The 121,896-nt window shown below is 35.0% G+C and overlaps 3 protein-coding genes, 1 long non-coding RNA gene and 1 pseudogene across 7 annotated transcripts; 3 read left to right on the plus strand and 2 right to left on the minus strand.

The window, feature by feature from the left end:
• Positions 1-38,077: 38,077 nt before the first annotated feature.
• On the plus strand, positions 38,078-57,098 carry LOC132559337 (uncharacterized). Its single transcript, XM_060223950.1, has 2 exons — positions 38,078-38,198; positions 53,500-57,098. Exons 1-2 carry the CDS (start codon positions 38,078-38,080, stop codon positions 57,096-57,098), a joined length of 3,720 nt encoding a protein of 1,239 aa, XP_060079933.1.
• A 7,213-nt stretch (positions 57,099-64,311) lies between these two features.
• Positions 64,312-85,926, minus strand: LOC132559321 (zinc finger protein 236-like). 2 transcript variants are annotated; one of them, XM_060223932.1, is made up of 25 exons: positions 85,875-85,926; positions 84,235-84,327; positions 83,653-83,909; positions 83,112-83,408; positions 82,653-82,789; positions 82,051-82,178; positions 81,598-81,755; positions 80,976-81,101; positions 80,122-80,298; positions 79,658-79,879; positions 78,986-79,244; positions 78,615-78,806; positions 78,007-78,153; positions 77,366-77,615; positions 76,754-77,030; positions 76,086-76,199; positions 75,225-75,343; positions 74,878-75,062; positions 74,507-74,761; positions 73,688-73,857; positions 73,135-73,336; positions 71,409-72,301; positions 70,109-70,408; positions 67,471-67,639; positions 64,312-67,284 (listed from the first exon to the last, which is right to left on the minus strand). In XM_060223932.1, exons 1-25 carry the CDS (start codon positions 85,924-85,926, stop codon positions 66,938-66,940), a joined length of 5,526 nt encoding a protein of 1,841 aa, XP_060079915.1. In that variant the 3' UTR covers positions 64,312-66,937. The 2 variants fall into 2 exon arrangements, with proteins under 2 accessions (XP_060079915.1, XP_060079916.1); XM_060223933.1 differs by lacking the exon at positions 85,875-85,926 and adding an exon at positions 85,557-85,585.
• A 1,324-nt stretch (positions 85,927-87,250) lies between these two features.
• LOC132559323 (uncharacterized) lies at positions 87,251-91,109 on the plus strand. Its single transcript, XR_009554618.1, has 2 exons — positions 87,251-87,397; positions 90,442-91,109. It is a non-coding gene; the product is annotated as an uncharacterized LOC132559323 (long non-coding RNA).
• Positions 91,110-92,493: 1,384 nt separating this feature from the next.
• Positions 92,494-121,395, plus strand: LOC132559333 (high-affinity choline transporter 1-like). Of its 3 annotated transcripts, XM_060223945.1 has the most exons (10): positions 92,494-92,603; positions 98,444-98,576; positions 104,902-105,087; positions 105,376-105,483; positions 106,024-106,179; positions 106,518-106,666; positions 106,881-107,027; positions 111,846-111,975; positions 116,384-116,601; positions 117,019-121,395. In XM_060223945.1, the coding sequence occupies exons 3-10, from the start codon at positions 104,922-104,924 to the stop codon at positions 117,559-117,561; spliced, it is 1,617 nt and encodes a 538-aa protein (XP_060079928.1). In that variant the 5' UTR covers positions 92,494-92,603; positions 98,444-98,576; positions 104,902-104,921; the 3' UTR covers positions 117,562-121,395. The 3 variants fall into 3 exon arrangements, with proteins under 3 accessions (XP_060079928.1, XP_060079929.1, XP_060079930.1); XM_060223946.1 differs by lacking the exon at positions 98,444-98,576; XM_060223947.1 differs by lacking the exons at positions 92,494-92,603; positions 98,444-98,576 and adding an exon at positions 103,207-103,268.
• Positions 118,242-120,390, minus strand: LOC132559338 (cytochrome P450 2B4-like; annotated as a pseudogene).
• Positions 121,396-121,896: the final 501 nt, after the last annotated feature.

A 121,896-nucleotide genomic window follows, 5' to 3' on the forward strand; every position in this document is an offset into this window, starting at 1 on the left:
ACCTGGTAGGTTGGCGACACCGTAATCTAATTTGGGTTTAAACTCTGTGACAGAACAGAGGTTTTTTCCTGGATTGTTTCATTGGTTATTTCCTGCATTCATATCATGTCTTCTTCCATTTGAATATCAAAAATCTTGAAAATGAACTGTAGATAAGTATTATTGATCACTGCTGATGTTTTTTTCATCTTTTTTGTCATTTCAGGTAAGTGCACCTTTTTACCTTCTGGGATGTTGTAAGTAGCTGGGTGTGTTGCTGTGCCATTTCAAGTAGGTCATTGTGACAAGTAAATTGCCATGTTGTACCAACAGATCATCACTGAGAGACAAATATTTTGTTATCATGTACCAGCAAGTGGTTACAATTACCACTACAAGTAGGTTACTATATACCCATACCACTACAAGTCATTAAGGACAGGAAGGTCACTGTGCTAATTGTATCATGACAAGTAGGTCACTGTGTCAATTGTATCATGACAAGTAGGTCAGTGTTAATTGTATCATGACAAGTAGGTCACTGTGTCAATTGTATCATGATAAATAGGTCAGTGTTAATTGTATCATGACAAGTAGGTCACTGTATCAATTGTATCATGACAAGTAGGTCACTGTTAATTATATCATGACAAGTAGGTCACTGTATCAATTGTGTCATGACAAGTAGGCCACTGTATCAATTGTATCTTGACAAGTAGGTCACTGTGTCAATTGTATCATGACAAGTAGGTCACTGTATCAATTGTATCATGACAAGTAGGTCACTGTGTCAAGGTCACTGTGTCAATTGTATCATGACAAGTAGGTCACTATATGGTATTGCTTTATCTAAGAAATGAAATTGACAAATTGACAAAGATACATTCAGAAAAAAGAACAACTGCCTCATCTTAGTTACAGTATTGTGCTACATATGGACAAAAGTTATTCAATAATTGCTCATAATTCCAGAGGTTTATATACTTGAAAGTGGTTGATTGGGACACCTGAGGATTCCTTGATATCAGCGAGGGTACAGAGTGCTATAATGTTTCACACAGATAATTTGATTTCGATTAAAGCTTGATCTATTCTTGATTGAATCTAGGATGAATTGCATTTTACTGAATTAGGTCATCATGACATTATAATGACATTTGTGCTTGTAAAGCAGAGTTGTTTTGAATTTATTCTGTCTTTAATTTCGTTTCCTTTGCCATTATCTAATTATGAAGTGAAATAGTTATTCCCACCAGAATTAAGACTTTATAGATTACTTGAAGATTAAGTGTCATAAATAGGTCGTAGTGACGCAAAGAGTAAAATCTGCAGGAAATAAAGGCTTTATGGTGACAGTTTCAGTGAATATACCATGCAGTAAAATGAGCATGGAAATGTTAATGGTAGATATATATTATATGATATAGCTGATGTAAGGCACTAAAATAGAAGGTTTATAAAATTTGTAGTTAGGTTTTAATTCAGTTTCTCTACATTGACAATAGAAATCTTTCTTATGTCGAAAACTAGGCACTGCCCTTGACTAACAGTATAGAACTCACAGGTATAAATATTGCAGACTGTTTTCTGATTACAAACTCACATGTATAATGTACTCTGTTTTCAGTGTACTCACTCACATGTATAATGTACTCTGTTTTCAGAGTACTCACTCACATGTATAATGTACCCTGTTTTCAGTGTACTCACTCACATGTATAATGTACCCTGATTTCAGTGTACTTATTCACATGTATAATGTACCCTGATTTCTGTGTACTGTATTATGTACACTGTTGTCTGTATACTATATTGTGTACACTGTTGTCTGATTACTATATTATGTACACTGTTGTCTGTGTGCTATATTATGTACACTGTTGTCTGTGTACTGTATTATGTACACTATTGTCTGTGTGCTATATTATGTACACTGTTGTCTGATTATTATATTATGTACACTGTTGTCTGTGTGCTATATTATGTACACTTTGTCTGTGTGCTATATTATGTACACTGTTGTCTGTGTACTGTATTATGTACACTGTTGTCTGTGTACTGTATTATGTACACTGTTGTCTGTGTACTATATTATGTACACTGTTGTCTGTGTACTGTATTATGTACACTGTTGTCTGTGTACTATATTATGTACACTGTTGTCTGTGTGCTATATTATGTACACTGTTGTCTGTGTGCTATATTATGTACACTGTTGTCTGTGTGCTATATTATGTACACTGTTGTCTGTGTACTGTATTATGTACACTGTTGTCTGTGTGCTGTATTATTTACACTGTTGTCTGTGTACTGTATTATGTACAATGTTGTCTGTGTACTGTATTATGTACACTGTTGTCTGTGTACTATATTATGTACAATGTTGTCTGTGTACTGTATTATGTACACTGTTGTCTGTGTACTGTATTATGTACACTGTTGTCTGTGTACTGTATTATGTACACTGTTGTCTGATTACTATATTATGTACATGGTTGTCTGTGTACTGTATTGTGTACATTGTTGTCTGTATACTGTATTTTGTACACTGTTGTCTGTGTACTGTATTATGTACACTGTTGTCTGATTACTATATTATGTACACTGTTGTCTTTGTACTGTATTATGTACACTGTTGTCTATGTATTGTATTATGTACACTGTTGTCTGTGTACTGTATTATGTACACTGTTGTCTGATTACTATATTATGTACACTGTTGTCTGTGTGCTATATTATGTACACTGTTGTCTGTGTACTGTATTTTGTACACTGTTGTCTGTGTACTGTATTATGTACACTGTTGTCTATGTATTGTATTATGTACACTGTTGTCTATGTATTGTATTATGTACACTGTTGTCTATGTATTGTATTATGTACACTGTTTTCTGTCTCCTGTATTTTGTACACTGTTTTCTGTCTCCTGTATTATGTACACTGTTATCTGTCTCCTGTATTTTGTACACTGTTTTCTGTCTCCTGTATTATGTACACTGTTGTCTGTGTACTGTATTATGTACACTGTTGTCTGTGTACTGTATTATGTACACTGTTGTCTGTCTCCTGTATTATGTACACTGTTTTCTGTATATTAATTGATTAGTGTTATTCATATGTATCACACCTTGTTTTCACAGAAAAAAATCGTCTTGAGGTGCTAGCTGAAATTTGTTGTTTATGTATATAATGTTGGGTCATTCTAGGACCTGATTAAGGAAGATGTATGAGTGTTACCTGTCTGTGGCAGGTGTTTGCCTGGCAGATCACAAACTTTATCATTCTCATATGACAGGACATAAATAATAACATCTGTCATTTGTCGGTTAGCCGTCTACCTGTATCAACAGGTAAAACATATAACAGGGGCCTACAACAGGGATGTCTTTTTCTCCTTTTTAGTAGATCGATAGTATTGTCGTTGAGGGGCTTGTCGAAGGAATATTAATCTGGTCTTCCATTGGTGGAAAGACGTAAATTTGTTACACAAGATGTTTCACAAACAAATAAATTAGAAGCCATCTGTAAATCAGAATGTAAAGGACTTGTTGAAATATTTGATTATTTTAGGTCTTTACATGTTCATGTGGTGCAGAGAAAGGAACAGAGTTTTGATCTTTTAATATCACAATTGATTACTTTGTATATCACATAATTTCACAGCCAATATCAGGCCCAATAACTCCTTCACCAATGAATGTGTAGGTCAGTATAACCACTAGTGAAAATCTAAGGTACATGGTTCGACACTCCCTACCTGTGGTAGTTTGTGTTTCTTTAGAAGTTGAGAAATGGGCCAGACTTGAGTGTCATTATTGTGTTCTTTGGCAAGAAATGTTACCCTTATTTCTCTGTATGACATGGGACAGGCCTCCCATATGTTGTTCAGTGAGGTTGTCACAGCTAATAATTCCATCTCAAAAAGGTCTTGGCTGTTCACAGGGTGATATCTAAATATCAAACCATATCTCTTAATTTTACACACTTCGTCAGTTAATATCACAGCATTCATAACTTAATATCACACTTTATGTCACTTTGATATCACTGTTTATCAGTTAATATCACCTTGTATATCTCTTAATATCAAACTGTATATTTCTTAATATCAAACTGTATATCTCTTTATAACAAACCGTATATCTCTTTATAACAAACCGTATATCTCTTAATATCACCTTGTATATCTCTTAATATCAAACTGTATATCTCTTAATATCAAACTGTATATCTCTTAATATCAAACTGTATATCTCTTAATATCACCTTGTATATCTCTTAATATCACCTTGTATATCTCTTAATATCAAACTGTATCTCTTTATAACAAACCGTATATCTCTTAATATCAAACTGTATATCTCTTAATATCAAACTGTATATCTCTTAATATCAAACTGTATATCTCTTGATATCAAACTGTATATCTCTTAATATCAAACTGTATATCTCTTAATATATATCTCTTAATATCAAACTGTATATCTCTTAATATCAAACTGTATATCTCTTAATATCAAACTGTATATCTCTTAATATCAAACTGTATATCTCTTAATATCAAACTGTATATCTCTTAATATCAAACTGTATATCTCTTGATATCAAACTGTATATCTCTTAATATCACCTTGTATATCTCTTAATATCAAACTGTATATCTCTTAATATCACCTTGTATATCTCTTAATATCAAACTGTATATCTCTTAATATCACCTTGTATATCTCTTAATATCACCTTGTATATCTCTTAATATCAAACTGTATATCTCTTAATATCAAACTGTATATCTCTTAATATCACCTTGTATATCTCTTAATATCAAACTGTATATCTCTTAATATCACCTTGTATATCTCTTAATATCACCTTGTATATCTCTTAATATCAAACTGTATATCTCTTATTATCAAACTGTATCTCTTAATATCAAACTGTATATATCTTAATATCAAACTGTATATCTCTTGATATCAAACTGTATATCTCTTAATATCAAACTATATCTCTTAATATTAAACTGTATATCTCTTGATATCAAACTGTATATATCTTAATATCAAACTGTATCTCTTAATATCACCTTGTATATCTCTTAATATCAAACTGTATATCTCTTAATATCAAACTGTATATCTCTTAATATCTGTATATCTCTTAATATTGTATATCTCTTGATATCAAACTGTATATCTCTTAATATATCTCTTAATATCACCTTGTATATCTCTTAATATCAAACTGTATATCTCTTAATATATCTCTTAATATCAAACTGTATATCTCTTAATATCACCTTGTATATCTCTTGATATCAAACTGTATCTCTTAATATCACCTTGTATATCTCTTAATATCAAACTGTATATCTCTTAATATCAAACTGTATATCTCTTAATATCACCTTGTATATCTCTTGATATCAAACTGTATATCTCTTAATATATCTCTTAATATCAAACTGTATATCTCTTAATATCAAACTGTATATCTCTTATTATCAAACTGTATATCTCTTAATATCAAACTGTATATCTCTTAATATATCTCTTAATATCAAACTGTATCTCTTAATATCACCTTGTATATCTCTTAATATCAAACTGTATATCTCTTAATATCAAACTGTATATATCTTAATATATCTCTTAATATCAAACTGTATCTCTTAATATCACCTTTATATCTCTTAATATCACCTTGTATATCTCTTAATATCAAACTGTATCTCTTAATATCACCTTGTATATCTCTTAATATCAAACTGTATATATCTTAATATATCTCTTAATATCAAACTGTATATCACTTGATATCACAATGTCCATCACTTAATATCAAATGTAAACCAGTAAATATCACCAAATTAAATCACTCAGTATCACATTGTATATATTACTTTGATACCACACTGGTTATATGGCAATATCACACTGCATATCACTTAATATAAGTTTAATACCACATGGTCAGACTTTAATATCCATTCTGAAATATAATTTGGTTTTACTTTTCTCATAGTTTTGTGTTGCCAATATTGAAGCAGAAATATAACATTAACAAAATTGGAAATGCTATCTATTGTGGGTTTTTATTCTTTATTATGAGATGTTTGATTGCTATGTTATTGGTTTATTTCAGTGCTTGACATCTGACTTAGGAAAATGAATTAACTACATTACATAAACAGGCCTATGTATCCATCAACTACCAGTTATGTATGATCCATCATTCCTTCTCTTGTCATGTAAGATCTTGGTTCCATAGAGTACACATCATACATTTACTTCAGCCTGTTTTCAAAAGACGTAGTATCCTAAATCTCGCTGGATTTATTTAGATAGGAAGAATTTCGTACACTTGTTCTCTGAATTGTGTTGTGTCAGTTTTTGTTTCGTATACAAATATCATCATAAAGTTATGTTTAGCTCATTGTCGGTTTTTTATAGATATATATAAAGGATGGTGATTGTTGTTTGTGAGGTAAAGTGGTAGAGACTGTTGTTGTTTGTGAGGTAAAGTAGATGGAGGCTGTTGTTGTTTGTGAGGTATAGAGGATGGAGACTGTGAGGTATAGAGGATGGAGACTGTGAGGTATAGAGGATGGAGACTGTGAGGTAAAGTGGATGGAGACTGTGAGGTATAGAGGACGGAGACTGTGAGGTATGGAGGATGGAGACTGTGAGGTATAGAGGACGGAGACTGTGAGGTATGGAGGATGGAGACTGTGAGGTATAGAGGATGGAGACTGTGAGGTATAGAGGACGGAGACTGTGAGGTATAGAGGACGGAGACTGTGAGGTATGGAGACTGTAAGATATAGAGGACGGAGACTGTGAGGTATAGAGGACGAAGACTGTGAGGTATAGAGGATGGAGACTGTGAGGTATAGAGGACGGAGACTGTGAGGTATAGAGGATGGAGACTGAGGTATAGAGGATGGAGACTGTGAGGTATAGAGGATGGAGACTGTGAGGTAAAGTGGATGGAGACTGTTGTTGTTTGTGAGGTAAAGTGGATGGAGGCTGTTGTTGTTTGTGAGGTGAAGTGTATGGAGGCTGTGAGGTATAGAGGATGGAGACTGTGAGGTATAGAGGATGGAGACTGTGAGGTATGGAGACTGTGAGGTACAGAGGACGGAGACTGTGAGGTATTAAGGATGGAGACTGTGAGGTATAGAGGATGGAGACTGTGAGGTAAAGTGGATGGAGACTGTTGTTGTTTGTGAGGTAAAGTGGATGGAGGCTGTTGTTGTTTGTGAGGTAAAGTGTATGGAGGCTGTGAGGTATAGAGGATGGAGACTGTGAGGTATAGAGGATGGAGACTGTGAGGTAAAGTGGATGGAGACTGTGAGGTATAGAGGACGGAGACTGTGAGGTATGGAGGATGGAGACTGTGAGGTATAGAGGACGGAGACTGTGAGGTATGGAGGATGGAGACTGTGAGGTATAGAGGATGGAGACTGTGAGGTATAGAGGACGGAGACTGTGAGGTATAGAGGACGGAGACTGTGAGGTATGGAGACTGTAAGATATAGAGGACGGAGACTGTGAGGTATAGAGGACGAAGACTGTGAGGTATAGAGGATGGAGACTGTGAGGTATAGAGGACGGAGACTGTGAGGTATAGAGGATGGAGACTGAGGTATAGAGGATGGAGACTGTGAGGTATAGAGGATGGAGACTGTGAGGTAAAGTGGATGGAGACTGTTGTTGTTTGTGAGGTAAAGTGGATGGAGGCTGTTGTTGTTTGTGAGGTAAAGTGTATGGAGGCTGTGAGGTATAGAGGATGGAGACTGTGAGGTATAGAGGATGGAGACTGTGAGGTAAAGTGGATGGAGACTGTGAGGTATAGAGGACGGAGACTGTGAGGTATGGAGGATGGAGACTGTGAGGTATAGAGGACGGAGACTGTGAGGTATAGAGGATGGAGACTGTGAGGTATAGAGGACGGAGACTGTGAGGTATAGAGGATGGAGACTGAGGTATAGAGGATGGAGACTGTGAGGTATAGAGGATGGAGACTGTAAGATATAGAGGATGGAAACTGTGAGGTATAGAGGATGGAGACTGTTGTTTTTTGTGAGGTATAGAGGATGGATACTGTGAGGTATAGAGGACATAGACTGTTAGGTATAGAGGATGGAGACTGTGAGGTATGGAGACTGTGAGGTATAGAGGACGGAGACTGTGAGGTATAGAGGATGGAGACTGTGAGGTATAGAGGATGGAAACTGTGAGGTATAGAGGACAGAGACTGTGAGGTATAGAGGATGGAGAATGTTAGGTATAGAGGACGGAGACTGTTAGGTATAGAGGATGGAGACTGTGAGGTATAGAGGATGGAAACTGTGAGGTATAGAGGATGGAGACTGTGAGGTATAGAGGATGGAAACTGTAAGGTATAGAGGATGGAGACTGTGAGGTATAGAGGATGGAGACTGTGAGGTATAGAGGATGGAGACTGTGAGGTATAGAGGATGGAGACTGTGAGGTAAAGTGGATGGAGGCTGTTGTTTGTGAGGTATGGAGGATGGAGACTGTGAGGTATAGAGGATGGAGACTGTGAGGTATAGAGGACGGAGACTGTGAGGTATGGAGACTGTGAGATATAGAGGACGGAGACTGTGAGGTATAGAGGACGGAGACTGTTAGGTATAGAGGACGGAGGCTGTGAGGTATAGAGGATGGAAACTGTAAGGTATAGAGGATGGAGACTGTGAGGTATAGAGGACAGAGACTGTGAGGTATAGAGGACGGAGACTGTGAGGTATAGAGGACTGTGAGGTATAGAGGATGGAGACTGTAAGATATAGAGGATGGAAACTGTGAGGTATAGAGGATGGAGACTGTTGTTTTTTGTGAGGTATAGAGGATGGATACTGTGAGGTATAGAGGACATAGACTGTTAGGTATAGAGGATGGAGACTGTGAGGTATGGAGACTGTTAGGTATAGAGGACGGAGACTGTGAGGTATAGAGGATGGAGACTGTGAGGTATAGAGGATGGAAACTGTGAGGTATAGAGGACAGAGACTGTGAGGTATAGAGGATGGAGAATGTTAGGTATAGAGGACGGAGACTGTTAGGTATAGAGGATGGAGACTGTGAGGTATAGAGGATGGAAACTGTGAGGTATAGAGGATGGAGACTGTGAGGTATAGAGGATGGAAACTGTAAGGTATAGAGGATGGAGACTGTGAGGTATAGAGGATGGAGACTGTGAGGTATAGAGGATGGAGACTGTGAGGTAAAGAGGATGGAGACTGTGAGGTAAAGTGGATGGAGGCTGTTGTTGTTTGTGAGGTATGGAGGATGGAGACTGTGAGGTATAGAGGATGGAGACTGTGAGGTATAGAGGATGGAGACTGTGAGGTATGGAGACTGTGAGATATAGAGGACGGAGACTGTGAGGTATAGAGGACGGAGACTGTTAGGTATAGAGGACGGAGGCTGTGAGGTATAGAGGATGGAAACTGTAAGGTATAGAGGATGGAGACTGTGAGGTATAGAGGACAGAGACTGTGAGGTATAGAGGACGGAGACTGTGAGGTATAGAGGACTGTGAGGTATAGAGGACGGAGACTGTGAGGTATGGAGACTGTGAGGTATAGAGGACTGTGAGGTATAGAGGACGAAGTTTTAGCATCTCTTTTACAAGTGAAGACGAGTATTAAATCCAGGTAATTTATTTGCCATTAGCGTCATGTCAGGTGTAAAACAGGCTCTCCAACCCAGAATGAAATAATCAAATTGCAGCCATTTGTTGCAGCCATTCATCATTAGGCTGACAGTGTGAATAACAATAAATGCATGTTGCCTCCACAATCTGAGAGGACCAGGACACCAGTAAATCAGATGGTCTCGCTTGTAATTCACGATTAAACTAAGTAATAATAATGAACTTATTGATATAAGGTCAACCCCGACTATCATTGATATCGCTAATTCTATGCCGGTCAAGTGTTTGGTTAGTTTTACGAAATGTCAGGCTATTAGTTTTCTTTTTCGTGTAATTGTGTTTTAGACAGCGAATGATATGAATCCTGATTAACAGTGAAAAGTTTCCACTCATGTCAACAGGTATAATAGTGGACTGCTGTCTTAAAGTAGTTTGATCTTATTAAATTGAATAACTTCTATGAATATATTAGACTAATTGCATTATGATGTCATACTAAACTGTTTGAATTTTCGGATCCTAATTAAGTTAAATGGAATACCAATATTGAAGAATAGTCCATATTTTAATGAAGTAAATGTTCTACAAGAAAATTCATTTCTTAAATTGTTTTTACATTGTTTAAAAAACTTGCCACTGCTAGGTTCATATGGGGGACAACATTTCTGAAAATGTTTTTCTGTAAATTATAAACTTTTCTTATTGGATTTTTTTGTTTTTTTTAATCCTTGTTGGTTGGAGTCTAACATTTCGAATACATGAGTACATGAAATGAGTGAAAGATTTGTAAGGGTACAGATCTGGATGATGAGTGTTGAAATAAATTCTCTTATGAAATATGAAGGTATCTCCTTCCATAATGGCATCAATCAAGTATCCCTCATTAGGTGTGATGTAAAGTTTATCTCATAAAAAAAAACGGTTTCAACATCACACACTATGGTTGGCAGGAAGCATCAGATCATTACACAAGTAGTGGCTGCATATTGATGGGGGAGACGTGGAGGTGAAATTGATACAAATGGCCAGTGGACAGCGGTCTTAGAAAAAACGTACTTCTTAAAATCAAACTGAAGGTCAGTCTTTCAGACAACATCAATGATGCATGAATTATGCCCAGAGTGGTTTGTTTCACAGACAGATTTAGTGGCCTTAACAAAGTGAAAAATCTCGGTGTTAGCAGTTACCTGGTAAATGATTTTCGTTTTAACAGTTCAGATTTTTATCATGAAACTTTATATGAAAATTATTGTCGTGTTGAAGAAATTGTTGTCTTAAAGCAATGAGAACTCTGTTATGTAATTTTATTCAAAATATCTTAGCAAATCTTGAGAATATTAACACATGGAGCATTTTCTTAAAGTTTACAGATATACGGGTATTGATGGAAGCACTTTAAAGATTGAAAAAAAAATTATCAGTATTATCAACAATCTTAATTCAATCCAGAAAAGATATTTACTTTACACTGTAATGTACAGCACCTAACCAGACATTCTGTGTCACTAGCAGCCGCAATAAACTTGGGTATCTGCCGACTTGCCGACGCCCGTCAATGTTGTGACAATGGCTGACACTGATTTCAACTACCAAAGAAATGTGAGGTCCATTTTACTGTCATTTAATTGTTTTTTATGTAAGTCTGCTGTAGATCGCTGTCAAACACCGAGGCAGCCATCGTAGTGACCATTGTAGATGTCTGTCTGGTGACGTCCTTCATGTCAGTCTGTGAATAGTACGAACACAAACTCTCTCCGGGATTTCATTCTGTACAGCAAAACCTGTCTTAAGGGACCATGTTGAATTGCGAGATCAGAATCTGATGCAAAAAAGTTTGATTTACATCTCAAGTTATTGACCGTCGGCCTTGAGAGACCTTGTGTTATTGAGAGACCATGCTTCCTGAGAGACAGTGCCGATCATTAATTCTGTAAGAAATTATCTCTCTGTCTTGAGAAACTGCTAGTAATGACAGTCTACCTGTTCTGCCAGTCCATATTTCTTTGTTGATGACATGTTTTAAGGTACCTAAATACTGACTACCTGTCATAAAAATTTCAGGTCTTGAACTAATGTAGATCTTAGCTTGAAAGACATCAGATTAAATTTACTATGACTACGGATAGATCTCATGCAGTTACAGAATCCTTTTCATCACACAAGCGATATATTCACAACTTACTCCCAAATGTACTATTGTTAATGATGATGTAGCTATGTAATGCATTGTAAAGAGTTTTTCAGTAGCAACATAAGAACATAAGAAAAATTTATTTCACACAGTTGCATTCAAAAAGGATCAGAAGATGTCAACATCATCATACAAATTGTTCTTGTCGATAACTTGGGTATCGTTACCTGTTGTAATAATGTTACCGATGTGTTGAATAATTGAGTTACAGTACCTGGATGCCCATATCATATGGATATTTTCTGCTATTGACTGATACGATGAAGTAGAGACTGTTAATGTGATTATGGGGCACATCATGAAGTAACTGGTATGAGCAAGTGTTCAGATCAGCGATTACAGAATCTGACATGTTGACAGCAACTTGAATAACTGATACATTTATTCCTTGAAACTTCCTTCTTATTTACAGATTTCCTCGTCCCTAATCACAAAGTTATCAGTCACACAGTTTCAGGGACATTCCATTGTATTATTTATATTTTTTTAGAGGGTAAATTTTTTTAGAGGGTTAATTTTTTTAATTTTTTTAGCGGGTTAGTTTTTTTTTCTGATTTTCAGGTCGATTATTGTTAAAGTGCAACTTAATAAAAGATCTGGTTACAGTTATTACCTCTGTTGTAAGGCAATCTGTGCCAATATTCAAGGATTAAAAGATTTTTAATTCGTAAAATTAATCAATAAAATGAAAAGTCAGATGTGGATTATAGACAAAGTTGACGGTTAATGATAATTACAAAATTATCTTAAAACATTAAACAGTGTTATTAACAGGAATGACGATGATGATGATGATGATGATGATGATGATGATGATGATGATGATGATGATGGTGATGATGATGATGATGATGATGATGATGATGATGATGATGATGGTGATGATGATGATGATGATGATGATGATGATGATGATGATGATGATGATGATGATGATGATATGATGGTGATGGTGATGGTGATGGTGATGGTGGTGATGATGATGATGATGGTGATGGTGATGGTGATGGTGATGGTGGTGATGATGATGATGATGATGGTGATGGTGATGGTGATGGTGGTGGTGGTGGTGGTGGTGATGATGATGATGATGATGATGATGATGATGATGATGATGATGATGATGATGATATGATGATGATGATATGATGGTGATGGTGATGGTGATGGTGATGATGGTGATGGTGATGGTGGTGGTGGTGGTGGTGGTGGTCGTGGTGGTGGTGGTGGTGGTGGATGATGATGATGATGATGATGATGATGATGATGATGATGATGATGATGATGATGATGATTAACAGTAATTAACAATGACGATAATGATGATGATGACGATGATGATAATGATGATGATGATGAGGATTAACAATAATGATGATGATGATCTACAAAGTTATGTTTAAACCATATTGGGTTGATGAACCACCGGTAATATCCTTTCTCTTTCTTTTCTCTTTTGATCAAAAAACATATGTCACAAATAATATTTTTCATATTTCATGATCTGTTATATACATTAACAGAAAAGAGGACATATCAGTTGTCTCCCCTTTGGTGACAGGTTTATTGCAAGGAAACTGATTGTTTTATATAGAGTACTAAGTGGAGGTCTTGGCTAAGGTACTATGAGTTAGTGAGTTGACAGTTTAATGTTAGTATCTGACGTATATACAAATCCAGGCAGGTAGGCTTATTAAATAGTCATTGCTCTCTGCTGATTACTTACAGACACTTCCCTCACTCTGAATCATTAATACACACATCAAATAGTGATTGATTTATGTATATGGTAACAGCATGGTTGACAAGGTGCATAACTCTGTCCTTGTGATGTTATTGATGTCCTTCTAGTATTTAAAGAACCTCTCACACAATTTAAGTTAAATGTTTTGTTCAATAATTAAAAAAATTAACTTCAATAAGTTAGTTTTTTTTAATCAGGCAATGAAACCTGAATATTAATAGCTTGGTGATAAACAATGCCACATGTTAACAGACTTCTTTCTCCCATAATTATTTAAATATTGACTCTTGAGTGATCAGCGTTGTTTTAAAATTGTTGGCATACATGACCGATTATGTTAGCAACTGGATGTCATCCCACCCGTTTGATATTTATTAATCCTGAAATAAAGTCACATCACATGTGTTATAAAGGGACAATTCAAGAGAAAAGAGCAGGAAATTGATTGGTTTATGACAATCAAGGGACATAACTCACTGCTTCAATACAAGCATTTTAATTTGCCTGATATGTGCAATCACTCTGCATCTGTGAAAAGAAAGATTGAAGTTTCTGTGATAGACTTGCAGTTTACATCAATTTATAGTATGAAGACGGCTCCATTAAATGTTTATATATTTTGAAATCAAAAATATTGTGATATGATTATTGACCAAATAAATTACGGTAATTTCAATGATTTAATAATTGTTTTGATTCTTGTATCAAGTTATAGGACTAAAGTGAACTTTTTGAATTTTCGTTAATTTCTGCCATTTCTGTTATTTCATTATTACAATTTATGGAAACGCCATGGAATTTTGCAAGTCTTTGTCATTTCTTAAGGTGTTACAGTATGTAGTTTTCAAGAAAAATTAATTTAAACTTTTCATTTAAAGATATTTTTATTCTTGATAAAGTGCACTAATTTTTTTTTAATTTTTTTTCTCGATTTTCATTATTCTTATTGTATTATTAAAAGGAAAAAAACAATGGAATGCCAAAAAAGGGAAATAACTCTAATTTTAAATTTTAACGGTAAAAGGCAATGGATTGCTATATATAATCTAATCAGGTTCTAATGTATAAATGCATATACAAGGCAATACACCAAAAGCCATTAATGGGATACTGAAATTCTACTCCTGTAGAGACTATGGAATGTTTACCATCAATGTCCTGCTATACTGTTACAGTATTGTACACTTATCTACATGTTCAGTTGATCGCGCCGTGCTGACCATTTCCCTTTCCACTATGTGTGAGTGCATTATTGATGTTTATGATGTGACATGATGTAGCACATTGCCAATTCTGGCAGAATTTTTTTTCCCCATGAACTATATTTTTTATTCTCTCACTCTCTCTCAGCTCATTCTTGCTCCAGGCTTTGCACTTTGAATGGCAAGCCCCTGGAAGTAGTGCAGGAACCTCCGCATTGGTTGTCATGATTTATTGGCGGGATTATTGTCATATTTCAGTGTTGCCAATGACGAATTTTGGTTTGACAAGGCCCTATTGGAAATCACACCGAGTGTCAGAGATTTTATAGCCAATGGATCTTAATTTACATAGGAGACCCATAACGGTTCTAATCAGTCTAAAACTATCGTATAAATCACCTTTCATTATAAGCGTGTCAGACAAACATGGTGTATTGTTCCATGGGCCTAATTTTATTGATAAACTCTTCAAAATTCCCTTCTTTCTTAATTTGGTTTATGCTTCAATGCTTAGAAGTAAAAATACTGGAAGTGATAAATAACCATTGTTAATGCCAGTCTGATGGAAAATACATGTTTGAACTTTTAGGCCTGCAATGCTCCTGATCTCATAGTTGTATTTTTTCTCTGTCTTTTCCAGTTTTGTTGTGATGTTTTATTAGTTTTTGGTATATCGAACCTTCAAGAATCAAATTTAGCACCAAGTTTAATTTGTGATTTTCTGCCTATGACTTTGGGTATTTTAAGTACCACAGTTGTAGGGGTTTTATGTACATGGATCTGCCTGTCTCATTGTCATTGATTTTAGTGGTATACATGCAGACTAACTGTGATTACAAAAATAAGCAGATGTGTTGACATTTTCTGTCTGTAATCAAATTTTAAACTGTCACGTTGGTCTAAAATTTCATCCTTAAATTACCTCATAAAAAGTTTTAATCTTACTGTAAATGGAATTGGAAAAAAGGGAAAAGTATAGGCTCCCCCTACCTCCATCCCGATCAGATCGGAGGCAGGCTGCTAGAGATAAGAATGATACACGACAGAGATGGATTCTTTCAAACGATGTCACCATAGCAACTGTCAGTGCCCATCAACCAACATCGGGAACATATCATTTGTTAGGCTCCATACTGTCTAGCAGATGACAATGAATTATGATGTTTTCGTACAACTGCCAAGAATCCATTGACAGTAAAATTATCATAAATCTTTTGTTAGATGCCCTGAACCTAGCTATAAACATTTTGATGGAGTCTAATCTTTATCTTATGTCAAGGAATAAGTCTTGATGGTTAATGGGATGGAGAGATGGGTTACATACACCATATTGTGTTTTATTGGTGATTGATAAATGCCTGGTACAGAGGTTGCCATTTTTCAAAGGCAGGGTGTATTTGCTGGCTTGCCAGTGCTAAATATCAAAGCTAGGCGGCTATTTACTGGGCCAATTTGTTTTTAACTGCCCGAAGGCTTGGTGATAAGACCAGCAAGATAATCTGGAAGTGAAGACTGGGGAGAGTTCTGTCTTCCCTGGTGGATCTATGGCAGATTACTTGTGTAATAAAAAAAACACCACGTCTCTTCATGTAAAATCTGCAGTAAGGAGAGAAGGCATCTTTGTCTTTCGTGATGTCACCTGAGAATAGTCCACCATTGAGACGATAATGTGACCTTGAAAGGGTCAACCAGCTAGTCATCTTCATTTGTGTTAAGATGTCACCTGGTAACGGTCAACCATTGTGACATTTCAATGTCCATCTGGTAATATAGCTGTAGAACAGTCAACCGGTGGGGCATCATTATCTCTGTCAGAAGCCCACTTCAAACAGTCACCAAATGAAATAGCAGGACATAGTACCTAATGATTACTGCAGCCGCTATTTTTTAAATTATCTTCTTGATACATAACAATTTGAGAGGAGGGAAAGGAGTTGTCTGCCTTTTCAGAACATGAAATTTGAATCACAATTTTTTTGCCAGTAGTTTAATTAAATGTTAAACCCTGCAATTCTATTTTAACCAACTCAGTCATTTTACCTGAGATTTCAGTGAGAGAATGGGTATATGTTACCTTACACATGTTTGTGACAAGAGAAAAGCAGATTTATTCTTTTATCTTTACACATAAATGCTATTTTACACACGTTATCAATATATTGTGTTAGAGTTAAGGTTAAGGCAGATATGTTCACTGATAGAAAATACCTGTAATTTAAGGTTGTATATCATATTTATCTCTTGTACTAGTGATCACGTTTGAATTATTTTGTGTTAAAGATATATGCTACCGTACACATTATAGCTGGAAATTGTGCTAGAGTTAAGGGTGTATGCTACCATTCATGTTTTACTTAGCATACTAGCATAGCTTTGAATTTTGCTGAAGTAATTATTATTAAGGGTATATGCCATCTGAAATAACATAATACTGAATGTGTTTGTGTTAAAGGTATATGCTGCCTGGCACTACGTATTTGTGAATTGTCTTAAAGTAAATTTATAGTATAATTTCTGTCTGATATAACTTGTTGTGTTAGAATTGAGATTGTCCTAATGTTTAAGTATGCCACCTGACACAATTGATCAGTGAATTTGGTGGTAGTGTAAACTGTGTAAGCTGCCTGACACACTTCAGGGTACTGTTTTCTCTGGATTATAAGCTGCGCCTTTTTCCTTGTGAGTCGGGATTACGGCTTATATGTGGACGGGAAAAAAAATTGGCAGGATAAAGGGGGAAAAAAATTGTACCAGTACAACTGTATGAGACTGTATAATTCTATAACATAAGAGGCCACTGGTCGGATGTTTTATTATCTGTCATTATTGTGCCGACTGTGACGACATGGCACCATGTAAAACCTCTTAATATTGTTGAAGTAGAAAAGGTACTGAGGTTTTTTTTATGAGTACCTGCCTGTCACGTGTTTGTGACTGAAACGAATTGTCTAGAACCACCATTTGCAATCTTATACAGGATAATTTGAAGATTGAAATAAAAATAACATTCTCGTGGATTTAATTAATCATACCTTTTCATATGAATCACAATAATGTCATCTTTCGTCCTTGCTTCGGATGCCATAGTGGAAGTTTACAATAGCCTTTTGCATCCTGGAATCGATTAGGTCATCGGGGTTAAAGGTCAAATTCTAGAACGACTGCCATGCTTGTTTACTATATGAATGACTTTGTGTAATTTACATGAAATAATTTGGTCATCATGCAAGGCCCTTCGTTAATATTTATCAGTACAGACACAGATGGAGAGATTGTTTAGTAAACTGTACGTAACATCAGGCCCTATATCTATGCATAGACAATCTGTGAAGGTACCCACGCCAAACGAGTTCGATATTTGCTATTTTACGTTTTTTGAACTACATCAATAAAATAAAGGATTATCTGTGTACAATTCATTTGCAAACCTTATTGAATGTTTCTCTGAGGATCTTGATAAATTGCCCTCTGTTGTCTGTTATATCAACGTATATGCTGCCTGACACAATATACACAAGAATTTGGTGTTTGAGTTAAGGGTGTATGCTACCTAACTTATTATATCACTGAATTTTGGATTAGAGTTAAGGATGTATGCAGCCTGATGCACCATATCATTGAATTTTGTTACAGTTAAGGGTATATGCTACCTGACATAATGTATTTGTGAAATACCTTCGTAGAGTAATGATGCAGGGAATTTAGTGGCTTTGTTAAAAGTAATTGTCAAGGCTGGAAAATTTTCAAAACCGTACATAAGAGTTCTTAAACATTGTATATCAGGCTTTAATTCAATAAGTATAATTGTGAATAAATTGTTCATATCCAGTGAGCATTTTACAGAAATTGTTACTTACAGAAAGTGTATTCAACGAGACACAATACGAAGAACATCCAGTCAGAGAGCTAGTGGAAACGTCACTGATGGGCAATATTTCTTTACAGGTTACGGTATATTTTTTGATGAACCTTTGGAAAATATCATGCTAATGCAAGAAAACTTTTGCTAAAAATAATTTTGTTTATTGTTTTCTTTCAAATAGAAAATGCCTCATGGCAACTGTCTTTAATTTTCTTTGGTTAACTGGTAAAAATCAGATATAATTTTTCTATGAGCCGTTTTCATTGAGATAATCTGGAACATTACTCTTATACTGACAGATAACATTGAACACCAGGACATTATCACAGCTGTCGATCCACAGTCATGGTCATTGAAACACTTGATATATCATATTCAGTCTTCATTGAAGGAGACACAAACTGAACTTTTGAAATGATGAAATTTTGCGATTTTGTTCGACAATGTAGAACAAAAGGAATGCATATTGGTGAATCAATAGGTAGACAGTATTTACCTACTCATCTGACAAACCCAGTGAACTTGTAACTTTTCAAAATTACTCTTTTATCGGCAAAATCTTCTCATCAGGATGGGTTGACCAACGCTTTTTCCTGGCCCTGGTGATGTGTAAATTTTGTAACATGTTTGTGATTAGTGTGAAACATTATTGTTTTCTATGATCGCTTGAATTATAAACTTTTAGACATTTCAAGTATGTTGTCTGAAAATTAGATTTGCAAGTTATGACTTAAAGTTGTACAGAAAGACGGTACATTTTTGACGATTTATCGCACAGATACCATAAATGATGAAAATTGACAGAAGCTATTTGCTAAAAGGAAGTCAACATTCTGTGCGTCATCACAAAATTCAATGAAAAGCATATTTTACTAGTTGATAAATGTTACATACTATGTTTAAGCTAATGACACGAGGGAGAGAAAAGAAATAGAAATTTGAATGGTTTTATCCATATTTGACAAAGAAAATTCCTTTAGAGACGATGAGTTAATTCAAAGTCTGGCCTTTCTGTAAGATGACCAGTACACTACTATTGGCTTGTGTGTAGTAATAATTTTCTTTGGTGTGATAGAATACATCCATATCAACAGGGCAGTCCATGTTAGCATGTCAAAATATACATGTTAACAGATCCATTTTCTGTCTGCAGTATTTTTATACAAGTTTTATTAACATCAAATTTTGGTTTCAATGGAAGAAAATAAAGAAAGATTTGTTACTCATCTTGGTTTTATATCATTCTTTAAATTATTGGATGTGCTATTTTCTGTAAATTATCTCCTTGTAATTAAAAGCTTAAATGTGTGTTATGACAAATATTTCTTGGGTTAAATGTGTTAATTCATCTACAACAGCTTTTCGTCACTTTTATTGGTTACACTTGTTTAGAGTCAAGTTTCTCACAAACCAAATGAACATATGTGCGGAGATTTATCTCACGTGTGTAACAATATGTTGACTTCCGGATGTCCATTTATTATCTTTCTGTAACATTTTGAGAAAGTACAGGCCAACAAAGTGCATTTCATGGTTAAAGTTTTTAATGTGAAATGAATCCTGTTCCCCTGTTCAGCTTGTGTCATACCTATAGTCAAATTTTCACTACAGTCAGAGGGGGCGGGTAGGGGTGTGGGAGGTGGGGTTATTGTTATTACGTATAGTGCACTCTTTAGTCTCCAACTTTATACAACTGGAACAGAAATATAAGCATTACTCAACAAAATTGCAAATGGAGGATTTCCGAGTACCAATTCCTGTAAAAAGCTGTGTATAAAATTATAACATATTTAAACAGGTTTTATTTACTACATATTACATTATGTAAGTAATGTAAGGAGTCAAATTGCTGGCCCAAAATATGTTCTTATGTAAACTTTGAACAGCTTTGATATTGCATTCATAGTCATTATAAATGACATATTGTCAGTTTAAAAAAATATTTTGTGTCATTTATTTGGGTGATGCATAGTAACACCAAGACAAATTGACAACCTAAAAACTTGAATATTCAATAATTTGAGTTTCTAGATATTAGATAAATATTTTCCGTAATGGCCCAAAGAATTAAACATGTCAATTCGTTGTATCTTTAGGTCAATTTGATCTTGCATATAAACTTGTCCTCTTTTCAAAATATCTATTCTATATATATATATCATCTTTTTATAAATAGTACAGTGCTTCTGTTGCACATTAAAAGTGGTAATTATAATTCACGTTTTAAGTAAAATTAATTTTACTTTCTTACTGAAATGTTGTATCTAAAGTACAGTTTTCATAATTGCAAATAACAAGCAGTCTTCTGTCCCTTTGATATCTCTCTATCTCTTTGGAAACAGAATATATTCAAGTGGAAAAAATTGCATGTACTGGCAAACAACGATGAACAGATTTAGATCAAACCTCAGCAGACATTTTACCAAGATGTCAAGCCAGTAACCTCTACAGTACTTGTATAGAGCATCATCCCCTTCAGATATATTGTTTTTCTTCATTTCAACAAATTTTATCGATTTAATGTGGGATTGAGTAACACGTTAAGCCTATGTAAATCCCCTCCCGTATTGTATACAGGAAAACATACATTTTTTTTACTGACAGAAGTTGAAAGGTTTAGCAATGTGGTTCAGAGAGGCTTATATATACTATACAAATAGAAGACCTTGTCAAACAAGGAAATTTAGGGGACACTTGATTTATCTCAACAGTTTCATACTCAGTAAACTAAAAATATTCAGCAGAGAAAGATTCATATTTTGTTGAAAGATTAACTGAGTACTGATGTAGTGTCATTTCTAAATTTTTTCAATTGAAAATTATTTGAATATAAATTTTATTTAAAAGTTTGAGATTTTCATAATAAAAAATTAATGCAGAATTGGTTTTGAATGTATTTCTAAACATCTATAGTGTGTATGAAAAAAAAAATTTAATTGCGTCCTGAAGCCTGACTATCTGTGAAGTAGCAACGGCTGTAGAAACTAGATAATGATATAGATATTATCAAAAGGTGAATGCCTAAAGGGTTGAGATCAGCTGGGGCAGGTAAGTTGTTGCCCAGTGTTTCTAGTGTCCCAGTACTCATTGATAACCACTGGTGATATTATACCCTAACATATGGTCAGTGGTCACTGGTCAGACACCCAGAGGGTGGAGAAATAATGGTTAACATCTGTTGGCTCACTGGACAGAATAGCTCATTTGCTCTGAACAAGTTATAACACAAAAGGAAATTTGTCACAGGTTTAACTAGTCCTGGTCACCTCAGATTGAGAAGAAACAAGTGCCACTTATGTATTGTATTCCTAGGTAGGTACATGGGTATCAACATTTGGTGTATATCATCAAAATAGTGTCCTATATGTAAATTAGAGGTAAAACTGTCATACATACCTGTGTTTTGTACCTGTATGATAGACAGGTATCGTATGGACCTCCAGAGACTGAGTGCACTCACCAGTATGTTGGGATATACATGTACCTGTATATATGTGTGAACCTACATGGGTATCATGGGATTTAGAAATACATCTGTATAGCCATGTTTTAAAAGGACTATCCTGGTAGGTATTCTACAACAAGTGTGTCAGAGTGAATGTATACAACCTTGTGAAACAATGATCGACCCATTTAAGTGTTGACACATTTAAAGATAATTCAAAGAGTCAACCAAAACTGAGTTTTGGAATTTTTATGGAAGTTGTCTGTGAACTATTTTTTCCATACTTGAAAAAAGTGGAAGGTGAAAAAGAAAAGAAAAAAATTGCTTTCATTTACGATGTAAAACTAGTTGTGTATTTGTTTTATATTTGAGTAATGCAATTCCTTGTTTTTTTTTAGAAATACAATTTTTTTTTATTCAAACATTCTACACAGAATTGAATGTCATTAACTTGGGTAATGGTGAGAAGATTGTGTTATTGTGATGGTTTTTTGTTTCCACAAACGATCATGGTACATGAAGTTTCAAGGAGCATTCTCATGTGGATCCATCACTGATGATGGACTAAGTTTTGCATGTTCAACAATATTGCTACTTTAAGTCCCTCTGTCTTGCTGGAAATGAAATGTTTTTGATGTTTGTGCATTAATTGTGATGTCGTTCTCTACATTGTGGTGTCAATTCTTTCAGTTAGAATTTTCTGAGTGGCATTAATGAAATGACTTGCAGGCAACCTTTATCCAATAGTTGAATATCAATTAGATATAATGTTCTTATCCCAACTTGTATTGTAAACCTGGATTGTAAAGCACACAGTGCCAAACCCTAAATATCATGAACACTAATGCCATGTCTGAAGGGTACTATAAACAGTATAAAGATATATATCTGGCTTTTAAGACAGATGGTGAATAAGGTGGACTCATTTGACAAATAAAGGAGACACCATACTTAACTTATATAGTAGTGTGACATCAAGGAGACACCATACCTATATCGTAGTATGACATCAAGGAGACACCATACTTATATAGTAGTGTGACATCAAGGAGACACCATACTTATATAGCAGTGTGACATCAAGGAGACACCATACTTATATAGCAGTGTGACATCAAGGAGACACCATACTTATATAGTAGTGTGACATCAAGAGACACCATACTTATATAGCAGTGTGACATCAAGGAGACATCATACTTATATAGTAGTGTGACATCAAGAGACACCATACCTCTGTAATAGTGTGACATCAAGGAGACACCATACTTATATTGTAGTGTGACATCAAGAGACACCATACTTATATTGTAGTGTGACATTTAGGAGACATCATACTTATTTAGTAATGTGACATCAAGGAGACACCATACCTATATAGAAGTGTGACACCAAGTGGACACCATACTTATATAGTAGTGTGACATCAAGAGACACCATACCTTGATAGTAGTGTGACACCAAGGAGACACCATACTTATATAGTAGTGTGACATCAAGAGACACCATACCTTGATAGTAGTGTGACACCAAGTAGACACAATACTTATATAGTAGTGTGACATCAATGAGACATCATACATATATAGTAGTGTGACATCAAGGAGACACCATACCTATATAGTAGTGTGACATCAAGGAGACACCATACCTATATAGTAGTGTGACATCAAGGAGACACCATACTTATATAGTAGTGTGACATCAAGGAGACGCCATACTTATATTGTTGTGTGACATCAAGATACACCATACCTATATAGTAGTGTGACATCAAGAGACACCATATTTATATAGTAGTGTGACACCAAGTGGACACCATACTTATATAGTAGTGTGACATCAAGAGACACCATACCTTGATAGTAGTGTGACCCCTACTCTACCCGATACTTACATAGTAGTGTGACATCAAGAGACACCATACCTTGATAGTAGTGTGACACCAAGTAGACACAATACTTATATAGTAGTGTGACATCAAGAGACACCATACCTTGATAGTAGTGTGACAACAAGTAGACACAATACTTATATAGTAGTGTGACATCAATGAGACATCATACATATATAGTAGTGTGACATCAAGGAGACACCATACCTATATAGTAGTGTGACATCAAGGAGACACCATACTTATATAGTAGTGTGACATCAAGGAGACATCATGCTTATATAGTAGTGTGACATCAAGGAGACACCATACCTATATAGTAGTGTGACATCAAGAGACACCATACTTATATAGTAGTGTGACACCAAGTAGACACCATACCTTGATAGTAGTGTGACACCAAGTAGACACCATACTTATATAGTAGTGTGACACCAAGTAGACACCATACCTTGATAGTAGTGTGACACCAAGGAGACACCATACTTATATAGTAGTGTGACATCAAGGAGACACCATACTTATATAGTAGTGTGACACCAAGTAGACACCATACCTTGATAGTAGTGTGACACCAAGTAGACACCATACCTTGATAGTAGTGTGACACCAAGTAGACACCATACTTATATAGTAGTGTGACATCAAGGAGACACCATACCTATATAGTAGTGTGACATCAAGGAATTATGATTCATTTACATATAAAGGAGATATTAAGTAAAAAATATTGCATTATTCTTGTCTACTTTTTGACTTTTATCACATGTAAAATTCAGTTCCTTTAAATTTTCTTTTGATAATATTTTAAAATTACATAAAATATTCTTTCTCTTTTCACATTTCTCTTTTATTTCAAATAATGAAAGTCTTTATACATGCAGTACTAGCAAGGTTTGCCAGACACATCCTCTGTCTGTTGTAATAGCTTAAATTTACAGTTTCTTTTTGAGATCTTCGAAAAATCGACAAGTCGACTTTTTTATAAACTTGTTTCTTGATATGTTGTCATGTTCAATTGGTAGAACAAGATTTCAAAGACGTTGAATTGACAAGTTTTTTGACTGCAAAATTTGTCTTGTCATCTTTTTATGCATTAAACTTGACATTATAATGTTGCTGAAGTCTTTTACAATAGCTTAGATCAGATCTGGATGGTTCTGTCTCGGGAGGCCAGTATCCAAGCACTGGCCAGCTTCTGGACATACTGCCAGCAAAAACTAACAAAGACCTATGTAACTTTCGAGACAGATTTTATGGTTTTGTTCGGGAGAAAAAATGATATGGATGTGATCGAAATACATACAGTTGTAGGAGACGATTTTATAGCTATTTTGGAATGTAGAATGATATAAAAGTGAGAAAAAATGATGGAAATGTATATATATCATATTTGGTTGATATCATGGCTATTTTGGACAGAGAGAAATGATTTGAAGTTTCTTGAAAGCCTGTTTAGAAAGAAAACTGTGGTGGCTTGGACAGTATAATCAAAAGTGTATTTTGGCTCCAGTATCTACCAACCCATGACATGATATTTGATTAATTTCCGTGGAAATAAATGGCCATGGCCAAAATGTGAGAAATGTATGGCATATGGAGGCAGGTTCTGGAGCCAGTCAGAGTGACTGATGGACTAGGTTCTACCAATGTGGAGAAAACGTAACCTACATCAAATAATTCTCGGCAAAGATGGAATACCTACAGAGGCAAAGTGACCACCTAGGTGACATGCCTACATGTAAAAATGCCAAAAAATCTCTTGTGTCGTGGAGGGAAATATTGAGACCAGTAAATCATGTGTAAATGAGAGACGCATAAATATGATAGTACCTATGGACCAGAATGGGGGCCTGACTCTATAGACAGGGAAATATGTTGTTCTTTGTTCTGGGAATCAAAACCAGGAAGCGACAGTTGTGAAATATGATAGGTCAAGAACAAATTGAAGTAGGTTTTAAAACAGAAGTGTAAAATGACTTTAATATGAAGACATGGACATTTACAAAAGTTTTTCCCACTGTGAACATTATAAATAATATACACATACAAGAGAATTGCCTTAAGGTTGACCAAATCAGTTATTCACAATCCAACATCTTCCCTTTTCATTCCTCATCTCGTCCATGTTTGAGTGTATTTGCATGTAGTCAATATTTGTCTTTCACAATCACCTCCTACATATACAAATTTACCACTTTCCCTTTTCTTTTTCCATCACCATCACATTTCTGCATATTCATGATTTCTGCCTGTATTAAAATTTCCGACTACCTAAATCTGTCTTTCCAAGTCTTCACTGTTCTGTCCTTAAATTCCTGATTACTCAAATCTGTCTTTCCAAATATACACTGTTCCTTAAATTCCTGACTAAACCCCCCCCACCCCCCACCCCCACTTGCAACCCCAAATCTCCCCCAACCCCACCCCAACCCCACCCCCAACCACACCCCCACACCCTCACACCCCCACACCCTCCTCACAACCCTTAACCCTTTTTCAAATGGAAATGGTGCAGCTTATATTACATGCAACTTACATGTGGACCAAATTAGAAAAATAAAAATCGGTGGAAATCGGATCTGCGGCAGATTTAGAGGTGTGGTTTATGACCTAGAAGATATGGTACTTAGATTAGTCTTTCCAATTCTACACTGTTCTATCCTGATGCCATGGTAGACCTTAAAGCATTGATACCAGATCCTCATGTAAAATTGTCCTTTGAGAGGATACTTTTTAATTGGTAGTAAGAAAATTGTTCTTCGAGAGGATACTTTTTAATTAGTAGTGAAAAAATTGTCCTTTGAGAGGATACTTTTTAATCAGTAGTGAAAAAAATGTCCTTCGAGAGGATACTTTTTAATCAGTAGTGAAAAAATTGTCCTTTGAGAGGATACTTTTTAATCAGTAGTGAAAAAATTGTCCTTTGAGAGGATACTTTTTAATTAGTAGTGAAATATATGTTTTTCTGCGGATGTTGTGCTGTGTAAATTAGCAGCAGGTGACATATTTAATCTAGGCTGGATACATTGTCCAGTAATCTGTCTATGTCATGCCATTGTCAGTACAGTAGGTATATTTTCATTTCATTTGGAAATTAATTGAAAAGTTTAAAACTGACAGAAAATATGCTGTCATTTATAGAAATAATAAACATTTTTCTGTTGACAAGTATTATATTGTGTTCCTGATGTAAATTTCATATTCTTAGTCATCATCTTCTAGAAATGCCAGTAAGAAATCTTCAACACATTGCCACTTTGGTCTCGCAAAATTTATTTTCTATTAAAGATGCACAATTAATATAGATGAATGATGCCTGTTTTAAATCAGTTCTTTATTGGATGTGTTAAATTTCACATTTCTGAAAACCTTTTTATTAAATTGAATTCCATTGTCTTAATGAATATGTGTCATATTGAAAATAAGACTAGATGTTATGTACAGGCCCTTGAACCTTTTGCTTCCATTTTTTTAGTTGTCTTTACAATAAAAAAAAATCCTAATGTTTAATGTTTTAAAAGTTCAAAGTATTCAATTTCTGTTTTAGATAGAAACGTTATTACATTACATCTACCAAGATAAATGAGTTAAATCTACCACAAACTAGGTGTCATTTAATTTCATGTCCTTAAATGTGAGAAGTGTAGAAAATTCTACATCAAACTCTTACTGTCTATTTCTTTCAGTCAGAATAAAATGTCGCCTACCTTCAGAAAGTTGGTTGATGGGTTTTTTTTTTCAATTTGATAATCTTATAAAAGAATGTCAAATCACTCTGCTGTAAGTCAAATATCATTCATAATAGAATGGGTGACAAACCAATATTCATAAGCTAGTTATCTGTAAAATTCCACACAAGCTTAACAAATGTTTTGCAAAGCAGTTTAAGCTATAGTTAATTTCACTTTTAGGGCTTGTTTTCTGTACAGTGTAATTAGCAATTGACACTTTGTCTTTCGAAAACAGTTGAAGCTTAATTAATTTTTAATCAATACTGCCCTCCTTCTGCTAGTGTTGTATCTAGACAAAAGATCTGTCCTTTTTCTATGTTGAAAGTAGAGATAGAATATCTTAGTGTTACATTAAAACACTAAAGTTTCTTCAGGTCAACCTGAAATTGACCATTGCTCAAATCGTATAAAAAATGATTAAATCACCTGATATTTCCTTACATTTTATCAGTATTTAAAAAATTCAAAATCTAACTTTACAAGTATATCTATAGAAACCAAAATCTATTTTGGGATCTAATTTAGTCAAAATAATGTGTAAACATAGCATAGAATATCATGTAAATGCCAACAGATGTGATAACAATGCAACAGAATTGGTTATATGGTCCTGTTCCTTGATAACCCTTTAATATAGCTTGTCACCCTTGATTTTAAAGGTTAGTAGGTGTTTTATCAAAGTCTCAGCTAATGGAGCTTTTAAACCTTATATTTCTGTTATGTTAACACTACAGGGTAATTCTTGTTTATTATTGAGTTCAGTATTTATTCCAGTTTCTAAGATTAATTCAACTCTCGTTACTTGTAAGGGTAATTATCTTTTCAATAGATATACCTGTAAAGGTAACTATCTTTTTGTATAGATATACCTGTAAAGGTAACTACCTTTTCTATAGATATCCCTGTAAAGGTAACTACATTTTCTATAGACATACCTGTAAAGGTAACTAACTTTTCTATAGATATACCTGTAAAGGTAACTATCTTTTCTATAGACATACCTGTAAAGGTAATAGCTTTTCTATAGACATACCTGTAAAGGTAACTATCTTTTCTATAGACATACCTGTAAAGGTTACTACCTTTTCTATAGACATACCTGTAAAGGTAACTACCTTTTCTATAGACATACCTGTAAAGGTAACTACCTTTTCTATAGAGATACCTGTAAAGGTAACTACCTTTTCTATAGACATACCTGTAAAGGTAACTATCTTTTCTATAGACATACCTGTAAAGGTTACTACCTTTTCTATAGACATACCTGTAAAGGTAACTACCTTTTCTATAGACATACCCGTAAAGGTAACTATCTTTTCTATAGACATACCCGTAAAGGTAACTATCTTTTCTATAGACATACCCGTAAAGGTAACTACCTTTTCTATAGACATACCTGTAAAGGTAACTATCTTTTCTATAGACATACCTGTAAAGGTAACTACCTTTTCTATAGACATACCTGTAAAGGTAACTATCTTTTCTATAGAGATACCTGTAAAGATACCTGTAAAGGTAACTATCTTTTCTATAGAGATACCTGTAAAGGTAACTACCTTTTCTATAGACATACCTGTAAAGGTAACTACCTTTTCTATAGATATACCTGTAAAGGTAACTACCTTTTCTATAGACATACTTGTAAAGGTAACTACCTTTTCTATAGACATACCTGTAAATGTTTCTATCTTGTTTACAGATATGTCATGGTCATTTGAAAGATGATTCCTTGTTTTATGGATATATTTTCTTGGTCTCAAATGAAAAACAAGTGGTAAAATTTATTTCTATCATTTGAAATAATGACAGCAGACAGCAATCAGAATTGTTCTTCAGTTTTTTGCTTCTTAAATAAAAATACAAGTCTGCCAGAAAAAGAATGAGGATAATTGAGAACTCAAGAATGGTTGAATGTTTAGCATGCAAATAAAAAATTTGAAAAAAAATCCAAAAAAACAAAGCCTGCTTGAACTGCCTGTTACAGCTAATCAGACCTGGAAAACAGAGACGGAGATTTGAGATAAGATCGCTGGCACCTTGTTTCTGAATTTGATTGACAAGTAGAATCAGAGCTCGTCTGGCTGACTACCGTTGACAAGAATATATGGAAGTTACGACACCAGATCAACACGATAAACAACTGTCAGAATTCTCAAACTAATTCATTTTTTCTTTAAATTGAAAAAAAAGTCTGCAAACCTTATAAAGGTTTCATCTGAAATATCAAATAATTGTCAGCTATGAATTAAAAAATGATAGAATTTATTAATTTTCCTCTGAAATATTTTAATGAGAATTCAGAATAGATTTTGGAGTCAAGTGTCTTTATTAGTTAGCTTATAATGCAAGAAAGTAATTTGATGTCAATTAAATGTTGATTACTGAAAAAAAATGATAATGAAAACTAAATTTTATGTGGTCAGATTTCATTGCCGAGCATTTACTGTTGCAGTCTGTGCTTGGGGAGTGATGCCACGACACAATAAATATAAAAAACGGGAGATGAGTGTTGTGTTTAATGAAGAGAAAGGGGAAAACGCTAACTAGGGCATCAATTAGGGGAGTGTGCGTCATGTGACCAACTATATGACAGAGGCGTGCGTAAGGGAAAATATGAAGTCATCTGTTGTTGATGAATGTAAATAGAGGGCAGTCAATCTCCAGTAGCTTGTTTATTTGCTGTGGAAGGTGTTGACAACTAAATGCATGAGTACGTTTACAATTGAATCTCTGGTGGTTTTTTTTTTTAAATCACTCCTGTTGTAGTAGGATTTCCGCAGAGGATTGGCAGTGTGTAGTACAAGTCTGTGGAGTTAAACAGATCTTACTGTTGTGACACTATCTTGACTGTCATCATATGTACAGTCACACCTTCAGGCTTATTCGTAAATGATGCAAGAACTTTGTTTGTCAATTTATTCAAAAATGAGGAGAGGGGTGAATGAATTTCTAAAAGGTAAGTTAAAAGGATGATGGATCGCTTTCATTACTATAGTAACACTTTAGTTTACTAGTTACTTACTACACAAGATCATGAGACATGTGAAATGTCCTGGATATTGATTACTTAATATCTTCACAAAAGAAAGTTAAACGTTGTTTGTAGGTATATCTATTTAAATATTCATCTCTTATTTCTGTAGTATATTTAGTGTGTCAATCAAAGCTAAATCTTTGTGTTGTGTTTAAAAAAAAAATGTAATGTGTAATTTAATTTTGAAAAAAATTATTTTTAATAATTGAATTAACAATATCTCAGTTAAGTTTATGATATGCAAATTTGCTCCACTTATGTCATAAATAATGGATGATTTAAAAATCAACCTGTCACACTGCTTGTTATCTCCCTTTGTTGGTATATGGTGGGTTTGTCCCTGCCAAAGGTGTATTTGTTTTGATTAAGGATTGATTGGGTGTATAACGGTATAATGATGTCTAATGGTTCATGTCATATTTGTAACATGATCTATTGCCGAAATTAATTGGAAGACTCTTTATTCTGTACAATTCATCTATTCGATGTATTTTAAATCAGGTGGTAAGAACAAGCAATTTCAATTTAAATGATATCATACTTTCATAGAATTGATACTGGTATTTTAAACTCACAGTGAGATAAATAATTCTTACAGAGTAAAATGATGAACTTTACTACAATACTCTTATTTCATAGACATTATTTTAGACCTGATCATTTGTTTATAATTTCACAGCCAGGGTCTCATACAACTATTAAATTGTAATGGATGTATAAATCAGAAATTTAATTTCTTCATTTTTGAATTTTTTTTTTTTTATTTTGCTGCCTGTTCTAACGTCATCAAGAAATATTATATTCCATTCCATGGAGAGTATTTTAACCAGAATGAAAACATTTCTTTTCATTTGCAATTCATTTGCATAATATATGTAAGTAAGTGCCATATAAGGACATTAATAACAGAGGTGATAATTATGGTGATGAGAGATTGATGGCGAAGGTGACAGGGTGAAAGATGAGCCACCAACACTCAATCAAGATTATTTATGTATGCCTTTAGGTTGTTATTGTTTTCCTCATATAGACAAAATCTTATGTGTTATGTAAATTAGAAACCTTGATATACTTGTAGTAAGATATGATACATCAGGTGGAGGTAATCTCTTTCTGGGAAACAAAGCAGTTTCTTATTCATGGATATTTATATTGTACATATTTTTAATTTTTATAGTTTAGATTTTTCATGCCTTATAATGAAAAGAGTGTCACCATGTTTATATGATATTGTCATAGAAACATACATTTATCCGACTGTCATCATGTTGGTATGATGTTGTCTTGGTGACATACATTTGGGAAGTGTCATCATATTCGTGAGATGTTGTCATGGTAACATGCTTACCTTCGTCTGTGTGTCACCATGTAGGTGTGATGTTGTTATGGCAACTTGCTTACCTTTGTCTGAGAGTCACCATGTGTGGTGTGATGTTGTCATGGTTACATGCTTACCTTTGTCTGTGTGTCACCATGTAGGTGTGATGTTGTTATGGCAACTTGTTTACCTTTGTCTGAGAGTCCACATGTGTGGTGTGATGTTGTCATGGTTACATGCTTACTTTTGTCTGTGTGTCACCATGTAGGTGTGATGTTGTCATGGCAACTTGCTTACCTTTGTCAGGGAGTCACTGTGTGTGGTGTGATGTTGTCATGGTAACATGCTTACCTTTGTCATTGAGTCACTGTGTGGGGTGTGATGTTTTCATGGTAACATGCTTACTTTTTAGTGTCAACATGATGGTGTGATGTTGTCATGGTAACATGCTTACCTTTGAGTGCCATCCTGTTGGTGTTATGTTGTCATGGAAACATGCTTACATTTGGCAGAATTTCATGTTTTCATCTCAGTCAAAGCTATCTGTTACAATCAGTTTTATATCTGTAGATCACAGGTAAGAGGTAATTTCTTTCGTTCTGAACTTCTTGTGTTCAGCAGTGTGTTTTTATTATGATTATTTTCTTTCCATTTGGAAACTAATTTCAGACAAAAGTTTTTTGTAATAACTGACTTCTTTTGATGTAAATGAATTCTTGATTCTGAAATTTTAAAAGAACACATTTTTCTGCTGTGACTTTGGAGGAAATAGTTATCTAGCATGGAACCCCTGCTTAGAAGTCTACATTGGAGAATGATATACCGCAGCGACCTCTGACCCCCTCAACGAAAACTCAACTTTATGAAACTTTCAATTGTCGGATGATTGTTCAACGTGGTCTGGATCAGTGTTCTATTGCACATCTTGTCCAGACTCACCAATGATATTACAAAATTTGGTTCTGTTCTGAAATAAGAAATTCAAGAATTGTAGAAAAAAAGCATGCCTTATTTGATAGAAAAGACATTATTATGGTAAACTGGCTACAAGTTGTGGTATGGAGACGTAGTGGTCTCGTGCAGGACTTGTATGGAGGACAACATTGACGGTTTCCAGAGGTCATATTTCATAGCGATTTGTCTGACTTAATTTCTGCAGGCATAAGAAACAAAGATGAGCCTAATAAATCGTTAAAAGGGTGTGAAGTTGATGGAAGTTTGTTGTAATCAGCAGACAGTGGAAGAATTTGTTATCGCCCATCACATGGGCTTCATTTCGTAGCTGGCGGAGACCACTGATACTGTACGCCATGGCTAATATGTGAAAACTGTCAACATTGAAATGCAAACAAGGAATCAATAGACTAGAAGGCTCCCCCCAAGCTGCATGCATAGATCGTCAAGTGGAGATTATTGTTTAGCTGTCAGAGCCAACATGACTTGTACCAATCAATCTTGTCACCTGAAGGATCAAACATGGCTGCATTCAATCTTGCCTCAGTGTCAACAGTCCCATTAACATCCCATGAAAATATAGCCAAGCTCCATCCTGCACACAATCCTGGACTCCCATCCTGTGTCACCTTCTGACATCAGCATCAAAGCCTTTAGCCGCTACATCACCCTGGCCAAAGTTAGAGCTTCTATCACTCCCACTTAGCCCTCAAACATGTCTGTTAAATTACTGTTTTACTAATGTAGGTCTGTTTCTGTTGTGAAGGAAGATTTTGCTTCATTGCCCTTGTAGAAATTCCAGACTTTGATGCTAAATCTTGAAGATTTGCTTCTTCATTAAACATTCTTTTCTTTCATCATGTAATGTTCCCTTTTGTATAAGAATGTCTTGTTTCTTTCTTTTGTCAGGGAATGTTTGTTTTGTCTTTTGTTGTCAGAGAATCTTTATTTTGTCTTTTGTTGTCAGGGAATCTTTGTTTTGTCTTTTGTTGTCAGGGAATGATTGGTTTTGTCTTTTGTTGTCAGGGAATGATTGGTTTTGCCTTTTGTTGTCAGGGAATGATTGGTTTTGTCTTTTGTTGTCAGAGAATCTTTATTTTGTCTTTTGTTGTCAGGGAATCTTTGTTTTGTCTTTTGTTGTCAGGGAATGATTGGTTTTGTCTTTTGTTGTCAGGGAATGATTGGTTTTGCCTTTTGTTGTCAGGGAATGATTGGTTTTGTCTTTTGTTGTCAGGGAATGATTGGTTTTGTCTTTTGTTGTCAGGGAATGATTGGTTTTGTCTTTTGTTGTCAGGGAATCTTTGTTTTGTCTTTTGTTGTCAGGGAATCTTTGTTTTGTCTTTTGTTGTCAGGGAATCTTTGTTTTGTCTTTTGTTGTCAGAGAATCTTTGTTTTGTCTTTTGTTGTCAGAGAATCTTTATTTTGTCTTTTGTTGTCAGGGAATCTTTGTTTTGTCTTTTGTTGTCAGGGAATCTTTGTTTTGTCTTTTGTTGTCAGAGAATCTTTGTTTTGTCTTTTGTTGTCAGAGAATCTTTGTTTTGTCTTTTGTTGTCAGGGAATCTTTGTTTTGTCTTTTGTTGTCAGAGAATGATTGGTTTTGTCTTTTGTTGTCAGGGAATGATTGGTTTTGTCTTTTGTTGTCAGGGAATGATTGGTTTTGTCTTTTGTTGTCAGGGAATGATTGGTTTTGTCTTTTGTTGTCAGGGAATCTTTGTTTTGTCTTTTGTTGTCAGGGAATCTTTGTTTTGTCTTTTGTTGTCAGGGAATGATTGGTTTTGTCTTTTGTTGTCAGGGAATGATTGGTTTTGTCTTTTGTTGTCAGGGAATCTTTGTTTTGTCTTTTGTTGTCAGGGAATGATTGGTTTTGTCTTTTGTTGTCAGGGAATCTTTGTTTTGTCTTTTGTTGTCAGGGAATCTTTGTTTTGTCTTTTGTTGTCAGGGAATCTTTGTTTTGTCTTTTGTTGTCAGGGAATGATTGGTTTTGTCTTTTGTTGTCAGGGAATGATTGGTTTTGTCTTTTGTTGTCAGAGAATGATTGGTTTTGTCTTTTGTTGTCAGGGAATGATTGGTTTTGCCTTTTGTTGTCAGAGAATGATTGGTTTTGTCTCCTGTTGCTTGGGATGTTTTACTTTTAGTGTCAGGGATTGTTTGCTTTCAGTTTAACTTTGTCATGGAATTTTTATTTTTTACTTCAGTCCTTTGCTTTGTAATATTTGTTTTTTTGTTTTTATTTGTGTGGGTGTGTAAGTTGGTTTCTCATTCATAAAACCAGTGTATTAGATTTGGTTGGCCTTATGTTCACCATTTAGCACAGGACATTGATTTGAATCAAAGCATCAGGTTGAGTTGGCCTAATACTCTGCATCTTTGAAAGACTTGGGGGCAATAATTGATGGAATCAGTGGGCTGATAAATGTATATTAATTACACACCCATTGTCTTTCATGGTCAGCATTCAAGTGTCTGCGGCTAAAAGGGGAGGACCATTGGGTAGAGACGATATCAAAACTGGGCAAAAGTCAACAACACTCCAGACAAAACTTATAAATCACACACACAAAAATATTAGTGGGAGAATCATCTGGTGTTAGTCCCAGCTGGACTGGACACCAGTTATCTATTGGTCACTCGACTGGTCAGGCGATCAAATCCTAGCACCGTTATTGACAACTTACTTTTTTTTACGACTTGATATAAAGAAGGCTATGTAGATAGACTCTGGACATGAAAATCTCGCACACTACCCAACGCTACATTTTCTGTCTCATTCTATCTGTCTAGTACTGTACAAATGTCATGATTTCAAAATGATGTCAAAATGTAATATCTTTTTGATGTCTTACAGAAAGGGGAACTGCATTTAATTTAGTTGATTCAAAATATTTAGAAATGAAAAAAGAAAGTTCAGAAATCATGATGTAGTGTCATAACGAAATTTTGATCAAAAATAAAATTCATTAGCAATGGCAAAAGTTAGAAGCAGTGAAAGAAAAATGGTTTTACATTATTTCTGTTGAGAATGAATATAAAACATCAATCGCGATACAATAAATGAAGGTGGATTTTCAAAATGAAAAAAAAAAAAAAGAAAAAAATTAAATTAGAAAATGGTTCAGAGGACATATAGTTAAGAGTAAACACTGTTTTATTTGATATTTCTTTTATAAGAATATTTGGAGACCATTGAAAATGGAAAATGTTATGGATTGAAGACAGTTTACCCATTCATTTTGGAACAGACTAAAAACCTAAAGTTAGTCTGCTGACATCCACTTAACAGGAAAGTAAACTATTCAAGCTCATCCTGTAAAAGTATAAAGTAAGAAAAAAATATATATTCGTTTTTATACTTTCTTGGCTTAATTCGAAGCAGAAACCCCACAGTTAATGCAGCTAAGATGAGGGAAAGTACAGTTGTTATCTGTAGCCTCGTGTGTATAAGAATGATGGTTTGGTTTAACATGGCGCCTACCAGAATCTCCCATGGCAAGAAAGGAGGCCATTTTAGTTTGCATTTCTAGATACGACTGGTACAACCCATGCAGCTGATGTCATGTGAAAACCTGTTTCTATGGCATCTTGATTAGCATTGACTTCATTTAAAGATTTAAAGATTGAAATGTTCTGACATTGACGATGGTACGACACTGGTTGTGTGCAGGCCTAATAGCTTATTTGTGAAATGTAGGATGCCCTATACTGTTACAAATCTGAAGAAAACGTAATGAAATGCTGATATTTATTTTATAATAAAATGAAAATTTAGCTTTTTCATTTGAATTTTTCTGATTTTAATCATTACAAATTTTAAACAACTCATTTTATCAAATTAAGGAATACTTTTTAGGGGATTGCTATTTAAAGGTTATTGATACTTTTGAGTTTGTATCAAAAGTTTATACAAATGGAGATACACAAGAGAAACATTAAATAGAAAAAAAAGCAAAGAAGTAATGTATTGCATTCTTAAATGCTTGTCGAAATTAAGATTTTCTCAATAGCATTCTTTACAATAATTGGTGTTTATTTACAACGGTATCATACTGTTCATGTAATGCTGAGACCAGCATTGCAATTGGTTCCACTGTGTTGTGACATCACAATGATCTTAATAATTCTTCCATGTTTCAGCCATCACAGAGTTTACTCTATCTTACAAAACGAGGTTTTTGCTCACCATAATGAAATATATATAACATATTGCCCAAAATTATTTTGGTCATGTAACTTTAAATCATAAAGTATTTTCTTAATGTTCTTGGTATAATTGCCAGCTGTTTCTTTGGGAAAACTGCCATGGGATTTACCGACAGGTCACTTATCCTTACATTGAAAATAATTACTTCAGAAAACAATTTGTTGCTTAAATAAGATCATCCAACTTTGACCTATGTCACAGAGAGGTTAGAGTTCAAATTTTGGCTGGGGTCAGTAATACTAGGATAAACTTGGTGATTGAGAGAAGTGAGACTTTGTCCACCTCAAACTTTAGAATATTTTACTGACAACAGGCTACGACAGAATTTCTCGATTTGATTTAGGTTTACAAAGAGTCAAGGTTTTCTTGTTATACAGTTATCAGAATATTTATATGTTAATCTGTTTTAAAAACTTTCTCTTATCTTAATAAATAACATTTAGTTATTTCCCAATAGCCACAAATTGAATGAAATATGTCTATGTAATTTGCCATCTAAGTTGAGCTTCATGTTATTAATTTCATAATTACATGTGGAGCCTATGTTAGTATGAGATTGCTAGGTGTAGATGAAGCAGGATGAAGCAGTGGTAGGCACGTCTTTCACCTCATTAGTGTTGTATAACCCTGGTATGATTGATAGCACTAATTTGGATTGCTGAATTATTTGACTCTATCACGATAGTTATACATAAATCGTGGGTTTGAGTCAGGGTAATGTTTCTTTGTTATGTCATGACTGTAGGTTAATTTTAGACCGTGATGTGCAGTCACACAGGTCTACCTGGGGATGTGCGTAGTCAGAGTCAGGTACTCCGGGGACACAGAGCCACATGACATGGCTCGTGACATTGCTGAAAGTATTTCTGGTCAGGCAAACAAAAACACTGACATGGAGTTCACAGATACTCAGGTTTTGGTCAATGATCCCAGCCTACTTTCACACCAGAGTCACAAAGGTACACAGCTTTGAATAAAAACTCAACACATTTATGTTGATCAAGACTCTTATATGTGTACCATGTGTTTGTGTAAGTAATGCCACATTGTCTTGTTCTGTTAAGTTACTCTAAATTACTCATATTCAAGAACTGTAATGATTTGGGGGTTGAAGACATTGAAAATCCTGTAGATTACACAATTACTATTTTTTTCCAATTCAAGTTGAAATCTTTCATAGTTATTTAGTCTGGTTAAATAACTATTAGTATAATGCCCAAGGTTTTCTGTGTGGTTCATTGGTTCTGTAATGTTTTAGTGTGATCTTTGTCACTGAATTTAGTCTTGTAGCCATTCAACATTCATGTTGTCATGATGGATTGTCCTTCAAGCAGTTCAACCTTGTTGTTGTCATGATGGATTGGCTTTGTAGCAGTTCAACCTTGTTGTTGTCATGATGGATTGGCTTTGTAGCAGTTCAACCTTGTTGTTGTCATGATGGATTGGCTTTGTAGCAGTTCAACCTTGTTGTTGTCAACGATGGATTGGCTTTGTAGCAGTTCAACCTTGTTGTTGTCACGATGGATTGGCTTTGTAGCAGTTCAACCTTGTTGTTGTCATGATGGATTGGCTTTGTAGCAGTTCAACCTTGTTGTTGTCACGATGGATTGGCTTTGTAGCAGTTCAACCTTGTTGTTGTCACGATGGATTGGCTTTGTAGCAGTTCAACCTTGTTGTTGTCATGATGGATTGGCTTTCACGCAATTCAACCTTGTTGTGGCCATGGATTGTCTTTGCAGCCATCCAGCTTTAGCACCTGAAATTCATACATAACCAATCGAGAATTATACTGTCACTCAACCTGCCCAACTTTTCCTTCAGAAATTCTGAAAAGTGAAAAAGAAAGCATTTTTGAAGATCAGAGCAAATCGTGTTCACAAGTTCTTTATTTTGGTGTGTCAACTATGAAAAAGGGTGATTGACAGGTATATAGAGACAGTAAAACCTGGCTACGTCAAACTTATTGGGGCCATGTCAGTAGTTTGATGATTAAGCTTATTTCAGTATTCAGAGGTTGGTCATAGATCGTCAGGTACCAACCATCCATGTCTGTGAATGATATATTCAATATATTCAATATACAGTTCTGTGACGACTCCAATTTATGATTATTCTGAAATTTTGAATGACTTCTGACATAAATTTGTCTAAAATTTAAAGGAGAGAAATGTAAAAAACTGAAAAACAAAAAAATGGAAATTCACAGCAGCAGCATACTCATTTAGAGTAATATTTTAAAAATAATTATGCGGAGAGCATGTCATTATGGTTTGTAACACTTAGTGTATGTAAAAAAGACTTTCAGTGTTAAATACAGACACAGTCAAATGATCAATACATACAGTCACCATATCACAAGGAAAAACAGAATGATTTTAAACTTTTAGCTCGGGGAAGTAGAATTTTAGGAATAACAGTAAAGATGGGAACGATCTAGACATAAACATACTTGAGGGTACATGTACAAAACTTAGACGTAATTAATGTGATATAAGCCTAATATCTTACACAATTCTTAAACTATCAAATGTTTGAAGTGAATCATTTTTACTTCTTCACTGTGTTCTGCACCTTAATATGCACCATTTCATAAATTGACTTACACACAGAGACAAACTCCCTGTAGAACAAAATTTTTATGACGATTGATAGAATCAAAAGAAAAATTAATTTAATTGAAATGTCCCAAGAAAACGATAAGAAATAGGTAAGAACACGGTCAGGACCAAGCAACCAGTTCCACGATAGCAGGTATTCGAGGAACATGAGTTTGAGTAAGTGGGGTTTAACTGTAGTGTTGAGCAATGTACATACTTTCTGACTACATAAGTATTTGAGTTATATATTTTTCACTGTATAGACAAAATACTAATCTTTTTTGACAGCAAAACATAAAGTATAAGTCATCATATTTTTTTACAGCCGTAGCAGTCAAGAAGCCACATTTGTGACTTTAAAATCGTAAAATTTTAAAAGAGTTTGTTTCAAAATGCTGTTTGAAACAAATGGTGACATTTTGGTATTAGAATTGAGTGCAATATTAAACCGATATGCAGTTCTTAAGTTTGTCAAATAAAGGAAGATAAGCAAGTGTGACAGGCATATAGTCAACAGGCTTACCAGGCGCAGACTTGATATGTTACAAGTAAATATGATAGACATACATACACATTGTTTTTGACATCTTATGAAAGTTTGTGAGTTTATAATGTCAAAAGCTATATCATGAAAAGGCTATATACTTTGTCACAAGAAAGGAATTGAAAGGCTTAAAGTCGAGATTAATTACCATATCACAGAAATGGTTGAAAAATAGAAAGAAATAAAAGCTTTTTTCTTTTTTCGTAGAATCTTTAAGTATCCTCAAAAATGCAAGTCCCTGGAATAACTTGAAAGCTAAGTTGACGGAGAAAGGGTGATTTATGTTTTAAACGGTAAATATAGGTAGAAATATCCCTTAAGAATGGTGAACATCAGGATGTTTGGAGGTGACAGGTAGTGATGTATTGGTTTTAAGGTTAGCACAACAGCTTTTCTGAAGGCTAGTTATCTTCACAGCAAAAATTCTTACAGTACACAATTACGCTTTTTCTTCTTGTCATTTATTTGCCAACTTTTCAGATTTTTCAATGGGAAAAATCTGTTCGGTAAAATCTAAAAACATTGCACAAAAGGTGTTAACAATGACAGATGCAAACACACAATAAAAACCGTTTTGTCCAATAAATCTGTTGAACTCGGGCAAATAGCAAACTGTTTGAAATTGTGCTGCTGTCAATGTCTGAATGAAAATAAAAGTCTTCTTAAAAAATTGGATTCAGTATAGATTTATTATCTTATTCTGACCAAAGTCAAAATATCAGATTGATGTTATCTTTTTGACAGCCTGTTTACATAATAATAAAAAAAAATCAGGACATGCAGAACCACCGCGATTTGGTCATGACAGAGATGGCTGGTGACAACTCTCCATGACAGTGTTAGCTTGATTTTTATTGGTTGTTTCCCTTGGTAACAAGGCCCCTCCTGTCAATAAATCTATCATTCCAAGGTCAGTGATATTGAAGATTTCTCTTATATCCTTTTAAATTTGATAACAGTGATTGATGACTGGACATGAGATTCTCGATCAGATATTTAAGATTTGAACAGATCAGTCTTTATTCTGTATACAATTTTCACTTCATGAATAGTTCCGAAAAGTACCGAGTTATTGATAAGATATGTTAATAACGCCCATGAATAGACTTCACAGCCGCGTAAACCTATCATTTATAAAACATACAATGTTTATGATAGGATAGACTGCCAAAGTTTTCAATTAATCAATCAGTTTTTCATTTCGTTTGGGGATCAAATTCATGTGTTAATTATGGAAGAAGAAAACAGAGGGAAGAGAGCATTGTTGTGGTGATATAATGCCTGGAGTGAGATAATGAAATTAAAATTACTGGCTGTTGGTACATGTAATGATTTTTGTCTTAATTATCCAATTAGTGTGGTTTATGTATCTATTCACAGGGCTCAGTTAAGGGGAAGTCAATTGACAACAGTCTCTTTGATCCTCACAGATGAATACTTCACAAATTTGAGAAAATCATTTATCCAAATTAAACTCTTCTATCTTGATGAAATATAGTTATTAAAGTATAATTATGAGATAAAATGAAAATGTAATAAAACTTCATTGGAGAAATAAGCTTTTTAACTTGGTGAAATATGATCACTTTCGTATTTTCACATTAATAAACTGTTTTTCGAATTAATGTACAGTCATCGTATTATGCTGTTCAACATACCACCACGCTTGGGCCAGAAATCAGCAGTGTAAATACTTGTTCAAGGCTATTTGAGGTCGTTTTTCTGATTTAAGTGGTATTTATGTAGTGGTTTATAGATCGTGGATGTGTGAATGCCAATATTATTGTCAGAGTCATGGTTATATAATATTACAATTAAGTCATTTGATAGAGGCAAGGCATCAGGGTTTTTTTCTGAAACAGAAATTATCATCTACCGTAATTATTACCCAGTGTAAGTACAATTTATGGAAGGCAAGATAATGTTATAATAGTATTGAACTATCTGTCCACAACTGATTGGATAACCCAAGGGTTGTTGAAAGACGTTTAAAGAAAAATAAAAAAGAAATTTTGAGAAATTGGAAAACACATGTCGAAGATTTGTCTGTTTTAGGACGAAGTGATCCATTTGAAAATTAAGATGATATATGAAGCCAAATTCATTGATGGCTTGCAGGATTTTTTCAAATCGATGAAAAAGTAAATCATTTTAAAATCTCAATAAATCACTTGCCAAGTTGATGTTCATTACCAGACATGAATCACACAGGAAGTCTTGTAATTGCAAGAAGATTAAAGATACTGCCTTTTACCTGATAAACACCCCTTCTTTTTCAGCCTCTCTGGAGAAGTTGTATTGTGCAATGATTATGCAAGGAATCACTAAATTTGTAATGTCTGCTTCCCTTTCCAGAGACGCTTCAGATTTTTTTCCTCCCTCGCTCTCTTTCTCACTCTCTCTCTCTTTTTGGTTCGGAGACGGATGAGGGTACATTAATTGGAATCATACTGTCAAACAGATAGACTTGACTTTGGGAGATATATATTTTTTAAAAATAAGGCATTTAATGTTATACATTGGAACTGCTATATAGATGTATATTCAGCCCAATTTGCATTTCGTCAAATTTGAACAAAACATCTCAAATCATATTCAATTTTACGAAATATTTTACCTTTACCCCTAACTTGTGCTTATCCATATCAATATCTAGTCTTACAAGGGAAGTAACTCAGGTATTGATTGGTTTATTAAATCTATTTATATCGACAGGTATACCCTTCAACCCCCAACAGTGAATTGTGCCCATTGCATCCCGGATCTCTAGTGCAGTGTGCCTTTTCCTGTAGGGATTAGTATACAACCTGATATGACCCCTGCCCCTCGTGTGTGGTGCTTTGGCCTTGTCCCTACAGGAACAACTGTTCTCAATGACCCCATTATATTAGATTGTGTCTCACTCCCTCCATTATTTCACCTGCTCATACCACCTTTTGATGATTCTTGCTCTCTCAGTAGGTTTATACCCTTCATCTTTTGTCAGCTGCCTCCTATCCTGATCTGGAGTTATGTGCCCTTGTTTTCCACACTACCATTTCATTTTGTCCCTTTAATGTCGTCATATATAAGCATAAATATCCCTGCCCCTATTTGAGGTGGCCCTTTTACAACATGTTTCAATTGGAATATCCCTACCCTATTATAAGGTGCACAAACACCTCATTTCAGGTGGGCCCTCCTACACCCAGTTTCAGCTAGAGTATCCCTGCTCCTGTATTAGGTAAGCCCTCTTAGAGTTTGTTACAGCTGGAATATTACTGCCCCTGTATGAAATTGGCCCTCCTAAACCCTTTTTTAGCTGGAATATTACTGCCCCGTATGAAATTGGCCCTTCAACACCCTGATTCAGCTGGAATATTACTGCCCCTGTGTGAAATTGGCCAACCTACATCCTGTTTTAGCTGAAATATTACTGCCCTTTTATGACGTAGGCCCTCCTACACCCTGTTTCAGCTGGAATATTACTGCCCCTGTATGAAATTGGCCCTCCTACATCCTGTTTCAGCTGGAATATTACTGCCCCTGTATGACGTAGGCCTTCCAATGTCCTGTTTCCTTTGGGTCCCCTATTTTTCGTGTCAGCTGGTGTGCCCCTAATGCAATGAGCTGTCACACAAGGGGTGGACATACTTGGACTGATTGATTGTCACCCTACGCTGTACACCAGCCAAAACACACACCATATAATTTGTCACATACTCCGCCATAAAACTTGATTCGTCACAATAGCTTCGTATCAAGTTTCATTTAATGAAATAGTGGCTCAGGATTGATAGCCGTCCTTCATTCATGTCATCGGTCCCTTTACACACTCAGGTAAATTCATGTTTCTTAATATCGGCTCATAATAAATCAGCGCGATTCTTGACAGGTCCTTTTTGTGCTGTGACAGATTTAAATCATCCATTTCCCCCACCTAGCCTTTCCAGGGCTAAGGGTACTTTACTGAATCCATCCACCCAAGCATCTGCCTCCAATCACTTAGTCGAGTCATACTATGTTAATAAATTACCCTGACGTAGCACCGTGGAGTTCGCACAGGTGGGGTGAGCTCAGGGGTAGTATCTTTGGATGATTATCAAACCAGATTCTTATCGCGACTTCAAAATATGATTATTGATAATAGATCTTGGACACTAGGCTGTCTTCTGTTTAATCAACCTACTTCAAAATGATTATACACTTTTATTCAGTATTAGATAAGATAGATATATATATCAACTGTAGTATATTTTTATATATATATATATATATATATATATATTTATATATATTGATATTTTTGATTGGCGTTTATAGTGTATGAAAAGTCTCGAGTGGGGGTAATATGCTATGAAATAAAAAAAAAAATTCTTTGCATAATAGTTAAGTTTGTGACGGCAGAGTGTGTGTGACAGGTTTCTGATATTTGATTTATACATGTCATTGTTCCGTAATATTCATCAAAGAGATTTTTTAAAATTCAAATGATCTCACACGCTGAATTAAAGACCCATTGAAACTCTACAGTGTCAAAACCAGGTCAGCCTATTATATCTGGAAGGTGCATTATCATGGTATGCAAGAGAAAGACAACATTTTAATTTTTTTTCCCATTCAAATATAAAAGCCTTACTTCATATTTTTAGCAAATCTACAACCAGAAAATCCTTTTATCTTTGTGAATTTTAAACAGTTATAATGTGCGTTAAAACTGAGTAAATTTTCAGCATTCATTTAAATATCAATGTTATAGTTACTACTTCCATGTTTTGTGAAAGACAAATATTTGTTGAAGAAAAAAATTGAACAAAATCCATTAACTGTACAACTGTCTGATAACATTGTGAAAGCTGTTCAGTCTGCGAGTCTCCACACTAAATCGCTTTCTAAAAAAAAACAAATTTGATCTCTGTTGTAAAATTCTATTTTATATTTGCATTGATTGTTAGAGATTTTTAAATCAAACTCGTGAAAAGAAAAGAAATAAAAATGTGAGAATTAAGTTAATGATTGGTACATTTAATACCTTTAGACTCCCCTGGGTGAGAAGCACTTGAGTCTGACAGGCAGCAATGCTTACAGAAAATCAATATATCTCGCCTATGGTCATCCTGTCAACTGATTTAATATGTCAACTCAAAAGGCTGAAATTTACGATTATTGACAGGTGAAAACTACCACGACTGAAACAAAGCACTCACAGGGACCCAATGCAGCTGGTTCTTGTTTAATAGTGCACGCTTTGTGTGATAGCCAAGAGTCGGGTACTCTCACAATTTATCATTACCCTAGCAAAGGACACCTTCCCAGGGAAAAAGACAGAAGATTGAGGTAGGGATAAATGTGTGGATAAAAACCTGGTGGAGTGTGAGATTTGTTTAAAGATTATATGACTTGGTATGGGTTGGTGGTGATTTATCATATTAACGAGAATAGGCTTGACACATATCCCCAAAAGAAACTAACACTGGTGTTTTGGTTAGATTGAGAAAATAGGAACGTACAACAAATACATTCAGGTGATGAATTATGTAGGGTTTTTAAGCTACATGTATAAACTATGATAATTTTTTTTTTTGTCAAGGTAGGATATGTAGAGAGTACTAACAGTATGTTTGTAAGGTTTGACTACTGTGTGGTAGAGTAGGACAGGTTACACTGATGTCTACACACCTGGACGTGTCTGTTATACGGGAGGCTGTCAAATAGATATGCTGCTACTGTTGGTCTCTGGGGCAGGTGAGCGACCATAACTAGTACCCCCCTTCCCACTCCCCCTCAGATGAATGTGTGTATCAGGACTTGATGACAGGCGAGAGATGAGACGTGACGGCCGTCATTGAGTGTACCGTGATTCAACAAAACGTTTAGGGCCTTGTTAGCTGGTATTGTACAATTATGATATATACCATTAGACGGCCTTCTCCACCTATCAGTCAGAGTGTTTGATATAGAGATCACCTATCCAGTGATACAGAATATCTCACACATATATTATAGAAAAAAATGTACAGGACAGGAAAAACAATAAGACGGCTATAAGCATTTATCTGGTACCAGGGACGATTCACTCCAGCATTGTACATGGATGTGTTGATATGTGACAAGCTCTGCCGATTTCCTTAGGAGAATGTCTGATTTGTGATATTACAGAGGTGTGATACTCGAGCATGATGCCAGGTTTGTTTGACTGTGGTGATGTAGATGTGATTTGTGGTATGGTGTTGTTGATGTACACAAAGGCTATGATTGTAAACCGTCCACACATGTTTGTACATACAAGATCAATACAAGACTTGTTCACCAGCCATAAAGTAGGTCTCCTGTGTTTACTAAATCAAGTCACATATCTTTACTTTTTATTTGTTTATTTCAATTTTGATCTCCTAAAACTATCTTGTTTATGCTATATATTAGAACAATCCTCATAATTTTAAGTACTGTATATACTGCTATCCTATCCATATTTTTTTGGTTTTTGGGGGTTTGGTCATTTTGTTTACATTTTTTTTTTTTTCCAATTTAAAATAATATGTCAACTCTTTAATGTTGGTGTTGATTAAAAAAATTGATTCAATATTTTTTATATCATTTTATTCAAGTGAATATTGATTTATTGATGTAAATGACATTGATGAAATGTTGTTTGAAATAATTGTGATCTTTTACATAATGAGTTGGAATAAACTACCGTCATTTTTTTTTGTTAAGTAAAGACATTAAAACATTTTAATTGTTATTTATATAAAAAAAACATTGACCAGTATATCATATGACAGAATTTTTTTCTCTCGATTGTAGGCTGCTTGACAAAAAACCGACATGATCTGCATTAAATTAAATATTGTATAATATATAGAGCACATGAAGAAGTCTGACATATATAAGAAATCTAACAAGTAATTAATTTATGACACAACAAACCTGATTGGTATATAAATTATTTATCTAATATGTTAATAACTAGACATAATATACAACTAGATTACCTAACCTGTGTTTAACTTGACATAGCTAACTTTACATGTGTTTCCTAACCTATGTGGTCGTTAACCTGAATACCTGTATGTAATATGATATTACCTAACATTTGAGATGATTTTACTTACCTACATATACTTACAGGTATGATATCTTTGATACAGTGCTGATTATATGGTTATCAATTATTTTTGTCTGATTTACCTCTTTTACTGATATTCTGCTTCCCTGTCAATTTCTACTGGATCAACTGATAACCTGTCTGTGTGTATCTGATATACTGGTTACCTGTCTGTGTGTATCTGATATACTGGTTACCTGTCTGTGTGTGTCTGATATACTGGTTACCTGTCTGTGTGTATCTGATATACTGGTTACCTGTCTGTGTGTATCTGATATACTGGTTACCTGTCTGTGTGTATCTGATATACTGGTTACCTGTCAGTGTGTATCTGATATACTGGTTACCTGTCTGTGTGTATCTGATATACTGCTTACCTGTTTGTGTGTACCTGATATACTGATAACCTGTCTGTGTGTATCTGATATACTGGTTACCTGTCTGTGTGTATCTGATATGCTGGTTACCTGTCTGTGTGTACCTGATATACTGGTTACTTGTCTGTGTGTACCTGATATACTGATTACCTGTCTGTGTGTACCTGATATACTGGTTACCTGCCATTATGTACCTGATATACTGGTTACCTGTCTGTGTGTACCTGATATACTGATTACCTGTCTATGTGTACCTGATATACTGGTTACCTGTCTGTGTGTATCTGATATACTGGTTACCTGTCTGTGTGTACCTGATATACTGGTTACCTGTCTGTGTGTATCTGATATACTGGTTACCTGTCTGTGTGTACCTGATATACTGGTTACCTGTCTGTGTGTACCTGATATACTGGTTACCTGTCTGTGTGTATCTGATATGCTGGTTACCTGTCTGTGTGTACCTGATATACTGGTTACTTGTCTGTGTGTTCCTGATATACCGGTTACCTGTCTGTGTGTACCTGATATACTGGTTACCTGTCTGTGTGTACCTGATATATTGGTTACCTGTCTGTGTGTACCTGATATACCGGTTACCTGTCTGTGTGTATCGGATATACTGGTTACCTGTCTGTGTGTATCTGATATATTGGTTACCTGTCAGTATGTACCTGATATATTGGTTACCTGTGTGTACCATGATATACTGGTCACCTGTCTGTGTGTACCTGATATGCTGGTTACCTCTCTGTGTGTACCTGATATACTGGTTACCTGTCTGTGAGTATCTGATAAACTGGTTACCTGTCTCTATGTTTCTGATATACTGGTTACCTGTCTCAGTGTATCTGATGTACTGGTTACCTGTCTCAGTGTATCTGATATACTGGTTACCTGTCTGTGTGTACCTGATATACTGGTTACCTGTCTGTGTGTACCTGATATACTGGTTACCTGTCTGTGTGTATCTGATATACTGGTTACCTGTCAGTGTGTATCTGATATACTGGTTACCTGTCGTTGTGTACCTGATATACTGGTTACCTGTCTATGTATACCTGATATACTGGTTACCTGTCTATGTGTACCTGATATACTGGTTACCTGTCTGTACCTGATATACTGGTTACCTGTGTGTACCTGATATACTGGTTACCTGTGTGTACCTGATATACTGGTTACCCGTCTGTACTTGATATACTGGTTACCTGTGTGTACCTGATATACTGGTTACCTGTCTGTATGTACCTGATATATTGGTTACCTGTGTGTACCATGATATACTGGTTACCTGTCTGTACCTGATATACTGGTTACCTGTGTGTACCTGATATACTGGTTACCCGTCTGTACCTGATATACTGGTTACCTGTGTGTACCTGATATACTGGTTAACTGTGTGTACCTGATATACTGGTTACCTGTCTGTGTGTACCTGATATACTGGTTACCTGTCGTTGTGTACCTGATATACTGGTTACCTGTCTGTGTGTACCTGATATACTGGTTACCTGTGTGTACCTGATATACTGGTTACCTGTCTATGTGTACCTGATATACTGGTTACCTGTCTGTGTGTACCTGATATACCGGTTACCTGTCAGTGTGTACCTGATATACTGGTTCCCTGTCTGTGTGTTCCTGATATACTGGTTACCTGTCAGTGTGTATATTGATATACCGGTTACCTGTCAGTGTGTACCTGATATACTGGTTACCTGTCTGTGTGTTCTTGATATACTGGTTCCCTGTCTGTGTGTTCCTGATATACCGGTTACCTGTCAGTGTGTACCTGATATACTGGTTACCTGTCTGTGTGTTCTTGATATACCGGTTACCTGTCTGTGTGTATCTGATATACCGGTTACCTGTCAGTGTGTACCTGATATACCGGTTACCTGTCAGTGTGTACCTGGTATACTGGTTACCTGTCTGTGTGTTCTTGATATACCGGTTACCTGTCAGTGTGTATATTGATATACCGGTTACCTGTCAGTGTGTTCTTGATGTTTGTTTTCAAAATTTATCTGATTTGTCGGTTAACTATCAATATGGACATGACTTAGTACTTACTTGTCAATATATAACCAATATTCTAAAATCATGTTTGTACCCAAAACAAATGCTAATTCAGAGTGATAATAGAAAAAAAAGGGTTGCATTACAAGTTTAGAAAATATTCAAACTTTGACAAATAAAATTCCAGGGAATAAATTTAGATACAACATATTTGTATTAAGTTTACCTGGTATACAGATTGTTGATTACCTGAGTCAGTCTTTATACTGTTTATCACACAGATGGAAATGCAGATTTGCACTTAATGGGAAAAGTATGAAAATTATTGCTATCTAAGAGACATTTTTAGAATTAATTTTGAACCTCATCATCATTATTAGGTGTTTGTGAGTGGTAATCACCTAGGCAGTCAGTTGTTTGATAAGGCCAATAGTGTAAAGTACGTCAAATTGTCATCTGATTGTCAGGGCACTGTCAAATTTCATCATTATGGACGCACTCCCGGACACAATGTATGTACGTATAGAGAAGGATATAACAATATTAACAGGGTTTGATTGGCAGGTTCTGGGGCGAAATGTTAAATTATTACTGCTTTAGTGTTGCTTAAATGGACAGTGATAATTATGCAATAGTTGGAGGCCCCAATATTAGTTATTACTCATAAATTAGTTAATTTTGACTCAAATTTACCCCAATTTTGACTGATTTATCTTCTTCATATTTACACAAACATTTATTTGGGAACATGCCATGTAGATTTATTGATGCAGTTTAGCAGTAAAACATAATGAGGAAACGTTTATGTGGTAAAATGAAACTGGTGATATACAATATAAGGCAGTGTGTGAAGGAGATGATATTTGACAGCGCCTAAAAGTACATCAATCTCTCATCTCCTGTAGTAGAGCTGATTCTCTTTTGATCATCAAAATTGTTTCTTTTTGCATGGTGTCATTTGTAGTAAAAGGGACAACTCTGACAAAAATCATATCCTGTTTGTCTTCTGATTTAAGTACCAGTCTTAAAACATTCTCCCTTTTATCGCCATGTATGTCTGTGGACAAACATAAATTATCATACCTGGGTTTTTTTTTTTTTTTTTTGTAAGATTCAGTAGTGTGGTATTGTAAGTATGTATGCAATGCTGTGATAATGCTAGGTGTCAACTGCCGAGTTGACTTACCCTAAGGTTGATAAACATTGTATTTATTCTGACAAACCATGTTAGTACATTGTATGCCACTGTTTGTGAATTCATGACAATAATATAGGAATAGTAAAAACTTCCCCATTCTGTTCAGGAATACAATCACAAGAATCAACAATAATCCCTACTGACAAAAAGTGTCTTTTTATCTATTGAATATCAGCAAAAATGTTTTGATATGAAGATTTAAGGAATAAAAAAGACAAAAATGAAGCTGAAAAAAGAGAATGTTCCTTGAAAATAAAATAAATTAACTGATTTTAACAAAAATATTTCAATACTAAGATTTGAGGAAACAAAAATCAAAAATATGAGGTGAAAAAAATGGATGTTCTCGAAAATAAAGTGTCTAGTAAATTTAATGAATTTTTAGCATGAATGTTTCATTATCAAGATTTAAGGAAACAAAAATACAAAAATGAGGTTGAAAAAAGAAAAATAAAGTGACTTAAGTCTTGTCATGAAATAATTCTATGGAGAACTATATTTCTAAACCAGAAATTTTCTTCGTCCTTACTTAACACTTGTGGTGGACTACATACATCAAACCTGGTGGTGATTTACGATAGTGCCTTTATTACTGTTGGGTATAAACTCTACCTTGTGGACATGTTTTTATGGGTGTTTACTCCAGCAAGGGGTGGACATGATTAATGCATTAAATATTCACATCTAAGTTCACCAGCTCCATCAGTATTAGTTTTTACGAGCATCCTATGCATACAGTTTGTACTTTACATGGTCAATTTAAAGTGTAATGGACCAAAATCTAAATTTCTTGCATGATATCAGAAGGTATTTATATTGATAATATATTAGTTTTCAAAAGGCGGCATTTGAGCAACTGTTGTAGTGATAGAAATCTTGTGACTTGTGTTGCAATTGGTGTATAGGCTGTTTAATTCATTGGTTCAAATTTTCAAAATTTTAACAAAATCTTGATGTAAAAATTACTTATTTTCACCTTGTCTTGTTACTTGTAAAAAAATTGTAATAATTAAGCTATATAATATCATTTATAGAAATAAATACAAGAGTTTAACAGAAACACAGACATAGAATTTTAAAACACGTCTTAAAGTTTGAACTATAAAATCTATAAATCTGAAGTAATTTTGAACATCATATTAGATCAATATATAGCTATATGTATATACCCGAATCCTTTTCCAAGATATGATTCAGATGAAATGTGTTTTGTTTAAAACCCAGCTGTAATGCATAAAGAACAAAGTCATCATCGATCAGATGAAGTGTCTGCATTTTTTCCATATCACTCAAAAATCACAATCAAATATCAGATCAGTTTTTTTTTTTTTTTTCTCAAATTATAACAAAAAAGTTGTTGATTATATAGGTTTGATTTGAGGTCGATGGTCTTTTTTTGTCCTCGAGAGAAATCATGAGAATTATTTAAAAGTGACATTGACAGTTCACAGGCAGACCCAAACCTCAGTCAAAATTGTTGTAGCAATGTCAGCTTCATACTGTTGTAAAATCTAGCATCTATCTGTATGTTAAGATTTAGCTCGACGTTAATGTTGGCGGGAATTAAATTGTTGAAATTTGTCAACAGCAAAAAAATAATGAAAAACAGGAATTTTGAGCTTTTTTAAACACAAAAACATGAAATAAACTATACATTTTAGGATTTTGGCTGACTTGACTATAGAGTCAGTGGTACCTTTGTAGCTCTGACAAAACAGATGTCATCTAATTATAAAAAGCAGCACAGTGGCTACACATATTGTTCAGTTATGAAAAGCATGCCTGATCTTTCATACATATCAGATGCTCTGACATCTCTGCTGTATTATTAATAAAATCAATCATTCTGGATTATGTTTGTTACTGCATTCTAGATTTTGTTTATGTGTGTTTGTTTGATTCATTTCTTGACATTAAAAGACATTTCACTGTGACCTAATTTAATATTTTTTGACCTACATCTTCATCAGTTTAGATTTTAGTCCCTGAATTAATGAAAGTGCAGTGTCTCACAGCAACTATTTCATATTTCTGGTAGATTAAAATGATGAAGGTGCACTTAAAGGATTTCAGGGACTGTATTTGTTAAAACAAAGACATCCCTCTGTCTATATTAGACTCACTTTCAGTACCTATACTTTTATTTCCCCTCTTCACAACCATATCATATTAAGGACACGTACTTGTAGTGTTACCCAAGTTCTTTGTCAGTCTTGTGGCATCATGTCGAGTTCCAAAGGATGTCATGTCTTGAGATCCTCTCTATATATTTGATTCCTATTTACCCCATATATCAAGGCACAGAGTTTAACACCCAATCAGATTCTGGTTTGCGTTAAGAAGCGTTGATTTTCATGTCTTATAGACATTTTTATGTTTATAGTTCAACACAATCAAGTATTTTTGTATCTGATATCTGTTTTCGTGTTTTTCAGCAAATGAAGAAAATGGATGTGAGAGTGGAGAAAATGAAGGAATTGGAGAGGACAAAGACAATGATATGAATGATGACAACAGTTTAAAGGAAACAGGAGGTGTGGAGAGTGAGGATGGGGACAAGGAGGTGGTAGAGAAGACAAGTGAGGAGATTCCAGTTGAGGGGGAGGAGAAGGAAGAGAAAGAAGACATTGAGAGTAAAGATTCAAATGCTGATGTAGGCAAGTCCCCTATGTCCTCAGACACCATGCCACATCACATGGATGACATAGTGTCTCCTGTTAAAGAGGAGAGACAGTTGTCTGGCATGAAAAAGGAGGGGGATGAGGAGAACAAGAACTCTTCCACCCCTCCTTCCAGACCTGAGACACCTCCTCTACAACGCCTCATGAGACAGGACCCTTTGCCTCTGTTTCTCCAAAAGAAACAACACACGCCACCAAAAAAACTTTTTAAAGATGGATTTTTTCCTACAAAGTTTCCAATACCTCCAATGACTCTCTCAGCAATGTCGGTCATAAAAAATGCACCAACACACCCAAAGCAGACAATGGCTAAAGCCAAAATGTACTCAAATAAACTACCAAAGACTTATTCTGCCCCATATACCCCTTCTACAGCAGCTTCAGCCAAATCACCCTCCTCAATCCACCATCCCCATCGTGTGTCCACCTCTCCATCATCAAGGACGCTTTTAGAGGAACAGCCCCTGGACTTGTCCAAGAAGGCAAGTGACAAAAGTGATCGTAGTGCTAGTAAGTCTCAGTACAAAAGTAGTTCTAATGGACATCATTCTTCTGGAAGGCATCATTCCACAGGAGGGCATCATTCTTCTTCAACTGGGGGACATGATGTGCCGTCAACTCTGCAGAGTCTTCAGCAACGCTTCGGAGGAAATCTGCACATGCGGTCGGTTAGGAAGCCCATCAGCGGGCTTCTGCCAGCGGTATCAGACATATCCAAATCTCATAGTTCTATGCATTTAAACTGTAGTAATCAGGTGAAAAATTCCAATGTTGTCAAGAAATCACATGTTGGTAGTGTAGGTAAGTCACCGCAGATTCATAGTCCTAATCATTCCTCTAGGCTGGAGAAAAACGTAGAGAAATCAAAATCTTCAAGATCGGAAAATGATTCTTCTCCGTTGTCACATGATACAGATATGAATTCCAATATAACATTGAAAGGGAACGAATGTGATGATAATGAAGATGACTGTAAGTATACAATGCACAGATGCACTTGTCTAAAAACTTACAACACTTTGTATGGTTTGAGTATACATCTACAAGAGACTGGACATGCCCCTGCCAGTAACAAGCAGGCAGCCATTATGGAATACCCCAAACTGGTGAGAGGTCAGGACATGTGGTTGAACCAGGAGTCCGAGCACACCAAGAGGATTCTACGCTGTATGCAGTGTGGAGAATCTTTCAAGTCTCTACCGCTTCTGACTGTTCACATGATGCAGACACAACATTACACCAAAATTGTCAGTTCTGAGCATGGGCGACGGTCACACAAGTGTTCGGCATACTGTGACCGGGAAATGGACCGTGAATGTATATTTAAGTGTAAGGTTTGTAACAGTACATTTAGTGACATGGAAGGCCTGGCGAATCACATGATCATGTCTGGTCATCACAAGAAAAATATTCTTCGGTCCCACAATTATCTCAATGATCTTGCCTTCCGTGGTCGACGGAAGCGATATTACAGTGATGAAGAGAGTTTTGAAGGTCTTGGAAATCCTAATGTAGCGTCATTTCTGAATTACAAACGTAAATGTCTAAGTCATCCGGTGACTCCTCCAATCAATGGCCACCGCCACTTTACTGACAGCCCCGATAGTGAAACTCCAGAAGACAGCACAATCAGTTGTGAGAACTGTGGGGACCGCATAGAGACTCAATACTTTGTTGAACATGTGAGGCTCTGTCTTCGCACGAAGCAGGCTGATTTTGAAAGATCACGCATGAGTTTGTTCAAGGACGAAATAAGTTCCATTAAGTCAGAGAAATCCCATGATTCTCAGGAATTAGATGATGTAGATGAAGAGACTGCATCTATGTTCGATAAACCAGATGATTCAGAGGAGGAGATGGACACTAAGCCAGATATACAGGAACTAGACTTGTCTCTCAACAAACAGAAAGCACTGAATACCTCCGACAAATCCAAAGAAACTGAAAGTAGTGAAAGTGATGACAAATCCCACAATGAAAATAACACAAAAGAGGCAAGCGATGATGGACAACAGGAAAGCAAAAACAATGTTGTTCTTAAGGAACTGTCTGATGAAAACATGTCTCTACCATCACCTGAAATAGATAAAGACAGGGTCAAGGTCAATGAAAAGGAAAAAGAAGTCACATCACCTCTTCCAATGACACCACTTGTCATGGAAGACAAATTGGATGACTCCTCAAAGAAAAGTCCAGTGAAAGTCACAGAGGACCATGAAGACCCTTCAGAGCAAGAAAAGGATTTGAAAAATGTGAAAGTGAAAAAGGAAAAGGAGATGGAATGTGACTTATCAGATAATTCGAAAGTAGTAAGTACCACAAATTCAGCCAAGAACCTTGATATTATTGACCCAGGCAGGGCGATGGAGAACATGGAAGATAATTCTGCACTAAAAGCCATGGAATCGTTCATTCAAAAGAGTTTTTCCTCAAAATTTGACTACCACAGGGGAAACATGGTGTTCAATACCGGTGAGAAAACACTCCTGAAGCCATCTGTTTACCGTGACGACAGAGAACATAAACACGGAGCACTATATCGCTTCGAGAAATATAGAAAATACTTTCAACAAGATGAACCTCGTAACAATGGATCGGTGAAAAAATCTACAAGTGAGGTACAGGATACACTGAATGTTTGTCTTCAGCCATCCTCTGCAGTATCGACTGCAAAGGATGATCTGAAAAAGTTGGAAAAAATGTGTGAAAGTGTTCGTAAGCCAGTGAGTCCCTCTATTGACAATGAGGAATCACAGAGCACTGGCAATTCTGAAAACGGTGAAACTTTGGCAAGTAAATATCTCAATTGTGAGGAGGAGGACGTGAGGCCAGCCAAAGAATCACAGTCAGGGTCTTCAGCTCTTGACTCTCTGAGCAGTTTTGTATATGGACAACCTCTTAACAGTGAACATCCTCTCGACAGTTTGCAAAAACTCATCACCAAAACAGACCTTCCAAAACTACTCGCTTCATCTCAGTCCATCAAATATCTCCGACAGTCTGAGTCGCCTGACTCGGGGCTGCCACTCAACCTGTCCCTTAAAAAGGGCCAGGATGATGACACAAGTGACATTGTAGAGCGAGATGGGTTTTCGGACCACGAGGGTAGTCAACATAGTGGTAGTGAAAGTGACGGCACTGCGGAGTACCGATGTGCAGCATGTAGCAGGCATTTCGCATCTAAAGGATCATATCGCTACCACCTTAGTAGGTGTCATTTATCATCGGTAAAACGATATGGAATCAAAGAGGCATTCAACATGAGCCCGTATGTCTACCTCCCACTTGATCACACTGCTAAGTTCTCAAAATACTATGAAATGGCACATGAATTAGCTAGCAAGGGGAAATAACCTTTATCTACAAAATTTTAACTCCATTTTTTTCACCTTTTCTCTTTACCATTGTGCTTTTTATATCACTGCCAAACATTTTCTTGTTTTCAATTGTTTTTGTCATTAACTTTGATAAGTATATTTTTTTTTATAGAATTCCTGAGTTTAAGGGTAATGTAAAGTTTAGACGTTACAGTTGGTTTTGTGGATATTTTCCTGTAGTTATTAGTCGTATCCTTCTGGTGTTTAACATCCTAGTGCTGTTTACTGAAATCCGAGTTTAAATTGACTCAGAACCTTAAATGAATTACATGGACCCGATTAAAACACAGTATCTCTCTATTTAGTCAGTCGTATTAGTCTAGTATTGTACTTAACAGTCATTGATTGTCTAGTCAGAGCCATTTATAAAACTAAAAATTAATGCAGTTATCGTTGACATTATTTTCATATTTTCCGTGATGTGCTGTTTCGTATTTTTTAATTAAGATATTTTAAAGAAAGTTTTGAGAGAGATAAGATATTAATCAAGAACATGAAACGTTGAATTTTTTTTTTTTCATTATTGTGGTCCCAAGCTCTGGTCGTGTCAGAAATATTTCAAGGGATAGGAGATCTTCAATGCATATTTGGTTTTCAGTTTTTCTTCTTAGTAAGAATTCCATCTGCTCAGGGTCATGGCATTTGTACTATGTCTACTGGTGCAAAACTCTGAAACAGTCAAACATTTTATGCAAAATGTTTCTAGTTTAAAGATACTAGCACCAAATGTAATGCTATGTAGCAATGTATGTTTCATAATGTATGAATCAAGGGTTTTTGTTTTCATCAAAATTTGATATAATTTCAGTCAGCTCAAAAGCGACATTCAAAAACTTCATTTGTGAGGTCATTAAGTGGTAGTTACAGCAGAATAAGCCCTAATCAACAATCTGTGCAATACAAAACGTTATTTGTTTTCAAAGAAATTTGATCATATACATAAAGTGTGATGCTAGATTCAAGAAGAATTCTGAATATTAAGGGGGTCAGATTCAACAGATTTCATTGATAATTCAATGGCAATTTTATTCTTGTATTATTATAAACAGAAAAATAACTTCATTTCATACCTGAAACTTGTTTAAGACCATTAAAGGCATATGTTTGTGTGAAGATAGTGTAAGAACAGTCTACTGTTAATTAAATCCTTTATCCTAACTTGGCAGAAAAAGGACTAGTTATCTCAAATTACGTGATAGACTGTGGATAAATTACATGATAGGCTATGGATAAATTACATTATATGCTATGGATAAATTACAAGATACGCTATGGATAAATTACATGATATGCTATGGATAAATTACATGATATGCTATGGATAAATTACATGATATGCTATGGATAAATTACATGATATGCTATGGATAAATTACATGATACGCTATGGATAAATTACATGATATGCTATGGATAAATTACATGATATGCTATGGATAAATTACATGATATGCTATGGATAAATTACATGATATGCTATGGATAAATTACAAGATACACTATGGATAAATTACATGATATGCTATGGATAAATTACATGATATGCCATGATATGCTATGGATAAATTACATGATATGCTGTGGATAACATTACTTGATATGTGATGGACAAGTTAGGTGATATGCTATAGATACAAGACATGATAAAGAATGTACTGCAATAGTATGGGTCATATCATAGAACTATTCAGATATTTCAGAAGATAGATAGGCGTTATCTAAGGTTATTTAAAAACCTTGCAACTTACTTTAAATCTAGGGGGTTTTTTTTTTTTTTGGTTTTTTTGATGATCATACCATTAAAAGATATTGAATTACATTTGATAATTTGTAAGAAAGCCCACAACTTCTATACTTAAAAGTCATTAGATAAGAAGAAATATGATTTAGTGTGAAGGAAATGCATGTTGATGGAGACACTTGGATGACCTTTTTAGTGACCTTCAAAATTTGTGTCTGTCCTCCCACTAAGATTGGCAAAGAAGACAGACATTGAGTCCTGATCTGTGTACAGCTGTCATGTTTGATACGGTCCAGAGGCATCCGCTGGATCTGCACTACAGAACCATCCTATTTACACATAAGTAGACTTATCTGCTTTATGATACGACAAATGTTTTGGCTAATATCCAGGTTTTATTTTAAATAATATTTCAGTTAAGTAACAAAAATTGAATGCATACAGACATGGTCACTAAAGTTTTAGAATTGGTATCGGCTGGGTCTTCCACCAAACATTATTTTCAGAGATAGAGAATATCTGCTTCATATTTCATTGTCAGGTAATGGTGTCTTTACCACATTTCCAATTGCGTTTCTTTTTTAAGCCAATTAAATACAGTCAATTCAGTTATCTCATTCCACTCATTTGGTTCCCTCCAGAGTAATTAATTATTTCATTCCCTAAAACTTTTTTAAATCTGTTTATTTATCGTCATGTTACAACACGAAAAAAGGATAAACAATTTGAAGTCGTAAAAGTTTATTTATTTTTAATGGTTTCCTGGTAAATTTTATGTATGACAACAGATTCTAATTCATAAGTCTTATTTCAGGAAGTAACTGGACAAAATTTTATAAAAAGTCGGAATGAGACATCACGTAATTCATTTACTTCTTAAATTTGAAGAAGGAAAAAAGTCCTTCTATGATTAAGTATTGTTGCCAGTGTACATTTGAATTACGAATCCATCAGAACATAACAGTCTTGTTACACAAAATTTACAGGTTTTCCCCGGCTATGTTGTGTACTGCTTACATGATTGATATGTTTGAGAAATTAATATTAATAGCTTAAATGTATACGATAAAGCTTCTTAAAGCTATGAAGTAAAACATTTATAAGACTAAGATAGGGTCCAAATTTATGGCTCAGAATAATTATGATATGACAATTTCTTTCTTTACCAGGATGTGTCGGTGAAAAGAATCTCCAATTTCGCTGAATGATGTAATTTCGGCTGAATTTTTAAATGGCAATTATCTTGTATGAGTTTTTATTTATTTCTTCTGTATTTTCAGAATTTATTTTGTAATATACAACAATTTATTTTCTGATTTAAGCTGATTTTACAGGAGCTACTTGTTCAATTTACTGATTGTGTCTTTAACTTCAAGCAGACAATTAGTTAAAGAGCACCATCAGTCTTCATTATTGATAGATTTTTTTCCTCGAACTCTTCATAATTCATCTTGATCTTCTAACAAAAATAAAGTAAAGAAATTGTCATGGCTGACTGACTTTTCCTGTGATAACTTATCAGGTGCTTTTTTTCATTTCTCTAGATAGGATTTCCTGCCAGATGTTTGACGTAATTCTTTGATATATCATATATATCTGTGTTGTCATGACAACAGTGTTATACAAACAACATTATTGCTATTCGAGAATGAAGTATCTTAATCAGCAATTAATTTGATTATTTAGAAAACTGATAATATTTAATTGACATAGGAAATGTTGAGTTAACTACTAAAAGATGAGAGCAAGTCGACAGGTGATTCCCACTTGACCCATTTCTGAAAATTTGACACCTTCTGAAGATAAATACCTGTACAATTTATATCCCTTTGGCTCTCCTCAACTTCACAATCAATCAACCACCAGCTCTCTGCCCTGGTCTAGCTACATCCCCCCTTACCCCTCCTCCCAACACGTGTGTAGTGAGGTGTGTATCCTGATGACATGTAAGACAAGACAATAGTGGGACATCCAGGTGTTTTTGATGATAGATCTGTCAGTCTTTCCTCAGCCTCTGTTACAGGGAGACCTTGTCCCATCTCAAAGCTACAGTCACCTCCAAGATAAATCCCCTTCACTTCCCATAAGGGATGAGGGCTAATACCTGGTAGCTTGCCCTGGTGTTATGTAGGATTGGCATCTCATCATTCAGAATTGGAGTTGTGGGGGGATGGGATCTATCATAGGGAGGGGAGGCCACATCAAACTCAGCAGTTATGGGTCCTGACAGGTGTACTTTTGTTTACTGTATAGACTAGAGGTGGAAAGAAATTGGTGCTAAAACTGTCTACACTAGTATAACTGTCAGGAACCTGAGGGTATCTTGGGAGCGTGTAACTATGATAAAGTACTGCCACTAAGCGACACAAAAATACATTTTAAAAAACTTGCGATTTATTATCAGACATGTTTTCAAAGTATTCATTTTGAACATTGAGCATTCTGCTTGTTTTTTTATAAAGATATTTGTATAGATAGATGAATTTCTTCCACATATCTTTGATTTTACATGAGCAGCTAAATATCGATACAAACTATAGATTTATATAAAATTTTGGTTATTATTGGAGGTGGGGTGTCAGTAGAAAAAAGTAGCTTGATCAAAACATCTGTTTGGTCTACTCAATCCAGTCCAATCCAACAACACAACACAAGAAATGTGTGAGGTTAACTCTTAATTGTCAGTGTTAGGGTAAATGACCAGATGGATAGGTGGGTGGTAGGTGGGATAGACAAATCTCCTCTGTACACAACAACTTACATCACCTGGAGTTTCAGGAAACATTACTCATATCCTGTCATTGTAATTTGTTATTCTCTCAGAACATACAGGTAAGGATTAACCAGGTAATTCTTATATAGCAGGAATTGTTCAAATATTCATTTTCATGCTATGTTGATGTTCGGGTTGTTGTAACATGACCGTATTGCTATCAATGCAGATGTGAACACATCATTCATTATGATGACACCTCACAATGACAATAACAATTTTTAAAACAAGAACATGTATGAAATTACAAAACTAGTTTCTGTTTCCATATATTTATCATTTACCTTATGAATAAGAGGTTACTTGTCAGCTGGATTAGATCTGCATTGAGTCCCTTGTATTTAGCATGTTTTTATATGAAATCCTTGAGCTTAATACAATGCTTTAAAAGTACTTAAGTAGAATTGTAGTTGTTTTGTTTTTGTTTATTTCTCGACCCCCCCCCCCCCCTCCTCCCTCCCCCACCCCCAAGAATGTTTAGTCCATAACAATACCAAAGATAGTATTTCTGAATCCCTTTACTGATGGTATTTTAATGCTTGCAATCTTAAGCACAATTTCCTGTTTGTTTCTGTTATCTTTCAATATCAAATACATGTACATTTTATATTTAAGCATAATTTCATTGCCTGAAATCCATCTCTGCATTGTTATGTTAGTGGGTGTATGTTACGAAGACAGAGAAATGAGTCATGAATGAATGTTGTTTTTTTTTTTATATCTATCACCTGATTACAGCAGGGTTTACAAATTCGAGATGGAATTTTTTTTTTTTTTTTTTTCAATTTTTTATTTCTCTATTCTATGTTAATTCTGCAATGTGTAAACAAAGTATGTTTACGAAACTAAGGATCATCGTTTACAACACAAGTTATGAATAGCTTAATGAGCTTTGTTTTATATTTTTGATTCCTTTTCTTTAAAGATTAAGAATCTAGGCAATATTTTGAGTGTTCCCTATGGTCACAGAAAGTACAACTGTGTTAAGGATTTACTTATTTTATCACTGTCAGAAGAATGTACTGTTGGAGGTTGTAAATGGGCTGTTAATAGATGGACAGTCCACAACCAGGTTTTACATATCGTGTGTGATAGAGCACACTTGTTGGGCCTTCATCACATCAGCAATTTCTCAGAAGGTTAGTGATTTCATGACTAAACATTCTCTCCCTGAATGAAAAATACGGTTTGTGATATTTTTCATGGAAGGGGAGGAAACTCAAGCTTACAAATTGGCAAATTAGAGGTTTTTACAATTTAATGTCCTTTTAAGCCACTTTTTTTAATATATTTTAGCAGATTTTCGCTTAAAGAAAATTTGGATTTGTAAATATTCAATACATGGTTATCAAGTTTGTAATCAAGCATGTATATATCTCATTGTTATATTATTGAATTTGTATAATTATATATATTTTCCGTCAACTCCTATTCAATAATGGGCAACGACGGTCTTAAAGGAAATCCCATAGCTTTTTACTGAAACCATTTTTGCAATATAGATGTAAGTGCTTACAATTGTTTATGGATGTATATGGTAACATACATATTTGTATATAATATATAATATTATATATATATATATATATACAAATTTATATTCAGTTTGAGAACACAAAATAATTTACATATCGTTTGTCGTGTCTTTAAGGCATTTATTTTGTAAATCCACAAAGCAAAATCCTATTTTGCATTTATGTAGATCTAGAGAGGACCACTCATTAAAAAAAAAAGATGTGTATTGTTTAATTAGATACCATGGTGATATGGTATTTTTAAAAGTTTCCCCTCCTTGATGGTAAAACATGCAATATGTTTATTGATAAGCTACAGATATTTAAGTTTAGATTCAGTGAAGGTGTTAAAGTTTTATTCACTTCAAAGAGTGGGAACTCTGATATACCTTCTTGTGTTTTTAACATTTCATCGTAAATACCATAACTTTCCGGTAACCATGAATTACCATTAAAAATAAAGAGAAGTATCAGTAATCTATATCATGTTCTGTCATTTTTTTAATACTTTGAAGGAGCCACAATATCTAGGGCATTTGCCTTTTGTGGTCTCGGGTGAAAACCCAAAGTACATGGTTTGATGTTCTATCCCCATGGCAGTTGGTGTTTCTCAGTAAGTTGTGAAATGGAATAATCTGCATTGACATGGTTGTGTCCTTGGGAAAGATATTTTACTTAAAATGTTCTGAATGCATATGATGGGCCTTCCATATGTTGTTCAGTGAGGTAGCCACCAGCTACTACTCATGGAGATCATGCCACAAAATGCACCGGACTGTTTGCTGAGCAAAAGCAAAAATCTTCAGTTGATCATAGTAGCAACCAAGATGACGGGAAAACGAGAGGAAATAATTTCACAATCAACTGATTATATGCTGAACAGCCAATTAACAAAGTTTAATTAGATAGAGTCAAAAGTTAAGTAACTGGTCTGTGCGAGAAATTCACAAATCCTTCAAATAACTTGCAAACTTTCCATTTCCTTGCTAGCTGAGCATGATATTTCCCAGGCAGGTGCATCCTGAACTACATGGCAACTACCTTCTACTAACTGTACTGGTCAAACCTCCAGTACTTACTGGAGCCTTCTGATGCTTGTCAATAAAACAACAAACAAAATATTTGATTTAATAAATAATTAACATTTTATTTAAACACCATAATAATAATCGGTATAAGAAAAAGAAGCCAAGAAAAATTTCACAGATTTCTAAGCTCCATCAACCTTTTATGTTTCATAAATGTTAAAATGTTTTAATAACATTATTTAAGAAAAAATTAAGAAAAAAACCGCAGAGATTTTTCCTCCGACTTAAACGCATTGTAGTTATCAATCACATTAAAATAAATAAAAAGAGACTACTTCTAAAGTAAACAACTAGCCCTGTGCAATTCATTAAATAGCATGATTCCACACCGCTTTAATACAGTGAAAGTTTTTTGTTGTTTTTTAAAAGGAGTCCAATTTCTCGCTAGTGTAAAAGTTAAAATAAAAGAGGAGAAAATTGAAAATCGGAAAATTAAATTGATAGAGAAATTCAGTCTTTATCATGACTTCTAAGAAAAATCACTTTTTTGTTTTGTTACACATTCTTAGATAAAACTGCAGAAAATTGAACAAGAAAAGAAAGCTTTACAGTATTCTATGTTGTGTTGAATGGGGCATAATTGATGATGGTTATATGGAAGGCTGTGTTTCTACTACTGTAGCATTATTTTGGCACATATACCATGTATACACACAGTAAACAAGAGATCCAGGCCACAAAACAATACTGTGAAAAGTATATAGCCTATTGCATGTGAAAATGGGCCAATTCATTGCACCTTTCTAAGTGTGTAGAATTTGGGACACAAAGACTTATCAAATTTCTATGCCCAAATTTCACATCTGAAGGTAGAATTTCCCTACCTTCTTTACCTACACAATACCCAACTCCACCTCTAACAAAAAGATTCATTGATAGTGACTTCAATGATGCAGAATGATATTGATATTCAATGTAAAGTTAAAATTCACATAGAACACATTTGGAAAGAACTGAAAAAAGATGTTAAAACAGTGACGGATATACATTAAAATTAAAGCAGTTTGCAAAGTAGAGTTTTTCTTTAATTGTTTCTTGCCATAAAGCAATATCTGATGCCAAGCTTAAATATTTTTAACTGACGAAAATTTCAATGTAATGATATCTTGTACTACATCTAAATGAGGAGAATGTCAGTTTATTCCAGAATGAGATTATCCCACATGATTGTTCCACAAAGCAAAGCTTGAGATGTACCTTGCAAAGAGGTTGGAGTAGTGATTATAAACAAAATTAGACACATTGTCAACATCAGAAACATTCATTCTCTAGAGTTTCTTAAAATATTCCATACAAAAGTGGCTGGAATGTTCCAATCACATTTCAAACTTAAACAGGAATATGGGCATCATTGTCATACAGCACATTAACACCAGTCCCCAGACCAATGATATTCTAAAACAGCACCGTGTCATAAAATAATGATATGTTTAAATAAAATGTTCAACAAATAGTTCAAATACCTGAACAAAAAATTCTTTGGGATTTACACACAGAATATTCATAAATCCTCATGCAGAACTAAATTGAGCTTGTCATGCAAGTCCATGATCCCTCCTTTCAAATTATACCTCCTACAAACAGGAAAAGGTATTTTTCCCATTAAAAATAAATGAATTCTAAACCTTTTCAGTCTAGGGATGTCAATTATATCATTCCTTAAAAACACTCATATATCATGAAACCCCCCCCATTCCTTTTAAAATACACCTTTAGACTTTCATATTAAATATCAATACAATAATATCAGAAGTTTTGCGGTTTGTTGTAATAAATACCAGTACATTTATAAAATGTACAAACATTCATACTCCAATTTTCTGTGAGTATTTTAATCTTTGATTGGCATATATGGATTTCAAACACAACTTTTTCATTTGAACAAATTGAAATGAGGCAGAATATGTCAAGGTTTATCCATAACCTCCTCCTGCCTGTAACAATTTTCACCAAATGGTCAACAATCTTTGGATCCACTTCAATTACTGGTTATTATTTTCAAAATCATCATTATCTTGCTATAACTGCAGTCAGTTACTATATCCAAGGCTAATTATTAAAATGTCATGGTTCTATGTAATTCTGTATTATAAACTCATCGAATGAAATATTAGACTTTTCCCAGAGGTTATTTTGGGATGAAGGAGGAATACAGTGGGGCAGAATTGCAAACCTCCAGTTTACCTTTGTAATATTGGTATGAAACTTAAAACATTTTTATAATATATTATTATGTTGCATGGCAACATAAATATCACATGTTATTATCACATACTGACTTAACTGGGAATTCTCAGGTAGTTATAGTACAACAAAACTTGTCTAACGAAACAAAGCTGCAAATAACCAAATACAAGTCAACTTCTACATTGATGTGTTATAGTAGAGAGACTAGTGGATTAAATCTGGGAATTTATAAACTGCTCAATCTGGTCCCAAAGGTTTTAAATGGAATTCAGTTAAAATTCACCAAATACAACCTCTGTATTCTTATAATGAACGATTTTGATATCTGAGGAACTTAACAAATTACATCTTGTATTTCTTTCCTTCTAAAGTTACATAATTATCTTCATCATCACATTAAAAATCGAACATCAAATAAGACCTCCACATTACAACTACACATAAGAAAGACGTTTCCATTTCAACAGCCATTTTTTTCAGCAGAATAACAATTGACCTATCCTTTTTGTTCTTCAAGGGAATAAGTCAGCCACTTCCTCCAAATTGATTCCATCTTCCTCCTGTGTTGTTGCTACTTCATGGCTGGAGTCCTGATTCACATCACCATCTGTACTGACACTGACTGTAGCACCAGCCGGTGGTACAAAATTTAATGCTTTGGGTAAGTTCATGGAATGCACCATGTCCATATGATGTGCACGCTTGATATGGGTTTTGAGATTGCCCTTCTGAGTAAAAGCTAGTTCACAGTAGGAACACTTGTGTGGTTTCTCTCCGCTGTGGCGTTTCAAGTGGATCTGAAGGGCATTTTTCTGGTTAAAAGCTTTGTGGCAAATTCCACATATAAATGGTCTCTCACCTGTAAAGACAAAAAGTATTTTTTTACTGGTTTTATTCCATGAACATATCTGACCCTTCAGGGTATGCAAGCGAGGATTTAAATTTCCTGTAGCCTCCTGATTTGACATCATAAAAAGATGAAATTATTTCCATGGAGATGCCTCCTAAGTACAATATGCATGTTGTTGGGTTCACTGTCACGTACCTGTGTGGATGCGTTTGTGCCTCGCCAGCTGACTAGGTTTCTGGAATGATTTCTCACAAGTATCACAATGATGTGGGGCAAACTTGTTTCGTTTTGGCGATGCATAAGGGTCATGTATTACCATATGTTCTCGCAGGTGACTAGCTCGCTTATAACTTTTATTACAAACCTGAAAATACAAAAAATATAACTGTCACATTTACGACAGAATTACATGTAGTGACCCACCATTCAAATGTCATCTTTTTAGCATATTACCTGTTTCATTACATCTGACTAGTGACAGGTTCTGTTTAGCTCTCTTAGCAGAGCATTAGTCTAGTAAATTAGTGTGCCAAATCTGGTAAGTAAGTGTTAAGTATGGTAAGTAAGAGTGCCAAATCTGGTCAGTAAGTGTGTCAAATCTGGTCAGTAAGTGTGTCAAATCTGGTAAGTAAGTGTCAAATCTGGTCAGTAAGTGTGTCAAATCTGGTCAGTAAGTGTGTCAAATCTGGTAAGTAAGTGTCAAATCTGGTCAGTAAGTGTGTCAAATCTGGTAAGTAAGTGTCAAATCTGGTCAGTAAGTGTGTCAAATCTGGTCAGTAAATGTGTCAAATAAGTGTGTCAGTAAGTGTGTCAAATCTGGTCAGTAAGTGTGTCAAATCTGGTCAGTAAGTGTGTCAAATCTGGTCAGTAAGTGTGTCAAATCTAAGTGGTCAGTAAGTGTGTCAAATCTGGTCAGTAAGTGTGTCAAATCTGGTCAGTAAGTGTGTCAAATCTGGTCAGTAAGTGTGTCAAATCTGGTCAGTAAGTGTGTCAAATCTGGTCAGTAAGTGTGTCAAATCTGGTAAGTAAGTGTGTCAAATCTGGTCAGTAAGTGTGTCAAATCTGGTCAGTAAGTGTGTCAAATCTGGTCAGTAAGTGTGTCAAATCTGGTCAGTAAGTGTGTCAAATCTGGTCAGTAAGTGTGTCAAATATGGTCAGTAAGTGTGTCAAATCTGGTCAGTAAGTGTGTCAAATCTGGTCAGTAAGTGTGTCAAATCTGGTCAGTAAGTGTGTCAAATCTGGTCAGTAAGTGTGTCAAATCTGGTCAGTAAGTGTGTCAAATCTGGTCAGTAAGTGTGTCAAATCTGGTCAGTAAGTGTGTCAAATCTGGTAAGTAAGTGTCAAATCTGGTCAGTAAGTGTGTCAAATCTGGTCAGTAAGTGTGTCAAATCTGGTCAGTAAGTGTGTCAAATCTGGTCAGTAAGTGTGTCAAATCTGGTCAGTAAGTGTGTCAAATCTGGTCAGTAAGTGTGTCAAATCTGGTCAGTAAGTGTCAAATCTGGTCAGTAAGTGTGTCAAATCTGGTCAGTAAGTGTGTCAAATCTGGTCAGTAAGTGTGTCAAATCTGGTCAGTAAGTGTGTCAAATCTGGTCAGTAAGTGTGTCAAATCTGGTCAGTAAGTGTGTCAAATCTGGTCAGTAAGTGTGTCAAATCTGGTCAGTAAGTGTGTCAAATCTGGTCAGTAAGTGTGTCAAATCTGGTCAGTAAGTGTGTCAAATCTGGTCAGTAAGTGTGTCAAATATGGTCAGTAAGTGTGTCAAATCTGGTCAGTAAGTGTGTCAAATCTGGTCAGTAAGTGTGTCAAATCTGGTCAGTAAGTGTGTCAAATCTGGTAAGTAAGAGTCAAATCTGGTCAGTAAGTGTGTCAAATCTGGTCAGTAAGTGTGTCAAATCTGGTCAGTAAGTGTGTCAAATCTGGTCAGTAAGTGTGTCAAATCTGGTCAGTAAGTGTGTCAAATCTGGTCAGTAAGTGTGTCAAATCTGGTAAGTAAGTGTGTCAAATCTGGTAAGTAAGAGTCAAATCTGGTCAGTAAGTGTGTCAAATCTGGTCAGTAAGTGTGTCAAATCTGGTCAGTAAGTGTGTCAAATCTGGTCAGTAAGTGTGTCAAATCTGGTCAGTAAGTGTGTCAAATCTGGTCAGTAAGTGTGTCAAATCTGGTCAGTAAGTGTGTCAAATCTGGTCAGTAAGTGTGTCAAATCTGGTCAGGAAGTGTTAAGTCTAGTAAATAAGAGTGCCAAATCTGGTAATTAAGAGTGTCACAGTAAAACACAAATGCCATGTAGTGATGCATACTCCATATATTGTACAGGTGACTACCCGATGTGTGTGTGGTATAGTGTAGAGATGACTATCTAGTGTGTGTGTGGTATAGTGTAGAGGTGACTTTCTAGTGTGTGTGTGTGGTATAGTGTACAGGTGACTATCTAGTGTGTGTGGTATAGTGTAGAGGTGACTATCTAGTGTGTGTGTGGTATAGTGTAGAGGTGACTATCTAGTGTGTGTGTGGTATAGTGTAGAGGTGACTATGTAGTGTGTGTGTGGTACAGTGTACAGGTGACTATCCAGTGTGTGTGTGGTATAGTGTACAGGTGACTATGTAGTGTGTGTGTGTGGTACAGTGTACAGGTGACTATCTAGTGTGTGTGTGGTATAGTGTAGAGGTGACTATCTAGTGTGTGTGTGGTACAGAGTACAGGTGACTATCTAGTGTGTGTGTGGTATAGTGTAGAGGTGACTATCTAGTGTGTGTGTGTTGTATAGTGTAGAGGTGACTATCTAGTGTGTGTTTGTGTTGTATACGGTAAAGGTGACTACCCAATATGCATGACTTACTGTACAGATATGTTGACGCCCTGTCCCAAGGAACTTGTCTCCACCAGCAACATCACTCAGACTAATGTTAGCTGATTCGCTGCCATGTGTCAGACCCTCGTCCTCTTCCTCCTCCTCAATATCAGGCAGGTTGTGATTATCTTCATCTACTGATCCTACAATCCCAACAGCATCCCCAATATCATCTTCCTCCTCCTCCATATCCTCCTCCTCTTCTAATTCATCCTCACCATCTTCATTAGCAATGTTGTTGTCATCTACCTCTGGAAGTGCTTGTAAGTCTCCTTGTGGGACTGTGATCTGATCAAACAAAACAATCATATGATCTAAACATCATAATCTTTACTCATCTTCAAATATTGAAGTTCTTTTGTATACAATACAGTGTAGTTTTCCAAGCTTAATCAAAAATCATGATGACCTTTACCTGAAACTTATAATCTGTTATTCTCACTGATTTTATAGCTAACCCAATCGATCTTACAAACATCTGTGCAAATTTTCTCTAAATATGTTAGGAACACTAGATAGTATTTACCATCATAAAAGTTTCAAATCTTTCAACATAAAGCATGCTAAATGCTGATATAAACTGTGTAGGAAATCCTTTAAATGTCATGGTCTAAATTTGTTATTTTTCCAGTAGTAAGGAAAGGTCCTCGACAGCAGGGATTTTAAGTAAACATTATTTTCCAAAACTTTGAGAATAGGACACAATTCCTCTATCCCAGACAACAAACTAGCTCATTCTAAAGTCCTTTATCATTTTGAAAGGTGCTTAGTATTGTTATATTGTATTCAATCACAAAAATCAACCAATTATAAATTTCTGCTTAAAGTGACTTAATTGTAAGATTTCGTTTTTTTTTTATTATTATTATTTTTTCTTGACTTTTGATTTTGGGCAAAATCATAGCATTTTTTGGGAACAACTGACAAGGGTTACAAGCTTCAAACACACTGGTCAGCACTCACTGTTGTGTATACCACCATTCACTGTTTTGATCGCATGTAGCCACATTCATCATGTGACCTTTCGTGACCTCATTTTAACCTGGTACTTTGTTTTGATTTTGAGATTTTCCCTTACTGTGCATGCGTCAATATTGATGTGAAAAAGTGATGAGTCACCTGTATTTTATTTCAATTTTTGGACAGTTTTATTAAAATGGTAATGCAAACTTTAAAATATCATTATTAACAGAATTAAATGTTATAATGCTTTTTATGAGTTATGACATAAAAATCTAACCAATTAAGACTTCAATAACTGGTCTAATGAAAGTTAATGCCTTAATACCTGTTGGTCATTGGCCAAAGTTCCGTCAGCTGTTACAACAAAGGAGTTGGGCGCACCATCCTGCATGGAGACCTGACCCTGTACAAGCCCAGCAGCCTGGAGGCTCTGCATACTCTGTATGCCCTGTATGTTGGCCAGATGCTGTTGGTTCTCGATGTGAGGCACGGTGATGGTAGACATGGGCTGTATGATGATGTTGGGATTTATCTGTTCCTGGACTGTCACTGGCTGTACATTCTGTATCTGGATATTTTGTACGTTCTGTACCAGGTTTGGGTCCGCAGCCTGAAGTGTAGTCTGAGTGATAATATTAGGATTGATTGTAATATTAACATTGCCCTGGTTCTGTAGCTGTTGTATGAGACTGGTATCAATCTGTACTGTCTGGGAGAAGATGTTAGGGTCAAGTCCTGTAATCTGTATACCCTGTCCTAGATTTCCAGTAAACTGTAGCTGTATTCCTTCAAGACCTTGTAATACATTAGCTGCCAGTGCACTCTCATTCAGCTGACCTATATTGTCCTGTACTGTCAGTGACACTGGTAACACATTTTGGGCCTGTAGCATTGATTGGTCAATATTGATCACCTGACCAACATTGGGTTGACTAGTCACTACAATATTTTGGACATCGGTTCCATTGAGTAAGTTAATCTGTTGTTGCTGTTGATTGTCTACATCGGCAACAACCTGAGTCAAGGTCTTTCTTCTCTTAGGTTGGTCAGGATTGTGAGTCAACACATGACTTTTGCGGTGACCTGAGGTGCGGAAACGCTGGTCACAGTGTGAACACTTGAAGGGTTTGGCTCCAGTGTGTAAACGCATGTGAACTTTAAGACTGCCTTTTGTAGAGAACATGGAAGTACACACATGGCATTTGAACCTTTTGTCATCTGAAATTAAACATTAAGATATTGTTTTCAAGAATTTCTCTTCTATAGCACACAGCTATAATAATACTCTACATCTGTACCATGTGTTACTGAAGTATATACAACTGATGATATTTATCAGTCTTCAATTGTTCTGACAACATCAACACAAGAGAATCAAAGGAAATTCTCCTGACAGACTACATTTTGATGTGATTTTCATATCATTTACTGACAGACTACATTTTGATGTGATTTTCATATCATTTACTGACAGACTACATTTTGATGTGATTTTCATATCATTTACTGACAGACTACATTTTGATGTGATTTTCATATCATTTACTGACAGACTACATTTTGATGTGATTTTCATATCATTTACTGACAGACTACATTTTGATGTGATTTTCATATCATTTACTGACAGACTATTTTCTGATGTGATTTTCCCAATATTTACTGACAGACTATTTTCTGATGTGATTTTCATATCATTTACTGACAGACTACATTTTGATGTGATTTTCATATCATTTACTGACAGACTACATTTTGATGTGATTTTCATATCATTTACTGACAGACTATTTTCTGATGTGATTTTCATATCATTTACTGACAGACTACATTTTGATGTGATTTTCATATCATTTACTGACAGACTATTTTCTGATGTGATTTTCCCGATATTTACTGACAGACTATTTTCTGATGTGATTTTCATGACATTTACAGACAGACTATTTCCTGATGTGATCTTCCCGACATTTACAGACAATATTTTCGCATTTATTACCACTATAAGTGTCTGACTATTTGAAAACATTAACTTATGTTACTACACTTACTAGCATTATGAGTTTTCATGTGACTGTCAAGCGTAGATTTGACTGTGAAGCCACGGGAACAGATTTCACAAGAGTAGGGTTTCTCCCCCGTGTGTATCCTCACATGTCGGACAAGGTCACTTGGCTTCTTAAAGCTTTTCTGACAGTATGAACATTGGTGAGCATGTTTAGGCCCTTTTTCTAGTGTCTCATCTCGAATTTCCTATGATAAAATAAATTAAAATGTACAATACACATAAATTATTTCAGCACTCAGCAAATCTTTCAAAAAAAATCTACATGTATACACAAACCACATTTCACCGAATTTTCAGCCTATAGAAGATATAAATCCAATCATTGACAACATGTATTGACTTGCACTTTGATAATCTATTTAAAAAACAAAACTATTCTGCCAACATGTTTTACAGTCAAATCAAAGTAGGTATATGTATGACATGAAATGTTTATCAAAGTGAGCGAATTTTTTCTGTGAATGACCTTCTTATCTTCGACTCACAGACTTTTGTTTCTCCAGTTGCCCATTCTATTAAAATTTTTTGGGACTTACCTTCGGCTCACTGACTCGTGATTTTTCAGTTGCCGATTCCAGCAAGATTTTTTGGGACACTGAGAGATCCTCCTCTTCTGCAGTGCGTGACAACTCCTGTGTCTGTTCATCCGTAACATGAACCACAGATTTGGCCCTTCGAGGCAGTATGGTATGATCATCTTCATGGCCTAGGAAGGGAAGATAAGAAATGTTATAAGCTATTATCAACTTAATACTACATTTGATAAGAAGATATCTTTAATATATACACAGTCACAATTTAAACAATACACATCAATCAACCAACCTTACCAATGGAAACACCTATTTCTACGAAATAATCAGAAATATAACATCGTACCATAGAGCCACTTATTTTCACAGAGATGACATTTTTGCTATTTCACCATACATTCATAAAATTGCAAAAAATTTAATCTGTGAGGTAATTAGACACCTGTGTATTAGATGTCCCTTTATGTCAGATTCCAAAAAATTTTTGAAATAAATTTCAACCTTTCAAAAGAAAATTGCAAAAATTTTGAACTTATTAAATTACCAGTCATACAGTGATGACAAAAAAAAAAGCTATATAGTGATCACAAATTTTTTTCATAACTCAATGTTCAATCATATTGCCCATCTAATTGAAATTCTTCAATCTAGATTCCTAACAAATTAGATTTTCATTAAAAGTTATTTTTACATTGAAAGGTTGTATAGCCGGACAGTCTTACTTTTATGTCAATATTTTTTTATCTAGTAATCTCGGTGTTCAAACATCACATTCTGTATCCTTATAAGTAGACAACATCTGTTCACTTGCTTTTTACTTACCTTCCCTGTGAAGCCGCATGTGACGTTTACACATAGATGAAGTGCGGAATGTTTCCTGGCAGCATGGACACTTAAATGGACGCTGGCTTACATGTATGTTCATGTGACGTGTGAGCGATCCGTTAGTTGTGAACATAGCCTGGCACACATGACAACAGAACTCCTTCATTCCCTGATGAGTCTTCAGGTGGGACTTCAGGACTCCAGCAGACACGAACGTTCGTGTACAGGTCAAACATTTGAAGGGCTTCTCCCCTGTGTATCAAATGAGAAACAAACTTTAAACAAAATTCATGAAAGTTAACAAATACTCTAACAACGTTGAAGTAAAAATGAAGATACATAAATTACATAGTCAGTTCTCTACAAACCTGTGTGAGACCGGATGTGCTGTTTCAGGTGACTGGATTTCTTGAAGGACTTGTCACAAAATTCACATTTATACACACGTTTGCCATCGTCCACAGGTAGGAGATTGTACTGCTGTTCAGTACCAGTGACTGCTTGTTCCTGCTCAGACTGGTCAGCTTCTTGTGCCTCAGGAATTTGACCATCACTATCGGAACAATGAGAACTATTATGATACACAAAATAGTAGCTGATAAATCAAACTTGTGGTCAGTTTCCAAATTTGATGCATAAGTAAATTTAATATGTTCTCACTTAACCTTTGGTTCTGCATAATTTGTAAGTGAACCTATATGTGAAGATCACTTACTTCGTGGGCAAAATGTTCTGCATGGAGGTACTGGGAAGAGTAGATGTCAGGGAAGTTACCGACTGGTTGTACCCTGTGTAAGGATTGTTGATGTCTAGGTTGTTCTGTAACTGCTGGGTCTGAAATCACAATTTACACAAACATCCATTTCCAAGTCACACCAAGCACCTTGTTAATGTATCAGACAAAAGGAATCAAAGATCTTAGTGCACACCACTGTTTGATCTTTATTTGTTTATTTTAAGTTTTATCTTTTCCCTTCTTTTCTTTTCTCTCCTTGCTCTTACTGATACAACTTTGAACATTTCTTTGCAGAAATAGCATAAGCAAATTAGAAAGAGCAAATCATTAACTGCCAAATCCAAAGTGGACACCTGTCAACCATTTTGCACCTAATTTGAAATTTGAGAGATCCATCCAGAACTTCTTCTCAAGAAATAGAAATAATAAACTGCCTCTTTTATCGGGGGAAATCAAAGCTTGCCACCTGTTGATTATTTTGTTTTTCAGATCAGTCCTAAATTCAAACAGGCATAACAAGGAATCAAGGGGAACTTTCAAATGAAATTTGAGAAAGATCCGTCAAGTGCTTCTCAGGAAAAAACGATAACAAACTTCAATGTAAAAATCCAAGATGACCACCTGTCAGTCGTTTTGCATCTCTGATCAGACCCAAAGTCAAACAGTCATAACTTGGGACCAAGGGGAACCCACATATAAAATTTGAGAAAGATCCATCGAATGCTTCTCAAGAAATCGCGGTAACAAAAACTGTTCACAAACAGGCCGAAGACAGACCTTGGACGGAGGGCGATTCGAATAGCCCACCATCTGATGATGGTATGCTAATAGTGCACTTACCTGTAGGCCAAACTGAGACTGATTGTAGGCATTAAGTTGGTTGTTCAGTTGATTAAAGTTCTGTTGACCAGGTCCCAATAAACTTTGACTGAAAGTCTGTTGCTGACCGAAAATCTACAACAAAACATCAGATTTACGAACACAATGGTGGTGAACCTATTCACAAAACATCTTACCTTAGTAACTTGTAAACCACATAGTATTTTCTAGAATTTAAATTCAATAAAATTCTAATCAATTAAAATTAAAATCAAATTCTTAATACGTTTTTTATTATCAAAAGACTTTTTATTATAAAAAAAAATCCAAGTTTTAATAATCTATTTTTCTAACAGCAAAATTATTTCTTCATGTAAAACTTACAAAAGAATTGGTCACTGAAATGAGGTCTGTACAACAAATGCCATAGCTATTTTCTCTTTTTTAATCAATGACACTTATTTAGAATGCATTAAGAGCTTTTCTCATCATCTTCAAAATTGCGAAGGTGCCTAATTTGTAGAAAAATTGGTTGAGAAGTTTTCCATGAGAAGCTGAAAATGTTAAAAGTTGACAATGCACGAAGCACTACAAAAGAGGATCGCAATAAGTCATCCTAAGACTGTCTCAAGTGACCTTATTAAACTACAAACAACCAATTGCAAGATGCCCATGAAGTTTAATCCTACCCCAGGGTTGAGAGTCTCGATCTGCTGCAGCTGCTGGTCCAGGCTGGCAGTGGTAAGGGCGTCCGGTATGTTTGGTTGAGTGAGGATAGCCTGTTGACCAATTTCCTGCTGTGCCATTGATGTAGCAGTGAGTTCCTGGTGGTTCAGATTCATCTCTGCAGTCTGAGTTTCAGTCATCATTTCTGAGTCTGTGTTTTCTGGGCTATCATCTGCTAGGTGATCTGTGCCTGCAGAGTTACCTCCCTGCTGTATGGTGGCCTGTATAGCGAGTTCATGTCTACAAGAGATACATGTAATATTGTACCTACAAGGCTTGTCAAACAACTCACTTATAATGGGAGTCTAGATTATATCTTCCTAACTAAATATTCATCGCAAACAACGAGGATTTTTCTAATTGCTGAAAAATATCTCAGTTTGGTTGCTTCATTAAAGACTGGAAGAAATATTTATCTAAACACAACTGAAATTACAACGGTCTTAATTCCCATCATCAGACAGAAGAAAACGGGACTTATTTTGTAATAGGCAAATGAAAATATGAACTTAATGGGTATTTTTATTATAATATGAATGATATACATGGTAATTTTTCACAGAAGTGTTACCTACCTGTGGGTTTTCATATGTTTTTTACAGTTTACAGAGGTCTTGAAGGTTTTTTGGCAGTAGGGACACATGAATGGTCGAACCTCACTGTGGGTAGACATGTGACGCTTCAGACTACCATTTGTGGTGAAATTACTGTCACACAAGGGACACTTGTAGGCCTTCACCCCTGTGTGAGTACGGATGTGAGCCTTGAGGACCCCAGTTGAGACAAAGGACCTCATACACTGCACACATTTGTATGGCTTCTCACCTGGAAAAACACAGCAATCAAAAATACTTTGCTTTTACGAAGAGAGAAACACAAATATTTTCCCTTTTCATAATGTTGGATTGATTTACCAACAAAATGGTTACATTTTACCTTTCCTGAAATGTCACTTTATTTTAAGCAAATTTGTGGGTGGCATGATCCTCAAAAATTATAATGCAGAATTGAAACAATGTACTGATTTCATAGCAAGCACCACAGACCCAATAAAAATTTGAAAGTAAAGAGACAACATCTGTCAATTAGCAAACAAAACCTGATATGAAAATGTAAATATTAACCTGTATGACAACAGAAAGGCTGTTGGAAGCTTTACAAACAGGATGCACACTTAATTGACATATTTACTCAATGTTATCATTTAAATTATTACCTGTATGAGACCTAAGATGCTGTTTGAGATGACTAGACTTTTTGAAGCCTCGCTGACAGAAACCACATTTGTAAGGTCTATCCACACTGCCCGCCTCGCCCAGGTATGTTGTGATGATATTGTTCCTGGGAGGCTGCTGAATTAGACCTGATTGAAACCAACAATACATGATATAGTTTATAGTATTCTGGATCAAGTGTACAGTGTCACTAGTATTACACTAACAGCATTAACAATTTTTTTTCCATGATGAAATGATAAAATACAGATTTTGTTTTCTAGATATCATATTTTCCTGTAAATAAATACTTGAAACAAATTATCAATTTTCAAGGATCAGTGGGATTTTATCAATTTTCAAGGATCAGTGGGATTTAAGGTTTCATTATCTATATGTTGTAATAAACTGGTACAAGTATACATTATTTGCATAAAACTTTCATAAAAAAAAAACTTTCCTTCTTTATCATATCAGTAAGTTTGTAATAAAATTTCAATGATACTTTCAAACATACAAAGACAACATTTTCAAAAAGTTGGATCAATAACTGAACAGCTACATTTTGCACAAACTAAAACATTTTCTCAAAACATAGATAAAGTAATACCTGTATCTGTTATTAGAATTGGTTCCTGCATGGGTATATCGGGCAGTGAGAGGTCCGACTTGGTTGTACGTCGAAACGTCCTTCGAGGTCGCTTGATGCCATCGTCTTTGGAATGTGAGGCTATGTGACTTTTCCGATGGGCAGTGGTACGGAACTTCTTGTCACAGTGAGGGCAGTCAAAAGGTTTTGCTCCTGTAAAAATGACAGGTTTGTTGCAGAACATTGTAGAAATGAAAAAGCCACTGTACTGAATAAAAACTCTTTCCACATACTGAAAGAATAAGAATTTAAAGATACATCTTTACTTTACTTTGGCTCCCTTTCTAAACATTTGAAAAAAGAATCTCCAGAACTAAATAAACCTAACATACCTGTATGCATCCGCAGGTGGACTTTGAGACTGCCCTGAGTGGAAAACAGTTTGTCACAAACATGGCATTTAAAGTCTTTAACACCTGAGTGAGTTTTAATATGAGCAGTAAGTGTACTCTTGACAGCAAAGGCCCGAAAACACTGTGTGCACTTATAAGGTTTCTCATGAGTGTGGATTCTGATGTGGCGTACAAGGTCACTGGGCTTCTTAAACTCCTTGGTACAGTAGGTACACTGGTGCCATCGCACACCATTAATCTGTAAGGTAAGATTATATAGTGTTAAGAGTTTGCAACATAAATGACACAAAATAAAAGGCTGTGTTTCAGGTTTAATGTAAGAAAATGTCTGTCATATAACTGGCATGTTGGACTACTGTAACATATTAGTAATCAGACTATTTCAAAACCAGATTCTATTTGCTCTCTAGAGTGATATAAGTAGTTTTATTGCCTTGAAAACGAATTGAATATAATGTGTTTCTTGTATATTATTAGGTTTGATTTACTTTAAAGTAGTTCAAAGTGTCATATTAATGAGGTAACTATAGTGTACAGCTTTAAGATGGTCTTATACAATAAACAGAAATCTGCTCCTACATATCGATAATGAACATTTCCTACATGATTTGAGCACACTATCAGAGACTACAATGCTCTATAACAAAATACCTTTCTGATTATGTGTTTTTTTATCGAGCCTGTAGCAGTGTCCTGAACATTCATGGTGGTAACTGTTTGTATGATGGGAGTCGAGGCAGAACTGGCTATGGACATTGACGCAGGGGGAACAGCCGATAATACATGTGAGGCTACAGCTGTCGACTCCACCGCCACCTCAGCACCACTTGGCAGGCCACTGTTCTCTAAAGCTTGTTGGAGGATGTCTGAACTCTGTTGGTAGTTTTATAAAAATATTAGCCACACTATCGAAATTCATTAATTATATGTATTAAAATATTAAACATAAATACATAAACCTCTTGCCATTAAGATATTCAAAGATACTGATAGTGACCGACAGAAATTTCTATAATTCATAACCAGATAAATTGAATATATCAGCTAATGGCATTTATCACCTGATGAAAGTTCAACAGATCATCTGTCCCTACCTTGTGTTTTCTATAACTAACCTGTGGATTGTCTGGGTCATCATCTGTAACTGACCCTTCTACTGTTTGTTGACTGGCTGTAGCAGAAGTTTCTATGGTTTGTTCCGAGAGACCCAACAACTGGTTAATAACATTCTCATCCACTGTCCGATGACAACTGTCTTTCACTGAACCTATCTCAACCTGGGTGGGCGGTTCCTGTGAAAATAAAACCATTAAAATAAATTAATTTCTGGTATTTCTACGAACCTAATCAATATGAATGAACACTACAACAGGTCTATGAGGCATGTATATTCAACCTGGGACACTGAACAGGAACTGGTAAAATATGGTTCAAAGTCATTCATTGTTAATGTTTACTCCAGCAACCAATAAATCAAACACAATTACTGTAGGCCTCCTGATTTCATCTTGCCCTGAATAAATCTGACACTCCATCATCTATACAACAAGCAAAATGCCACTAACTCTATTTTTCATTGGTCATTAAAATCTGTTTGAAATTCTTTACCATAAAAAAATAACTATGCTTATGAATCTAAGCTAAAGAAATTCATTTGAAAGAGAAATTAAAATCACTGCCTCTGCAAGTAAGATCAACGATCATGACCATGCACTTTGAGCTTTTTGCTTGGTATTGTCAACAGAATTTGGTAAATCATACATTATACACTCAAATTACATGTACTTCACCAGGCATCTGAATGAGCCTGACAGATGTGACTGCCCAGAATCTCTATCATCTTACTTACTCCACCATCTGTATGAGCACGACTGATGTGACTGCCTACAATCCCTTGCATCTTACTAACCCCACCATCTGAATGAGCCTGACTGATGTGACTGCCCAGAATCTCTATCACCTTACTTACCCCACCATCTGTATGAGCACGACTGATGTGAGCATTCAGGCTTCCCAGCTTCTTGAACACACAGCTACACTCATCACACTGAAATGCTGGCTTGTCTTCCTGGTCCCGTGGTAGTGTATGGACTCGCTAGATAATTCAAAACAACAAATTGTATCTTTCCTTTCTTGAAATATAAACAATGTATACCTTATAGCTAGGATTTATAAAAAAAATTGTATAGAGTACACCTGACATAAGGTAATCAATACACATACATTTAAAAATTAAAATGGACCATTTTTTTCCAAGCTTTAATCACATCTATTTTCATGATGCAATATTTAACAAGAGATAAACGTCGCCCTACCTGACTCACATGTACACTTTAATGTATATTTTTTCTTTTAAGGTTGCTTAGAAAACAAAGAATAACCCTGTCAACCCTATCTCTTCACATTTTTCTGATCAACTGTTTTGAATGCAACCAATGAAAGCACCAATCAGATCTTTCTTCCCCTAAGTCATCTTCTGCTCCGACAGTCAGTAATTCGTACTTTATTTATTTTGTTTCCTTTTATGGATATGAGAAAAAAAAATTATACTACTAATCCTACTGCACAATAATATGCCTATAAGAGTTTACCTTGATGTGAGCCCGGAGATTTCCTTTCTGAGCAAATGCTGATGGACAGAAATCACACATGTGGGGTCGATCTCCAGTATGCTTGGTCATGTGGATACGGAGCGCCCCCTTCTGGTTAAAAGCCTTACTACATAAACTGCACTTATATGGACGCTCCCCTGTAAATCCAAAACATCGATAGAATACACACGTAATACACAAACAGATGTACAATAGTTCACTACAATTATCATATTTGTAACAGTCCATCAACACAGAAAAGGCCACAATGAACAAAAATGGCTGAAAATGAAAAGGTATCCATGACAGATGTATAAGATGCAGTTCGAATTCGGTTCATCTTATTCGAATACCTTTAGAGATTGACTTTCTATCTATATTAATGCCAGTGAAATAGAAGCGATTAAATATGTAGCTGAGTGGAACATTCCTGATTTGATAGGTAAGTATTACCTGTGTGAATACGATTATGTCGTTCCAGCTGACTGGGTTTCTGGAAAGTCTTCCCACAGTGTTGGCACTTGTAGTGGAATGTCGACCGATCAATGTTTCTTTTGTAGGCTCGATGAGCAAGTGATGACCTAAAAATTAGAACACCAGGAATTATAATTAATCATATCATTTGGGTGATATTAAGTGAATGTGATAATTTTGTGTATAACACTAGTGTAATACGACCCATTGTGAAGTTAGTTGATGATGATACCAGGGCCATATATGCCGACAGTTTAGATAAGATCCCATGGACTGTTTCAGAGCAGCAGCGATAACAAGGATTGTTTAATAAAGATAGACATGGACCACAGAAAAAAACTATTTGATCAGTCCACTAAAAACAATGATTTCATAGTGGAGTCTACTGAAAGCTTTGTTTGCTTTGTAACTGCAATCTTTGAAACTTATCACAAATTATAAATTGAAAACTTAGCAAGATACTACATATACAATACAGAAGATGCTAAAATAGCAATTTATATGACTATAATCTGGGTTTACTCAGGTTTTTAGAACTCTGAAACAGCCATGGGAGAATAATTTTGATACATCTGACTCACTTGATCTTGTAGTGCTGCTTCATATGTTCCCGGAGAAAGGCAGGCTTGTTGAATTCCTGGGTACATTGTCTACACGGATACGTTTTGATTCCCTCTTGTTCCTGTCGATGTTCTGCTAAGTGTTTGTCTAACTGGCTCTACAAAATCAATATACTACACCATTTTAAGAAATTATTCTACAATAAACTTTGAAAAATGAAGCCAATATCACTCAAAAGTCATGATTTGGAAATTCCATTGTTTAAAAAATGGACAAGGATTTGTCAAAGAAATGTCCTCATGGTTTATCATACCCAACTCTGTTGAAGAATTAATAATTAGAGTTAATTCGAATCAAGTTTTAATGAAAAGATTTCCGAGTTTTACTCATATTCTCATGAATGAAATAAAATCATGATTTCAAAAGATGTGATAACTGATTGAGATTATCTACATTGCTTATATCCCTTGGTCACATACCTGTACACTGAACTCATCACCACACTCGGTACACATGAGATTTTCCTCTTTTTCGTGCAACATAATATGTGCTTTGAGACTGGCAATACGCGAGAACTTCTTGCCACACTCTGGACATGTTGGATCACCACTCTGTACATGGGTAGCCTCATGGAGAATCAGATTGTCCTCAACGTTGAAAGAGGCTGTACAATGGGCACAGGCAAATGGCTTATCTTCCTCATGTAGTTTTTGATGACGCTGATACTGGTTCCACTTCGGGAATACTTTCTCGCATGTATCACACTTGAATGGACCCTGCGTATAAAAAAAATCAACACATGCATTACTTCAATGACAGCCAATATTTCAATATAATATATCTAGTACCTTAATTTTGAGCATCTAGCATTAATTGTCCACACATTTTAATTCATTTTGGATTCATTTAAAAATCTAAAACATATATTCTTTAATTTTCATAAAATTGTTTCCATACATGAATTCAGAGTCTAAATAAACAGAGTAAATTCTGTAGTTATCATCAAAGTGACGGAGTTACCTTTCCCACAGGTGGTTTGACACTGTCCTTTTTAGAATGGAGAGGTTCAGAAGATGGGAGAGCAAGTATGTGTTGTGCAGGGATTTGTTCATACACCACATGTTCCACCATATTTTGGGATTCAATATTCTGCTGTGGGTCAATATTCTCCTGCTGGGGGTCAATAATGTGCTGTTCCACAAAGGCCACCATTTCCCCGGTCTCTGCCACCTGGGCCATCTGAGCCACAGTGGCATGTGTGATATACTGGGCATAATCTATATTAATAAACAGGTACAAAATTATATTTCCTAAATCTCCAACTGAACATTTCATTAATCACTGACAATGCATTACAGATCACTGACATGCTTTTATGCCAACATACTGATTGTGGTCAAATGTATTTGATAAAATTGGTAAATTTATGCAGATAACTAAACAATGTATTATTAAGTTACTTTTTTGATTGTCATTTTTTCTATTTTTTTTTCATTTTAAAACAATGAAGTTCTTGTTACTTACTTTAAGCACATGAAAATGACTAGTAGTATGCTGAATGTTTTCTGTTCATAGTATTATTGAATTCTGTGATATACCCACCGAGCCCTGAACCGTCCGTGACCACCAGACTTCCAGCCACATTTTCTAGATCAGCAGCGCTGCATAAGCTTATGGTAACAATATTATCCTGATCTGTAAAATATACATCAACGTTAATAAGACGAGACATTTCAACACTGAATATCATTAGCATATGGTGTTTAAATATGGCCAGTGTTTTGCTATTTGCTTCACTGGTTGGATTTTCATCTCTGTGACTCTTCCTATAGCCAAGTGTTATGCAAGAACCCTATTTATACATTATGAAAATATGAGCAGGCATTCCATAAAACTTGGAATATATCCTTCAACACATTTTGAAGATTTGGGAATCTATCTGGTCAATACCACAATATTCAAAATTGCATATGACAAGGTTAGTTTAGTCAAATGGAATATGGTGGACATAATTATATAAAAGTGTCATTTTCTTTTTAATTTTAACCTACAAACGTCATTAGCTATGTAAGAGCAACAGGTGCGATAAGATCAAACAGGTTCAAACCGAATCACTGTTCATTCAAAGTTGATTTCATGATTAATGTTAACCCTCTTGGATTTTGTTCGCACTGTATATCTACTAGGGATAAGGAAAACTTCTTGTACGTCAGGCATAAATATCTATCCTGTATGTTTTTCATATTCAAGCAATTAACATTTCATTTGATAACATCTCAATATTACTGAGAGTTTATCATTTCAAGCAGGCTTAGTGTGATTTATTCAATTTTATGCAGACTTGGTGTTGTTTGAAAACTTTTACATTCAACAGCCTATCTTTGTTTTATTAAATTGTATGCAGACTTGGGCGTTCTTTTGAAAACTTAAACATTCAACAACCTATCTTTGCATTTGATGCTACATCATGGTACACTGAAAAGGAAATAAAGTTGAACCAATCAATTTTATTTCGCCCTGTGTATAATTTACACAAGTAAACAAAACAAAAATCAAGTTGACAGGCTATCTAAAAGGTAAATCTTGGAGAAATGGGCTCAATTTCTGGATTAGAACTTTGTATATGCCCCAATGTAAAATGAAAGTACACATTTTTAACAATATATCGGACTTGCTCAGTTGAGCCTTTTTTTCATCGCTGTCCATTTCGAGTTAAGTAATATTAGTAAGCACAATTTTCAGTAGGCCTCCTAACGATATATTCCTGCGGTAGACAAATAATAACAGACGTGCTCCTGCCATCAAATTCCCCCTCCCCATGTCCATTTTAAATGATGCACACATTTGCATCCATTTTTGAATGCTGCATCGTGAAAAAAAACAAACATCTACAGACCCTCACATGGAGGAAAATGTATTCCCACCTATTAATATTCACTGCTTTGCTTCGAAAGTATTTTTGGGTCCCGTCGTGGAAGTGTATGACCTAAGTATCTAGACTGTGAAAATCGCCCAAATATATTTCTACGCGTCCTGGAGTAGGAATACCATCATTTTTCACCATCAGGTTCAAGTCCTGAATGAAATCGAGCGTATTATTGCGCATACACTCCAGTGTATGTTAGTGACGCGGACGCACTACAGAGAAACTAACACGCTTCAATTCTGGTTATGAACACTTTTGTGGATACATAAAGAAGTATTTATATTCCTTATGACATAACTTAATAAAATGGACTTACCCGTGACATTTTCTATCTGTATTTGTCCCGCTTGTTGTCCTTCGAGGGACATATTTTTGGTAAATTTTTAACCAAAATGGCGGTGATCTGTTCCTTGATCCAAACCGAGGCTTACATGCAAATTACCCGGATATTACGCTCGGTAGTTCCCACAAAATTCAATTTTAACAAAATCGTTTCAATTAAGTCGGAGTCTTGAAGCTTCATGAATGTACGTTGTACAAGTGTCATTTTTTCAGTAACAGAAACGAAATCTGAATAATTGTTCTAAAGTTATTAAAAACAATCTTTGAAATGTCAGCTGTTATGTAATAGTCTCTGGTCTGACACTGATGACTTGTTTTGTTTGGGCTAGTTACTGTGAAGTTGTCGTGTTCTTAATATTAACAGAACATTTCACTTGCTTTTTGTAACTTGTGCCAGAAATAAAATAAACGACACGGAAAAAGCTTCATTTTCGTGTACACATGTCCAGACACCTAGCTCTAGTATTGTGTACGTCCAGGTCGAATAGATCACTGGATATATAACAGCGGTTATTTCCCTTTAATCAAAACAATATTATTATCGCTGAGAAGAGGTGTGGACCAAAAATTATCACAACTTCTTCCATATACCATGCAATATTAGCAGCATATATAATTTGACAACTAAATTTATATATATCACAAAGTCCATGTGATATCCAGTGCATTGGCACTAGTATAACCTCGGGTGTATCCTGTTAACCCCGGTGCGTTTTGCATCAGGCTATGACGGTCAAATCAATTGCACGGTTTCAAGGTAACAATGCCATATATTATGTATTTCTACTGTACCTTATGCAACCAAATAAACTTGGAGACTTATCATTTCGTTTTTTTTTTCTGATTTGTAAAAGTTTTGATAATGTTTCTAAAGTACAAATCTTTATGAACTTCACAATTCTAATTATATCCAGGAGATCTAGACGACCTGTCAGTAGTATCGTTTACACTATTATGCACAATGTCGTTTAAGGATGAATATGTTGAATTATGGAAAACGATGGTAACACATACTGCATTATTTATCGTTAGTCTACTAGGACACATTGAGCAGTATTATACCGCGGCCTAAACTGCCTGTCTGTGACATAACTAACCTTGCATATAATATACACACGCATAACACAGTCTTATAGTAGTACATATGACGCGAAACAGACAAGCATTACATGTTTGAGGGGAGAGGGGAAGGTGAGAGGGAGGGGGAGGGGAGAGATGAAAGAATAATATTGACGTCAGTAACCAAAAATCATGAATTACCTCCCTTCGACTTAGAAACGCGTCATCCGTGACGTCATCTAACTACAAGACACGTCGCCACATTCATAGGGGATGTACATTACCACCCGAGAAAAGCGCTCGAATACTAACAGAGAGGAGCGCCGGATAACGGAAAGCAAGATACCATTTCCACCAACGCATGGAAAGGCATGGATAATCAGACATTTTTATTTTCCGGGCATTGATTCACCCAGAGGTCGTCCGGTATCAATGACGGTAGGTTCAGTCTTCTTCAGAAAAGTGAATGTGGTAAATGGCTTATGTATATAGTGAAACGTGCAGCTTAATTGGTCATCAACTTAGAGCATAGAGCGACGAGCAGAACAGACAGTAATTGAAATTTAAGAATAAATTAACAATTAAATAAAACAAATATGAGTAAGAAAAAGGAACACTTGTAAGGAACTTAACCTTCTATAACAAAATTTTGCGTTTCCATAAACGTAAACTGGATATTAATCATTTATTTAAGTATTTGCCTGGAGATGAAACTTTTCTTTTCTATAATTCATTAGATTCTTAACTGGACACTGGGCATTCCGAAATCGGTACAGTGGATTCAGCGATATTTTGGCTTCGGAGACCAAATATCAGTTAAAAGTAGGACGTCTTGCATTCTCTGTATCTTGAGATCGACAACCTTTATCATTTTACAGGCCAGTGATATAAATATTGATAAAGTGCCTTTTCTCACTGGCAACGCAACACTTCCCAGACTTTTTGGACCACGAAAACAAGATGATTTGTTACTATTTTTTGCAAGTCTATATTGCTATCGTGCTTAGAATGTTTTGTAGAGATCTCTTAGCAGTCAGCTGCAAAACATCAGCCCAAACCACATATATTTTTTTATTTCAACAGACTGCCAACTCGCTAACTTCAAAATGCATTTGTCTAGATAATAGCCATTGTATATTATTTATATTAGTTATAAAGCCGGATATTTCGTTATCTGATCCCTACTTTTTTCTGCGAGAATGCCTTCAGCACGTCGCTCTAGTCAAAGTTGCTCATAAGAAAATCACAACATCTTAGATTTTACAATTGGTATGTTAGATTGTACCATTGGTCTTGTACGTCAGATTGTAACATTGACCTTGTATGATAAATTGTACTATTGGCATTGTGTGTTAGATTGTACCATTGGTCTTGTACGTCAGATTGTAACATTGACCTTGTATGATAGATTGTACTATTGGCATTGTGTGTCAAATTGTACCATTGGCATTGTATGTAAGATTGTACCATTGGCCTCGTATGGTAATTTGTACCATTGATAGTGTATGTCAAATTGTAACATTGTCCTTGTATGTCAAATTATAACATTGGCCGTGTATGTCAAATTGTACCATTGGCCTCGTATGGTAGATTGTACCATTGGCCTTGTATGTCAAATTGTACCATTGGCCTCGTATGGTAGATTGTACCATTGGCCTTGTATGTAAGATTGTACCATTGGCCTCGTATGGTAGATTGTACCGTTGATATTGTATGTCAAATTGTACCATTGGCCTTGTATATCAAATTGTACCATTGGCCTCGTATGGTAGATTGTACCATTGGCCTTGTATGTCAAATTTACCACTGGCCTCGTATGGTAGATTGTACCATTGGCATTGTATGTCAAATTGTACCATTGGCCTTGTATGGTAGATTGTACCATTGGCCTTGTATGTCAAATTGTACCTTTGGCCTTGTACGGCAGATTGTAACATTGGCCTTGTATGTCAAATTGTCCCATTGGCCTTGTACGGCAGATTGTACCATTGGCCTTGTATGTTAGATTGTACCATTGGCCTTGTACGGCAGATTGTACCATTGGCCTTGTATGTTAGATTGTACCATTGGCATTGTATGTCAGATTTCGAATTTGAGTTGGATTATCATTGTGTTCACATACTGTCGGTTTTTTCTTTTTCTTTTTTTTTATTTTCCTTTAAATAAAGTTATGTGGATGGAGGTGGGGGAGGAGGGGGTTCGACAGAACATACTGCCCATTAATCTGAAGACTTAAACCAATTTACCAAACACACAGTAATATTTTAACAATTTTCACTAATCCACGTAAACGAAGACAAGTAATGTATACCTCTCCTCTCCATCCCTATACACAATTTACTACCACAGTAAATCGGAGTACCTCGGAACGCATGGTAGACAAAACCATGCTTCCTTTCTTCATTAGAGTAAATCTGTTTCTGTAAAGGTCTCTAGGTTGAAGCAGCAGTTGTTTTTCCTTTTTCGTTGAACTTGATAGATTAAATAGGGTTCGTGAGATAGTTAAGATTTCCACTTTAAGCTGTAGAAATCTATTCCAATGGAAAACTATGATATGAACTCTGTGTAAGTAATCAATTCGAATTTGAGTACCAGAGGTTTACGTTATATCGTAAGGCATACTGCTGTTTGTAATATTAGAAGTACATGTCATCACCATGAGGTTATCATTCAGAATGAGAGGTTTGTCAACGTGAGAAAGATGTTTCCTGGAAAAAGTGGTTCATGACTGAGCATGAAAACAGTATTCCCTCTGTATCTACATGTTGTGAGAGGTGACTGATTGTGGGGCTCTTAAAGACCGGGGATAATTTAACTGGATAATTCGGGAACAAGAAGGCAAGTAAAAGTGGACCATCTACAGAATCTGTCTCTATTCAAGTTCAGTTCTTAGCATGTCGTACCATTAAGCAGCAATACAGACCTGTCTAAGTTAGGATATTCTCATGCGCACTAATTTATTTGTTAGATTGAGTTTACCGTCCATGCAACAGTCATGGTCATAAAGACAAGTGTTTGATGTTTTTTTTTTTTTTTTTTTGTATCGCTGTGTCTTTCACCGGTTGATGGCCCTAATGACCTTATATGTGTTAACGGGCCGTTAAGAAAGAATGTCATAATGATAATGATCTACATTTCCTATTAAAAACCACGAAGTGAACAGTTGTGATAATTAAAATTTGTTTGTACTCTGCTTAAACGCTATGTATAGTCTTATATTGATAAGACATCTACTAGGATAAACACGATTTTGAGCTACTGGATCTTAAAAACTGAAGAGGCACTAAACTTTCATTTTCCTTGTTAAATAATTAGTAAAATAAATCATGCACATATTTGAACCAGATATCGTCAATGGATGTATTTTCTTATGCCTTCCAGGCAACCTGTATTAAAATGACGACATATTCATAAATAAGAATGAATGGTTGTTGTAATCCATGTTTGATTTAGAACATTTTATAAACTTTCATATTTTTCAGTGGATTACGTCAATCTGATGAATAAGAGTTGTATGGTGACCAAATTTCAACACACTATTCCAATTGACAAGGGACATTCTTATGTACAGAGACAGCGTAACGGTAAATGGCTAACAGGATAGTTTAAAATCCAAACCTTTTCATGTGATTACTGATAACCTTTCAGTTGAGTCACCCACATAAAGCGCAGGAAACAAAGTATTTGTGAAAGGGGCATCAGATCAAATCTGGCCTCTTCAATGTCCCTGTTGTGACAACACAAGAAAAACTGGTTTTTACATTAATGTAAGGTATATGGAACTACATGTTACTTTAGAAATCTGTATGTTAACGAAATAAATTCTAAGAAGAGGACGTAACTTTATCTCAGTTCAGTAAAAAACAACGAAAATACGACAAAAAGAGGAATAAAAAGGAACAAAGCAAAAACAAAGAAACAAACACATTAATAAATATTTCTTATTCAAGTCAAATCAAACGGAGAAACTGAGAAGACACCACAACGAAAACGAACAATAAGGAGACTAGAAGTTATAGAACATCAAAGGTATAATGACGATGTATGAAAAATTAAAAAAGATACCTTCATTAACAGATGGGAACCTCTTCGTTACAACACTAAAATTTTTCATTGTGATAATATCGAGTAAATAATACACTGCTTTGAAGTTTTAAGCGTTTGTTTTTCATAAAGTATATTGTCTTCTTTGTAAGATAATTATACAAAAGTATCAAGTGGTGTAGAACACACAAGATATGAAATTTATTAGCCATGTTCATCAAAGGGACTTTTGTGAGATATTAACTAGTCTGTGAAGTCGGAATTATATAAGAATGTACGATGTATGTGGCCAGCGATGTGTATAACGTTGTGTGGTATTTGGTTTGATGTCATGACGACAAAGTCCTCCATGTTGGTTGGATTTCAAGAAGCACACTTAAAATAGACGATAAAACGAAGTGCAGTGTGTCAACCTTCACTGCACAACTGATATAGCATTGCAGCCATAAGGGGAAAAGTGACTTGCAGATAGGGAGTGAAAATTGCCCTTACAACTTCCTTTGAATGATCGGAAGATGTGACTAAATCTGCGAGCTTTGTCCTTTTTCTCTCATCTAACAACACTAAGATCTCTTGTTGACGAATGAGCCCCAAACTGAGGAAGATGGCTTTGGTTTCTTTTCCCAAGTCCTGACATACCAAAGTCAACTAAACAGTGCTTCATTATCATTGCGTATGGTTCAACATCGAACCTGATACACTAGGGCAGTTGAGGCCATTGTCGGTAAAATGTGACCTGGTGGGGTGTCCAGGCCACAGGATCATGGACCGATCTTAGACTTAAACTGTCATTAGTTTTAACTTAACCAATCACAACGACGTCATGAAAAGAGACGTCATATGTGATTTTCTAAGCAAAAAGAATGTTTCATGACATCCAGGCCAGGTCGACAACGACCTCCATACATGGTTCAAACACCGCCATTTTCCTCGGACAAACACATGAAAAAGGTCCAACAGAAAAGACCTTGTTAGAGGTGAATTATTTTGGAACTTCTTGCGGGATGGTGGATTTGTTCGCGGACGTCATTACGACGGGATAGCATTGTAGTCGAAAACAAACCTACATTTAATCCAACATTATGATCAAATATATATATCTGCTCTGTATATTATCGATAAAAGCATGGAATTGGGGTCTATTTCCCTGAGACCAATGCTTTAAAAACACTCAACGTCCTCTGCTTGATATTCCGCTGAAGACTGGTGACCCGTGTCAGTATAATTGTCTTGATGAAACATCACGCAAATACATCGAGAATTTACATCACCCGTGTGTGGCCCTTTTCATATTTCAATCATGTCCTGTATGTAAAAACTCAAACAATCAATCAGTGTCTACTCTATGTAAGATGGAATATTTTATTTCTCGTTTCTCTTAATGGGGCGTTATATTTGCAGTGGCGTAATTGGTTAACGTCTGTTGATACTGTCACTCAGCTTCTTCTAGTAAACTGCACACTACCTTCTGCACACGATAACAGGGTACACAGAGATAAGGAATGTAAAACAGCTGTTCAGTCGTGTTAGCTGAAAGTAAAGTAGCAAGGACGGATACATAATATATGATGAATAAGGAAAAAACAACAATAGCTTGACAGTAAGTAATATATAGTGTAATAAAGTAATATAATACTTTATTAACGATCTTACTTGTTTAGAATATGACAACAGTAGAATCTTGAAACCTGTCTATTACAAAATCAGGTTTCTTAATTACTTACGAATCATGCACCATTCAGAGCCATGTGTTTCGTATGTGTATTTGACAACTACTAGGTAATTTAGAAGCTGTAAGAGGTAGCTAAGTGGTGTAGAAAATCTGTTTTAAGATGCTTGTGTTACTTGTGGTATTAAGGCGTCTGAATGCGAACATTACTCGGACGACATGCGCGGATCATTTAAAAACCATCACACATTGATCGGCTTAATAATTGCTTTCATCCCATGTTTGTGTCACGATGGTAATACCATTACCATTTGGTGTTGATTTGAGGGTATACGATTGTTATAAAAAATTGAATAATTTCTGGCGAGGCTATAGATTGTAACTAAAACCTTGAGTACTTTCTGGCGAGGCTATAGATTGTAACTAAAACCTTGAGTACTTGTTGGCGAGGCTATAGATTGTAACTAAAACCTTGAGTACTTTCTGGCGAGGCTATAGATTGTAACTAAAACCTTGAGTACTTTCTGGCGAGGCTATAGATTGTAACTAAAACCTTGAGTACTTTCTGGCGAGGCTATAGATTGTAACTAAAACCTTGAGTACTTTCTGGCGAGGCTATAGATTGTAACTAAAACCTTGAGTACTTTCTGGCGAGGCTATAGATTGTAACTAAAACCTTGAGTACTTTCTGGCGAGGCTATAGATTGTAACTAAAACCTTGAGTACTTTCTGGCGAGGGTATACGATTGTTATTTAAACTTTGAGTATTTTCTGGCGAGGGTATACGATTGTTATTTAAACTTTGAGTATTTTCTGGCGAAGGTATAGATCGTTATTTAAACTTTGAGTATTTTCTGGGTAGAGTATATGATTGTAACTAAAACCTTGAGTATTTTCTGGCGAGGGTATACGATTGTAACTAAAACCTTGAGTACTTTCTGGCGAGGCTATACGATTGTAACTAAAACCTTGAGTATTTTCTGGGTAGGCTATAGATTGTAACTAAAACTTTGATCATTTTCTGGCGAGGGTATACGATTGTAACTAAAACCTTGAGTATTTTCTGGCGAGGGTATACGATTGTAACTAAAACCTTGAGTACTTTCTGGCGAGGCTATAGATTGTAACTAAAACATTGAGTACTTTCTGGCGAGGGTATACGATTGTAACTAAAACCTTGAGTACTTTCTGGCGAGGCTATAGATTGTAACTAAAACCTTGAGTACTTTCTGGCGAGGCTATACGATTGTAACTAAAACCTTGAGTATTTTCTGGGTAGGCTATAGATTGTAACTAAAACCTTGAGTACTTTCTGGCGAGGGTATAGATTGTAACTAAAACCTTGAGTACTTTCTATCGAGGCTATAGATTGTAACTAAAACATTGAGTACTTTCTATCGAGGCTATAGATTGTAACTAAAACATTGAGTACTTTCTGGCGAGGGTATAGGTTGTTATTTAAACTTTGAGTATTTTCTGGCGAGGGTATAGATTGTTATTTAAACTTTGAGTATTTTCTGGCGAGGTTATAGATCGTTATTTAAACTTTGAGTATTTTCTGGGTAGGGTATAGGTTGTTATTTAAACTTTGAGTATTTTCTGGGTAGAGTATAGATTGTTATTTAAACTTTGAGTATTTTCTGGGTAGGGTATAGGTTGTTATTTAAACTTTGAGTATTTTCTGGGTAGGGTATATGTTGTTATTTAAACTTTGAGTATTTTCTGGGTAGGGTATAGGTTGTTATTTAAACTTTGAGCATTTTCTGGCGAGGTTATAGATCGTTATTTAAACTTTGAGTATTTTCTGGGTAGGGTATAGATTGTTATTTAAACTTTGAGTATTTTCTGGGTAGGGTATAGGTTGTTATTTAAACTTTGAGCATTTTCTGGGTAGGGTATAGGTTGTTATTTAAACTTTGAGTATTTTCTGGGTAGGGTATAGGTTGTTATTTAAACTTTGAGTATTTTCTGGGTAGGGTATAGATTGTTATTTAAACTTTGAGCATTTTCTGGTTATTTAAACTTTGAGTATTTTCGAGGTTATAGATTGTTATTTAAACTTTGAGTATTTTCTGGGTAGGGTATAGGTTGTTATTTAAACTTTGAGTATTTTCTGGGTAGGGTATAGATTGTTATTTAAACTTTGAGTATTTTCTGGGTAGGGTATAGATTGTTATTTAAACTTTAGGGTATAGATCGTTATTTAAACTTTGAGTATTTTCTGGGTAGGGTATAGGTTGTTATTTAAACTTTGAGTATTTTCTGGGTAGGGTATAGATCGTTATTTAAACTTTGAGCATTTTCTGGCGAGGTTATAGATCGTTATTTAAACTTTGAGCATTTTCTGGCGAGGTTATAGATCGTTATTTAAACTTTGAGTATTTTCTGGGTAGGGTATAGGTTGTTATTTAAACTTTGAGTATTTTCTGGGTAGGGTATAGGTTGTTACTTAAACTTTGAGCATTTTCTGGGTAGGGTATAGATTGTTATTTAAACTTTGAGCATTTTCTGGCGAGGTTATAGATCGTTATTTAAACTTTGAGTATTTTCTGGGTAGGGTATAGATTGTTATTTAAACTTTGAGCATTTTCTGGCGAGGTTATAGATCGTTATTTAAACTTTGAGCATTTTCTGGCGAGGTTATAGATCGTTATTTAAACTTTGAGTATTTTCTGGGTAGGGTATAGGTTGTTATTTAAACTTTGAGCATTTTCTGGCGAGGTTATAGATCGTTATTTAAACTTTGAGTATTTTCTGGGTAGGGTATAGGTTGTTATTTAAACTTTGAGCATTTTCTGGCGAGGTTATAGATCGTTATTTAAACTTTGAGTATTTTCTGGGTAGGGTATAGGTTGTTATTTAAACTTTGAGCATTTTCTGGCGAGGTTATAGATCGTTATTTAAACTTTGAGTATTTTCTGGGTAGGGTATAGGTTGTTATTTAAACTTTGAGTATTTTCTGGCGAAGGTATAGATTGTTATTAAGATTTTGATTACTTTCTGGCGAGGGCAGACGATTGTAACTAATACTATAAGTACTCTCTTGTGATGGTATTCGATTGTTACCAACACTTTGATTACTTTCTGTCGAGGGTATACGCTTGTTATTGAGACTTTGAGTACTTTCTGTCGAGGGTATACCGTTGTTATCTATGAGTTTACAATGCTTTTTACTATTTCAATGATACCTTGTGAGCCAACATCTAATGATATAAACCAGGTCCAAGTTATGACTTCCTTAATAATGAATGGGCTGACCCAAAGATTGGCTAGTTTATGCTGTGGCGTAACATCCGTTGTCTGTCCATCTGTCGTGGTTGAATTCTGACAAATTCGGTCAGTATCATTCTTAGGGGAAGGGAACCATTTTTCGGGGTCTGAAACACTAGTCTATGTGTCGGAGCCAAATAATAGAAATTTACCAAAATATTTATAAATCTTCAAGGTTTTTGTCTAAATTTGGTCAAAAGCATCAGGTATTTGGACAGTGGACACTGTAGCAATGATGAATATAAGTCCACTTCCCTCCGCCCTCCCTCCACCACTACCACCACACACTCCTTGGGACAAGAGGTTGGGGCCCGATAGGGGTAAAAGAGGTAAACATGTTGTTTAAGGTCTGGCCATTTTGAACGGATAGACAGGATTAAACTGGGAAATAGAACCAAAGCTTTGAAACTCTTTGTAGCACGTGACTAAAATCAGTCATAAATATGACTGTTGCTGACCTCTATATAGGTAAATTAGTGGCACTGTATTATCATTTGAATACTATAATTTGCATGATCAACTACAGAAGAATTTTCATAAGAATAGTTAGGACAATAGCTTGGATTTCCTGCATTCTTCCTACTTAATTTTCTGGATATTTTCTAGTAAGTGTACTCTCATTTAAAAATACAGAAAAACGCAATTTTCTTTAACGCTTTCTAACGAAAACAGTATTATCAAAACAGTCCTCTACACGATGGGCGTATACATAATGGGAAAATATTAAATATTACTAGATCTCTATATAGGAATGTCAAATGCTGTGTTATGGCCGGAGGGTCTCTGTCAGATTTTTTTTAAATTGTGAAAATGGATTATTCCAGGGAGAAATTCTCTCACCAATTTTATATTCGTTTTATGTTAATGACTGTGAAATGCATTTTTTTAAATGACAACTGTCCGTCTATTGAAATACAGATGATAAATATATTTCTTTTAATGTACGCCGATGACATGGTCATATTGTCGGAAACTCCGGAAGGGTTACAAAAATTATTAGACTCCTTATTGGAATATACACAGAAATGGAATATCACAGTAGATACTTCTAAAACTAAAATAGTCATATTTCGTAATGGTGGAGTTATCAGGGCGATTGAAATATGGATTTATAATGGTTGTGTTTTGGAAATTATCAACGAATTCAATTATCTTGGTGGTGTGCTTATTACAACGGTAAGTTCCGCATAACTCAACAGAAAGTAGCAGAACAAGGAAAGAAAGCGTGGTTTGCAATAAGGAAAGTATGTCGTAATAATTTTTCAATCCTGAAACACAAATCTCGGTTTTTGATACTTACGTAAATAGTATACTCACTTATGGAGCTGAAATCTGGGGACTGCATAAAGCACCCGACGTAGAAAAGGTACATTTACATTTTTGCAAAAGATTACTGAAAGTTCGTAAAAGTACCCCTAAATGTATGGTTTATTTTGAACTTGGTAGATATCCTTGATATATCACACGTAAATGTAGAATAATAAAATGTTGGTTAAAACTTTAAAACACAGAATATTGTATTTTACAAGCATGTTACAGGGAGATGGTCCAAAATAATGATATTTGGATAACTGGTATTAGGAATGAGCTATATAGATTAGGACTGGGCAACATATGGGAATCTCGACATCCAGACATTACTATGTACGCTATTTTTAAACAGAGAATAATTGATATATTTCGTCAAGACTGTATTGATAAAATAAGTTCTTCCCCACCCAAAAGGTAGTCAGTATAGTTTCCTCTGCAACGAATTTTGTTTACAAGAACATCTGAGGAAGTCACTTGATAATCTTAGCCTAAACGAATTTAGTAGAATTAGATTGTCTTCACACGATTTACTTGTTGAAACTGGGAGATATAATAATATAGAACGACACCGTAGACTGTGCTTACTTTGTACAATGCAAGACATCGAAGATGAATTTCATTTTATTTTAAAATGTCCGTTCTTTCATTCACTACGTAAGAATTTTATTAAATCTTATTACTATAGAAATGCCAGTATGTTCAAATTGATAGGGCTCTTGTCTACTAAAAATAGAATGGATATCTCAGATCTTGCAAAATTTTTAAAACTTTAAAACTTGTACACTATACTGTATGTCTATATTGAAGTTACACGGTGTGTCCTATGTTCGTCACATTTGAAATCTGTGGGGTTTTTTTTTATTACAATCCTTTTTCCTTTGTTCGTCACATGGTATATTGATAGTTCTGTGTGTAACGTATGCTTGTTATTTCAACTTGTAAACATTGTAAGATGATGCTATGACGAGATTGAAAGATAATTGTTTATAGTTAGAATATGTTTTATTTGTATTAATGTCATTCTCTACACTATATGTTAGATTTTTTGTGTGAGGGGGTGTGGGTGAGGTGCGAAAGTATCATTTGACGTCTATCCATGGTAAATATTCAATTGTCTACTGATGAGCAAGATGACTTAAAGTAATAAAGAACTTGAACATGCCAAACCCTTGCCTGTTTCTGCGGTTAAGCGCGCCACAGATGCGAGGTTGTAAAGACGGCACACACAAGGGTTCCTACTCACTTTGGGGAGTACATACATACCAGGAGATCTCGCACGCTGCCAGAAGTCGGTGATTTTTTCTCCACGAGATACTTATCAGTGTAAGTATACACAATGCATTATTTTCTTCCAAATGTTTTCAGTATAAAACTTTCAGCAAATGTATATTCTTTACAAAGAAAAAGGCGTTTTTGTGTCTTCATAAGCATAATTAATATGAATAAATTCCTTCAGTAATGTATGTACGTAGCGGTAGAATGATAGAAATATATCCGGTTGTTTAAGTGTTTCGGTATTACTGTGTTACTCTTCTTCTCAAAGATATGTATTAAATTGACCAACATAACTATATTTCAATGTACAGGATGGAAAAAACTTGATAAAATCTGTTTTTACATGACTGAAATATTAAAAAAGATGCGCCATTCCTGACTTAAATGTTAGTAGTTTCGTAGCTCTTCCTGTCATGTACACTGGACACTTTTTAAAAGAAAAAAGCGACAAAGGTGTTTTATTGTGTAATATATTGACTGAGTTAATGTGTTGGTGAACCTATGTGAAAATTTTTAGAAATTAACGTTAAATTCCAATTGAACTTAGTATTGATTGTTTTTTTTATTCAATGTTTACAATAGTAAATATACATGTATGTTCTGCAAAAAACTAAGGAATATATACATATATATTGTTTTGTGAATTCACCAATTTTATCTGTTTTACGTGCATTTCATAAAATTCAACACTTTATATACAGTTTAATAAACTTATTAACAAAGTTATTGTTGTTGAATAATATACATGTACATTACTTAATGATACATAAACAGTCTTTATTTTAAACAAAGTTACGGTTCTTGACAGTCAATCTGATCCACCTCACTATTAAGGCTACCTTGTTATTAAGACCACTTTTGTCCAGTCGCCAAAGTGGTCTTAAAAATGAGGTTTTGTGAGAAATTTGTGTAAGCTTGTTTTTATTGGATAAATGTTTCTAGATGTTCTATGAGTTGTGTCATAACATTACACAAACCATTACCTACATCCTTGTTTTACGTCTTAGTTAGTACCTATATATTTCGGCAATACACCACGTGGTGTTTGTTAACTTTTTACGGTCGGTGTTTGCCACGTGCTACGAAGGATAACGCGCTGTCTAGCTTGGAAAACCACCAAGGATTTTTCTGTTTGATTCAAAATCAGTGCTAAAATTAATCATTACTATCAAACGAAAATTTAGATTTTTTATTGGAATATTTTCCCCTTTTTTCAGAACGAATAGTAATTTATTTGAACTTAATCCACGTACACATATATATTATCAAAAGTTGGTATCATTTGTATAAACGAGGTGGGAACCAGGCATGTATGTAAATACAGGTGAATATTAAACACTAAAAATCAGAGTTCAAAACTGGAAATAGTATATATCAAAATATTGCTCTTAAGACGCGTTCAGATACCTAAGACAAGAAAATATAAAATGAAAATCTCCCAGTCTTGTCACATGTTAAGCATTGGATGTAGTGCTTCATCTGATCAAAGAAACGAGATTTTAAGAAACTATATATATATGATATACACCCTTTACAGTTTCGTTGTGAAGTGTTATAGTTTGCTTAAATGTCTAATGACCACGGTTTCAAAATGCAATTGATTACAGTATGCATATTTATTAAGTTCATAACGTAAGGCATCATGCTAACATAAATGGAACACTTTGTTTAGAGAAAATACTTTGTTCTTAACTTACATACTTATTGCATTGGTTTTTCATCACGCGTGCTTCCATCCGGGCTAACAAGAGTGGTTTATATAAGATAAACAAGTTGTTTCGCAATTGTTGTAAAATGAATTAAGTTTAAATAGTGATGATGATAAAAAAGTAGCAGAGTATTGTACAAGGAACGGGTGTGTAGAGCCTCTGATGTATCAGAATGTAGTTTACGGAACGGGATAGAGCCCCTGAAGTCGCACAATTTAATTTAAGGAACGGGAGCGTAAGAGTCCTGATGTGAAGCTGAATGTAGTTTACGAAATTGGGGCATAGAAGCCCTGATGTATCAGAATGCAGTTTATGAAACGGAGGCTTAGGGCCCTGATGTATCAGAATGTAGTTTACAAAACGGGGGCAAAGAACTCATAATGTATCAGAATGTTGTTTACGGGACGGGGGCAAAGAACCCATAATGTATAAGAATGTATTTTTAAAACGGGGCGTAGAGCCCCAGATGTAGTAGAATGTCACGGGTTTACGGAACGGGAGCGTAGAAATTCAGCAAATATCAAAGCCACGGAACTTCTGCTATGTTTACTATCAGCATAGTATTAGTACCACAGGCAGCTGTCTTCACAGACTATAGTACTTTGAGATATTGTGTTTAATTAATACAAGGCGATTGTTATATATAATTGTTAGCATAACGACTGGGTTAATAGTTTTCATTACATTGTTACCAGGCGAGGTGTTCTGCTGGGAGCCTTCCACAGAATACTTTAGTGTAGTAGCATGATATTAAAGAGGCGTAGTATTTGGGACGGCATATGTTCATAAGATATAAAGCAATAGGATTCCAAACCAAATCTCAGTTTATAGTGTAGGTGTGAGAATCATTGACTAAACATAAAACCACTTTACAATTTTAGTTCTGTATAACCAAATTATTTTTTTTTATTTTTCAATGACGTCTGTAGAAGGCAAAGCTTTGAAAAGTTCCGTCAGACGCAATTGTGAAATCATAAACTATTAGATTTTTTAAAACTGTATCTGTTTTTCTTTCCTTCCCCACACCCCCTCAAAAACACCTTTTAAATGAAAAATAAAGGTCTCTTGTTCGTTTTCTATCATCGACAACCATTATTTTGTATGCTCTAAATTAAAGCCACGACGCGTGTGTGGTACGGAAATCGCAACAACCATCGCAGTATGTAAATGTTATTGGTGTGTTATTTAGTAAACAGGATCTTGTGTGGAGAACCCGATAGGCGTGAAAGATATATGGTGTCTGAATATTGCATGAAATGGTAAATTAAGCTAAGCAGTGAAGTCGTGACTTCAAACGAATTACTCATTGCATAACAATATATTACTGGGAATAAGATTGAGCAAAAACTTTTGACAATTTTCATTTGATATTTAACACCACCCATTACTATTATAAATGTCTAGAAAAGTATCATCTTCACATAAACAGCCAGACAGAAAGAAGTGTTATGTACAAATGTTTAAACAGCCATCGCCATCGCCAACAATTAAAACGGTGCATTTTACGCACACAAACAACATCAACAATAACTAGTATAACTACAACGTACACAAACAACATCAACAATAACTAGTACAACTATACCGTACACAAACAACATCAACAATAACTAGTACAACTACAACGTACACAAACAACATCAACAGAAACTAGTATAACTACATCGTACACAAACAACATCAACAATAACTAGTATAACTACATCGTACACAAACAACATCAACAATAACTAATATAACTATACCGTACACAAACAACATCAACAGAAACTAGTATAACTACATCGTACACAAACAACATTACTACATCGTACACAAACAACATAAACAATAACTATAACCTACACAAACAACATCAACAATAACTAGTACAAATATTACGTACACAAACAACATCAACAATAACTAGTATAACTACAACGTACACAAACATCAACAATAACAAGTATAATATAACATCAACAATAACTATATAACTACAACGTACACAACATCAACAGTAAAGTATAATACAACAATAACTACATCGTACACAAACAACATCAACAATAACTAATATAACTACAACGTACACAAACAACATCAACAATAACTAGTATAACTACAACGTACACAAACAACATCAACAGTAACTAGTATAACTACATCGTACACAAACAACATCAACAATAACAAGTATAACTACATCGTACACAAACAACATCACCAATAACTAATATAACTATACCGTACACAAACAACATCAACAATATCTAGTACAACTATACCGTACACAAACAACATCAACAATAACTAGTATAACTATACCGTACACAAACAACATCAACAATAACTATTATAACTACATCGTACACAAACAACATAAACAATAACTAGTAAATGGTGAATGTATTGTACAGCTTTCTCATGACATCAAAAAAAGACACATGCACGCAGGATAAGGGCACAAACTATTTTCATATTAATTTTTTCTCTCAGCAGGATATGGCAATTTTAGCAAAACTGGCAAAAATTTCGGTGATAGCTTGACATAGCATCGACGAAAATTACGAGGTACATATGCAACTGATAACTCTGTCTAGCAAAAATAAATTGGTGGCTTTTAAACATACAAATTGTGATTATGTACTTGTGGTGTTAAAAGCCACTACAAGTCTATTTTCTCAGCAGTCATTCCATCAAGTCTACAGTGTTCGACAAGGATTCAGTTATCTCGGCAGCGCTCTATTGAGATTTTAAGTATGGCAACATAACATTCATGGTAACTACCAACAATTTTTGTTTTGTTGGTTTTCCTTCGTTCTTCTGCGATGCAGTACACTGCAACTGGGAAAACAGGCACTACTTGTCGGTAGTACAGAGGTTGGAAACTGGCCACTTTACAATGATATATGCAATGCCATGATGGCACACAAACCAACAAATGCCAACACATACCCAATACACAAAAGAACCATTGAAGCTTGTTATTGGCTTCTCGAATTACCATTCACTTCCACCATTGATGGTAAGAAGGGATACTGGTCGTTAGGTAAGTTGTACTTTGTATTTTGTACCTGCAGCTGCATAACACGATCGCAAGAGGCAACTTCACTTAAGATTTGGGATTAAATCTTTAAAGAATGTATGTGGCACATTTGATACCATTATAAATAGAGATAGCAGTACAGGTGACACTGCAATGCATTCAACTTGGTAATCCTAGATCAAAACAAGTGTGTAAGCAGAGTAGCCCGAATATATATAATTATTTCTGTGTGTGAATCACCTTTACCACATACAGGACTGTTTGTCATAAAACAGCTGGCATTTCCATTCTCTTGTAATGAACATCAAACTTTTCCGCTACGTCACTTGCCGAGATTCTCGTTTATAAATAACTACAGCGACTTAATCGCACGGTATAGGTTGGGACCGAAACACTGCAAATTGGTGCCGACGTTGTGTCCATTGCACATACACAGGGAAGGTTTCGTGTGAACGACCAATTACTGATATCATGTTGGAACGAAATCAAACCCATTACAATTTAGTAAAGTCATCACATCAATTTCTTTTTTATTTTCAGTATTGATATTACAATTTTTCCAAATTAGCGCTATTCTCGCAGAAACATAATATAGATAAAGCATTTATTACACTCCGACCGAAAAGATAATCTTCTAGAGTCTCTACAAGTTTTAGAGAACACAGCGATGGCTCCAAGCCAAACTTCATATAAAGTTTCCAGACAACGCAGCTACACCGACGGATGTATGCAACATTTTCATAATTTTCAGACATCGTTTATAAAATCTTGGGCTGCTTCTTGACGTTGATTTTCAGTAAAAAAAACCTGGATTTAACTTGGTAGTAACAAATATTAGTCACCTATAAGTTACGATACCTCATCTTCATCAAGTAATTTTTAACGATATTCTTTTCTGAAAGATATTCGCTACGTAGCATCGCCTTATTCATACAACAGCTCGTCGTGGATGTAATTTTACAAAATAATGTATCCGGATTGGTTACACCCCCTTGTTATATATACTGAGTAGTCCTAGAAGGAAGAAACAGCTGTATGGTACAGTTTAATTCATTGTTTGGCACTACTATATCTCGCTCTAAATTATTTAAAGATGCTGTTCACTTGTGTGTCTTTTGTACAATATATAGGATAAGGCACGATTGAAAAATTGTCTTTCATCATCAGTTTTGTTACCATGTTAAAATATTCATTAATTAACACATTATATAAAGTAATGTGTGTTGATCCGAATTGTACCCGTATTTAATATTGAGAGTCATTTGAGGATTTAATATTGAGAGGATATAATTTGAGGAGTGAATTATTGTAATTATTGAAAAAAGGTAAAAATATTCCATTTGATTAAAACTGAAAGCCTTTCATTTCAGCATGCTCAGTTGTTGAGGTAAAATATCTTGACGACTTAATGACCATCAGGTGACGGTTGCTGTGTCATAACATAAAATCACTCACCCTTAGAACAGATGGATATTAAACATTTAATATTTTCTTTTAATTAAGATTTTTCTAAGAGGAATGCAGTCATGGTGTGTATGATGTCAACTATTAAAGCGAGTGATTGAACGCTGGCGGGAAATATTTGATACTGATTTTGTTTGTGTTCGCTATAAAAACCCTATTATTTTTTTCGCAGAAGTGAGGAAGGATTTCAAAATGGCGGTCAATATACCAGGACTGGTGGCGATTGCAGTGTTTTACGTTGCAATCCTCACATTTGGAATTTTAATAGGACGGCGCAAAAACAAGTCTGGCACTGCTGACGAATTGTTCTTGGCCAATCGCAGTTTTGGATTGGTTGTGGCCTGTTTGACAACTGCAGGTAATTTAGTTTCTTTATTTTCTTATTCTTTTACAGAAAAAATAACTAGTGAAGAAATAACAAAGCCACAAATGCATCTCAACTGAGGTCAAATGTTTGATATCACCAGTCTTAAAAAAGACAAACAAAAAAAAAACAAAAAAAAACATGTGTCATAGCAAAGTCTTCAGATTTTATCTTATAAATGATATTTGAATTAAGATGAAGCTGGAATACAAAATTTTTGATGCGCTTCCGTTTTGATAAAAAATTGTTTCCAGTTACCTTACTATTATGTTGTTTTAACAGCGAGTATGGTTGGAGGAGGATATGTAAACGGTACAGCGGAAGTGATAGGGAGAGACGGTTTGGTCTGGACCATTGGTCCAATAGGATACAACATTGGGATGGCGATAGGTAAGTAAGAACATCCACCGCAGGCACAGAAAAAAATGAGGAGGAAACTGTTTGCAAGATATTTTATTGCAAGTATTGAATAAATATGACAAGTCCAATCTATATATGCTTATAAGACATATTTGACTTTAGATTAAGAAATAATGATATTGCTGAATCATTCTATTGCAAGAAAGATACTTTTTAATGACAAAGAACAAAAACTGGTCTTCCATCTATAGTTATTGGTTCTCATTTTATCAACTTGACATCTTCAGGTATGCTAGTGTTTTCTATGGAAATCGCCTATGGAAACCTCTTGTCATTGTCCAAATATATTCAATTGCTTTCATTTTAAACTGTATCATAAGTTGATATTCCTTTGTGTGTCGTTTGTGCAATCTTTGAAAAAATGATATATAACATCATCTTGATATCTATACTACATTACATCGAAATGAGAAGTTAAAAGTGTTGATATAAACAAATATTGATCATTATATAACGTGGAACTGATGGTGTTGTGTCGTGGTATACTGTATACCTTATGTTTCGACACAGGTGGCATCTTTATTGCACCCAAGGTCCGTGCTGCACGTTATACGACCATAGTGGATCCCTTTCAGGTCAAATATGGCCCAAAAATGGGCGGAGTTCTTTTTATCTCGGAATTCTTCGGAGACGTGTTCTGGGAAGCAGCCATATTTGGAGCGTTAGGTATAAATGATTGTTTTGTAACTACGTATATTTTTTAAGAATACAAAGTGAAAATGAATCTTTATAAATTTTGCGGTGATAGAATGTAAATTACTGATTATTTGAGAAAATTAAAGAAACACTTCAGATATAGATAAAGCATATTATGTGAAACGTACATCAGGCTTCTTGCTTTGAATCCTTCTACTACAACTGATTCCACTTTAAGTGAAGAAAAACAGTTATGATCAGATGTGAAATATAATTCTACCAAGCACTTCAGATATCTGTTTTATCTATTTTATCATTATTTTTAAAACTGGTATAACATTACCTATCATATCCTTATTTTAACACAGGTACAACATTATCTATTGTACTGGACATTAACATCACAGCATCCGTCGTCATCTCCGCCTGTGTGGCGGTTATCTACACGTTCTTTGGAGGCCTATATTCTGTGGCATACACAGACATTGTGCAGCTCTTACTCATAGCCGTTGGTCTGGTAAATAAGATTGATTAATATAGGGCTTTTGGAATCTGTGACTCTTATTAAGTGTCTTGGCATTGATATTGTCCGCTGCAAATGACTCTTGCCGTAGTAACTCTTATGAAAATATGAAAACGATGTAGCAGATACAGTTCTAAAGCAAATGATTGTGCATTGGTTCAGGCTAACACGAACTTATCACTAAACTTACCTTTTTCGCCGTTTATAGGTGCTAGCAGTTCCATTTGCCGTCACCAGCCCTGTCGTTGATATGTCCAAGGTGACAACTAGTTGGTTGGGACAGGTTCACACCGAACACATCGGCTTGTACATTGACACAATTTTCTTATGTGTCTGTGGGGGAGTTCCTTGGCAGGTAAATGTTTGAATACTTAAAGAAATAATCATGTGCAAGAGTTTAAATTTAGCAATGAACGATTTAATACCTCTCAACGTTTTCAAAAAAAAATCCACTCTTAATTTCTTTTTAGCCCAAGAAATTATCGAGAAGACTGTAAAATCTGTTTTAAGTCATGTTTGTGATGAAAACTTTCCAGAATAACTGGAATATGATATAATTATTGCGGACTATGAAATGATAAAGTATATAGCATTATTTGGTATATATATATATCAAGAAAGAAAATAAATACCAATTAAACGTCCACAGCAAGTCGTAAGGAATAATGTAAAATCACATTTTGTTTCAAACTCAAGCATTTGCCATGGATTTATATTGTACCCTTAAATTTAAAAAGGATGTAAATGTTTAGGTAGAGAGGGCATTATTATTTTCGTATGTTTGAAAAATACCATCTCGCAAAAAAAGAATGTAGATTCTTTAAAATAAATATGATAAATGTTATGTTCAACAAAATCAAATTGAGGTAAATAGGAGTTGCTGCCCTTGTGTTACATTGCATTATTACTGTTATCTAATAGCCATATTGCATGTTAATGTATTTTGTCTTGTACCACTTCAATAGGCTCTACTTGATGTCCCATCCCTTTGTCAAATATGTATTTATATGTCAATATAATTGCTTAAACTTGAAATAAGTCTGATGGGTTTTGCTGTCATAGATATTACAACTTTCATTTACCTTGGTTTTGCAAGTATAAAATACACAAATAAGAAAATCGTGATTCTTATAAAAATGAAACAACAGGTCTTAACACTCACAGAAGATTTATTTTCTTACGAAATAAAAACAATATACCGTGGACCTAATTTTTCTAATTTTGTGATGAAGTCTAACAAGGGAGACATCTAAAAATACATTATTCAAATTCCATTTTCCAATAAGATTTTGTTGAGCCACATCATTTTTATAAAAAAAGAAAGAGGAAATTACCCATGAAACTTACTGCAGTTCTGACAAAAGCGTAACAGGAAAATTAATAACTTTGTCTAATAAGGTGAAGTGGGATACTCTTTCTAGTTTACACTTCTATTTTTGTCTATAAAGATGTGATATCAGAACATTTGATGTGCATGTGTGCCTATTCGTCAATGTATTGACATGTGTGTGTACTGCGTATGTTTGTCGTTACCTTTAAATGTGTGTTTCCCAATCAATTGTCAGCGATGTGACAAAATAATGGAAAATCTGTGTTGTTGTTGTCAGAAACGTGTTTACTTCGTGTGTTTGTTGTGTGTGGGTTTTTTTTTTTTTTTTTTAAGGATGTGTGTTTGTTCATATTACGTTCCAAGGTACAAAGCATGACAACATAGTCACGAAGTGAAATATGACAAAAAAGCGAGGTCATTTGAATGTCTAGACAACTGAAAATACTTTTATGTCTGGATAATCATAATCCAAAACTCAAATAAATAAAACAGGGGCAAAATACGAACAAAAGAAATGTCTATACGAAGACTACTGAGAAAGCCGATGAGAAAAGTAAACGTCTTCTTCCTCATAGACAACATCTGTCGTGTTAACTTTGGTCAATCCAAGTAAGTAATGTCGCGTTCTCAAAACTAACGAGTATCAAATCACTATGGCGACCATTAAACTTCCCCATAATTTTTATCAACCTGCATCTTTTAAACTCTTGTCTTACAAGTTTGATCTTCAGTTGACGACTTCTTGTATAAAAATTGTGATAATGGGAACAGGACCTTGAATATCGAATCAGCTGTGACGTGTATATACCATAGGTTGGAGATGCCGGGATAATGCTATCATGAAATGGAAAATTCGCGAAAGGAAAATTAAAATTGAAATCATCACGCGTATCATAAAGCTTGTTAGAATGCTGTCCGTGTTGGTTTTGTTGTAGGAAAAATCGAAATACGCAGATAGAAAAGTCTGCCGTATCTCTGATTCCAGTTCTATTGGGTAAATACGATGGACGTGGTCGATAAATTTCTTGTTACTCAAAGACTAGACGTGTTCCGATGTAAGCATCTGCTTCATCGACAACACTTTGGTCAATCCAAGTAAGTAATGTCACGTTCTCATTTTCGAACAAGGTACAGCTTCATATCATACAAATAAGAAGAATATTTTTAATTGTTCACATTGACGGCTTTTGACTAAAACTTCCCAGTCATTTTTTCATCAACCTGCATCAATTGAAACCCTGTGTTACGAGTTTGTCGTCATTTTATGACTTCTTGCAGGAAAATAGGGATAAAAGAAGAGCCCATTGAATATCGAACGAACTGCGGCATGCAGGAATGTTGCTATCCAGAAATGAGAAATTCATAAGAGGGAAATTGAAATCACCACTCTTATCATACAACTCGATAGTCAAAAGATCTTTCCAGTTCTTTAAAATCCGCATATTCATTTTACTTCTTAAGTGGTAGTGACAAAGGTTTTGTTTAACAGCTGGACTGAGCTAAAGGCTACAACACAAACACAGTGTATATTGACCTGGTTACAATAGCAAACTAAACTTCTTTTAAGAAAGATCTGCATACACATTTTATACGTTTACATCGCTTAAACAATTAACAAGAAACACCTATTTTTCTCTTCTGATATGGAATATAACTCCTGAATTATATTCATAAATATATTAGAACACAGGCATGTATATTAAGCTTAAACAATTGAAACGAGGGGCATGATATAAATATGAGCATACAAGCAAGGAACACCAATATTGATTTATTTATCTTGTGTAAGTTGAGTACAGACATTGTTTTATATACATAATAACCTGATTGCCAAATTTATCGCGTCTCCTGAAATGTTGAAAGATCAAAAGACCGTTATAGCGTACGTTTAACCTGTTAAATAAATGAATACATAAAGTCAACTTTATATATTGGAGTGTTGCTATTACTGATCTTTACAAAAATGGATGCTTCTTTATTTAATGTTGTTACTTTGTATATTTAGAATTACAACGTGAAATCCCCCATCTATTAATACTATATTGTTAAGAAGATAACCTAATGTTACACTTTTATTAGGCCTATAGTAGGAAGTAGTACCTACCAATTACATAAACTCTGGTATATCTCGGCTAAGGGACAGAACCTAAAGCGTTAAAACTCAACTGAATTATCAAGGGAGACATAGACAAATTTTGTTTTGAAGGAGGGGAAAAACATAAGAAACTTAATTCCGACTTTACTGGGTGTTCACTACAATGGATGTAATTAAAATTAAAGACCAAAAGATATTGGATGTCTGCGTGGGTGACGAAGACGATGTTCAAACAACCACGAAGAATTATAGCCTTTCGTTAAACTTCATGTTAATGAACACAATGGTTGTTGTAGTCTTGTCGCCGATTGCTATCAGCAAACGCTTTGGTATGAGAAAATGTCAGATTTTCAACATATTATGTTAATGCAAATATGGAGATAAATTAACCGTGACTAGTAATGTAGGCATTTTTAAAACAAGGATTATAGTAGTTTTGTCGCCTGTTGCATACAGCAAAAGCTTTGATGTATGAAAAAGACGATGATATTAACATGCCAAGCTGGGTGGTATATCAATTAATATAAACTTTGTATGGATATTGAAACAAATTTAATTTAACGTGAAATCGACACTGACAAAAAGTGAACGCAAGATGATCAACATTTTGCAATGTATGTTTCATGGCTTCACATCTTTATGAATATATATGTGGAATACAAACCGGACTCGCGAATAGACATTTACGTACATCATGTACACAACGTCATCGATCCAAGATGTTCGGGAAAAAATGCCTTATATGTTCAACTCGCAAAAGCGAAAGAAACATTTACCATATCGAAAAAACAAAAGTTGTGCAGCATCTTCTTCAAATTTATGAGATATAATCAGTAGATCAATACCTCCGCATATAAAGGAGATATGACGTTTTTCCAGCACCGACATCAAAAGGCGTAGAAATGCGTCGCTGGGAGCTAAAGGGTTAACAGAATTTCGTTAAAGTGAGGTCATTTTCATGTACCCCACTAGACTGGTATAGTGTTACCACACTGTGCGTTAACAGAATTTCGTGAAAGTGCGGTAACTTTAATGTATCTCGCTAGGCTGGTCTGGTGTTACCACACTGTGTGTTGACAGACTTTTGTTAAAGTGAGATAATTTTCATGTACCTTGCTAGGCTGGACTGGTGTCACTACATTGTGTTTGTTAACAGAATTTCGTTAAAGTGAGGGGAGTTTAATGTACCTAAGCTGGTTGAGTATTGCCATTGTGTTTCCTCACACAATTTCGCTGAAATGAGGTATTGTGTTACCACTACCTTTATTTACTGTAGCCTTTTCAAGATGTAGTGAATACCTTATTTAGATGTATCTTTATAATAAATTCCTTTGCTATGTAAACTGTTCTAATTTTGTTTTTGTATGATATAACAGTTATATTAAATTGGATTGAGTGTGTGTGCCTCAATTTGTCTATACCACGGCTTAACATGACACATTTTCATCTCAAAATGCATGTAAAAATTCAAATTTCAGAATAACTGTTAATCTATGTACCGATCAAGCTTTGACGATAGTTTTAGACAGGTTAATCATCAATTCCACTCCCATCGTTAGTTTTGGTAGACCTCGCTTTGCTTCTTCTTTTACTTGTTTCAAAATTTACCTCGGTTTGTTACATAAACCGGTAGTGGTGTGTATGAGTGTGTGTATGTGTGAAAGCGATGTTATAGAACGCGAAAAATATATTCATGATATATATTTATGATTAGTACAATTTTGAAAACAAACACCTTTCAAATGCAGGCATGGTATCAACGCATACTGGCTTGCAAATCCCCCAAACTTGCTCAAATTTCCACTGTGGTTGGGGCTGGCATTGCCCTTGTACTAGCCATCCCTCCGGGAATTTTGGGCGTCGCTGGAGCAGCAACAGGTAAAGTGAGCTTTTACTTATATTAACACTTTTTAAAATCTAAAAATTCAAACCAACATTTCTTAAGTTACTGATTTACAGCCAAATAATACATGATTTAAACATCAAATGTTATGATTAAAAAAAACTCATATTCCTGATCTGAAATTAACAACTGATATTTCAAATTTTTTTAAGCCAATTGACCTCTTACAACAAACGTTTCTTCTTAAAAAGAAAGTAAGAGATAGGTTTTTTCCTGATTTCAAGATTTCTAACACAAAGTCTTCTTGTGTTATAAAACTGTTACAAAATTACAAAGTTTGGAATTCTAATATAATATTTTCTCATTGTTGTATTCCTACCAGAAAAAATATTATCTAAGGTATTTTATTGGCCATTGGAATTTCATTTATTAAAATTCGGGTATAGACTTCACAAGAATTTATTCATTCTTATGTAAAACAATATCCTAAACTGTTCACGTGTTCCAACACGTATCGTAATGCTGGAAGTATTTTGTAAATACTGACTTACAGATTCGAAAGCGGTGTAGGCTTGTAGGCGGTATAGGATCTGTGTATAGGATAATAAAGTATATCACAGCACGTCTGTATCTCTCTCTGCGTCTACTACAACAAATATCAAAAGACATTCATTAGAAGAAAAAAATGCGTTATATATTGATGATATGCTATCAGCAGTTTCCAATACTATTATCACTTAATGCTAACGTTCATCCATCAAAACATTTAATCATTCGATGAAAGAATTGTTTAGAAATAACGCGAATAAGATCTGACATAGGAGTTCAATATAGCCGACTTTCAATAGTTTTGGAACTGTGATTGGGAAACGTAAACCTATGCACGAAATTAGATATGAGTGTCCTTCTTCTGAGAACACTTAAACATCTTAAATCAACGCGCACATTATACCGTATATACGAATTGTGTTATTTGGTTTTATTTCTGTACGAAAAGAGCATAAAGACATTTTCAAAAATCTGCTTGATTCACTGAAAACAGGAAAAGATATACTCATTTTTCCAACACAAAAGTGATGTTCGTCATTGTTGAAATCAATTTTGGTTTTTAATATTTCATTTTTTTGATAATATCGACAATCATCTTTTCTGTTCTAATTCACTATTCTCTCATTAATTCTTTGAAAAATAGAAAACAAATTTATAGATTACACATAAATTCGTCTATTTTTCCCCAAACATACACAGTAAAATTCCGATACACCAAGATTGTCACTCCACACATTTTGTTGAACAAGTCCTAAAAGAAGTGTTTGAATTTTGAATTTTGTTTAACTTTCCATTTTGCCTTTGAAACCCAAGTAGTTTTACATCTATATTATCACTTTTTCTCTGCATTCCCTTTCTAATGTTTTGTTAATACTCGTTTTATTAGGTAGGGAGTCGCAGTGTTATGTTTGATGTCTTTATCAAAGAATCATTCTAGCTAATGAAATGAAATGTTGATTTTACAATAGTTTATATTTCGACAAATATATCTGTTTACGTTCCCGAAAACCCACGGTCCTGAAGCTCACGTACTGCGCGTGAGCGTCAGGACTCTGGGTTAGCGAAGATGATCTCTTCCGAGCTGAGTTAATGTCCAATTTTCTTCATGATTACATTTTGCTCTACTGATCATGCTATTAATTCCTGATATCAGTACATTATATCAGTATTGAGGAAATTTAAATGTCGATACAATACAAATGCTGCGAAGCGACTCCCTACCTTTAAGAAAACGAGGACTTCATTGGTTTTCCGTTTGTTGTTTTGTTTTCTTTGGGTTTTTTTTTTTTTTTTTTTTAGCTTTTTTCTTTTACTCCACTGTATACTTTCTTCATCACTGAGCATTTTATGTACTGCAATAAAATCACCAATATCAGTCACTTTTCCATTATAAATCGATTAAATCGACAGATGCTAATAATTCAGTTTCATTGAACATATGTTAAGCAATGTAAAATGATGAATATTTTAGCCTTCGAAGATTGAACAACAGATACACAAATGAAAAGCAACTTTAGAGGTAGATACAGTAGAGCCCCCAAAATTGCATCATACAACTGTTTCGTTCTTATGCCAAAGAGTGAACAATGTTTGAATCATGGATAGAATGAGGACCCCATATTACTATTGCTACTTGAATTAATGTATTTAAATAACAAACGAGCAGCTAAGAAAAGGCAATATTCTATATATCATTGATTAAGTCTGCATTTATATTTTTAAAAGGTAGAAAACTATGAAAAGAAGGATAGCCAAAAACTGCATATTTCAAGTTCGACACAAGCTGGATATTTATCAATATATCATTTTATTGTCCTTTCGTGATATCAGAATACTTCTGTTCTGTATGAATGGTAATAACCTCCATGAAGAAGAACCCTTTCCATAGTTTTCAAATAAAATACAACACAAAGACAACTTCCCTTTATTCTTTCGAACATAACTATTTGAAAATAAGTAAATAAATTAATTTTCAAGTTAAATAGCTATGGATTTCAATATGTGAAATCTGACTTACGTTAATGTACTGCAACATGATGTAACTAAACTACCAACTGGCGAGTAAATTTCCCACTTACTATTCATCGTAGGATGGCTATTTGCTTATACCCTATACCCGTTGTTTTTGTGTTAACTCAGACTTTTCATCATTTTCATTATTCGAGCTTTTCCTTATATAGATATATGTATGCATGTCTGTATATTCAGGAGCATAAAGAAAGACATGTCACACGTTATAACAGTGTGACATTATATTATCCGAGTACAATTTTTTTCTATTCTGATTTTTCATTCGACAAAACAAACAAGTCTTTAAGCTTAAGATAAACGACAGGAGAAAATCGCTTTATGTACTATTTACTAACCAAAGTACGTTAACTTAAAAATTTAGATTAGAGTCGAGATTTAAGTAAAAAAACCAATATAAACTACGTAGGTATGCTTAAAAAATTAATAAAATTTCGTTAATTTACGTCATCTAAGCAATTTAAAATTTAATTATGATCGCAGCTTTTCAATGAGGATGAAATTATCGTACAAACGAATGTAGTAGAAAAAATAATAAACGTAATCTCCTTTGAAAATATCAGCTACAAGAAGCTAAGCACGATGCATTTAATTGATATTGATATTGTCTCCGAATTACCAAATCCTATAGAATGAATACCAACTTTATATTACTCATCAACGTTGATTTCCTCCTGTTGTACTAGAATATATGACTATGTTTTCTAGAGCTCTTCTATGTAGAGGAGTGTGAGCACCGTGATGCTCCATGCCCACCCGGATATCAACCGTGTGGCCTCATCATCGCCTAACGGAAACCAGACGTCACTTCCGGTATTTCTAATCTGGAGTTTGTATACAATTGAAACAAACTTTTTTTTCGTTTCATGTTGCAAAATGTAATCATATTGTTATAATTAAGGCCTTTCTACACATGTCTACTTAATCTTGTATTTCTTTGTAGGTCTTATAATATTTGTTGTAGGATAATAGTGTGTCCTTTCCAGACTCATGAACGCATAGTATCATTTGTAAATGTAATAGTAACAATCTATATCAATTCATTTTCTTTATCATATCACACAGGTATATATCTTTCAATAATTATATATTCTTAAAGTTTCGAACTTTTGGAAATTATAAAATTGTAATTTTCATTTCAAACGTATTTTGTCTCAACAAGACTTCATTTTAAATTGTTAAACCTCAAAAAGATGTCATGTACCTTATTTTATTCGCGTCATTATATTTTGCAATAATTCTAACAATAGTGTCTTTACATCCAAGTTTTTATTCATCATTTACATGTATGTGCTTTGTTTTCAGATTCTTGTGAAATTCAAATATTAAAGTGATGATTTATTTGAAATTCTGTAATCTTTAATTTCAAGATGACAGCAAAATCATTTTCAATCATAATAATTATGTATATTGCCTTTTCAAACTTTACAGATAACTGATAAAAAATATACGGTGTAAGGTATTTCTTTTATCACATATACATCATTACAGCCACTATTTCATGGATGAAACAATATTAGTCAATATTTTTTTAACGAATCTATATATCTGAACACACATGTTAATGTTGATAATCACTTAGCCACGGAGGTCATTCATTAATGTATATATCATGCATTCTTTTCAGATCATTTTAACATCAATTGCTTGATATCAAAAACTTTTCAGCATTTAATTCTATATTTTATCATTAAAAAGCACCCTGTAATATCAATTTCTACAAAAGGAGCAACATAATTTCCATATGCTTTATTTTATAATTAAACGCTGTGTAAATATTTTCTAATGTTGAAATTTGGATGATATATTTCTAAACCTTGTAATTGATGTTGAATGTACAAGCCGAATGTTCTGTTCTAATTTCAGATTGGAATTCAACTTCTTACGAAGGCACCCTTCCGCTGAGCTTTGGAGAGTGGACAAATATACTGCCAATGGTTTTGCAGTTCGTGTGTCCTGCAGGTATTTCCATCGTTGGAATAGGCGCTGTGTCTGCTGCAGTCATGTCATCTGCCGACTCGTGTGTTCTTGCCAGCGGGACAGTCTTCGCAAGCAACATATACAAAAATATCTTCAGACCAAAGGTAGGTCGTTGGTTTTTGGAGAGGAAATATTTCCATCTGCTCTTTATTCATGGCATTGTTCGTCATGTTTAATTTTTCAGTTGACTTAAAATGGAAATATGTTTTTACATGCTTCTTCCTAACATGATTTTTCGTCTATTATTACTGATATTTATTAAATATAAACTTTATTTGTTTTACAACAATTGCGAAACAAGTTATTTAAACATAATACTTGTTGGCCCAGCGCGCGTTGTTAAACGACAGGTGACCCCTTACCTTTTCACGTCCGTTCCGGGAATCGAACCCCGGTCGGCTAGGTGAAAGGCGAGTGCGTTAACACTGCGCCACCCGACCACCCATTATTTATTATTCATATACGTGCACGTTGTTAAACGACTATAATATATCATTTATGTTGTATCATACTTTGTTCAGGCATCTGAAAGGGAACTTGTGTGGGTGTTACGAGGCGCCATAGTCGTCGTTGGAGCTCTTGGCGCCATCATAGCTTTGACCGTAGGAACTGTTTATGGACTGTTCATACTCTGTGGTGATCTTATGTTCGTGGTCCAGTTTCCGCAGCTCATCTGTGTCCTCTGGGTCAGCTTCGCCAACTCCTATGGGAGTCTGTCTGGATTCATCGTTGCTATGCTCCTGCGATTTACCGGTGGGGAGCCTTACCTGTTCATTCCTCCCCTGATCAAGTACCCCTACTACGATGACAAGCACGGACAGATGTTCCCCTTCAAAACCATGACCATGATCATCTCGTTTATCTTTATCATTGGAGTGTCTTACCTCACCGACAGACTTTTCAAAAATGGGACAATCTCCAAGAAATATGACATTCTACAATGTTTCACAGAGGAAGCGGCGCAGAGGACAGGGGAGTCAAAAGAAAATGGAGAACACATCCCGTGTTTAACGGAACCCTTGAATGATGGTGCAGTACTTTCTGAGAAGAACACTTCAATTTAGCCTTGAAGATCAACACCTACACCAACGTAAAGCTGTTTGTACATAAAACAATATAAGAATGACTGAGACTAGTACTTTCACCCTCTTAAATATCAACTACAGAATTGATTTTAATGATGTATGTGTAGCATTGTGAACATTTCAAAACTGTATCCGTTTACGCCGACATGAAAAGAAAATGAACTTGTATGAGAGAAAGCTATTAACACTAGCTTTTGGTAAACGAAACGTTTTAGTACTTACTTCAGTCTGTGTCATGCCGTTTTTATGTTTCATTGTCAGTATCTAGTAAAAATAAAAAAGTAATTGAAAATAATAATTATAAAAAAGCTGTAAATCATGAACTTTTTCATTTTTAATCAGAATTTTGACATTATACAATCGTAACGTCATGCATGAATTATTGTTGCCATTAAGTGTCAATTCCACACAATTATGACGAAAGTATTAACTAATATATAGGTTAATCTAAGTTACGGTCTGATGCTTTTATATAAAACTTTCTGGCTTTGGTGTTTTAGTGTTTATTTGCTCTTTTATTTAGCTGACTGTGTGAATACGGAAAACAATACATTTAATAGACAAAAATGACAACGCGGAACATATCTATGAAATTAAACTAAACAAAAAGCAGCGCTCGACACCGATTTCAAATTTTCTTCTTAAGCAGTTGCGCGTAATTCACCAAACAGAAGAATCCGATGCCTCGTCAACCTTATTAATAATCATTAGTATATATGGACGATTTATATATATATCAAGCTTTAACAGATTTATGCAAGAATGATTCTTCCATTTTTTGTCCATGTTAATTATGTACAAATTACATGACACTTTTAATTAACCAGACGTGTTTGTTTATTGGTCATTTGTTCACCTTATGTAAAAATTCTTATGTATACGCTATTACAAACGTTGTTTTCATGTATCTTCAGACATGTAACACAAAAGTCTCGTTGGACTATAAACATATCTTATTGAAGAACAGGTTTTGGATGTTTTTCATGTCCACTTGTAGAATTAATATTTCAATCCTGTTGTAACCAGCATTTTTATTATCTTTGAAACTAATTTACTATATGCAGAACATTATGCATTAATCGGGAGATTCATAAACGTTGAATTAATGAATAACTATTGTACAAAAATCATTCGCGTTTATACCCAGTATTTCGACACTACTTAAGATCAACAAGAATTCGCGATAATTTTACTTCCGAGGAAAAACCTTAATTGATAAGGCTTCGGTGTCCTAGATATCCCGTGATCTCCTTCGTGTGACAAAACATCGTCTAAAATTAAACCTCTGAAGTATGTTACAAAACATCAATAGCATCACTTTTTTAGTAAGAGGATCACCGTGACAGGCACGTGGACCAAAAGAAAATGGCATGAAAGCATCATCATTCCTTATCTTACCGTCCGAATCTAAAAAAAAACCGGCCAGGTTTAAACGCAAGCGGACCATCCAAGCAACTAGAATCTTCCTATGTGACCTGAAGGTGTTCTATAACAATAGCTCCCTCAGGCATACGATAACCTCCTACAATGGAGTCACGTGTCGCTACATGCGGAAGACACGCAATGGCCACATTTGTCCGACGCTGAATTTCAAGTAAAGTCGCTTCTACATAAGGCAGTTGAAATTTGTCCAATATTTATACCTGACGTCCGTGACCAACTATTTCATCAATTTATCGTTCACATTTGCCTTGTACATCCGGTTAGTTGATCATGCATAGTGATGACCAATCCAACGAAGCTGTCGTAGTGCCTGTTCCGGCGTTAAACAGATTCAGAACAACTCGGTGTGATGATGTCTATAGCCTTATCATTGTTCTTTGCATGAAGATAGGTGTTGTTGAAATCACATATGTTTTTTTTCGTCAAAAGATGACGCGTGCTATTTCACTTGCGCCTCTGTGTACTGGTTATGTTGTTTCAGCAGAGACATATATAACACATGTTGTGTTATATATGTCTCTGGTTTCATCAATGGCCTAAAAGTTGTCTGCGAATTACCTCCAAGTGACATGTCGAATAACAAACTGTTTCTGTCGATAACGTTCCGAAACGCTGGGTCATTGTGATCACATCATTTCCCAAATATAATGGTGTGTGTGACGTTTGATACAGCGTGTCTGTACAGATCCCTTTTACTGAATGCTTGTGATTCTATTTGCCATTCCTCACAGAACATTACATTCTTCTAAATTTCTTTCTTCTAGAAATCTCGCATTGGCTGTAACAGGAATCTTCAAAGTACCTTCCAAGTGTGTCCATTTGACCAAATCCTTGTACCGTCGTTTGGACAATCACTGAACGAGTCTGCTTGTTTGGTGAATGCATTGTTGATAATATCTAAAACCCCAAATGATAACGATCAAACGCCGTCCAAGGTACAATCTAAAACTGTTTCCTTATATTTTCTGGAGTCTGTACAACCTGTTTCGTTTCCCCTGAAGAGCTATATTAAAGAAATTACCAAGGAACGGTAATGCAAATGATCCGGGTTTATCAACTGTGTTACGAAAAAAAAAGAAAAATATAACAAAACAGGCGAGACCGGCGAGCAAATATGTTTTAAGATTGTCCTATTGTAACAAAGATGCCAATTCCGTGGTGATGTAACGACTGGAAGATGTTGTGGAGACTATCCGTTTGTCAAAAGACCTTACCAGTTTGATCGATGTCGTGTTTACCTTTATACAGTACAACAAACGTGTTGATGAGTATGCATGCCACGGTGACAGCGTCTAGTGGTTTGACCTCATACATATGTGAATCGTTTATCCCAGTGTTATATACAGGTTTACAATCTAGCTGCATCGTAGCTAGGTAATGTGTGATGCCTCCACTGTCCTGTATCCAGACCACATGTGTTCTTACCACACGTGATTAGAGAGCGATTATGTTTCCGGAAGTAAACAATGACTTTCTAGTTTTTAAGTCTTGGTCAGAAAGACTGGTCATTATCCGGAATTAATATTCTCAAGAATGAGATTAAAAGTAACTTCGGATGTGGTAGAGTTAAGCAACAAAACCCAACTTACCAACTTCGAATGAATGAGTAGTGATGTGATCTCATCTTTACACTATAACGGAGAGTATCGCACAGTGGGGGAGAGCGCGCGCTCTGTGACATTTTGCACGAGAGATGTAGTATAGAATTTTAACATCACTCGTTTTGATGTTTATCGGAAATTTGACTCTGGTATTCCACATATCTACTGCGAATTTGCATTGTTGAATGTTAAGGTGAAAAGGCCTTTATTATACTTATTTGTGCCGCCAAAAAGAGGGTTGATATCCTGAGTATAGGAAAGACTATATTAAGTCGAGAACATGCTTAAAATGTTAAATACAGATTTTTCCGTGACCTTTACAAGAGCATGATAATAGCATGGACGAGTACAAAATCCGAATTCCGTGCAAAAAAAAAAAAAAATCCATCACCTCATAATATGATGAAGTGATATGGTTAGTAATGTCACATTCACTTGGTTCAAACAATATCGTATTAATTCTCAAAAGAAAAGGTCCGTTATAGAAAGCGATAAAACATGTGTAACATCAAGGTATGTGTGCCTATCCGCGGTTGATTAACAGAAGTCCTTCCCTTTTTTGACTTCATAACTTTCAAAAAAATAAAAAAAACAGATTCGTATCTTGGGAGATAACAAAAAATACTGGAGGATCACAGGAAACTTGATTTGGTTGAATTGTGTTATGAATTTTAGCAATATTAAAACAGAAATAATATTTCAAATATAATTTGTTATGTATAGCTTAATTTGTAGTCTTTTTTTTCAATAATAAAATTTTACAACTGACTGTGTTTGGAATTTTGTTTGAGTTTATAAGCGTTATAAATCATCAAAACTATTCATGAAGATATACATGATACATCAAATCATAGTTAATACTTATTATTCTCAACACTAAGCAATTACAGGCATTCAAGAAGTTTCATCGCGGTGTCATGGAAACGCAGATCAAGCGTTTAAGACAAAAAGGGTACCCAAAAATCACACAAGACAGTAAAGACTTAGACCAAGGTGAACTGAATAATGAATTAAACTCCATTGTGCAGGTACTTCGTCCATATGAACACCATTCCTAGACGAGAAATACTCTTAACAGATTACGGATTTTGTCATGATCGCAAACAGATATAGTCCATCGAATACGTGGGAGACACTAATATAGCACACTTCTTTTTTTTCCTATCTCTTCATGAGAATCCTTCATCCAGAGGTTGACATGAATCACGTTTGATATTGTACAGGTAGTAGGTTAATTCTGAGCTAGTTGTATATCATTCGGACGTAGGAT

Source organism: Ylistrum balloti, unplaced genomic scaffold (genome assembly GCF_031769215.1).
Source record: "Ylistrum balloti isolate Yb309-2 unplaced genomic scaffold, AGI_CSIRO_Ybal_v1 Utg370892, whole genome shotgun sequence".
Lineage (NCBI taxonomy): Eukaryota > Metazoa > Mollusca > Bivalvia > Pectinida > Pectinidae > Ylistrum > Ylistrum balloti.

Coding starts and splice junctions, on each gene's coding strand:
- LOC132559337 (XM_060223950.1), top strand. CDS start 38,078: ATGGCTCGTGACATTGCTGAAAGTATTTCTGGTCAGGCAAACAAAAAC. Junction 38,199..53,499: donor TTCACACCAGAGTCACAAAG/GTACACAGCTTT, acceptor CGTGTTTTTCAG/CAAATGAAGAAAATGGATGT.
- LOC132559321 (XM_060223932.1), bottom strand. CDS start 85,926: ATGTCCCTCGAAGGACAACAAGCGGGACAAATACAGATAGAAAATGTC. Junction 84,328..85,874: donor ACAGATAGAAAATGTCACGG/GTAAGTCCATTT, acceptor TATATTTTACAG/ATCAGGATAATATTGTTACC. Junction 83,409..83,652: donor TCAAACCACCTGTGGGAAAG/GTAACTCCGTCA, acceptor TTTTATACGCAG/GGTCCATTCAAGTGTGATAC.
- LOC132559333 (XM_060223945.1), top strand. CDS start 104,922: ATGGCGGTCAATATACCAGGACTGGTGGCGATTGCAGTGTTTTACGTT. Junction 105,484..106,023: donor CAACATTGGGATGGCGATAG/GTAAGTAAGAAC, acceptor GTTTCGACACAG/GTGGCATCTTTATTGCACCC. Junction 116,602..117,018: donor AAAATATCTTCAGACCAAAG/GTAGGTCGTTGG, acceptor TACTTTGTTCAG/GCATCTGAAAGGGAACTTGT.